The sequence below is a fragment of the Monodon monoceros genome, unplaced genomic scaffold (assembly GCF_005190385.1).
Source record: "Monodon monoceros isolate NGI ecotype Baffin Bay Population unplaced genomic scaffold, NGI_Narwhal_1 Contig3263_ctg1, whole genome shotgun sequence".
Lineage (NCBI taxonomy): Eukaryota > Metazoa > Chordata > Mammalia > Artiodactyla > Monodontidae > Monodon > Monodon monoceros.
The window spans coordinates 329,302-462,986 of record NW_021699185.1 but is presented as its reverse complement, the minus strand read 5'-3'; the positions used below and the strand labels follow the sequence as shown (position 1 = coordinate 462,986).

At 42.3% G+C, this 133,685-nt stretch overlaps 2 protein-coding genes across 22 annotated transcripts; both read left to right on the top strand.

Moving 5' to 3' along the window:
• The first annotated feature begins 18,582 nt into the window (after positions 1-18,582).
• Positions 18,583-35,605, top strand: LOC114902815 (methyl-CpG-binding domain protein 1). 21 transcript variants are annotated; one of them, XM_029236222.1, is made up of 18 exons: positions 18,583-18,787; positions 20,008-20,141; positions 26,285-26,399; positions 26,495-26,661; positions 26,747-26,829; positions 27,001-27,041; positions 27,418-27,564; positions 27,658-27,786; positions 27,950-28,024; positions 28,155-28,274; positions 28,358-28,426; positions 29,025-29,192; positions 29,567-29,866; positions 29,960-30,097; positions 30,448-30,582; positions 30,666-30,727; positions 31,860-31,931; positions 33,636-33,864. In XM_029236222.1, exons 2-17 carry the CDS (start codon positions 20,032-20,034, stop codon positions 31,897-31,899), a joined length of 1,899 nt encoding a protein of 632 aa, XP_029092055.1. In that variant the 5' UTR covers positions 18,583-18,787; positions 20,008-20,031; the 3' UTR covers positions 31,900-31,931; positions 33,636-33,864. The 21 variants fall into 21 exon arrangements, with proteins under 21 accessions (XP_029092055.1, XP_029091979.1, XP_029091898.1 ...); XM_029236146.1 differs by having other exon boundaries at positions 33,629-33,861; XM_029236065.1 differs by lacking the exons at positions 31,860-31,931; positions 33,636-33,864 and adding an exon at positions 35,415-35,605.
• Positions 35,606-36,533: 928 nt separating this feature from the next.
• LOC114903788 (cilia- and flagella-associated protein 53-like) lies at positions 36,534-104,536 on the top strand. Its single transcript, XM_029237082.1, has 8 exons — positions 36,534-36,812; positions 40,818-41,047; positions 41,556-41,729; positions 67,410-67,713; positions 72,405-72,623; positions 91,252-91,468; positions 93,072-93,174; positions 103,037-104,536. The coding sequence occupies exons 1-8, from the start codon at positions 36,579-36,581 to the stop codon at positions 103,248-103,250; spliced, it is 1,695 nt and encodes a 564-aa protein (XP_029092915.1). The 5' UTR covers positions 36,534-36,578; the 3' UTR covers positions 103,251-104,536.
• The last annotated feature ends 29,149 nt before the right edge of the window (positions 104,537-133,685 follow it).

Below are 133,685 nucleotides of genomic sequence, written 5' to 3'. Positions count from 1 at the left end.
TAAAAACATAGGTTGCTGCTTTGGCACTTCTGAAATGTTAAAAAAAACAAGTCTTAAAGTGTAAACCTAGATAATGCTTTAATAAAAGCTACCACAACAGGACAGACGGCGCTGTTTTGCCTGAGCGAGCGGCAGCCCTCTACTGCTGTGCTTCGGCACAATTCATCTCGTGTGATGAGCTTACTTTCGGCCCTGTCCTAAGATAAACTACAACACTCCTCAAAGGCAGGAATGTCTGCTCAACCATAAAGATCAATTTTTTCCTTCTCGATGCCAGCAATGTAACTCCTTAGACGATAACATTCTTAATTCTTTCCTAATTTTGTAAGGGGTCATGGTGACCTGGTGCTGCTTCCTATGTGCAGATCTGGACTATGTATCTTTGGTGAATTTTATGTAAGATGTCAGTGTGTCATTTTGATGTACGACCCTTTGTCTCAAAAATGTATATAACTTATAACAGGCGGAATAGTCCTCAGAGTTTTCTGAACAACTTCTGTGGTTCTAATCCTCAGGTTGGCTCGAATAAAATTCTCTATTTCTCCTTTAGATTGACTGTTGATTAATTTTTCATCAACATAGGTCTTATTCTGTTCAGTACCTCTAGTTGAAGTGGGTATTGTTGAATATTAGGCAGAGGCTTGGAGTTGTCAACAGTCATTTAAATAGGAGTGGCTGACACAGAGGTATATAGTGACAGGGAAACATTTTATAGGCTATACATGTTATCAATCATATTGACTTGTTGCACAAACACTGTATGTGTACTTTTAGCAGTAGAATTTAAGCAAGCAGTGATACACGCCATGCGTAGCTTGATAGCTAGGAAAAGGATAATAATACATACAGTGAAAATAATAATCATCTCTAAAACAGAGCAAAAAAAATTACCTAATCCTGAGGAGAGCCAACTAAACAGATCGTTAAAAGGGTCTTTTTTTTTCTTTTAATGTCATAACCATTTTGCCTCTTAAAAATTTTATCTAGGAGCATCTCTACTTCTGCACAGGTATTGATATAAGTGCAACAAGTAGTGTGAGCAATAGCACAACTCCTTGTTTAGCTAGTAGAAAATCAAAGGTAGGGAATTCCCTGGCGGTCCAGTAGTCAGGACTTCATGCTTCCACTGCAGGGGACACGGGTTTGATCCCCAGTCAGGGAACTAAGATCCTGCAAGTGGTGAGGCCAAACAAACAAAAAAAAAGATTAGAAAAAAGAAAAGAATATCGAAGGTAACTATTATCCAATACTACTTAGGTTAAGGAATTGAGGGATGTCTCTTGTGCTGCAATGCTTTTTGTAGTCTCTTCGGCTATTTGACCAACGGGTGGCTGATAGATTTCTGACCATATCTCTCTTTACATATACTCCTTCACTAGGAATCAAGATTCTCAAAAGACTTTGCTACCAGGTATCTTAATAACATTGATCTCTTCTGTAATGGAGAGAGAAAGGAGTTTTATCTGTCTCTTTTATATAGACAATGGGATAACATAACATCCCAATGAGCATAAACCTTCTGCCTGTCAGCTCTTAAGATATTTATGTGCCCAGTTTTGGGAAGGTGGGTCAATTCCAATGCCGTATATGAAGACAAAACCTGAGGATGCAAGTGATCCCAAAGTTGCAAGTCCAACAATCGGTTAAATGGCCCCCAGTAGCTATACTCTGTGACAATTTTACTAAAGAATTTCCTTTCCATCCTAAACACTGGGTCAAAAGTATAGCCAGAAGAGAAACAATAACTCTCAATGTTGACAGAGAGACAGACAGTAGGTAAACAGTACAACTGAACCAGTAGGATGGGTCTTAAAGAGCTGGTCTGGACTCTTGGGTTAGCTGTCTGCTACTGTTGTCGATTTCTTCTCATCCCAGCTTGGTGAAGCTTGTCTTAGTTGAAGTCAGGTGTCAGAAACAGGGGTCACGGTCCATTTAGGAGCAGAAGCCTTTTTAAAAAATGAGAGATAGGAACCTAGGAGTTTACTCCTTTGAGCTTTGCAGCACAGGGGTTAGTACTAATACCTGATATGGCCCTTTTCAACGCAGCTGCAAAGCATCTTGTATTTATGCCTTTTCCAATGGACAAAATCTCCAGGTTGCAGTCCATGATCCATAAGGTCTTCATCTCCTGGGAGCTCGCGGTGAAAGGAATGTTGCCAGCTTTTCATTTTCTTTAAGTGCCTTAACGAGTCCCTGACGATAATGCAACATATCACACCCTTATGCAATGTTGGTTCATACATGCCTTCATCTGGGCACATAGGTCATCCAGCGGTTATTTCAAAAGGACACAGTTGCTGCTTACCAAAAGGAGTGGACCTAAGGTTGAGAAGCACCAATGGGAGAGCTTCTGGCCATGAAAGATGAAAAGCCCCTGAGAGTTTTGTCAGTTAGGTTTTGATAGTGTTGTTAGTTCTTTCTAACAGTCCTGAAGATTGGAGGGGGGTGATAAGTGCATTAAAGATGCTGCATTATTGGCTAAATGTCATAAATAGATTTAATTATTTGTCTGGCAAAGTGAGTCCCTGGTCACTATGTAACTCAGAAGGAATTCCCCAAACAGGAATTATTATTTCCAATAGTGATTTACCTACTGTTATACCCCTTGCTCTCCTGCAGGGAAAAGCTTCAACCCAGTGTGAAAACATACAGATCATCACCAAGATTATTTATATCCTCGAGGTGGCGGCATTTGGACAAAGTCCAATTGCCATACCTCAAAGTGTCCCTTAGGAAGAAGAACGTGGCCTTGTGCCCCATGAAGTGGTTTTCTGGGATTATATTTAAGACACAGAGTACAGCGAGTACATACTTTATGAGCCACCATGGGAGAATGTTTCCAAAACTATAGTTTCCCCCGTAAAACCATGTTTCAGGTGCCTCATGAGTTAAAGAATATACGTGCTGGAGTAACAGCCATTGTGCTCTAAGAGACACTATAGGTTTTTAAAATCAGGTCCAAAGCATATTTGTGTGATGGGTTCAAAAATTCCCCCTTTTTGTAGCCACATCTGTTTATCTTCTTTAGTGGCGATTTCTTGAGCCTGTGGAAGGAAATCTTTTACTGGGTTAGCAGGGTTCACAGAGAGCAGTGGAAGTTCTCAAAGCTGAACAGGATGAATTTTTAAAGTTGTCTGTTTTTCTGCAGCATCAGCAAGCTGATTTCCTTTAGCTTCCTTAATGTCAGATTTGGGATGCCCCAGTGTTTTAATACCTGCCAACTGTTTTGGTAGTGGTATAGAACTACAACCTGCAGTTAAGAACTCTGCAACCTGTTTCCATTTTTCATAGGCTGCCTGAGTTAAGACGGATTTTAAGGTGTTTATGGCCTCTTTTCCTTTTGGCATCCACTCAACCAGATCAAGCTGGTCAGACTTAAGTAATGCATTTAAAGGTTGAGAAATAAGTGGAAAATTAGGTACCCAATTGCTACAATATTCAGTCAGACCCAGAAATCCCCTCAATTGTTTCTTTTTTTGGAGAAGTGAGAAAGCTAAAATCTCTTTAATTTTTTTAGAGTTGATTAATAGTCCTTCCTTAGATATAAAGGGGCCCAAATGTTTTACAACAGGTCAGCAAATTGGAGTTTATCTTTAGGAAACTTGTGTCCCTTAGAAGCTAGTTGTTGTAACAGATGGATGGTGTCTTTTTGAGAATCCAATTCATTTCTAGTACATAAAAGCAGGGGCTTCCCGGGTGGCACAGTGGTTAAGAATCCACCTGCCAATGCAGGGGACACCGGTTCAAGCCCTGGTCCGGGAAGATTCCCACATGCCGCGGAGCAACTAAGCCCGTGTGCCACAACTACTGAAGCACACGCACCTAGAGCCCGTGCTCTGCCACAAGAGAAGCCACCGCAATGAGAAGCCTGTGCACCACAAAGAAGAGCAGCCCCCGCTCGCCGCAACTAGAGAAAGCCCGCGCTTAGCAACGAAGACCCAACGCAGCCAAAAATAAATAAATAAAATGAATAAATTTATTTTTAAAAAAAGAACATGAAAGCAAATCATCTACACATTGAATTACAGTGGAGCCACCAGGAAAGTTTACATCAGCTAAATCAGCTTTAAGCACTTGAGAAAAGTAAGTGGGGTTCTCACTATAGCCCTGTGGCATGGCAGCCCAGGTATATTGATGATTTTCCCATGTGAAGGCAAAAACGTACTGACTGTCCTTCTTTACTAGGATACTAAGGAAGGCATAAATCAATTACTGAAAAATAGCAGCTATCGGCTGGAATGACTGAGAGCAGAGTGTGTGGATTTGGGACCACAGGACAACAGGAATCACAATGTTATTTATAGTTTTCAGATCTTGAACAAATCTCCAACCTTTCCCATTTGCCTTTCTCACTGGTAAGATATGTGTGTGTGACAAGGACTGGTACAAGGAATTATAAGTCCCTTCTTAAGAAAGTCCTGAATAACAGGGTTTATTCCATTTAATGTCTCTGGTTTAAGTGATATTGTCAAATATTAGGTAGAGGCTTGGAGTTGTCAACAGTCCCCTTAACAGGAGTAGCCAATTTAATTTTTTCAATATCTGAAGAAGATGACCATAATTCTTTAGGCACTGGCAATAACAGGTCATTCACTTCTTCTTGGTCTGTTTGAACCACTGATTTTTATAACCATCTATTTTTCAGTAACTAGATTTTGCTCAGCATTAAAATTTCTAAACCTAGAAGCATTTCACCTTTTTGTGAAAAGGCAATATGAGCATTGCTGGCTTTTGAAATGTCTCTTCCTATCAGATGAATTGGGGCACATTTTACTAGGAGAAACACAAGTTTCCCTGTGATAGTTCCTAACTGAAAGGTTAGCGACTCTGATTTTAAAATTTGCAAAGGTAAATTAGAAACCCCTACTATTTGAATTGACCTTATACTCCAAGAGAGAGGGCAATGAATAAGGGTAGGGTAAAGACCAGAGATTGTAGCCCCAGTATCTGCAATGGCCTTTGAAGTTTCCCCTCTGATTGTTGTCTCAATTTCCCCTAAGGTATTGGAGAAGAGCCGGGGGAAATACCTTCTCATAATTGTCAAGCACTCCTATTTCTTTTTGTTTTGCCATGTTCCAAACTCCATTTAAATGTATGGCACTCTCATTTGAAGAGACCATGGCTTTTGCACTAAAAACAAGTGCGGGCATTTCGTTTTGGGCCAGGGTTAGAAGAAAAGTGTTTTAATAAGGCCTCTAAGTTGCTGTAGTTGTACATTCATGACTTTAGTGACTCTTTCTTCTTCTTTGGAAGGTTTTAGAGAGATTCTCTGCAATAGTGACAAGCATGTTAGAATGTATTATGGCCCATTCCAATTCATGTCTTTTAATTAGCTTTGCTATTTTTTCATCTAATCCCTCTTAAAGATTGAATTTAGAATTGGATCATTTTGATCATTTTGAAAACTTTCAGGGGCCATTCCAGGGTGCTATTTGGAGGTTTTCTCAAACCTCTCAAAGGAAAAAAAAGTTTCTCTGCACTTTTGCTTGCATTGGTGGATCATTGCCCACTCTATTTTCTCAGGAAAACTTTTGGGGATGGCTTGGTACAAGTTACGAGCAAGTTCTCGACACCTGTGAACATCTGCATGCTCTTGCTTATGAAAATCTTCCATACGTGTCTTCCATTCTCCCTTTTGTAGCCATACTTGGCTTTACTTTTGGATACCAGCAATTGCTCAAGCTATTACAAATCTAAGTATCCTGGCTCATGTATCCTTACAGAATGAATTCTCTTAAAAACCCTAAAGGATCTTGTAAAGGGCCTGGAAAATCCTTAGTTAAAATTTTAAGTTCAGCTCTAGTCCAGGGAGTATATATTAGTTCAGGCTCACCTCTTCCAGTAGGTTTCTCTTTAAAGGGACCTGCAATGATTTTAGGGCTCTCATTTATTCCCTGGGGTCCAGTTAATTTTTCCTTTGGAGGTGGAGGAGGAGGTAGAACAGACAAGTTGAGATATGGATGTTCAGAAGGGAGAAGGTATAAAGTTCAGAAAGGAGGGGAAGGAGGAGGAGAAAGGGATAGGGTAGCTTCTGAGCTTTTCTCCAATTTAGCAACAGATTCTAATAATTTTCAGTTAGTTTCCTGTAAAGGTGTCATTTTATCATTACCATGCTTCAAAGCTTCTAAGTACCAATTGAAATATGCTTCCCATCCTGTCTATGTAATTTTTTTTTTTTTTTTTTTTTTTTTTTTGCGGCACGCCGGCCTCTCACTGCTGTGGCCTCTCCCGTTGCGGAGCACAGGCTCCAGACGCGCAGGCTCAGCGGCCATGGCTCACGGGCCCAGCTGCTCCGCGGCATGTGGGATCTTCCCGGACCGGGGCACGAACCCGTGTCCCCTGCATCGGCAGGCGGACTCTCAACCACTGCGCCACCAGGGAAGCCCAGTGGCTATGTAATTTTATAGCCATAATTTTCCAATTTTGCACGCAAGTAAACTAATTTTGGTAAGTCGAATGTTCCCCGTTTTGGCCATTTAAGAGTTAAGTTAGAGCCTCCCATTTTACCAAGTTCTTGCAAGTATCAGCTCCATACATACTGTACATGAAGCCAGCCGAAGTTCCAGTGGGTGGCTATCCATCTGGGAACTGGTAGGCTTTAGAAGCACGATTTCCCATTTTCCTTTTGTTTAATTTGTATTATGAGGTCACAATTTCTAAGGGCGCTGCAGGGTCAGAAGTGTGCTGCTTGTGAGCTTAGCTCCTCAAGGTGTCACCCTTGAGTCGGTTCAGATCTTCTGTGTCTCCGTTTCTCCTGTAAGCTGTCTAAAGCCACCATGGGGGCTTGAAGCACCGTAAATTACCTAAAGTGTTAAAAGGGCGTTTCCTATGGGACTGCTACTCATTATAAGGATTAATCCTCAGACACTTCCTCTAGGTTCTCAGTCACCAGAGAAGGCCTGGTGGCTGGAAGGAGCAAATGTCCGTTTCTTCAGAGATGAATAGGTTCAGTCTCTTGTTCTGCTGTCAAACAGTTTGTTCAAACCATTTATACACAATCTTTCCAACTTGAGCCAAATTTAAAAAGACCAGCCAACCCAGTTCACTCCAGAGTTCCTTCTTGGCTTTCCCCTTCTAGGAACCTCCATCTAGCCCATTGCCTAGGAAATTCCCCCTCTGTCCCTTTTACCTGGAAATGTACTGGTACCCTGTTAAGACTATAAATCCTAAAATTTTAACAAATTGGATAAAATTCAGGATCATCATGCAAAGCAATGAGGTCCAGATATCAGGAGAACTCACCAAAGCAACTGAGGAATACCAAAAAGCCGGTGGGGCTCAAAGGGCCAATGCTGGTACTGAGCGCTGGTTTAGAGTAGACTCCAGGTGTCCTCTGGTGGGCGTCTCTGATATCCTGCTAACTACGCCAAGCAAATATCAACAAGAAAGTAATCAATATCGATCTAAAGTGGAAATAGAGAATTTTATTTGAGCCAACCTGAGGGTTATAACCCAGGAGACAGTCTTTCAGAAAACACTGAGGGTTGTTCCACCTGTTAGAAGTCGAAGGCACAATTATATACATTTTAAGACAAAGGATCATACATTAAAATGACACACTGACATTTTATATAAGGTTCACCAAAGATACATAGAGCAGATCTACACATACAAGGCAAGCAGTCACCATGACCCCTAACAGGATTAGGAAAGGAAAAATTAATCTTCTCTGTAGGTACACTGCTGGTGTCAGAAGAAGGAAAAAAATGATCTTTGCAACTGAGCAGACATTCTTGCCTTTGAGGAACGCTGGTTAATGTATAATACAGATGCACATTGCCCATTAGGGAGGGCCCAACATGGACAGGGAGTATGCTACACTTAAATTTTCTTGTCCTACCTCAAAACATAAATTTTATTCCATCACCTGTTATTCAGGAATTTCTTTTAAAAAGGCTTATAGTTCCCTGTACTAGTCCTTGTAACATGTCTATCCTGCCAGTAAGAAAGCTGAATGGAAAAGACTGGAAATTTGTCCAAGATCTGAGAGCAATAAATAATATTGTAATTCCTCGACATCTTTTGGTCCCAAATCCACACACCTTACTCTCAGTCATTCCAACTAAAAGCTGTTATTTTTCAGTGATAGACTTATGCAGTGTCTTCTTTAGCATCCCAGTAGAGAAGGACAATCATACCTTTTTGCCTTCACATGGGAAAATCATCAATACACCTGGATAGCCATGCCACAGGGCTATAGTGAGAACCCCACTTACTTTTCTCAAATACTTAAAGCTGATTTAGCTGATGTAGACATTCCTGATGGTTCTACTTTAATTCAACATATAGATGATTTGATTTTATGTTCTAAAATTGAACTGGATTCTCAAAAAGATACCATCCATCTGTTACATCAACTAGCTTCTAAGGGACACAAGTTGCCTAAAGATAAACTCCAATTTTGCTTACCTATTGTAAAACATTTGGGCTACTTAATATCTCAAGAAGGACTATTGATTGACACCAAAAGAATTAAAGGGGGCTTCCCTGGTGGCGCAGTGGTTGAGAGTCCGCCTGCCGATGCACGGGACACGGGTTCGTGCCCCAGTCCGGGAAGATCCCACATGCCGCGGAGCGGCTAGGCCCGTGAGCCATGGCCGCTGAGCCTGCATGTCCGGAGCCTGTGCTCCGCAAAGGGAGAGGCCACAACAGTAAGAGGCCCGTTTACCACAAAAAATAAATAAATAAATAAAAAATAATAAATAAATAAATATATATACATAAATTTATTTATTTTTAGCTGCATTGGGTCTTCGTTGCTGCACATGGGCTTCCCCTAGCTGCGGCAAGCGGGGGCTACTCTTCGTTGTGGTGTATGGGCTTCTCATTGTGGTAGCTTCTCTTGTTGCAGAGCATGGCTCTAGGCACACGGGCTTCAGTAGTTGTGGCATGTAGGCTCAGTAGTTGTGGCTCGCAGGTTCTAAAGCTCAGGCTCAGTAGCTGTGGCACATGGGCTTAGTTGCTCCACAGCATGTGGGATCTTCCTGGACCAGAGCTCGAACCAGTATCCCTTGCATCAGCAGGCAGATTCCTAACCACTGCGCCACCAGGGAGGTCCCTAACAAATGTCTTGAAGAGAAAAAGACAAGTTGTACCAGCAACTCCCTTATGTCAAATACCATATAGATGGCTCTTGGAAAGCCTGCAAGAGCAGTGACCATGTTTAATACCATGTTAGCAAAATTTCCAATTGATGAGGCTATCAATGAGAGCTCTCTTGGAAGGATCACTTGCACTCTCTCAGGTTCTGTCTTCATATGTGGTATTGGAATTGACCCACCTTCCCAAGAATGGACACATAAATACCTTAATAGCTGGCAGATAGAAAGTTTATACTTATTGGGATGTTATGTTACCCCATTGTCTATATAAAAGAGACAGATGGACCTCCTTTCTCTCTCCATTACAGAATCAAGAGATCCATGTTATTAGGATACCAAGATACCTGGTAGCAAAGTCTTTTGAGAATCTTGATTCCTAGTGCAAGAGTACATGTAAAGAGAGATATGGTCAGAAATCTATCAGCCACCATTGGTCAAATCATTGGTCAAATACCTGGAGTGACTGCAAAATGCATTGCAGCACAACAGACATCCCTCAATTCCTTACCCCAAGTAGTATTGGATAATTAGAATCACCTTCGATTTTCTACTGGCTAGTCAAGGAGTTGTTTGTGCTATTGCTCACACTACTTGTTGAACTTATATCAATACCTCTGCAGAAGTAGAAATGCTCCTGGATAAAATTTCCAAATGGCAAAATTGTTGTAAGACTGAAAAAAAAAAAACCCTTAAAAAATCTCTTTTGGTCACTCCCTACAGGACTAGGTAATTTTTAATTTTTTTCCCTCTGTTTTACAGATGTATGATTATTCTTTTCATAGCTATCAAGTTACTCATGGCATGTATCATTGCTCACTTAAATTCTATTGCTAAAAGTACACATACAATGTTTGTGCAACAAGTCAATATGATTGATAACATGTATAGCCTATAAAATGTTTCCCTGTTAGCATATATCTCTGTGCTGTTCACTACATTCAATTAACTAATTTCTCCTTTAGTTTGCTTAATTCTGAAGTTTTTATGCTGAGGAAATCAGTGTTGCCAAACCAAATGGATCTTGACATTTTAACTGCTTGGCAAGGAAGAATGTGTGCTATAATCCAGACTGAACGTTGTGTTTTCATGCCAGATCTGTCCTCTAATATAACTCATCTAATGAATCACATTAAAAATTAAATCTCTGCATTAGGGAATCCCCTTCCTAGTCTAGGTTACATCTTGGGTAAATGGTTCAGCTCTGGGGGTTCATGGTTTAAATCTCTGCTTATGACTTTATTATTGTTGTTGGCTATATTGATTGTGTTCTGTATCGTTTATAGAGTAATAATCTATTGTGCTTTTTGCTGCATATACAAACCTGCAAGTAAAATAATGATGTCTATAAGACTTGAAACCATTGATCATACGTATAGCTCTATATAAAATACTGGACAGGCACAATGCACGTAGGAGGAAGATTGGACAATAATTGGCATGAGTTCTATTGAACAGCATGAGATTAGCTATGAGTCCTTGTCTGGTACTTTACTGACACATAAACCCCTGAAAGATAGAAGAAACTGGCCTATTGGGACCTGGTATTGCAGGACCGGATAGATCCAGGGCAGGTAAGACACCACCCTGGTGTCGAGGGACCAAGCATTTCATAACCTAATACTTTCTATCGAAAGATTAATGATCAAAAGTGGGAAACGATGGAATAAAATTTATGTTTTGAGGCAGGACAAGAAAATTTAAGAGTAACATACTCCCTGCCTATATTGGTCCCTCCCTAATGGGCAATGTGCATCTGCATTATATATTAACCAGACCTCCTGAAAGGCAAGAATGTCTGCTCAACCGTAAAGATCATTTTTTCCTTCTTCTCATGCCAGAAATGTAACTCCTTAGAAGATTCATCTTTCTTTTCCTAATCCTGTAAGGGGTCATGATGACTTACCAATCCGGGGGCATTTGCAGCTGCTAAAAGGAGTACAGGGGCATTTAGCGGGGCCAGAGCTAAAGACAGAATCTGAATACTAAGTGAGAGACACATCCACATAACAGGAACTGGTGTTCTCCCTCCCCCTGGGGTTCTCGTGACCGTCATTCCTCATGGACCATTAACCATCTGTGTCAGCAGACAGACAAACAAACAAACAAACTAAACAACATTCTTTCACTTTTCATATAAGATGAAGGCAAGGGTAAAAGTTGAACAGAGAACTTATCTGGCTTGGGCACATTCCTTGTGAGTAGGCTAAAGCTCAGTCACACGGAAAGGGGAGGGGATAAGACTGCAGGCCTAAGATGGAGCTGAGAAAAATGGAGTCTGTGTGGTTCAGCCACACATTTCACCCCCAACATCTATACGGCCCACACAATCTTATCTGCCATTCTTCCTTGAATACCCTAGGGCCAGATATCGGGAGGTAACCTGCATGCCTAACCCACAACAGCAATATACACAACAGCAAGCACCAAGAATCCCTGCTAGACAAGGAAGGATGCCTAACAGGGCCATACCCCATATGCCAGGTAAGGAGGTCAACCAACGGATGAAGTCGTCTGCAAAATAAATATTCCCTACATGGTTAATAGCCTTTTTCATACGAGACGATAAATCAGTGATGTTAGATTCATAAGAGGGGCTGTAAGTGCAGCATTGTTGTTGAATTAGGACATGTTTCCCCTTGTGCCTCTGTCAACATGTCCAGAGTCGTATGGTTTTGTAAAACTACTTTCCTCATTTGTGCAGTTTCCTGATTTAGTAGAAAAATGTTTTATCTAGAATTATTTAATACAGAAGCAGTGAACTTGGCTAGGGCTTGTATTTCTAATTCAGCATGAATGCCTACATATTGAGGGAGAAAGATAGAGACCAGCCATTCACAACAGGAGAGACTATGGTTCCACCTAGTTTTGAGAGCCAGCAAGTTTGAGAGTGTCTGGCAATGAGGAATAGATCTTTCTTGACAAAGAGGGAAAAGCAAGGGTATAGTGGCCAGTCCACCCATATGGGAGATAAGGCCAAAGATTGGTGCCACGTATCCAGATGCACCTTTGGGTGATAAGAAAGCCCCTCCCTTAAGAATCTTATTTTCTTGACCTGTCCATTCAGTTTGTAAAACCAGGTGGACAAAAGAACAAGAGGTTGGTGGTAGCCACTCGATATGTTTATGTCTGGCGAACCAGGTGTGATTTTGTCCCTCTTTACAAAAAGGAGCAGTATGTCCCAGTTGACTGTGTATAGCACATAACCTCCCAAGATCATCTCAGACATGATAGGCAGTGTCAAGTTTAGAGGAATTGGGTTCAAGAACAAGCCAAGGAGAAAATGCTTTTTACTATCATTACAGTCAAAGGGGGAAATGTGAGCCATGGTGACATCTAGTGCCCCCAACAGGAGCTTACCTGCCATGCCCACCCATTGTCCCCATGCCATGAGGTTGAAAGGCAGAATGACCCATGCATTCCTTCAGTGCTAGACATTGGCAGCAATCTGTACACGCAACAGTCAGAGCAGTTATGGACTTCAGCATAGGTGGTGGCCCAGGACAGAAACACATTGTTGGAGGTAGGTGGCATGAATCCCAGAAGGAAAAGGCTAAGAATGATAAGCGTTTGAAAGGTGCCAAGAAAGGCAAATGCTCATTCAGAAACAACACCATAGAAGTTTGGTCTCCATGTACCAGGATCACCCCAGGCTTTGGCACTTTTCCCAGAGGACAATACCAGACATTTTTTCCCTTTATGTCAGAAGTGGGCAGGGAGATATTATATGTGGGACTTCTGGTAGAGCCCATAAGAGGAGCCCTACTTCAGTCCCCCATCTAATTTCAAGGAGGAGATCACCTTGTTTATGGGTGGGCCTTCTCTTAGAAAGGTTGGGGAAATACTATACCAGGGGCTACCCCTTTCCACAAAGATATAAGGATGCCAAGCCACCTGGGAGGGGGATATCATTTAAGTCTCCAAGGTGGGAGGTCCTGTGACACTCTTAGGACAATATCCATATCCTGCTAGATGGGTCGCAGTCCTCCTTCCAAGACTTGTACTTTTAAGGCCCTAGCTGATAGAGCAGGTGCAGTCAGTGTCTCATAAATAGGTGTATAGCCTGCTGTGGGTTGCAGTGTTTAATAGCTGGATGGCCTCTAACAGTCGTGAAGACCATCCTCTTAAAGACCTGTCCAGAGAAGTCTTCTTCAATGTCTCTTTCAGTAACCCATTAACTCTTTCTACCCACCTTGCTGCTGCTGGGTTATAAAGCAGATGGAAGGTTCATAAAATCTCACAGGCTTCTGCCTATTCTTGTACATCATGTCCAGTGAAGTGGGTCCTTTGGTTGCTATCTATGTGAGTGGGGTCTCTTATACACTTTCCAACTTGGTCAAACCCCTTGATCTGTCCATTCAGTTTGTAAAACCAGGTGGACAAAGAACAAGAGGATGGTGGTAGCCACACCATATGTTTATGTCTGGCCAACCAGGTATGATTTTTGTCCCTCTTTACAAAAAGGAGCAGTATGTCCCAGTTGATTATGTTTAGCACATAACCATCCCAGATTTGCTCTTTTACTAGCAAAGGATTGCATCAGACCAGAGGTGGTAATGTGCGTTTGTGTCTCTCTGATAAGGGTAGTAGGTCGATATAGTGCACTTTCCATCCGGTCACTGGGTCAGAGGCTCATTCACTGTGACCAGGGGTATGTCTCAGAGGTTATTGCTGCAGGTTTCAGTGGGGGCAGTCCCAATCCCATTTTTGTCCCTTTTTAACTAGAGAGTATAGAGGTTGTATTATTAGTGCCAGATGAGGTATGAACAGATGCCAATAACCTAGTAAGCCCCCCCTCCAAAGATTGTAATTCCTTGACCAACTGTGGAGTGGGCAAGGCTCGGATTTTATCAATAACTTCAGCCAGCATAACTTTTGTCTTACCCAACCAGACAATTCTGAAGAACTTTACTGATTGCTCAGGTCCCTGGATCTTGTCAGCGTTTATTTCCCATCCTTGGTTTTGGTTTGTGTAAATGTGTCTGTAAAGGGGCAGCAGCTTAGGAGAGGAGAGATAAGTCATCACAGGTTAACATAATGTCATCAGTATAAGATAATTCCAACTCAGAGTGGGGCTTTTGCCAGATTTCCAGGTCCTGGGAGACCATACCATGACAAATGGTGGGACTATGTAAACAACCCTGAGGCAAGACCTGAAAGGTCCCTTGCCTCCTGTCCCAGGTGAAGGCAAATTGATCTTGAGGGCTAGCATCCAAAGGAATTCTGAAAAACGCATTAGACAGGTCAAGCATACAATAAAACATTTTCATCACAGAGATATTCTAAAATAGTAGTATTATTGGGACCTGCCATATGGATGGGAGGGACCACCTTATTTAATTGGCTATCATCAACAGTCATCCTCCAAGTCCTGTTGGGCTTCTTTAGCAGCCACACTGGGCTATTATAATTGCTATGGGAGTGTCTGATAACTCTCACCCTTTCTAGTTCTTTAACAGTAGCAGTAATCTCTTCATAGCCCCTAGGCAGCCTATACTGTTTGACATTAACAATACAGTGGGGTGTGGGTAAACGGACGTGCATGGCCTACCAACATTGGTGTCACCATTCTGGTGTGAAGGCGACACTCTCCAGTGGTAGTGGTCAAATCTAGGTCTTGTAAAACATCAACACCTAGGATATATTCTGGTACCAGGCAAATGTATACGTGGAACAGTCAGGTTGGCAAACAGATAATTTGGAAATATAATCTGATTTGTCTTATTTGAATAGTTTGACCCCCATGTCTGTCTGTAGCCCATATTTCTCCCTGAAATTTAGAGGGTTTGCCATACAGCAATGTACACTCATCTCTAGTATCTACCAATGCTAAGACTGTTTGTTTATGTGGGACCAATAAACTGTCAATTCTACATGAAGCCTCCAGTCACTCCCACACTGCATGCACTACAGGGAAACGTTGGCCCTACACCTAGTTCCTCAGTGAGAGGACAATCCACCCCTGGCATTCTACTTTTAGCGGGGGACACTGGGATGCATTGCCACATGTTTATTGTCAGTAGAAAGAGGAGTAATTTGTTTGTCTTCTGCTAGGGACTTCCACAAAGATGACAGGACTGAATTAGGCTTTCTGTTCTTTGGTTTTGCTGTTGTTGCTGTTGTTGTCATTGTTTTATCACTGTTTTCCTTTGGAGTCCCTGCTAACATTAAATCCTGCCAAAGTTGTTTATGTGATACCTGGGTTGGTCCTTTCCCTGCTTATTCTCCACCCTTTGTTTGTTTCTCTTTTATCTCTTTATTTTTGTCTACTTTTCTATTTCCTCCATGGAGGACTCTTTCTGTTTCACTGAGATCTGCTATAATGGCAGCTACCAGAGCTATCACTTTACTGAATATAGGTGCCAGAACTGATACTAAGGTGTCATACCAAACTCCAGGAGCAGACTGTAAGATGCAGCCCTTCATACCTGAGATAAATTATTCTTCATCTGGCCCCATAAAGCTGTCTGGATATATAGCATGTCTCATTCCCAGTTCTCTAATGATGTCTTGTAGTTCTTCCATGGAGTTCCAGTGTAATGGAGGAGATGGGACATCTCCTTTGTTAGGCCAGGGCGGCTTTACCCCAGCCCTAATCCAAGTAACCAAGTCAGCCACCATCCTCAGTTCCCTCCCATTCCAGCAGCATATAACCTTTGTCTCAGGGCTGGCTGTGCTTTCACCAAATCCAGTTTAGACATCTCCAGGCCATTTAGCATGATACTATCTGTCCCACAGGCAGAGTAACCATGCAGTTACTCCTTTCCTGGTCTTTTGTTTGAACCTGGCTGTCAACTCAACTACTTCTGCAGAAGAATACTCCCTCATAGTTATCTTTTGGCTAGTTGGTATCACTTCTTGTTCATCTTTGGGCTCACGGGTTGCCTGAGTCTTTGTTTGAATGAGGGGGCAAGCCCTTAGGTCATCTTCCCCTTCAACAACTATATTTCCCTTCTCAGAGAAATCATTACACAATAGATCCCATCATTTGGGATTCCAATTTTCCTGTGAGATAATGGTCCTCACCCTGTTGGATGGTGCCACCCTTGCATTTTTGCCACTTTGCATACAATGACCTCTAGGTGTTCCTCTTGTTGTTGTACCTTTTTGGCTAGTAGGTCTGAATTAGAGAAACAAACACTCTTAGATCCTTTTCTAATGCCAGGGCCTCTTTAGTTTTCCCCTAGTTCCTGCCTGAGTCAGAGTTCTTTTTCTGCACTCAGTCACAGGGCCCAAAGCAGCAGCCATACTACTGCGGCTATAACATGTTCAATTTCCTACCTTAGCTTCTCTTTACCTACTGCTTTGGTTAGAATCTCCAGTAACCCTTATAGCGTTTTGGGGGTGTCCCTGTACTCACACACTAGCCTGAAGCGTTCCAAAAACTTGGCTAAGTCTACCCACATGGAAGAGGCTGGCCATCCTGGGATTTCCCCCACTGACAACAGGCTGTCTCCCAACATGGTCCCCTTACGCATGTCTATTTCATTTTTGGTCTCCTGGCTGACTCGCCAATTCTTTGAAGACAGGGTTATTGAATAAATCCCCTGAACTGAGAAGAAACTTTGAGACTGAAAAACAAAGCAGGCAACTCCATAAAGTACAATTATGAAGTTTATTGTGGGTAGGTTACATACAGGTAGGATCGGGCAGATTTCAATCCGGAATCATTCACAGCTGCACTATACACCTCCAAATGTGGTACAGGATTATTTAAAGGGGCCAAAGCTAAGGATAGGATCTGACTACTGTTACCAAGCCAGATTCATTTGCCTGTATGCAGCAAGCCAAACGCTGAGATGCCAAGCTTTGTAGTAGAGAAAAGCTTTACTCACAAGGCAGCCAAACAAGGAGATGAATCTCAAATCCACCTCCCAAAGATAGGTTTTAGGAATATTTACAGGATAAAGAGGCAGGATGGTCTGAGGCACGGGGAAAGGTGATTGGAAATAAGAAAAGCGAGGTAATCAGTGATCTGTGCAAGTGTAGTCAAGCTTCATGGTTCTTCATAGGACACATGTTCAAAAACTGGCAGTGTTAGCATGTTCTGAGGGTGGAGTTTTGGGCCTTCTGATGTTAAAAGGTCATCACGCAAGTCCAGTTAGATTGTCAGTAGTCTCAACCGGTCTGAATCGGGCAAGAACTAGCTCCAAGCTCCTGAAAAACAACTTAAGCAACCATTACTACAGTGACCCATATGTCAGGGATGTTATATATAAGGAAGCTAGTGGGAGTTTAGTTTAAAATCAACTAAAAGCAAACTAAAAGCAAGTGAGGCAGGTTAAATTTGGTGGGCCTACTCAGGTTAGCCCTCCGTTTCACTACTAAGGGAGAAGCACGTCCATGCCAACGGGAACCAGGGTTTTTTCTCTCCCCAGGGGTCTCAGGACTATTATTCCTCACAAATCATTAACCATCTGCGTCAGCAAAAGGCGTTCTTCGAATTTTCATATCAGATGAAGGCAAGGGTAAAAGCTGATAGAGAACTTCTCTGGCGCTCGTGCATTCCTTCTGAGTAGGCTAAAGCTCCATCACAGAGAAAGGGGAGGAGGGTAGGACTGTGGGCCTATGATGGAACTGAAAAAATGGAGTCAGTGTGGTTCAGCCATACAGCACCTTTGGCTAACTTAATGTAAAGTGTCAGTGCCAGGCTTCCCTGGTGGCGCAGTGGTTGAGAGTCCGCCTGCCGATGCAGGGGACACGGGTTCGTGCCCCGGTCCGGGAAGATCCCACAGGCCGCGGAGCGGCTGGGCCCGTGAGCCATGGCCACTGAGCCTGCACATCTGGAGCCTGTGCTCCGCAATGGGAGAGGCCACAATAGTGAGAGGCCCGCATACCGCAAAAAAAAAAAAAAAAAAGTCAGTGCCATTTTGATGTTTGATCCTTTGTCTCAAAGCTGTACATAACTGTGCCTTCCATTTCTAACAGATGGAACAGTCCTCAGAGTTTTCCAAAACACTGTCTTTCAGATTATAATCCTCAAGTTGGCTCAAATAAAATTTTCTATTTCTTCTTTAGATCGACTATTGATTAATTTTTCCTTGACAGGAGGAACGGTAGAGCACAGGCGCGACCAAGGTAACAGGCGCAAGAGGAGTGTTCTGGCACGACCCCAGCCTTCTCCGCTCCTCCCTCCCAGTTACTCCTTGTGGAGATCGCCAACCAACCAGAGACCAGGACCAACCCCAATCCCCCTCCTCCCCTTAGGTTGGGACTGGAGAGCGCAGGCGAGAACGAGATGGATGGAGGGGCGCGAAGCGAGGTGCGCAGGCGCTGCAAGTCTCCGATGAGGCGCGGGCCTGAGTGGGACGTCGGCGCGCAAGCGCAGCAAGTCCCTTCAAAAGGGGCACGCTCCTCCACCGGACTCAGCACGCAGGCGTGGAGTCTTCCCCGCTAAGGGTTCGCGCAGGCAGGGTATTAGTGCGCAGGCGTCCCGCCAGGGGGCGGAGCCCGAGAGTTGGGCGGCGGATATCCGGTTCCTGGAGCAACGAACGGCGGCGGCGGCGGCGGCGGCGGCGGCGGCGGCGACGACGGCGACGGCGACGGCGACGGCGACAGCTACAGCTTCTGAGGAAGCGGCTGCGGAGGAGGAAGAAGAGGAGCTGGGCAAGGCGAGAGCCACAGGCGGGACCCTCGCCATGGGTCAGCGGACCTAGAGCGGTGGAAGGTACCGGCCGGGAGCCGAGCTGGTGAGACAGTCGTGGGGGTGGAAATGGAGACCGCTCAGGCGGAGAATGGGGAAGAATTGAGGCTCAGAACGCTGACGGAGAGCAGTGAAGGGCCCTCAGGCCGATGAGTGGGAGGAATGGCGGCGTCGGAATATTGAAGGGGAGTAATGGGGGAATTTAGGGGAAGGACGGGGAGGAATGGGCTCAGAAGACTGACAGGTGGAAGTGTCGGGATCTTGGGCGAGGACGGAGAGGAATAGGGGAGGATCCGAACGCTGAGGGCAGATATCGGGGCCTCTCAGGTTAAGGAGAGAGAAATGGGGGTCCAGAACGCTCAAGGGGAGAAATTAGGGGCTCTCAGGCTGATGACGGGGAGAAATGCGTTGGAATGCTGAAAGGGAGGCTCGGGGGTCTCATATGGAGGACGATGAAAAATAGGGGGTCAGAGCGCTGACAGTTAGGGATGGCATGATCCTGGCCCAAGAGGAGAGGAATGGGGTGGAGGGGTTCAAACGCGGAAGGGAGAAATCAGGGTGTCTAAAGCTGATGGGAGGATGAGGACGCTGAAGGGAACTTTTTAGTTGCAGAAGAGCGGAATAGGGAGGTTTGGGGGCTTGGGAAGAAATTGTGGCTTAGAGCACCGACAGAGGGAAAATAAGGTGGGCGAGGTTGTCAATGATATGGAGGAGCTGGGGGCTCTGTGGCAGAGGACACAGAGGAAGTCGAGGCAATAATACTGAGGTAGCAGGATAAGAGGACAGCAGACAGGGAAGGAATGGGAGAGTTAAAAGACTGAAAGAGAGATTAGTGACTCCTGGGTCAAGGAAGGGAATGAATGGGAGGTTAGGATGCTGAGGGAGAGTTTGGGACCTGGGTCTGGGGACGAGTCGTATGGGGGCCTCTTGTGCCGAGGATGGGAGGACTGAGGTCTCTCAAGCTGAGGCTGGGGGGGATTGGGGATTAGGACGCTGAGAGTGAGGGATGCATTGAGGATGGGGACCCTTAGGTTGAGGATGGGGCTACCCGGTCAAGAGGTGGGGGGAATGACAAGCTCCTGGGCCCAGGACAGGGAAGAATGGAGTGGGGATGGGGTTTTTTCTCTTCCTTACATTGGCCAGTTGCTTGTGGCAGGTCCTAGATCTTAAACAAGCATTAATAGATCCGTGGGTTTGTGCGGCCTGGGGCACAACGTGTTCCTCCCTAGAGCCTCAGTTTCTCCCACTGCCCCCTCCATGTTGCAGGCCGCTGCTCCTTCTTGTGGCCCCATGGCTGAGGACTGGCTGGACTGCCCGGCCCTGGGCCCTGGCTGGAAGCGCCGTGAGGTCTTTCGCAAGTCAGGTGCCACCTGTGGACGCTCAGACACCTATTACCAGAGGTACTGGGTGGGTTGTGGACAGAGTCAGGCGTTAGGGCTGGGCCTGGTTAGGCAGGGTGAAATCAGGGGGTGGGGTTAAATTATGCATATACAGTTGGTCCTTATTATTTGCAGTTTCCATATTTGCAAATTTGCTTACTAAAATTTGTTTGTACCCCCAAAGTCATACTCACTGTGCTTTCATGGTCATTTGTGGATATGCACAGAGCAGCGAAAAATAAGTCGCCTGATGCATGTGTTCCCAGCCGAGGTTGTACGAGGCTTTCTTATTTTAGCTCTTGTACTGTAAATAAGTATCCTTTTTGAGGTCTATTTAGTGTTCTGTTTTTTGCATTTTTGTACTTTTTAATGGTGATTTTGCTGTTTGTAGTTGCCCCCAAGTGTAGTGTTGAAGTGCTGTCCAGTGTTCTAAGTGCAAGAAGTCGGGGATGTGCCATATGCAGAAATACATATTAAATAAGTTTTGTTCAGGCATGAGTTGCAGTGCTGTTGGCTGTGAGTTCAATGTTAATAAATCAAAAAGGCAGTATATCTAGAAAAAGAAGAGGAAATTTGCCAATTAGTACATGAGGCTGCTAAAGTAACATCTATAGTATCTGATGAAGCTAAGGAAAAGGTGTTAAAGTGGCTAAATTCGCGGAACCATGAGCTGATGATTAAAGTGTAGTGGACAGCGTTGTGAGGCTGAAAGCAAAGGACATTGACAGTCATGTTACCCAGGGTTATGAAAATGTTAAGCCTGTCTCAGCTAGTGCTGGCTGGCTCACACGTTTCAGAAGGTGATACATCGTGAAAAGTGTTAAATTTGCAAGTGAGGCAGGTTCTGCAGATAAGAGACTGTGGAGGAATTTAAAAAACACCTGATAATGTTATACAGGAAAAGGGTTATGTAGAAGAGTAGGTTTTCAGTGCTGATGAGACTGGCTTGTTTTACATCGACAAAGGAACCTATATAACACAGATGGCTTCCAAAGCTCCTGGCTTTAAATCATTCAAAGGCCATGCAGTTAATTATTTGTAAGAGGACTGTATTAAGCAGGGTGTCTTTAAACAGAAACACACATAAAACAAGGTTACATACTGATCAGCTGACAAAATGTGACCAGAGGCTTACAGGAACCTAACCTGTAGTTCCATTAGGAGCAGTGGTCCTGTACTCACTAATTGAGTGTTCAAGGTGACTTTATAGAACAGATTACTGTGAATAATGAGAATTGACTGTAAATACATGAAAATACATTTTTATAAACCAGTTACATTTAAGGATTTAAGGTCTTTTAGAATATGTTAGTGATACAGTTATTAAATTTCTTAAACTTTTTTTGTATGTAAGTTGTTGTTTCCTTGGAGGAATATAGTAAAATTGTACCTACAATTACACTTATTTATATGTTTATAAATAAACGTATGGTATTTTTTAAATGTTTATATTAAATGTTTATATGTTTATTTATATTAGTTGTACGTTTATCCACATATTTACAATTTTTATAAAACTTTCAAAATTTATAAATATAAGTGCAATGATCAAGAACTGAAAAGGCCAGAGATTTTACCCTAATTAAGGCAAGATAGCAAGTGAATGTGTCGCGGTTCTGTGGATGCTAGTAGGAGATATGAGGCTTCTGGTTCAGAGATGAAAGACAGTTTATTACTCACAGCATTAGCAGCATCCAGTATGTCATCGTTATTGTGCCAGTTCACCAAATGCCAGTTCCCACAGGGTGACATGAAGAGAGTAATTAATTAGCACCTACACACGCACTGGGTTGTGTTGTAGGAGAGGAACCTTGAGCTTAAGGAATCCAGTCTTTTATAATGTTAGGACAGTAAGGATGCCTTCGCTTTGCTCTGGAAGGACACCCTATCTCTTGTCTTCCAAGGCTGATGCTGTACACATATCCTTGAAAAGATAGTTCATAACAAAGGATAGTCAATGCTGCTCTTGAAAGACATGTAGAAATGTGAGAGACCTGTGGAATATTGTCTCCCAACATCAGTTACTTATACTTTGTTTTGTATGTAGTTGCATTTATTTGTTTACATATGTATTTGTATGTATATCTATATGTACACTTATATGTGTACAGTTGACCCTTGAACAATGTAGGGATTAGGGGTGCCAATCCCCTGTGCAGTCGAAAATCCACATATAACTTTTGATTCCTTAAAAAGTTAACTACTGGGGACTTCCCTGGCGGTCCAGTGGTTAAGACTGTGCACTTCCACTGCAGGGGCATGAGTTCAATCCCTGGTGGGGGAACTAAGATCCTGAGTGTCATGTGGCGCGGCAAAAAAAACAAACACACAAAAAAATTAACTACTAATAGCCTACTGTTGACTGGAAGCCTTACCGATAACATAAATAGTTAACACGTATTTTGTATGTTGTATATATCATATACTGTATTCTTACAGTAAAATAAGCTAGAGAAGAGATTAAGAAAATCATAAGGGAGTTCCCTGGTGGCCTAGTGGTTAGGATTCTGGGCTTCCACTGCTGTGGCCCGGGTTCAATCCCTGGTCAGGGAACTGAGATCCTGCAAGCCGTGCGGTGCAGCCAAAAAAAAAGAAAATCATAAGGAAGAAAAAGTTCATTTACAGTACTGTACTGTATTTATCAATACCATAAGTTTACATCATCTGTTTACAAGATGAATTGCTTGTATGTCAGTACCTACATCAATATTGTCTTATATGATACAAAACATTGTAGATATTATACATATTACTAATACCAGACATCAAAAATGAAAAGATAATTGAAAAATTTACGTTTATTTACAGGTATAACAATTCATGCATTGATAACTAAGAAGGAGCAATATGATTGCTTTATGGTAGGGTACTATAATTGATACGATTGCTTCATGGATTGCTTCATGGTAGCCTCACCTGTACACTAATGAATGAATTGTAAAATTTTTATGGCATACAGTATTATAATCATATTCATAATACAGTATTGGGAACATTGTTACATTTTTAAAAACCACTTACCTGTGACGATAGGCAGTTTCCCTGATTGCCAGAGAGAGAGGCATACCATATGGTAATGTAATTCTTTGAAAGCAAAGTTATAAAACAGTGAGAAAACTAACATGTTAAGTTTGTATTAAATATCACTCACCTTATGCCTGTGTAAGTATAGGCAATCCACTTCAAGTCTCGCACAGGTGAATACTTGGGTGATGAAACGTCTCATACAGTTCTTGCCGTACAGTTGTTAGGTTTTCACACAAAGATACTCACGCACAAACACGATAGGTAAGTATTAACTGTACAGCCTGATGATTATTTACTGTTCGTTAAGTGGAAGTGGATCATCATAAGGGTCTTCATCTTTGTTGTCTTCACGTTGATTAGGCTGAGGAGGAAGAGAAAGAGGAGGGGTTTGGTCTTGCTGAGGAGGGTGGCAGAGGCAGAAGGAGAGGAGGTGGAAGGGAAGGCAGGAAGGCCAGAACACTCGGTGTAACTTTACAGAAGTACATGGTAATTTCTTGTCTGACCTTTTTGCTTTTTCACTTTTCCAAAAATGTTTCTACACAGTACCAATCTTTCTTCCACTGTTTGCTTTAGTTTGTGTCCATATCATAGAAGGGTCCGTGTTGTAAAATAAGTCAAAGTATTCTTGAATATCGGAACCCTTCTGCTAGATTGTCTAATGTCAGTTTTTTTCTGGCACTCCTTTTTCTTCGTCTTCTTCCTCATCATCTGGCACTGGTTCGGCAGCGTTCATCTCCATCAAGTCGTCTTGTGTTAATTCCTCTGGTGTGGTGTCTGATAGCTCTTGAATCCAAGATCCATGTCTTGAAACCCTTCGTCCCCTCCCCCCTTTTTGCCATATCCACAATCTCTTTCATGATATCCTTGATTGACTTGGTCGTAAATTCTGGGAAGTCATGCTCAACATCTGGACACAGTTTTCTCCAGCAGCAGTTATTGTTTTGGGCTTGATGACTTTCACAGCCTTTTCTATAACGATGGCGTCTTCAGTGGTGTAATTTTTCCAGACTTTCATGATGTTCTGTCTATGAAGGTTCTCTTCCATAGTGTTGACAGTCTTTTCTATAGAGCACTGTGTGTAATGAGCCTTAAAGGTCCTTATGACCCCCTGATCTAGAGGCTGAATTAGAGACATTGTGTTTGGGGGCAGGTGGACCACTTCGACACCTTTGGTGTTGAATTCATGGGGTTCTGGGTGGGCAGGGGTGTGGTCCAATATCAAAAGAACTTTAAAGGCTGTCCCTTACTGGCAGGGTACTTCCTGACTTCAGGGACAGAGCATCAATGGAACCAATAAAAAAAAGGGTTCTCGCTGTCCAGGTCTTCTTGTACAACCAAAAGACTGGCAGCTGGGGTCTGTCTTTTCCCTTCAGGGCTCTAGGGTTAGCAACTTTATAGATAAGGGCAGTACTGATCATAAACCTGACTGCATTTGCACAAAGCAGTAGGGTTAGCCTGTCCCTTCCAGCTTTAAATCGTGTTGCTCACTTCTCTTTCTTACTAATATATGTCGTTTCTGGCATTTTTTTTGCAGAATAGGGCACTTTGATCTGCATTAAAAACTTGTTCAGGCAGGTATCCTTTCTTCTCAATGATTTTCTTAATGGCGTCTGGGAACTTGTCTGCTGCCCCTTGGTTGGCAGAACCTGCTTCTCCTGTTATCTTGACACTTTCAAAGCCAAACCTCTTTCTACAATTATCAGACCATCCTTTGCTGGCATTAGATTCTCCGGCTTTAGAGACTTCACCTTCCTTTTGCTTTAAGCTGTCATTACAGTGACTTCATTTTTTCTTGAATTATATTGGAATTTATAGGTATGGCTTTCTTATAGCAATCCTGCATCCACATAAGAGCTGCACTTTCAGTGCGAGATAAAAAGGTGTTTTGCAAAAAATACAAGGTTTTCGAGCTGCTGGTGTAGCTGCAGCGATAGATTCATGAATTTCCTTTTTTTTTTTTTTACAATAGTCCTTACAACTGGATTCATTAATCTTGAATTGGAGGGCAACCACCTGCAGATCTCAGTCTATGGTACATGTCAAGCAACTCTGCTTTTTCTTGTAATGTCATGACTTTTTTCTGCTTCTTGGGAGCACTTCCAGCATAGCTAGTTACACTTTGTTATGGGTCCCATGATGTTATTCAGGATTTACGGTATTGCGCTAAACGCGATGAAAATGACATGAGAACCACCGCAAGGGGTCACTTTCTACTGTGATGTGCAGTTTACTGGAGAAACAGCCTGCTCACTCGGAGATGACTAGCCTTCCATGGCATTTTAAGCAGATACTCACAACACTTGAGCTCACTGCAGTAGCAACAGGAGGTGGCTGTTAGATGATTATAGTAGTACAATACGTACTATAGTTAATTTTATGCAGTTATGGTATAATACTGCATCTTTATGTTTGTTTACATTTCTCTTGACTGCGAATGGTACCACATACAGTCTTTAAGTGTGTGATAAATAAGTTTTGATGTTTAAACTTTTATAATAGATTTATGTATATTTTACGGTGGTAAAAGATGAAATAGACTAGTACTACATATATTTTGTGCATTCATGACACACCTTTTTCTTAATTTTTTCAATATTTCTAGGCTACGTGGTTCATTGAGTTTTTTTAAATAGTCACAAATCTCCAAAAAATTTTCCAGTATATTTATTGAAAAAAATCTATGTATAAGTGGACCTGCGCAGTTTAAACCTGTGTTGTTCAAGGGCCAGCTATATTTAAAACATTTGTTTGTGTCTTATATAAGTTTTCTTTGTCTATGTATTTAGTATGTAATGCTAACACAGTTACATTATTCAATGTATTTGTGCTCCTATTTGTGTTTATTTTCACTTACATAAAATACCACTAGTAGCACACGTTATAAATACATGCACATCTGTTTACATTTATATTACTTATTACTGTTTGTATACTTGCTGGTATTTATACACCTTTTATCTTCCTGCTGTTCAGGATTATTTGGGGTAGTTACTTGGTCGGGGCTCGTAGGCTGATCCCAGGCTGCCTCCTGTATCCCACCAGCTCTGCAGGCCTATTCACCAGCCCAGTGGGAGGGTTGTGAGGGTGGAGTGGCAGTGGTTCCACCTAGGTACCAACCCGTCCTGGCCCACCCCCAGCCCCACAGGAGACAGGATCCGAAGCAAAGTTGAGCTGACCCGATACCTGGGCCCTGCGTGCGATCTCACCCTCTTCGACTTCAAACAAGGCATCCTGTGCTATCCAGCCCCCAAGGTACTGTACAGTGTGCGATACCCAGGCAGGAGTGGCTGAGCCACCTAACACCCACCCGCTGACTTACATCTTCCTGCCCTTGCTCTTATCTCCAGGCCCATTCCTTGGCCATCCCCAGCAGGAAGCGGAAGAAGCCTTCGAAGCCAGCCAAGGCTCAGAAACGTCAGGTTGGACCTTCGAAGAGCGAAGTCAGGAAGGAGGCCCCAAGGGATGAGACCAAGGCTGATGCTGGCACAGTCCCAGCCTCACTTCCTGCGCCTGGGTGAGTGTCAGCCTCAAGTGAGCCAGGTCCACGAGGGCTGTGGTTGGGGGTGCACTCGGCCCCACACCCATGTTTCCTGTCCCAGGTGCTGTGAGAACTGTGGAATCAGCTTTTCAGGGGATGGAACCCGACGGCAGCGGCTCAAGACTCTATGCAAGGACTGCCGAGGTGAGTGGCCCCTGGAGCACTGGGAGGTAGAGCCGGAGCAGGCTTGGCGTCAGGCTAGGACACAGGTGTCTGGCTGGAGATTGAATGGTAGATGTCAGGATGGAGGCAGTCATGAGGTCAGGTATCTGATGCTCCCTTCACATTTCTCTTCTACTCTCTCCCTCCCTACAGCACAGAGAATTGCTTTCAACCGAGAGCAGAGGATGTTTAAGGTAAGCACGACCTGCTTCCTCCTCACAAGTGTGCGGTGGGAGCAGGATGTGATAGGGGCTGGTGAGAGTCCGAAGGAACAGTGATGGATCCACAGGGTGTCAGAGTCATTTTGTAGGGAGCTAGCTACAGTCAGCTGACGGTCATGGGAGTTAATCAGTAGACACAGTGACGAGGTTCACAGGGGAACAGTAGACATCGTTATGGCCTCAATGATGGTGGCTAATCAGTAGTCATCAGACAGTGAGTGATGAGACAAATGGGGGACGAGCAGACATGATGATGGGGGCCAGTGTGGGGTCAGTAGACACACGAGGGGCAGTGCTCCTGGAGCCACTCTGCCTGGACCTGTGACCTTGCCCCGCCCATTCCTGGCAGCGTGTGGGCTGCGGGGAGTGTGCGGCCTGCCAGGTAACAGAAGACTGTGGGGCCTGCTCCACCTGCCTTCTGCAGTTGCCCCATGATGTGGCCTCGGGGCTGTTCTGCAAGTGTGAGCGAAGACGGTGCCTCCGGATTGTGGAAAGGGTGAGTCGGGCAGGTGGGGTGGGCCCAAGGCTCACCTGCACTCCTGACCCTCATAGCCCTGGCCCCATGCGTCACACCTCCGGCCCCCCACAGAGCCGAGGGTGTGGAGTGTGCCGGGGCTGTCAGACCCGAGAGGACTGTGGCCGTTGTCGAGTCTGCCTTCGCCCTCCCCGCCCTGGTCTCAGGCGCCAGTGGAGGTGCGTCCAGCGGCGTTGCCTGCGGGTGAGTCAGGCTGGAGGGGCCGGCGCTGGTGGGCCGCGGCAGAGCTCATTGTACTGTTACAGCTGCCGCTGCTTCGTCCCAACCTGGCCTTGCCCACCTCATGTCTTCTTTTCTCCCCCGTCCCGTGCTCACCTCCTCGGCCCCGCCTGCCCCTGTCTGCCAGCACCTTGCACACCGCCTCCGCCGCCACCATCAGCGATGTCAACGACGCCCTCCCCTAGCTGTGGCTCCCCCTGCTGTGAGTGCCCCGGCCCACCCTCTGCCTGCCTGTCCCACATGCATGCTTCCTGCACACCTCGGGGGAAGCAGGTGGTCCCGTGTCTACCTGGTGCCACCAAGCCTAAACTGTCCTTCTGGCTTTCTCTCAGGGTAAACACGGCCGCCGCAGGGGAGGCTGCGACTCCAAGGTGGCTCCCCGGCGGCGCCCCCCCCGAACCCAGCCACTGCCTGCACTTCCGCCCTCGCAGCCTCCAGAGTCTCCAGAGCTGGTGAGGCCCTGGTGGGCAGGGGGAAGGCACAACCGTAACCTCACCCACTACCTGCCCTGACCCCACCCCATTTGCCTCTGCAGCACCCCAGAGCCCTGGCCCCCTCGCCACCTGCTGAATTCATCTATTACTGTGTAGACGAGGACGAGCTAGTGAGTGGCCTCACCCTACCTGGACAAGCCTAGACTCTCCCAGGGCACTTGGTTAACCCCAAAGAAGCAGATGCTCCATGGGCCTAATAAGGGAATAGTAAGGCACAGTGATGGGTGCTAGTGTGGGATGAGCAGACAGTGGGGTAGGCACTAATATGGGATCAACAGGTGCATTGACAGCACCTAATGTCGGATGAACCAGCACTCTAGTGGGACTAATAGAGGAACAGCTGGCACGGTGACTGAAGTTCACGCAGGATGAGCAGATGTTGCAGGTGCAGTGATGGGAGCTAAAAGAGTGTCAGCAAAATCCTGCTGGAGATGGGGGTCAAAGACATTGTCTTGGTAGCTAGTGGGGGACTAGCAGATAGAACGATGGATACCGTGCTGGAGCAGCCACAGTCCTCGTGGTATCAAGGGCCATCCGGTACAGTGATACTGCCTGGTGCTCGACTAGCAGACACTGAGGTGTGACTAGTGGGGAGTCAGGCTAAGACCAGTGTCCAGCCAGTTCCCTCCAGTGGGGCTAGTGGAGGAGTAACAGGAGCAGCATTGTAACTGTCCTAGTGACAGCGTCCCCTGTCCCTCTGCTCCCCAGCAGCCTTACACGAACCGTCGGCAGAACCGCAAGTGTGGGGCCTGTGCGGCCTGCCTGCGGCGGATGGACTGTGGCCACTGCGACTTCTGCTGTGATAAGCCCAAATTCGGGGGCAGCAACCAGAAGCGCCAGAAGTGTCGTTGGCGCCAGTGCCTGCAGTTTGCTATGGTGGGTGCAGCAGGATGGGTCAGGTGGGTGGGACGATCAGTGCCAGGCCCCCCGGTGCCTGAGAGGGATGGGCCAGCCTGGTAGGTGGGTGGGGACCGGCCAGATGGGTCCTGCAGCTTCAGAGCGGTGGGTGGGGCAAGGGGTTCGGCCAGCAATTAGCAGACATTGTGCTGAGATAAATGAAGAATCTGGGTGGCACTGGCATTGCCAACAGGAGACTAGCAGGCTTGGTGACGAGGGGCTCATACCTGAGGAGACTCTGTGCTGGGATTAACGGGGGTGGGGGAAGCGGAGTCACAGGCACATTGATCGGGGCAGGGTAGTGTGGTTGGCCATTGTACCCAGCGGCCATAACACCCCACCTCTCCTCACAGAAGCGGCTGCTGCCAAGTGTCTGGGCAGGTTCCGAGGATGGTGCCGGGCCACCCACACCTTACCCGCGTCGAAAGAGGCCTGGCTCTGCTCGAAGGCCCCGTCTGGGTCAGACCCCGAAGCCTCCCTTGGTCACGCCCATGGCCCAGCCAGACCGTGCCCAGACTCCAGTGAAGCAGGAAGCAGGCAGTGGATTTGTGCTGCCCCCGCCTGGCACCGACCTCGTGTTCTTGCGGGAGGGTGCAAGCAGTCCCGTGCAGGTGCCTGGCCCAGCTCCAGCCTCCACAGCGGCTCTGTTACAGGTGAGGGTCCCACCTTATCCTGCCCTTCCCGACCCCACCCAGCCTCGTGTGGGGAAGCTGGGACCAAGTCTGCTGCCATCCTCCTTCACGCAGGAGGCCCAGTGCCCTGGCCTGAGTTGGGTCGTGGCCTTACCCCAGGTGAAGCAAGAGAAGGCGGATGCCCAGGAAGACTGGACACCGGGCACAGCCATCCTGACTTCTCCTGTATTGCTGCCTGGCTGCCCCAGCAAGGTGGGGGTCAGTGATGGGTGGTCTGTGAGCAGAGTGATGGTGAGCCATGATGGTGGTTCTTTGAGCAAAGTAATAGTGTGCTGATGACAGCCTCTCACAGAATCATCCCGCCTGTCTGACAGATGCCCCACCCTCCCCAGGCAACTAGTTTTGCCTGCTTTGCTGCCCAGCTAACAGAAGAATGGAAATCTGTGAGGAATGGGAAAGGTTTGTAGGCAGAGAGATGGTTTTTCTGTGCTCAAGTGTGACAGAAGTGGGATTGTCAGCACAGTGACATGTTGGCTGATAGAGACACTTTCCTCAGGCCAGCCCTACCCTTCTGACAACTGCCCGTTTTCCACCTCCCCCAGGCAGTAGACCCAGGCCTGCCACCTGTGAAGCAAGAGCCACCTGACCCTGAGGAGGACAAGGAGGATGAGAACAAGGATGACCCCACCGCTGACTTGGCCCCAGAGGAGGAGGCAGGAGGGGCTGGCACGCCCGTGGTCAGTGCTGGGGGACACCTCACTCTCCTGACCCTGCTTTAGCCCCACCAGCCATGTTGACCCTGGTGTTAATTCTTCCCCAGATCACGGAGATTTTCAGCCTGGGTGGAACCCGCCTCCGGGACACAGCAGTCTGGTTGCCAAGGTGTGCCCTCCACAGGGAGGGGTGGGGATGGGATTGGGTGGGGTGCCTGTCAGATGTGGGCCCTGAGTCTTAAAAGTACACTCAGCGTTTTGGCATGGTGTTGTGGGAGGTAAAGGCCCCACACCACTGCTCTTGTCACAGTCAGTGACGGGGTTTGTACAGGACCTTAGAGATTTCTCCTGAGGTCCAGGTCAGGGCTGTTCTTGAGGAGGGTTACGGGAGGTGATGCGGGGAGAGGATTTGGTGACCTGTGATGAGATTTGAAAGAAAAAGAAAAGGAAAGCCTTGTCCCCATATCCCTAAGAAAATCCACAGAGGTCAGGCTTAATATATAAGTTCTTATTCAGAGAATTATCATTCGGGGTCTTGAAGGCCTGTGGAGTCTCCAAAAGATGAATGGGTGGGCTGGGCAATGGTGGGTGGGCAGGAGACCTGGGTCCTAAGATGGCTTTGTGATCTGGGTCCACATACAACTGGAGTATCCTCTGTGGAAGGGATTAGGCTGTTTTTCTTCAGCCTTTCCAGAGCCCATTGAGGTCATTTACTGTTTTAGCTGCTGCACAGGACTGTCCCCACAGGCGTGGCAGTAGAAGGCAGGATAGGTGCCTGTAAGGACTGGGACGGTGGGAGGAGGACAGGGGGATGCTGCCCCCTGCAGAATTGCTGACAGCCCTGAACAGAGCCCCAGACACAGGCAACATAAACCTGTTGGCCTAAACTCCTGGATTCCTTTGTTCCTGCAAACTAGTGTCTGCAGGCCAGAGACTTCTCCACCTGCACCTGGGCAAGTACTGAGGTACTGATTGCGGCCCTTCTGGGTACACTGCAGTGTGGCAGATACAGTGGTGAATCAATGACCCTGGAAGGCTTATCCTTCAGAAGATACAGGATTTCTGCCATCAGGGAGCTTATAATCCAACTGGGGAGACTTATTTCCCCTATGCATGAAGTCATTACATATTACTGGAGAAGGTAATGATGTGCTTGATGTGCTACATTGTCTGTAATGGAAGATTTTAGAAGAGAGAAGGGAAAATTAAGGGGAAATGGAAGAGTAGGGAATGGTTTGTGATGCTCCATTTTGCATATAGGGAACCTCATTCAACATACAGACCTGCTCCCTCTTCTCTAGGTCCAAGGACCTTAAAAAACCTGGAGCTAGAAAGCAGTAGACTGGAGGCTTCTGCAGACTGTAGGACTCAAGGTGATATTTACAGACCGACTTTATGAGAGACAACACTGATCTGCTCAGAGGCTGGACCATAGATGGATTGCCAGGGCTTGTGTGGGAGTCAGTAGGAACTGGGAAAACCTACCACCAAACCAGAGGAGCAGGCCTGTTCAGTACTTTGAGCTTATAGAGGAAGTAAGCAGAAAAGGAAGGAAAAGAGTAGAAAGTTGGTGCACCTGCTCCAACCGGTGCAAATCCCAAGAGCCTGAGAAGTGTGGATATTAAGGATGGGGGAGTTGGGATGGGATGTAATTAAAGCCACCTTCAGCCTAAACAAGCCATCATCATAAATAATTTTAAATACATTTGGATGAGACCTGGCCGTGACTAAACATTTCCTCAGGGAGACAGCAATTGGGAATGTAATGTGAATAAATGAGGAAAGGAACTGCTATTTGGTGAGTTCCTCCCATGGACCTAGTTTAGTCCTCAGAAACATCTTTCTAGAAAGGCATTGGTTTTGCCCATTTTTGCAGACAGGAAAACTGAGATGCAGAGAAACTACGTAACTTGTCCAGTGTTGAACAGCTAATATTGATAGAGCCTAGAATCAGACCCAGGTTGTAAAAGCCTTGTCCTAAGTTAAGCCACTAAACTGTTAACTATAACCTATATCTAATAGTGTGTAATAATGTTATATTAACGCAAGTTTCCTGTCAGTGACCTTGAAAACAAGGTGGATTACTCTAAGCTTTATAACAAATCCCTTAACACTGCTGCCCTTAGGGTGGTTTAGGGAGCACCAGGGCATTGTGGATGGTGCCACCTTATCAGAGCACCCGTGACTCCTGAGACTGGGTTCTTCCCAGGCCTGGGGTGCTGCATAGGATCCCTCAAACCCAAAGGGCATCTTTCCCCATTGGCGCTGCTTGTTACCGTCACTCCCCGTCCTCAGCCAAAGCAGCCTTCAGAAGTAAAGCTCCTGGACTGGCTCATCATTCCTCACAACTCGAATCCCCTGTCCCTTGGTGACCTTTGTGCTTGGTTTCTGCTCTCAGCCCCTATCTACTAGGAGTCCGAGTTCCTGCTACAAGTCCTGCCTAAGGGCCAGTCTTGGCTCAGCCCTGCCTCACTTTCCAATTCTGCATAAAGTGCCAAGAAGATTAGACCTGTGATTCGTTACTTAGTTAGCTTTACAGTGGCAGGACTGAGTGCATGCCTCCCTCCTTAAATTTTGTAGCCTATGTGCTTCGCTTGCCTTACTCTAGTCCCAGCCCTGCAGCTTGAGATAATTCAGATGTAGATTAAACTTTTCTTTAGTTTAACTCATTATATAGCCCTCTGCCACCCTCCTCTTCTCCTTCCGTTGCCTCACCCTGCCTACTTCAGCCAGAGGCAAGACTGGATAATTTTATTGATACTGTTTTGCTCCCCCGCCCAAGGATCCAACCACTCAACCCTAGTATTCTAGTGGTATTTTGACAGTGATGTCCTAAGTGAAGTTTATTTGAATAGCATTCTGATTCATGAGATAAGAGTTTGGTTATTGTGTGTATGAGGATACAGTCAGAAAAGCAGCATCACTAATATAAAGATTTTATGTGTATATGTACATATAAATATGTATATTAAAAGATTTATTGTAGGGATTTGACCTTATGCAGTTGTGGGAGCTGGTTGAACAGTCTCTGTAAGGCTGTTGTTTTTACATCTAATGCTGGAGCTTGAAGTCTGCAGGGCAGGCAATCGGGAAGGGAAGATGGATGTAAAGAGTGGGAGACCGAGGAGACACTGGCGCCCACGAGCACGAGCTGCAAACCACGCGGATGGCCTGGAACCCATGTCAGCCTCTCACCACCTCCAACTTCGATGATGTGGGTTTCCTGCAGAAGAAGCTGGTGCCCTTCATCACAGAGTTAAATATGCATCTGGGCCAGGAATTAGAGAAGCCGAAGGAAGATCCTGGGGAAGGTGGAGCAGCTGCAGGCCTGGCTGCAGGCCTGACTGCTGCCCCATACCAACGAGGTGAGCCAGCAGATAAATGACATGTGTGAACTGCAACAGTGCCTGGTGCCCCTGCACCAACCTTCCGAGTGTGCTGCTGCTTCACTTCTGCCCTCCAGATATCACGCAAAATGTCTCTTGTGGCCCATCCTAACCGGAAGCGTACGGGGAAGGGAGTACTGGGAAACGTAGCCTAGTCAAGGTGACACGTTACAAAGCCACCCTGCCATGAATCAGCTCCCAAGGGTCTCACTACTCACCTGAGGATAAAGGATAACTTGATAAAGCTGCGTTGCTGAAAATGCAAAGCTGAAGACCATGGATTTCATGGTGACCCCAGCAAGTACAGAAATTCTGTCAAGCCCACCCAGAAAAAACTTGCTGGTCTCGGCTATTTTTGTGTCATTCAAGTATTGAGAACCTGGCCCATGGTAGGCACTGTACTTAATACTGGGATTCAGGAATGAAAAAGATATAGTCCATGCAGTTTTATTAAATACATCAATATGTATTTACAAATGGTGAATGGATTTCCAACTTTATCGTGGAATTTAATGGTGAAAACACAGAATTCAGGAAACTGTTGGGAGGACAGCCCTTGCGTGAACCTTGTTGGGGCACAATAGGCATTGGAAATAATATAAATAGTTTCTATCTCTATGCTGTTCTATTTTAAAATTATTTTTAAATGATTTTTATTGTCCCGTTTACTGATTTATACACTTAGTGTTTCTTTTGGAGAGTCTTGATGGTGCTTAAGTGTTGATTGACTGCCTCTGAGAAAGTGGTATAATGGGTGGCAAGAGCAAGGTCAGGTTCTGTCCATGGACCTTGGGTGAATCACTTCTCTTAGGCCTCCCAGGAGGTTGAGACTTGGTTGAAAGCCTCGTCTCACCGGGCTTGGCGCCTGGCCCAGCCCCTCCACCCACTGAATAGGCCCGCCAGGGGGCTCCGGCGCCCGGACCGCGGTCCTCCCACCGGGGCTCGGGAGACGCTGCCCCTCACCCGCCTGCCTGGGCGGCCCTGGGGCGTGGGCGTGGCCTCCGCTGGGTCCAGGCTTCTGTTCCCAAGCCGAGCCGTCACGGTGGGAAGCCGAATCCCCTCTTCACAAAGTGGCTCAACAGGTAAAACCGAAGCGGAATTAAGTTACGGGACACGCCCAGGGTGAGGGCGCGGCAAGACGAGCTCAGGACCAACGCTGGGATGTGCAGGGCAGCCGGGTATTGCCAAGGGTCTGCTTCCCCTGTCTGTCGCTGAAAACTCCAGGGTGTAGACCTCGGAGGTTACCGACGGGCGCCCAAGGATCTCAGTGGCGTTTACCAAAACCCGCTCCTAGGCCGAGGGCGTTTTCGTCGCCTCTCTTGCCCAAGGGTGTGGTGTCAGGGTGCTTCCACTCAGACCAGCCGGCGGGCCAGGCACCCGTGGGAATCGAAGATCAAGGAACTGGCCCTCAGGACCGTGTCCAGGGAACGGAGACAACCATCTAATTTCTTTCTTTTTTGTTTGTTTCAGGCTACGTAAACTCTTAGCAGTAAATGAAAATGAGTATTTTTCCGAACTGCAGTTGAAGGAAGAAGCTTTATAGGACATAAAAGACAAAATGAGAGAATTATTAAAAGAAATTTTGAAAGAGAAGAGAGACACTGTTTTGTGGCTGAAAGCCTGAACCAGCAATTCAGGAAATGGAGTCCAAACCTAGAAACATTACTGCCTACAAAATCCGAAGTGGGCGCATTACAAATGATTAAGCAATGCTAATTTACCGTAAATTGCGGTCTTAAGATGGGATGCACAGTACTAGTTGTACTTTGGTTATTACACGTCAGTGACCGACTAGGTGCTGATTTTTTTTGTGTTGTAGTGTTGGTTCTATGTTCACCCCCACTATAGAAAGAGTACCAAAGTGTTATTTGGCTTTTAGGTATTAACTACCACCTTGCTCTTGACCAGAAGTACAGCTGTGGTCTCCACCTGTGCTGAGGGCCCCTTCTAGGTTTCCTGACCTGTGTTGTTTTCCTGCCTGGGATCTGGAATCTCAGAGCCCGATCACCTGCAATTCTAATCCACATCCTCCCCCTGGCCCTAGTTTTTATTGTGCCCAGCCAGGTCGTGTCACTGCCGTACCAGCCCATCTGATTGCCCCCCATCCTAGGGTACCTCAAGTCTAAGCCCTGGTTTCCTGATTTTATTAACAAATTTGTCATTACTGGTTGAGTTGGCTGACAAAACAGGCTCTCTCAGCTTTAATTGTTTAGCTGTAAAATGAGGATAATACCCGCTGTTCCATCAATCTTGTAAGATATTTGTGAGGCTCAGAGGTTTTATGTGTGAAAATAACTTGTAAATTCCTGTAAAGAACTACGCGAATAAGGTTGTCTTGTGATGATTTATGTCATGAAGATTAACTTAGAGATGGCCTCAAATTTTAGCCTACCAACAAAATGCCCACTAACCTTCCTCATGCTTTTAGACCGATTACAAGATATAAACAGAAAAGTCAATTGGAATGTAGTTAGATCTTCGACTAAACTTCGGGTTAAGGAGGCTCTTTTTCTGCTATTTGATGAACCCTGGAAGAAGGGAGTGAGGTCGGCGGGAGGCCTGGCGGAGGGCGGGGAGAGGACTGCGCAGACTCAGCTTTTCCGCTCCCAGAGGAAGTCGTGAGTGCTGGAGTCTATGGTCACCATGGTGACGGGACCAACTTCCGCCCCACTCACCTGCCCTGATCCCCGCGAGGCGCACCATGGCAACCGGACCTCTGCGTCGCGGAATCTGGTCCCTCAGGTCGCTGTGGTTGGGGAACCGCGGCGGGCGCCGCCCCCAAGCCGAGGGGACTCGAAAATGTACAGCCAGCGATTTGGCATCGTACAGCGGGAGGTTAAGGGCCCCACTCCCAAAGTGGTGATCGTGGTAAGCACGGGATGTGTGTGCGGGACCCTACCGCTTTCTGCATCTCCCCCAACTCAGCGCAGCCCACCCTGGCCCCCAACAGGGGCTCTCTCGAGGGAAGCAGGTGCTTGATGCAGCAGCTTGAATTTTGAAAGAGGGAAGGATAAGGTCTCTTGCCTAGCTCTCGTACTCCGTCCCTCCCTACCCCCCAACCCCCCCGCGTCATATAATATTTACTTTCTGTATTTGGAGAAACACCACTTTAGATCTTGAGAGTTTTCAGTCTTCCAAGACTGCTGAAAGAGGTCGTCCCTTTGCAATGCGGAGGGTGTGTCAAGGAAACGGTGCTGGGTCAGGCGGCAGGAAATCTGGGGTCTGGGCTGGCGGTGATGCAGCTGTACGGTCTTGGGCTAGTTCTACACGCCTAGGAAAATCGTCTGTTGAAGGAGTATTGGGCTGTGAGGGGTTGTGAGTGGTTATAGAGCCCTTTCTCTGCTGACTCAACCATAACAGAAGCGTCCCTGCAGGCCTGGGAATAGGAGGTTGGTTGCCTTTAAGGCAGGGGAGGTGGTAGGAGGCCAGGGGAATGCTGCGTGCTGCAGATCCTGCTCAGAACCCCAGACGCTTGGTCCATGCACCTTTGTTTCTACACACTGGTTTCTACAGGCTAGAAAACCACGTGTAGGCAGGCAATTATGGAGGTATTACTTGAGCCCCTGCTGTGTGCACAGCTCTGTGGAAAATACAGGGGTGAATACAGTGACCCTGGGAGGTTTACCCTTCTTTAGAAGTCTGATCCCTGCCTTCACGTTGCTTATCATCTAACTGCAGAAACAACTTGCTCATGCACAAAACCATCAAAGGTTAACACAGTAGATAATGATGTGCTATACTGTCTGTGTTGGAACATTGTGGAAGAAATATCAGGGATAATGAAGGGTGCAGTTTTATTATGCTCCATAGTGCGCATAGCAGTTCTCAATGCCCCCTCTTTTTTAGGTCCAGGGACTGTAGGATCTGGGTTTGGAAATCAGTAGAGTGGAGTCTTTTACAGTCTGTACGGTTCAAGGTGATCATTATAGACAGACTTTATGAGGGACAGAAATTGATGTACTTTGGGTTCCGTATGCGAACACTGAGCTCAGGGGCTGGGCCATTGGTCAGGTGATATTACTTGTGTTGGGAACCAATAAGGATTTCTGTTCCACCAAATTACCACCAAACCGGAGAAGGAGGCCTATTGAATACTTTAAGTTTATAGAAGAGTAAAGAGGAAAAGGAAGAGGTCAGAGCTGGTGTATCTCAGATGTCAGAGTGTGATAAGAAGTGTGGATGTTAGAGGTTGCAGAGTTGTGGTGGGAGAAGAATTAAAGCCACCAGAGATGAGACTTGGATGCTAAACAATTCCTCCAGGAGAAGTTGGTGAAAGATGAAATGTCTGAAGTAATGGAGAAGCAAAAGGAGCGGCTATTTGGTGAGTGCCTCCTAGGAACCCAGTTATTTACTTCTTGAAATAATTTTTTAGGAGGACATTTATTTTTCTCATTTTGACAGGTGAGAAAACTGTGACTTAAAAAGATTAAGTAACTTGCTCAAGATCATACAATTAGTAATCAGTAGAGGCCAGGATCAAACCTAGGCTGTAAGACATCATTCTTTAAGACATTAAACTGTAATAGTAGAAACTAATTTGAGATGTTGCAGTAACAAAAGCCTTCAGTGACCTTGAAAGTACAGAGTGGTTATTAAACCCTTTGTTCTGAATTTAGCATGGTTTAAGAGTTGCAGTGTCCATTATGGTGGCCACTAGCCACAAATGGCTTTTGAGCACTTGAACTATGCGTAGAGTCACATGTTGAAATGATAATATTTTGGATATATTGGTTAAATAAAAATATATTATTAAAATTAATTTCCCCTGTTTCTTTTTACTTTTTAAAATACAGCTACTAGAAAATGTTATTAAATTACATATCTGGTTTATATTATATTTCTGTTAAACAGGACAGGTTTTGATTACATAATGCTAAGACTGCATGGGTTGGCACCACCTCGTTGTTAGAGAACTCCAGATCATACCTGTTCATCCAGAGATAAGGTCCTTCCTGATCACAAAGTCCTACACAGGATGCCCAAGCCTTAAAGGGCTTCCTAATCCCCAGCTACTGCTCAGGCTGTTTCTCACCACCCTCCACCCCCATCCCCCTCTTCAGTCAAAATGTACCTCAGAACCTGGTTCTTGCCCTGACAATTTGACAGTTGATTCCTTATGACCTTGGTGCTTGGTTCCTGTTCTCAGCCCATCTGTCTACTGGGAGTGTGAGTTCCTATGTATATCCTGCCCAGGGTGCAGTCTTGACTCAGGCTCTGCTTTGTTGTCACTGAATCCACATTCATAAAATGTTTTATGTATTAGAGAACAGTAGTTTGTTAACTAAATCTAGGCTCTAAATAATTTGGATATGAATTAGTTACTTCCCATGATGTAACCCTCAGTATCATCTTTTGTCTCCAACCTACCTCAGTTTTGTATTATCTTATTCAACTAATCTAGGTGTGTGTATATATATATATATATATATACCCTGAGCCCTGAATCTTTTCATGAAGCTATCTTCAAATGTTGATTTTCTTTCCCTAGGAGATTCCCTTACCAAGTCCCAATTCTAAGTGTAAATGATCAGATTGACTCTGCCACATGAGTTAAAAGTTTTGTTCCTGGGCTTCCCTGGTGGCGCAGTGGTTGAGAGTCTGCCTGCCGATGCAGGGGACACGGGTTTGTGCCCCGGTCCGGGAAGATCCCACATGCCGCGGGGCGGCTGGGCCCGTGAGCCATGGCCGCTGAGCCTGCGTGTCCGGAGCCTGTGCTCCGCAACGGGAGAGGCCACAACAGTGAGAGGCCCGCGTACCGCAAAAAAAAAAGTTTTGTCACTGTGAATCAGCACACCAGAGTCTCACTACTCACCTAAGGATGATTTGCTAAAACTGGCTGAAAATACAAAGCTCAAGACCATGGATTTCATGGTGGCCCAGGAGGAGCAGGAATCACATCAAGCCCACCCATAAACATTGTTTCATTCATTCATCTTTCCCATTCATATTGAGAACCTGATGCTGGTAGGCATGTTCATTGCTAGGAGTACAGAAATGAAAAAGATATAGTCCATATGATTTTATTAAATGTGTCAATATGTATTCACAATGATGTATGCATTTCCAACTTTCTGGTGGAAGTTTGTATAAAATGAACATATTTACAGAAATTCAATTTACCCCAAAATGTCAGGAGCACAGCTCTTACATTAAACTTCTGGGCACAATAGAAATAGGAAAAAAGTTCTACCACTAGGGTTTTTTTTTTTCCCTCTTTTCTTTTCCTTCTTTCCCTCCCTCCCTTTCTATCTTCCTTGCTTCCTTCTTAGTAAAGGGTTTTTTATTGTCACAACTTGTTATATATTGATATATCCTTACACTTAGATAGTAGTCTCTTAATTGAAAGAATTTTTATGTCGGTAGCTATGTTGTCCACCCCTGAGAAACAATGTGGGGTAGTTGGTGGCAAGATTAAGGTCAGGAATTAGAAGACCTCTAATTCTTGTTCTATCCAGGTCTGCCCTAACTGTTTTTTTTTTTTTGCCCTAACTATTTAAAGCACTTTGAGCAAATAACTTATCTATTGTTAAGTTATAACTTATCTAGATAATCCAGAGATTATCTAGTCAATTATCTATTGACTAGATAATCTCTGGAGCCCTGTTCAAATTTTTAACTTTATAATTCCATGAACTTTTACTCAAATGGCATTTGAGAAATATTTGAGACTGATTTGATGACATCTTAGGTATAGGTTCAAAGAATCAAACAAGTTACATCTTAGGCACCTAAGTTGTTTGCAGTTGTAGCAGGATGTATTAGTTTTATATACCAAGTTTTGATTAATATGAGTATCGGTGGAGGTCATGATTAATTGAAAATATGCAATCGATTTTGGGTCTATCATAAGTGATAGTTGCTATTTGTTTTCAGAGAGCCAAGCCTCCCAAAGGCCAAGGGGCTGAACATCATCTGGAAAGAATCCGACGCAGCCATCAGAAGCATCATGCTATTTTGGCTTCCATTAAGTCAAACGAGCGGGATCGCTTGAAAGTTGAGTGGGACCAGCACAATGACCACAAGTTTGTGGACAGTCTTGTGAAATCAAGAGTCAAGGATGCCATGCAAGGGTTTATCATCAATACTGAAGAAAGACGAAATAAGTAAGGCTCGTAAACCAGCTGACCCAGACTCTGAAACATTCCTAAAACCACAGTTTGAGATTGATCAATCAAAAATCAAGTGAATTTTTACAGTAAGGATCATGGCTGAGCTATGCATATTCCTGCCAAACCAATAGCTATTGCTTGTTTCTATTTTCACTTGTGATAACCTATGTTTGATAGAAAGCAAAAGAACATATTGTTTCAGATTTCTTTATTTTTAATTAAAATCTGCTCATTTTGCTTTTTTGTTGAAGATATACATTACATATCTCATCTGTATGTGATCAAATAAAACATGGCATAGATCAGTATCTTTATTGCTTTAAATGGCAACTAGTCTTATTTTATGGAATACTGTAATGATCTTTCCTTCTTACAAAATTTATGACTGAACGTGTACTTCTGAAATCAGATTTAACAAAATAAAAATCAGTTAGTGAAATGGTACATGTGGCATGATAGTTTTAATTTCCTTTTCTCTTGTCATTTTGTTTTGTGAACTTAGGTTACGTGAACTTTTAGCATCAGAAGAAAATGAATATTTTATTGAAATGCAATTGAAAGAAGAAACAATTGAGGAGAAAAAAGATAGAATGAGAGAAAAAATCAGATTATTAAGAGAGAAGAAAGAAAAAGAGAGACAGGATTTTGTGGCTGAAAAGCTAGACCAGCAATTCAGGTAATGATATCAGAAAAACACACACACAGAACCTGAAGTTGGTATATTAAGAATTATTTAGGAAAGCTAACTACAGTAAAGTGTAGCCTTAAGAGGGTATACACAGCAGTTGTACCTTTAAGTCTTGTTAATTATATATACATCATTGCATAATGCAGATACTGAGGAGTTTTGTTTGTTTTGTGGTGAGAATGCATAAGATTCACTCTCTTAGCATATTTCAAATATATAATACAGTATTATTGCCTGTAGTCACCATACTGTATATTAGATCCCCAAAACTTATTCATTCATCTTATAGCTGAAAATTTATATCCTTTGACCAATATGTTCAGATTTCTCCCACCCCATAACCCCTGAGAACCAGCATTCTGCTCTCTGTTTCTATATATTCAACTTTTTTTTCTTAGACTCCACATTTAGTGAGATCATACAGTACTTGTCTTTCTCTGTCTGGCTTATTTCACTTAGTATTATATCCTTCAGGTTCATCCATGTTGTCTCAAATGGCAGAATTTTCTTTTTTATGCTGAATAATATTCCATTTCATACTTTCTTTATCCATTCATACATCAATGGACACTTAGTTTGTTTCCATATGGTAGTTCTGGTTTTAATTTTTTGAGGGATCTCCATACTGTTTTTCAGAACGGCAATACCAATTTATATTCCCACCAACAGTGTACAAAGGTGTCGTTTTCTCTACATCCTTGCTGACACCTGGTCACCTCTTGTCTTTTTTATAATAGCCATCTGAACAGGTGTGAGGTGATATCTCATTGTGGTTCTGATTTGCATTTTTCTGGTGATTAGTGATGTTTTCACATACTTGTTGGCTATTTGTATGTCTTCTTGGAAAAATGTCTATTCAGGACTTTTGCTCATTTTTTTAGTCAGATTATTTGGTTGTTTTTTTTTTTTTTTTTTGCTATTGAGTTAAATGAGTTTCTTATGTATTTTAGATATTAACCCTTTAACAGATATATGGTTTGAAAATATTCTCTTCCATTCTGTAGGTTGCCTTTTTATTTTGTTGATTGTTTCCATTGCTGTGCAGAAGCTTTTTAATTGGATATAGTCCTACTGGTTTATTTTTCATTTTGTTGCCTTTGCTTTTAGTGTCATATCCGAAAAATCATTGTCAAGACCAATGTCAAGGAGCTTTTTCTCTATGTTTTCTTCTATGGGTTTTACAGTTTCAGGTCTTATGTTTAAATTTTTAATCCATTTTGAGTTAATTTTTTTTTTTTTTTTTTTTTTTTTTTTTTGTGGTACGCGAGCCTCTCACTGTTGTGGCCTCTCCCATTGCAGAGCACTGGCACCAGACGCGCAGGCTCAGCAGCCATGGCTCATGGGCCTAGCCGCTCCGCGGCATGTGGGATCTTCCTGGACCGGGGCACGAACCCGTGTCCCCTGCATCGGCAGGCGGACTCTCAACCACTGTGCCACCAGGGAAGTCCTTGAGTTAATTTTTTTGAATGGTGTATATAGGGATGCAATTTCATTCTTTTGCATGTAGATATCCAGTTTTACCAAGACTGTTTATTGTGTTTATTTACCAAGACTATTCATTGTGTGTTCTTGGTCTCCTCGTAAAAGATTGGTTGACCATATATGCCTGGATTTATTTCTGGGCCCTCTATTCTGTTCCACTGGTCTATGCAACTGTATTTATGCAGCTACCATACTGTTTTGATTATGATAGCTTTGTAATATAGATGGAAATCAAGTATGTGATGCTTCCAGCTTTGTTCTTCTTTCTCAAGATTGCTTTGGCTATTCATGGTCTTTTGTAATTCAGTTGGAATTTTGGGATTTTTCTTTTTCTGTTTCTGTGAAAATGCCATTCGAATTTGGATAAGGATTGCATTGAACCGGTAGATCACTTTGCGTAGTATGGACATTTTTAAAAATTAATTAATTAATTTTATTTTGTTTATTTATTTTTGGCTGTGTTGGGTCTTCGTTGCTGCGTGCGGGCTTTCTCTAGTTGCGGCAAGCGGGGGCTACTCTTCACTGTGGTGCGCAGGCTTCTCATTGTGGTGGCTTCTCTTGTTGCGGAGCACAGGCTCTAGGGTGGACGGGCTTCAGTAACTGTGGCTCACGGGCTTAATTGCTCCGCGGCATGTGGGATCTTCCCAGACCAGGGCTCGAACCCGTGTCTCCTGCATTGGCAGACGGATTCTTAACCACTGCACCACCAGGGAAGCCCCAGTATGGACATGTTAAAAATATTAATTCTTCCAACCCAAGGGCAAAGGATATCTTTCCATTTATTTGAGTCTTCAATTTCTTTCATCAGTGTCTCATAATTTTCAGTGTACAGATCTTTAACCTCCTTGGTTAAATTTATTCTTTTGTATTTTATTGCTTTTGAAGCTGTTGCAAAAGGGATTGTTTTCTTAATTTCTCTTTCAGATCATTCATTATTAGTGTAAAAAATGCAACTGATTTTGTTTGTTGATTTCAAATCCTATAGCTTTACTGAATTCATTGATTAGTTCTAACAGTTTTTGATGGAGTCTTTAGGGTTTTCTATATGCAAGATCATGTCATCTGCAAACAGATAATTTTACTTCTTCCTTTTCATTTTGGATGTCTTTCATTTCTTTTTCTTGCCTAATTGCTCTGACTAGGATTTCCAGTACTATGTTGAATACAAGTGGCAAGAGTGGGCACCCTTGTCTTATCCCTGATTTTAGAGGAGAAGCCTTCAGTTTTCTACTTTTGAGCATGATGTTAGCTGTGCACTTGTTATATATGGCCTTTATTGTGTTGAGCTACGTTCCTTCTATAAGTAATTTGTTGAGAGTTTTTTTTTATCATGAATTTGTCAAACCTTTTTCTGTATTAAGATGATCATATAATTTTTATCCTTCATTCTGTTAATGTGGTATATCACATTTATTGATTTGCATATGTTGAACCATGCTTGCATCCCAAGGATAAATTCCACTTGATCATGGTATCTGCTTCTTTTAATGTGCTGTTAAATTTGCCATGCTAGTATTATATTGAGGATTTTTGCATCTGTGTTATTCAGGGATATTGGAAGTGTTTTCTCTTCTTCAATTTTTTTGGAGGATTTGAGAAAGATGGGTATTAATTCTTCTTTAAATATCTGGTAGAACTCACCCACAGCATGTGGCATCCTCCTGGACTGGGGCACGAACCCGCGTCCCCCACATCGGCAGGCGGACTCCCAACCACTGCGCCACCAGGGAAGCCCTATTGGTAGATTTTTGATTACTGGTTCAATCTCCTTACTCATTATTGGTCTTTTCAGATTTTCTATTTTGTCATGATTCAGCCTTGGTAGTTTATATGTGTCTAGGAATTTATCCATTTTTTAGATTATCTAATTTGTTTGCATATAATTGTTCATAATAGTCTTTCATGATCCCTTGTATTACTGCAGTGTCAGTTGTAATGTTTCCTCTTTCATTTCTGATTTTATTTATTCAAATCTTCTCTCTTTTTTCCTTAGCTAGTCCAGGTAAAGGTTGTCAATTTTGTTTATCTTTTCAAAAAACCAGCTTTAGTTTCACTGATTTGTTTTATCATTTTTCTAGTCTCTACTTCATTTATTTCTGCCCTGATCTTTGTTATTTTCTTCCTTCTGCTTACTTTGGGCTTAGTTTGTTCTTTTTATAGTTCCTTGAGGTTTAAAGTCAGGTTGTTTATTTGAGATCTTTCTTTTCTCTTAATATAGATGTTTATTGCTATAAACTTCCCTCTTAAAGCTGCTTTTGTTGCATCCCATAAGTTTGGGTATGTTGTATTTCTGTTTTCATTTAAGATATTTTTTGATTTCCCTTTTCATTTCTTCTTTGACCCATTGGTTATTCAGGAGTGTGTTGTTTAATTTCCACATATTTGTTAATTTTCCAGCTTTCTTCTGGTGTTTGGTTTCTAGTTTTATGCCATTGTGGTCAGAAAAGATACTTATATGATTTTAATCTTTTTAAATCTGTTAAGACTTTTTTGTGACCTAGCATGTGATCTATCCTGGAGAATGTTCCATGTGTACCTGAGAAGAATGTGTATTCTGCTGCTATTAGATGGAATGTTCTGTGTATGTCTGTTAGGTGCATTTGATCTAAAGTATGGTTCAATCCAGTGTTTCCTTACTGATTTTCTGTCTGGATGATCTATGCACTGTTGAAAGTGGAGTATTGAAGTTCCTTACTATTACCACACTGCTGTCTGTTTCTACTTTGATATCTGTTAATATTTGCTTAACATATTTGAGTGCTCTCATGTTGGGTGCATATATAGCTGACCCCTTGAACAACACAGATATGAACTCTGCAGGTCCACTTAAATGTGGTTTTTTTCAGTAAATGCAGTACTACATGATCTGGGATTAGTTGAATTCGCAGATGTGGAGGGCTGACTACAGGACTTGAGCATCTGTGGGTTTTGGTATCTGTAGCAGGTCCTCAAACAAATCCCCTGCAGATACCAAGGGATGAATCTATATTTATAATTGTTATATCCTCTTGATGAATTGCTCCTTTTATCATTATATAATGACTTTCTTTCTCTCTTATTACAGCTTTTGAGTTAAAGTGTATTTTATCTAACATAAGTGTAGCTACCTCTGCTCTCTTTTGGTTTCTACTTGCATGAAATACCTTTTTCCATCCCTTCACTTTAAAGATATGTGTATCCTTAAAGCCGAAGCAGGTCTCTTGTAAGCAGCATATTGTTTGATATTGTTTTTTATACATTCAGACACGCTGACTAGATAATTTCAAATTACCTGTCTTTGAGTTCTCAGATTTTTTTCTTCTGTTTTGTTTGTTCACGCCTGATGTTGATGCTGTCTCTTGGATTTTTCATTTCATTCATTGTATTCTTCAGCTCCGGAATTTCTGTTTGGTTCTTTTTGATGATTTCTATCTCTGTTGAATTTCTCATTTTGTTCCTGTGTTGTTTTCCTGATTTTGTTGCATTGTCTATCTGTGTTCTCTGGTAGTTTACCAACCTTCCTTAAAACAATTGTTTGGAATTCTTCATCAGGTAATTTGTAGAGCTTTATTTCTTTAGGATTGGTTATTAGAAAATCATCGTGTTCCTTTGTTGGTGTCTGTTTCCTTGATTTTTTGTAAGCTTCGAAGTCTTGTGTTGCTGTCTTTGCATTGAAAGAAGTATTTACCCCCTCCAGTTTTTACTAGCTGGCCTCAGGAAAGAAATACCATCACCAATCAGCCCAGCTAGGGATTCTGAGACCTTTCTCAGACCTTTTCTATGGATGCACCTGCTCTACACTTCTTGTTCTCTCGAGTGTATGTAAAGCATAGCCTCACATCCTGTCTTTGGCAGGATCTGGATTCTCCCTACTGGCTGCTAGAGGAGAAGATGCTGTAAGGGGCAAAGGGGACACTGGGAAGTGAATTTCAATGGACCATTAATATATTTTCCACTCTCTAGTAAATGTTTTTTGACACAGTAATAAAAATGAAGTTTCATAAGTGGTTTGTGCTCTTAAAATACGTATTAATTTGGTAACAATTTTTACAGATTTCAGAGAGATCTTATATAACTAAGTATACAACTTCAAGTTGTATAACTTGCTAGTTAGATGAATTATTAGAATTTTTGAAGAAACAGTTATATCCTGCAACAATATACAGTAGCCCCCCTTATCCATCCCCAGTAAATGTCTGAAACTGGGGCGAGTACCAAATTCTGTATATACTATGTTTTTTCCAATACATACAGACCTATGATAAAATTTAATTTATAAATTAGGCACAGTCAGGGGTTAACAACAATAATGAAATGGAACAGTTATAACAATATACTGTAAAATTCATGAATGTGGTCTATCTCTCTATCTCAAAATATCTTATTGTACTGTACTCACCCTTCTTCTTGTGATGATGTGAGATGATAAAATGTCTATGTGATAAGTAAGATGAAGTGACGTGAATGATGTAGACGTTGTGATGTAGCATTAGGCTACTGGCCTTCTGACCACACGTCAGAAGCAGGATCACCTGCTTCGGGTGATCCTGGATCATTGATCAATGACGATGTTGATGGTTGATGTCAGGAGCAGAAAATGTTGACGGAGATCCCAAGTGGGTGCAAAATTTCATTACACTACTTAGAACAGAGTGCAGTTGAAAAACTTATGAATTGTTTATTTCTGGAGTTTTCCATTTAATGTTTTCAGACCACAGTAGATTGTGGGTAATAGAAACTGTAGAAAGTGAAATGGTGGGTAAAGGAGACTACCATAATTCATTTGAAATCCAACTGTTTTCAGTGTTTTTAATGTAATACCACCAACTCTTTAATACAGAGCAGCAAATATAGTTTTAATTCATTATAACGGTGAAGGGGCAGTGTTAAATTTTGATCAAGGATGCTAAATCAGGCCCCATTACTGAAAATATAACTGAGGCTTTAATGTATACATAAAGTGAGATGAAATTTTTCCTCTTCCTCTCCTTTCCCTTCCTCTTCCTTTTAGTATTCCATTGTGTGAATATACCACAATTTATTCATCTTCCAGGTTATAGGCATTTCAGTCATTTCCAGTTTATTCCTATAAATAAAGCTGCTGCAGACATTCTTGTACATATCTTCTGGTAGACAAGCACATTCATTTCTTTTAGGTATATTCAGTGGCATACCTAGAATATTTGACACTCTAGAACGGATCATTTTTATTGCTCCAGGTCTTCCAAACAGCAAAATTATTTTCAGTAATAATAATGAAATGAAATGAATAACAGTGACAAGATAACCAGTGATTTTAAATTTATTTATTTATTAATTTATTTTTTGCGGTACGCGGGCCTCTCACTGTTGTGGCCTCTCCTGTTGCGGAGCACAGGCTCCGGACACGCAGACTCAGCGGCCATGGCTCATGGGCCTAGCCGCTCCGTGGCATGTGGGATCTTCCTGGACCGGGGCACGAACCCATGTCCGCTGCATCGGCAGGCGGACTCTCAACCACTGCACCACCAGGGAAGCCCAAAATTTTTTTTATTTTTAAATAATTATATATTCACAGAAATTGAAAAGATAGTACAAAAATCTCATGTATTCTTACAGTCCCAGTTTCCTCCAATGGTTATATCTTATGTAACTATAACACAGTATCCTACAAGGAAATTGACATTGGTATAATGTATGTATATAATTCTGTGCCATTTTATCACGTGTAGATCCATCTAATCCGCCACCACAATCAAGATACAGAACTGTTCCATCATCACAAAAGTCTCCCTTGTGCTCCCCTTTATAGTCACAACCACCACTGTCACCCCCATCATTCCTAACCTCAGGCAATTTCTAATCCCTTTTCCGTCTCCATAATTTCATCATTTCAAGAATTTTATATAAATGGAATCATACAATATGTGATCTTTCGAAATTGGCTCTTTTCAGTCAATGAATTGCCTTTGAGGTTCATCCAAATTGCTGCATGTATCAATAGTTTGTCCTTTTTATTGCTGAGTGGTATTCCATTGCATGGATGTACTTAAGTTTCTATAAATCATTCACTTACTGCAGTACATTTTGATTGTTTCTAGTTTTTAACTATTATAAATGAATCTGATATGAACATTTGTGTACAGATAGTTGTGTGAACATAAGTTTTCCTTTCTCTAGGATAATTGCCATATGCTGGGTCTTATATGTATGCTTAATTTTGTAAGAAACTGACAAATTGTTTTCCAGTGTGGCTGTACGATTTTATATTTCTACCAGTAATGTGTAAAAGATTAAGTTTTTCCATATCTTTGCCAGCTTTTCATACTGTCACTAGTACAGCAGAGGTGTGTAATGATATCTCATTGCCACCTTTACTGGCATTTCCCTAATGGGTGGTGGTGTTGAACAACTTTTCATATGCTTATTTGCCATGTGTACATTCAATTTGGTGAAGTGTCTCTTCATATCTTTTCCCATTTTCTAATTGGATTAGCTGTTAAGTTTTGAAAAGTCTTTGTATATTCCAGATATGAGTCCTTTGTAGGATATGTGGTTTAGAAATAGTTTTTCCTAGTCTGTAGCTTGTTTTTTTTTCCTCTTAGGGGTGTCTTTCACAGAGAAAAAGTTGGTACATCATGAAAAAAACTTTTTTAATCCCCTACCCCTGTATGGCCTTTCCCCCCTTCCCTCTCCCCACTGGTAACCACTAAGTTTGTTCTCTATATTTCTGAGTCTGCTTCTTTTTAGTTATAGTCATTAGTTTCTTGTATTTTTTTGGATTCCACATGTAAGTGATATCATATGGTATTTGTATTTCTCTGTTTGACTTATTTCACTTAGCATAATGCTCTCCAAGTCCATCCATGTTGCTGCAAATGGCAAAATTTCATTCTTTTTTATGGCTGAGTAGTATTCCATTGTATATATATGCCATATCTTCTTTATCCATTCATCTGTTAATGGACACTTAGGTTGCTTCCATATCTTGACAATTATAAATACTACTACTATGAACATTGTGGTGTGTGTGTCTTTCTGAATTAGTGTTTGTTTTTTTTTTTTTGGATATGTACCCAGGACTGGAATTGCTGGTTCATATGGTAGTTCTGTTTTTACTTTTTAGAGAAACCTTCATGCTGTTTTCCAAAGTGGCTGCGCTAATTTACATTGCTACCAATAGTGCAACATCCTTGCCAACATTGTTATTTATGTTCTTTTTGATGATAGCCATTCTTTTTTTTTTAACATCTTTATTGGAGTATAATTGCTTTACAATGTTGTGTTAGTTTCTGCTTTATAAGAAAGTGAATCAGCTATACGTGTACATATATCCCTATATCCCCCCCTCTTGCATCTCCCTCCCACCCTCCCTATCCCACCCCTCTAGGTGGTCACAAAACACTGAGCTAATATCCTGTGCTATGCAGCTGCTTCCCACTAGCTATCTATTTTACATTTGGTAGTGTATATATGTCCATGCCACTCTCTCATTTCGTCCCAGCTTACCCTTCCCCCTCCCCGTGTCCTCAACTCCATTCTCTACGTCTGCATCTTTATTCTTGTCCTGCCACTAGTTTCTTTGGAACCATTTTATTTTTTAGATTCTGTATATATGTGTTAGCATACGGTATTTTTCTTTCTCTTTCTGACTTACTTCACTCTGTATGACAGACTCTATGTCCATCCACCTCACTACAAATATCTCAATTTCGTTTCCTTTTATGGCTGAGTAATATTCCATTGTATATATGTGCCACATCTTCTTTATCCGTTCATTCGATGATGGACACTTACATTGCTTCCATGTCCTGGCCATTGTAAACAGAGCTGCAATGAACATTTTGGTACATGACTCTTTTTGAATTATGGTTTTCTCAAGGTATACACCCAGTAGTGGGATTGCTGGGTCATATGGTAGTTCTATTCTTAGTTTTTTAAGGAACCTCCATACTGTTCTCCATAGTGGCTGTATCAATTTACATTCCCACCAACAGTGCAAGAGTGTTCCCTTTTCTCCACACCCTCTCCAGCATTTATTGTTTGCAGATTTTTTTGATGATGGCCATTCTGACCGGTGTGAGGTGATACCTCAATGTAGTTTTGATTTGCATTTCTCTAATGATTAATGATGTTGAGCATTCTTTCATGTGTTTGTTGGCAATCTGTATATCTTCTTTGGAGAAATGCCTGTTTAGGTCTTCTGCCCATTTTTGGATTGGGTTGTTTGTTTTTTTTTGCTATTGAGCTGCATGAGCTGCTTGTAAATCTTGGAGATTAATCCTTTGTCAGTTGCTTCATTTACAAATATTTTCTCCCATTGTGAGGGTTGTCTTTTGGTCTTGTTTATGTTTTCCTTTGCTGTGCAAAAGCTTTTATGTTTCATTAGGTCCCATTTGTTTATTTTTGTTTTTATTTACATTTCTCTAGGAGGTGGGTCAAAATGGATCTTGCTGTGATTTATGTCATAGAGTGTTCTGCCTATGTTTTCCTCTAAGAGTTTGACAGTGTCTGGCCTTACATTTAGGTCTTTAATCCATTTTGAATTTATTTTTGTGTATGGTGTTCAGGAGTGTTCTAATTTCATAGTTTTACATGTATCTGTCCAGTTTTGCCAGCACCACTTACTGAAGAGGCTGTCTTTTCTCCACTGTATATTCTTGCCTCCTTTATCAAAGATAAGGTGACCATATGTGCGTGGCTTTATCTCTGGGTTTCTATCCTGTTCCATTGATCTATATTTCTTTTTTTGTGCCAGTACCATACTTTTGATTACTGTAGCTTTGTAGTATAGTCCGAAGTCAGGGAGCCTGATTCCTCCAGCTCCATTTTTCTTTACAAGATTGCTTTGGCTATTCGGGGTCTTTTGTGTTTCCATACAAATTGTGAAATTTTTGTTCTAGCTCTGTGAAAAATTCCAGTGGTAGTTTGATAGGGATTGCATTGAATCTGTAGATTGCTTTGGGTAGTAGAGTCATTTGCACAATGTTGATTCTTCCAATCCAAGAACATGGTATATCTCTCCATCTATTTGTATCATCATTAATTTCTTTCATCATTGTCTTATAATTTTCCGCATACAGGTCTTTTGTCTCCTTAGGTAGGTTTATTCCTAGATATTTTATTCTTTTCATTGCAATGATAAATGGGAGTGTTTTCTTAATTTCACTTTCAGATTTTTCATCATTAGTGTATAGGAATGCCAGAGATTTCTGTGCATTAATTTTGTATCCTGCTACTTTACCACATTCATTGATTAGCTCTAGTAGTTTTCTGGTAGCATCTTTAGGATTCTCTATGTAGAGTATCATGTCATCTGCAAACAGTGACAGCTTTACTTCTTCTTTTCCGATTTGGATTCCTTTTATTTGTTTCTCTTCTCTGATTCCTGTGGCTAAAACTCCCAAAACTATATTGAATAATAGTGGTGAGAGTGGACAAACTTGTCTTGTTTCTGATCTTAGAGAAAATGGTTTCAGTTTTTCACCATTGAGAAGAATGTTGGCTGTGGGTTTGTCATACATGGCCTTTATTATGTTGAGGTAAGTTCCCTCTGTGCTGACTTTCTGGAGGGTTTTTATCATAAATGGGTGTTGAATTTTGTTGAAAGATTTTTCTGCATGTATTGAGAGGATCATATGGTTATTCTCCTTCAATTTGTTGAAAAGGTGTATCACACTGATTGATTTGAGTATATTGAAGAATCCTTGCATTCCTGGGATAAACCCCACTTGATCATGATGTATGATCCTTTTAATGTGCTTTTGGATTCTGTTTGCTAGTATTTTTTTTAACATCTTTATTGGAGTATAATTGCTTTACAATGGTGTGTTACTTACTGCTTTATAACAAAGTGAATCAGTTATACATATACATATGTTCCCATATCTCTTCCCTCTTGCGTTTCCCTCCCTCCCACCCTCCCTATCCCACCCCTCTAGGTGGTCACAAACCACCTAGCTGATCTCCCTGTGCCATGTGGCCGCTTCCCACTAGCTATCCACCCTACGTTTGGTAGTGTATAAATGTCCATGCCACTCTCTCAATTTGTCCCAGCTTACCCTTCCCCCTCCCCATATCCTCAAGTCCATGCTCTAGTAGGTCTATGTCTTTATTCCTGTCCTACCCCTATGCTCTTCATGACATTATTTTTCCTTAGGTTCCACATATATGTGTTAGCATACGGTATTTGTTTTTCTCCTTCTGACTTACTTCACTCTGTATGACAGACTCTACGTCCACCCACCTCACTACAAATAACTCAATTTCGTTTCTTTTTATGGCTGAGTAATATGCCATTGTATATATGTGCCACATCTTTATCCATTCATCTGTTGGTGGACAGTTAGTTTGCTTCCGTGTCCTGGCTATTGTAAACAGAGCTGCAATGAACATTTTGGTACATGACTCTTTTTGAATTATGGTTTTCTCAGGGTATATGCCCAGAAGTGGGATGCCTGGGTCGTATGGTAGTTCTATTTATAGTTTTTTATGGAACCTCCATACTGTTCTCCATAGTGGCTGTATCAATTTACATTCCCACGAACAGTGCAAGAGTGTTCCCTTTTCTCCACACCCTCTCCAGCATTTATTGTTTGCAGATTTTTTCATGATGGCCATTCTGACTGGTGTGAGATGATATCTCATTGTAGTTTTGATTTGCTTTTCTATAATGATTAGTGATGTTGAGCATTCTTTCATGAGTTTGTTGGCAATCTGTATATCTTCTTTGGAGAAATGTCTATTTAGGTCTTCTGCCCATTTTTGGATTGGGTTGTTTGTTTTTTTTTTGCTATTGAGCTGCATGAGCTGCTTGTAAATCTTGGAGATTAATCCTTTGTCAGTTGCTTCATTTACAAATATTTTCTCCCATTGTGAGGGTTGTCTTTTGGTCTTGTTTATGTTTTCCTTTGCTGTGCAAAAGGTTTTATGTTTCATTAGGTCCCATTTGTTTATTTTTGTTTTTATTTACATTTCTCTAGGAGGTGGGTCAAAATGGATCTTGCTGTGATTTATGTCATAGAGTGTTCTGCCTATGTTTTCCTCTAAGAGTTTGACAGTGTCTGGCCTTACATTTAGGTCTTTAATCCATTTTGAATTTATTTTTGTGTATGGTGTTCAGGAGTGTTCTAATTTCATACTTTTACATGTATCTGTCCAGTTTTGCCAGCACCACTTATTGAAGAGGCTGTCTTTTCTCCACTGTATATTCTTGCCTCCTTTATCAAAGATAAGGTGACTATATGTACGTGGGTTTCTCTGTGGGCTTTCTGTCCTGTTCCATTGATCTGTATTTCTTTTTTTGTACCAGTACCATACTGTCTTGATTACTGTAGCTTTGTAGTATAGTCTGAAGTCAGGGAGCCTCATTCCTCCAGCTCCATTTTTTGTTTTCAAGATTGCTTTGGCTATTCGGGGTCTTTTGTGTTTCCATACAAATTGTGAAATTTTTTATTCTAGTTCTGTGAAAAATGCTAGTGGTAGTTTGATAGGGATTGCATTGAATCTGTAGATTGCTTTGGGTAGTAGAGTCATTTTCACAATGTTGATTCTTCCAATCCAAGAACATGGTATATCTCTCCATCTATTTGTATCATCTTTAATTTCTTTCATCAGTGTTTTATAGTTTTCTGCATACAGGTCTTTTGTCTCCTTAGGTAGGTTTATTCATAGATATTTTATTCTTTTTGTTGCAGTGGTAAATGGAAGTGTTTTCTTGATTTCACTTTCAGATTTTTCATCATTAGTGTATAGGAATGCCAGAGATTTCTGTGCATTAATTTTGTATCCTACTACTTTACCAGATTCATTGATTAGCTCTAGTAGTTTTCTGGTAGCATCTTTAGGATATTCTATGTAGAGTATCATGTCACCTGCAAACAGTGACAGCTTTACTTCTTCTTTTCCGATTTGGATTCCTTTAATTTCTTTTTCTTCTCTGATTGCTGTGGCTAGAACTTCCAAAACTATGTTGAATAAGAGTGGTGAGAGTGGGCAACCTTGTCTTGTTCCTGATCTTAGTGGAAAAGGTTTCAGTTTTTCACCATTGAAGAGGAACTTGTATGTGGGTTTGTCACATATGGCCTTTATTATGTTGAGGTAAGTTCCCTCTGTGCTGACTTTCTGGAGGGGTTTTATCATAAATGGGTGTTGAATTTTGTCGATAGCTTTCTCTGCATCTATTGAGATGATCATATGGTTCTTCTCCTTCAATTTGTTAATATGATTTATCATGTTGATTGATTTGCGTATATTGAAGAATCCTTTCATTCCTGGAATAAACCCCACTTGATCATGGTGTATGATCCTTTTAATGTGCTGTTGGATTCTGTTTGCTAGTATTTTGTTGAGGATTTTTGCATCTATGCTCATCAGTGATATTGGCCTGTAGTTTTCTTTCTTTGTGACATCTTTGTCTGGTTTTGGTATCAAGGTGATGGTGGCCTCGTAGAATGAGTTTGGGAGTGTTCCTCCCTCTGCTATATTTTGGAAGAGTTTGAGAAGGATAGGTGTTAGCTCTTCTCTAAATGTTTGATAGAATTTGCCTGTGAAGCCATCTGGTCCTGGGCTTTTGTTTTTTGGAAGATTTTTAATCACAGTTTCAATTTCAGTGCTTGTGTTTGGTCTGTTCATATTTTCTATTTATTCCTGGTTCAGTTTCGGAAGGTTGTGCTTTTCTAAGAATTTGTCCATTTCTTCCAGGTTGTCCATATTATCCGCATATGGTTGCTTGTAGTAATCTCTCATGATCCTTTGTATTTCTGCAGTGTCAGTTGTTACTTCTCCTTTTTCATTTCTAATTCTGTTGATTTGAGTCTTGTCCCTTTTTTTGTTGATGAGTCTGGCTAATATTTTATCAATTTTGTTTATCTTCTCAAAGAACCAGCTTTTAGTTTTATTGATCTTTGAGATCGTCTCCTTCTTTTCTATTTCATTTATTTCTGTTCTGATCTGATCTTTATGATTTCTTTCTTTCTGCTGACTTTGGGGTTTTATTCTTTATTCTTTATTCTTTCTCTAACTGCTTTAAGTGTAAAGTTACATTGTTTATTTGAGGTGTTTCTTGTTTCTTAAGGTAGGATTGTATTGCTATAAACTTCCCTCTTAGAATTGATTTTGCTGCCTCCCCTAGGTTTTGGGTCATTGTGTTTTCATTGTTATTTGTTTCTAGGTATTGTTTGATTTCCTGTTTGATTTCTTCAGTGATCTCTTGGTTATTTAGTAGTGTATTGTTTAGCCTCCGTGTGTTTTTAGTTTTTACAGATTTTTTTCTGTAATTGATATTTAGTATCATAGCGTTGTGGTCAGAAATGATACTTTATACTATTTCAGTTTTTTAAAATTTACCAAGGGTTGATTTGTGACTCACAATATGATCTATCCTGGAGAATGTTCCATGAGCACTTGAGAAGACAGTGTATTCTGTTGTTTTTGGCTGGAATGTCCTATAAAATATCAATTAAGCCCATCTGTTTAATGTATCATTTAAAGCTTGTGTTTCCTTATTTATTTTCATTTTGGCTGATGTGTCCATTGGTGAAAGTGGGGTGTTAAAATCCCATATTATGATTGTGTTACTGTTGATTTCCCCTTTTTATGGCTGTTAACATTTGCCTTATGTATTGAGGTGCTCCTGTGTTGGGTGCACAAATATTTACAATTGTTATATCTTCTTTGATTGATCCCTTAATTATTATGTAGTGTCCTTCTTTGTCTCTTGTAATAGCCTTTATTTTAAAGTCTGTTTTGTCTGAGATGAGAATTGCTACTCCAGCTTTCTTTTGATTTCCTTTTGCATGGAATATCTTTATCCATCCCCTCACTTTCAGTCTGTATGTGTTGCTAGGTCTTAAGTGAGTCTCTGTAGACAACCTATATATGGGTGTTGTTTGGTATCCATTCAGCCAGTCTATGTCTTTTGATTGGAGCATGTAATCCATTTACATTTAAGTTAGTTATCGATATATATGTTCCTGTTACCATTTTGTTAATTGTTTCGGGTTTGTTATTATAGATCTTTTCCTTCTTTTGTGTTTCCTGCTTAGAGAACTTCCTTTAGCATTTGTTGTAAAGCTGGTTTGATGGTGCTGAATTCTCTTGGTGTTTGATTGTCTGTAAAGGTTTTAATTTCTCCATCAAATCTGAATGATATTCTAGCTGGATAGAGTAATCTTGGTTGTAGGTTTTTCCCTTTCATCACTTTGAATATGTCCTGCCTGTGCCTTCTGGCTTGTAGAGTTTCTGCTGATAGATCAGGTGTTATCCTTATAGGGGTTCCTTTGTATGTTATTTGTTGCTTTTCCCTTGCTCTTTTTAATGTTTTTTCTTTTTATTTAATTTTTGATAGTTTGATTAATATGTGTCTTGGCATGTTTCTCCTTGGAATTATCCTGTATGGGACTCTCTGCGCTTCCTGGACCTGATTAACCATTTCCTTTCCCATATAGGGAAGTTTTCAACTATAATCTCTTCAAATATTTTCTCGGTCCCTTTCTTTTTCTCTTCTTCTTCTGGGACCCCTATAATTTGAATGTTGGGGCATTTAATGTTGTCCCAGAGGTGTCTGAGACTGTCCTCAGTTGTTTTCTTTTTTTTTTTTTATTCTGCTCTGCGGTAGTTATTTCCACTATTTTTATCTTCCACGTTACTTATCCGTTCTTCTGCCTCAATTATTCTGCTATTGATTCCTTCTAGAGAATTTTAAATTTCATTTATTGTGTTGTTCATCGTTGTTTGTTTGGTCTTTATTTCTTCTAGGTCCTTCTTAAACGTCTCTTGTATTTTCTCCTTGTATTTCCAAGATTTTGGATAATCTTTATTATCATTACTCTGAATTCTTTTTCAGGTAGACTGCCCATTTTCTCTTCATTTTTTTGGTCTGGTGGATTTTTACCTTGCTCCTTTATCTGCTGTGTGTTTCTCTGTCTTCTTATTTTGCTTGACTTACTGTGTTTTGGTGTCTCCTTTACATAGGCTGCAGGTTTGTTGTTCCTGTTGTTTTTGTTGTCTGCCCTCAGTGGCTAAGGTTGGTTCAGTCGGTTGTGTAGGCTTCGTGGTGGAGGGGACTAGTGCCTGTGGTCTGGTGGATGAGCCTGGATCTTGTCTTTCTGGTGGGCAGGACTGCATCTGGTGGTGTGTTTTGGCTTCGTCTGCGAACTTTGTATGATTTTAGGCAGGCTGTCTGCTAATGGGTGGTGTTGTGTTCCTGTCTTGCTAGTTGTTTGGCATAAGGTGTCTAGCTCTGTAGCTTGCCGGTCATTTAATGGAGCTGGGTCTTAGCATTGAGATGGAGATCTCTGGGAGAGCTTTTGCTGTTTGATATTACGTGAAGCCAGGAGGTCTCTGGTGGACCAACGTCCTGAGCTTGGCTCTCCCACCTCAGAGGCACAGGCCTGACACCTGGCCAGAGTACCAAGACCCTGTGAACCACATGGCTGAGAAGAAAAGGGAGAAAAAAAAGAAAGAAAAGAAAGAAAGAAAGAGAGAAAGAAAGAAAGAAAGAAAGAAAATAAAGTTATTAAAATAAAAAAAATTTTAAATTATTAAAAATTATAAAGTAATTCAAAAAAAGAAAGAAAGAAAGAAGAGAGCAACCAAACTAAAAATCAAATCCACCAATGATAAAAAGTGCTAAAAAAATTATAAAGTAATTCAAAAAAAGAAAGAAAGAAAGAAGAGAGCAACCAAACTAAAAATCAAATCCACCAATGATAAAAAGTGCTAAAAACGATACTAAAAGAAAAAAGGGACAGACAGAACCCTAGGACAAATGGTAAAAGCGAAGCTATGCAGACAAAATCACAGATAGAAGCATACACATACACACTCACAAAAAGAGAAAAAGGAAATATATATATATATAGAAGGAAGCAAGCAACCAAATCAATAAACAAACCTACCAATAATAATAAACTCTAAATACTAAACTAAGATAAACATAAAACCAGAAACGAATTACATGCAGGAAGCAAACCGCAAGTCTACAGTTGCTCCCAAAGTCCACCGCCTCAATTTTGGGATGGTTCGTTGTCTATTCAGGTATTCCACAGATGCAACGTACATCAAGTTGATTGTGGAGGTTTAATCCGCTGCTCCTGAGGCTGCTGGGAGAGATTTCCCTTTCTCTTCTTCATTTGCACAGCTCCTGGGGTTCAGCTTTGGATTTGGCCCCGCCTCTGTGTGTAGGTTGCCTGAGGGCGTCTGTTCTGCACCCAGACAGGACAGGGTTGAAGTAGCAGCTGATTCGGGGGCTCTGGCTCACTGAGGCGGGGGGGAGGGAGGGATATGGAATGCGGGGCAAGCCTGCAGCGGCAGAGGCTGTCGTGACGTTGCAACAGCCTGAGGTGCACCGTGTGTTCTCCCGGGGAAGTTGTCCCTGGATCACGGGACCCTGGCTGTGGTGGGCTGCACAGGCTCCCAGGATGGGAGGTGTGGATAGTGACCTGTGCTTGCACACAGGCTTCTTGGTGGCTGCAGTAGCAGCCTTAGCATTTTATGGCCGTCTCTGGGGTCCGCGCTGATAGCCGCAGCTCGCGCCTGTCTCTGGAACTCGTTTAGGCGGTGCTCTGAATCCCCTCTCCTCATGCACCCCGAAACAATGGTCTCTTGCCTCTTAGGCAGTTCCAGACTTTTTCCCGGACTCTCTCTCGGCTAGCTGTGGTGCACTAGCCCCTTCAGGCAGTGTTCACGCAGCCAACCCCAGTCCTCTCACTGGGATCCGACCTCCAAAGCCCAAACCTCAGCTCCCAGCCCGCACCCACCCTGGCGAGTGAGCAGACAGGCCTCCCAGGGTGGTGAGTGCTGGTCGGCACTGATCTTCTGTGTGGGAATCTCTCCGCTTTGCCCTCTGCACCCCTGTTGCTGCACTCTCCTCCGTGGCTCTGAAGCTTCCCGCCTCTGCCACCTGTATCCACCAGTGAAGGGGCTTCCTAGTGTGTGGAAATTTTTCCCCTTCACAGCTCCCTCCTAGAGGTGCAGGTCCTTTTCCTATTCTTTTGTCTGTTTTTTCTTCTTTCTTTTGCCCTACCCAGGTATGTGGGGAGTTTCTTGCCTTTGGGGAGGTCTGAGGTCTTCTGCCAGTGTTCAGTACGTGTTCTGTAGGAGTTGTTCCACATGTAGATGTATTTCTGATGTATTTGTGGGGAGGAAGGTGATCTCCACGTCTTAATCCTCTGCCAGCTTGAAGGTCTCCCCCGACGATAGCCATTCTGACAGGTGCAAGGTGATACCTCATTGTGGTTTTGTTTCTTTCATTTTTTTTTTTTTTTTTTTTTTTTTTTGGCCATGCCTCGTGCATCGTGGGATCTTAGTTCTCCAACCAGGGATTGAGCCTGGGCCCTCAGCAGTGAAAGCATGGAGTGCTAGCCACTGGACCACCAGGGAATCCCTTCATTGTGGTTTCGATTTGCATTTCCCTGATGATTAACCATGCTGAGCATCTTTTCATGTGCTTTTTGGCCATTTGCATATCCTCTTTGGAGAAATGTCTTCAGTTCTTCTGCCCATTTTTTAATCGGGTTTTTTTTTTCTTTTCTTTTGATGTTGAGTTGTATGAACTGTTTATATATGTTGGATATTAACCCCTTATCAGTCATATCATTTGCAAATATTTTCTCCCATTCAGTAGGTTGTCTTTTCATTTTGTCGATTGTTTATTTTGCTATGCAAAAGCTTTTAAGTTTAATTAGGTCCCATTTGTTTATTTTTGCTTTTATTTCCCTTGTTTAAGGAGACAGATCCAAAAAAATATTGCTATGGTTTATGTCAAAGAGTCTTCTGTCTATGTTTTCCTCTAGGAGTTTTATGGTATCCGGTCTTACATTTAGATCTTTAATCCATTTTGAGCTTACTTTTATATATGTTGTTAGAGAATGTTCTGATTTCATTATTCTACATGTAGCTGTCCAGTTTTCCCAACACTTATTGAAGGGACTGTATTTTCTCCATTGTATATTCTTGCCTCCTTTATCATAGATTAATTTACCATAAGTTCATGGGTTTATTTCTGGGCTCTCTATTCTGTTCCATTGATCTGTGTGTCTGTTTTTGTGCCAGTACCATACAGTTGTGATTACTGTAGCTTTGTGGTATAGTCTGAAGTCAGGGAGCATGGTTTCTCCAGCTGTATTCTTCTTTCTCAAGATTGCTTTAGCTATTTGGGGTCTTTTGTGTTTCCATACAGATTTTAAAATTATTCATTCTATTTCTGTGAAAGATGCCATTGGTATTTTGATAGGGGTTGCATTGCATTTGTAGATTGCCTTGGGTGTGGTATGATCCTTTTTTAACAATATTAATTCTTCCAATCCAAGAACACAGTGTATCTTTCCATTTCATTGTGTCATCTTCAATTCCATTCATTAGAGTCTTTTAGTGTTCCAAGTACAGGTCTTTTACCTCCTTAGGTAGGTTTATTCCTAGGTATTTTATTCTTTTTGATGTGATGGTAAATGAGATTGTTTCCTTAATTTCTCTTTATGATAATTTGTTGTTAGTGTATAGAAATGCAACATATTTCTGTATATTTATTTTGTATCCTGCAACTTTACCAAATTCACCAATGAGCTCTAGTAGTTTTCTGGTGGTGTCTGTAGGATTTTTCTATGTATAGTATCATGTTATCTGCAAACAGTTTTACTTCTTTGTTTCCAATTAGAATTCCTTTTATTTCTTTTTCTTCTCTGATTGCTGTGCCTAGGACTTCCAAACTGTTGAATAAAAGTGGGGAGAGTGGGCATTCTTGTCTCATTCCTGAGCTTAGTGGAAATGCTTTCAGTTTTTCACTGTTAAGTATGATGTTGAGGTATGTTCCCTCTGTGCCCCAGACTTCTTTTTAAATGTCCTATATTTGTACACAGTGATTGGACCCCAGATTAAGGAAGGAATTTTTTTGGCTTTTTAGTATTTTGTGGTGTTTTTATTAAATGAATATCCTAGGATGTGTGGTCAGAACACTTGATGATATAATGAAGTACCAAGGAACTCCAGGACCAGACTGCCAGGTCTTCAGTCCCTGCTCTACTACATATTGAATGTTTGAAATTACGTGAGATACTTAACAGCTCTGTGCCTTCATTTCCTCATCTGTAAACTGGGGATAAAATAATAATAATAATTAGCTTACAATAGTGTTTGTTGCAAGACTGGTTGTTATGAAGATCATAAGAGTTCAAATATGTAAAGTGCTTAGAACAGTGCCTGGCAAATAACTGTTGCTAATAATATTACTACTCCTGGCTCTGTGGCTTGGAAAGATACTTAGGCTCCCTGAGTTTCTATTTCTTTCTTTCTTTTCTTTTATTACTATTTTTTATTTATTTATTTTTGGCTGCGTTGGGTCTTCGTTGCTGTGCGCAGGCTTTCTCTAGTTGCGGTGAGTGAGGGCTACTCTTCATTGCAGTGCATGTGCTTCTCATTGCGATGGCTTCTCTTGTGGCAGAGCATGGGCTCTAGGTCCACGGGCTTCAGTAGTTATGGCACACGGGCTCAGTAGTTGTGGCTCAAGGCTCTAGAGTACAGGCTCAATAGTTGTGGCACATAGGCTTAGTTGATCCGCAGCATGTAGGATGTTCCCAGACCAGGACTCGAACCTGTGTCCCCTGCATTGGCAGGTGGATTCTTAACCACTGCACCACCAGGGAAATCCCTCTGTTTTAAAAAATATTTATTTATTTATTTGGCTGCGCCAGGTCTTAGTTGTGGCATGTGGTATTTTCATTGCCGCATGCAGGATCTTTAGTTGCAGCACGTGGGATCTTTTAGTTGCGGCATGCGGGATCTAGTTCCCTGACCAGGGATTGAACTCGGATCCCCTGCATTGGGAGTGTGGAGTCTTAACCCCTGGACCACCAGGGAAGTGCCAGGTTTCGATTTCTTTAACTCTAAAATGGGGATGATACTTGCTGCCCCATCTAAGTTATAAGGCACTTATGAGGATGAAATAAGATTTTATGTGTGAAAGTGCCATGTGAAGCACTGACAAAAAGTTTTCCTCTTATTAATGATTATTATCATTAAAATAGATATTCTATTTGATGTTTTTTAGCTCATCTATTTTAATTTTTGCATATAAATAATTTATATGATATAGTTACATATTAATAACCTCATATAATTTATAAACAATGTTGTGGGTGCTTAGAAGTTTTTTTACTGAAAGACATACATAATCAAAAAAGCTTGAAAACCTACTGATCTAAAGAAGTGTTTATGATATGAGCTCATTCATGCAGTGTTAACACATTATTGACTGGGGGATTTTTGCATAAACTAATGCCTGTGGCCAAAGATTTGTTTTGTAAGTGAATATTGAAACACCCACGTTTGAGTAAATATCAACAACTTTTTTTGCACTTAATGTATTTATTTGAAACTTTGTACATGTCTTACGAAAGCATTCTAATATTTCGTTAGAGTGTGATAGGCCCTAGCAGGCACCTCTGTGCAGGGGAACAGAACATCTATTACAAATATACCATGTTTCACTGCACTTTCCCCTGGAAGAGCAGACTCTACACTTTCTGGTGACATTTTTTTTTTTTTAGTCCTGTGGATATTATTTCCTCTAGAATACGTTATTTTATTTTACTTGATAGTTGACAAGGTGGATCTTTGCGGGGGACTCTTTTAGAAACGCCACAAGAAGGACCAGGTGCGGGACTACCACTACATTCACCAGAATGGTCAGTTACCCATTCTCTAACTATTGCTAACAAAAGTTGCTTGTAAGTCATTTTATTCTGTGCGTTAAAGCTACAATTAATTTTAAACACATTGAATAAACTGCAATTACTCAAATAGAAACCCACTTTCTTATACCATTTTTGAGTTTTCCAGAGGATATTGAAGTTTTCCAGGCATTGATCAGATCGATCAACTCCTTATATATTTATTATACTCTATTAGACAAGTGGGCTTAGTTATCTCATGGCCACTCCTCCTGTCTTCCTTTCCTGTAGATGCTATGGAGGCGTCATGAATAACTGTCACCATGCGGACTAACCCCTTGTCTTTCCATATAAGAAGAATCACTTCTCCCTTCCATAAGAATGTCATTTCTCCCCTCTGTAGATTTTTAGATTTATCCTTTAATTGGTTTGGTAGACCACAATTATCTCTTATAGTCCCACAAACTCTGGTTTTATTTTTCAACAGTATTTCAGATGTGGACACACTGTTGTAATAATTGTCTTGGTAAATATGGTGCCATGAACTAAGATAAGGTTGTAGGACTGAAACCGTTTCTTGAAGTTTCTTTTCTTCACCCATGTAAGTCTCAAGGTTACATATATATCCGGTTTCACTTTTGCTAACCATCCTGACCGAAATTCCATATTTTGTAAGTTTTCCGGGATTATAGGTTTTGAATCTGAGTCGTCCTCTCCACTTTGTCATTGCCTCATCAAGTGATAGCTCTTGTTTGAGTATATAGATCAATTGAAATTTTGGTAGAAAATAATCCAAAAGAGCTTTAACTTTTGAAATTCTGTCTGCAGGAAGTGGAGTTTCCAAGTTATCGTTAAAGTGAAGAAATGTCATTATTTGTTCGAACCTTCTTCTGGTCATAATCTTTGGAAAGATAGGTTTCAAGTAAGGGATCAACCGACTATTTTTTCCAGTGTGACTTTCTTATTTGTCCCATCAAAATTATTAATCCAAGAAACTTTTTCATGTCACTATTGGTTACATCAGTCCATTTTAAAGCCTTATCATACTTTTTATATGATTTTTCATTCTGTTGGTGATACAAGTTTGTTTGAGAAGCGACCAACTTGAAAAAGTCATTACCAAAAATTAATTCTGTTATTTTGCTAATACTTTGCGTGTTATTACATTCAATAGTTATACCTGACACACCTCTAAAGTCTTCTAATTTTTGTTATGAAATGTTGTCCTCAGTCCACTTTTCTGTAGAAGCAAAGGAGCATTCTCCAGCACCGTGAGTTTCATTTTCACTTTCTGTATCAGAATCAATCACTAAGGTTTTTTGTCTTTTTGTTGGTCTAATATTCACATCATCTGAATCAGAACTGTATTCTGAAGAACTACCATCTTCTGAGACACTAGCATATATGTCACTCAGACAATCAGAGAAAGTATCTGCATAAAATTCACTGAAAAGTTCTTCTTCACTCAAAATTTCGCAATGCGTTATTTTTGAAAATTTTATGATAATAAACTTGCATTTATAATATACACAGGGTTGGAACAAAAACCTAACTGAGCAAAATGTGAATGATAATGACAATCATAAGTTGTGATCAGTTTTAAGCTCTAACAACTTCGCATGGTGATGTTAATTGTATCACTCTCTAAAACCATATTGATACGTCTCTGGTCAATAATGTTCGGGTAACAAAAGACGTATTAATACATCTCTGGTCAATAATGTGTTAATTCTGGCATTCTTGGCAGCATGCATCATCAACTGCCTTAAGAATGTCTTTGTACTCTTAGATTTCATATTAAGGAAGGAATTACCTTAAGAAAGTCATTAGCAATAAACAAAGAGCTACAGAAACATGTTGTTCATTGCAACATTGTAATAAAAGTTAGACATAACCTATATGTTCATCAAATAGGGGAATGTTTAAGTAAACTGTGATATATTTATAGGCTGTAGCCTCTGTTATGCAGCTTAGTAAACTATAATAAAGTTCTAAGGTTAGGAATTGTTTTAAAAAATATTTCATGAGGAAGCATTCCCAATATAATGGTAGGTGGAAAAATTAAGATACAAGGAGATATAGATATGCAGAATAACTCCAGTTCTAGTAAAAATGCACATACATAAGACTGGAAAGAAATATATTAACATGCTAATAGTGATTATCTCCTGATAGTAGGATTACGTGTTATTTTTAGTGTCTTCATACTTTTCTATATTTTCTAGTTTTTCTGCAATGAACATGTATTAGTTTTATACTTAGGAAGAAAGAGTTGATTTTAAATAAAAATTTAAAAATATAAGCCATACTTATTATCCTTAGGCTTTAGATTTCCATTAATTGAATACCTTTGTTAGAGTATGAATCATAGGATTGGGAAGGACTTTAACAAGTTATCATGGCCAATTCTGAGAATTTCACTGATGAATTTCAGACAGCTGAATTCGTTTTTTTAAATGTTAAAGTGTATTTTGGGGGTTTCATTTTGTGTGAAATTGACCACTCTTGCAATAAGAGCTTAGACCTCATCTTTTCTTTCAGTCTTAACAACTCGAATTTCTTTAAAAGTTCTTTATTGAGCCTATTCTCCAAACTTTAGCTTCTTGGTGTAGAATTTGATTTAGAAACCAGGAAGACTTGATGTTTATAAAAAACATTGCCTTCCATCACAGTTCTCAAACTTGGCTATATGTCAGAACCATCTGAGGAGCTTTTAAAAAATACAGATGTGTTAAACATTCTGATTTAACAAGTCTGGTCTGGGAGGGGGTAGGGAGGAAGAGGAGAGTAGGGTTTTGAAAATATTCCTAAATAATTTCACAGCTCTTAAATTAAAAATGGGCTCAGTCAAGAACATTTGAAGAAATTTAAATTACTGAGGCTGAAAGAAAGGATGAGGTCCAAACACTTACTGAAATAGCATTTCTTCTTGAATGGTGACACAAGCCTGGTTGTAAAAAGGCAACAAGAGGGCTGTTTTCTCAACTCTAGCAGAAACCCCTTCAGTGGATGTGTGCCCTGCCAGGAATCTAGATGCAATGGGGAAACATCACCATGATATGCTAACTCTATCCTTGGGTCTTTTCTTGGATGTACATTCAGGGTCTCTTTCTACCAAAGCCTTAATCTACTTGTAATGTTGCAGGGACTCATCCCTCTTCTATTTCCTCTATAGTAATAATAGTAGTTGCCATTTACTGAGTTCCTGTTACCTACTAGGTATTTATGTCCATCTATCTCTGATTCTTACCAGAACCTTGAAAGTCAGTTCTTTCACAGATATAGAAACAGGCTCAGATAGATCGAGTTTTTGATCTAAGGTCACATAGGAAATATCAAAACCAGATTTCAAAGCCTGCTCTGCTTGACTCCAGTGCCTGTGCTTTGTCTGTGGCATCATGGTGCCTGCCTCCTTGCTGCTCCCTCATGTGTTTCCGGTGTTCAGATGGCCTACATCCAGGTCTTTAACTTTCTTACTTCAGTGTCTGACTGTGCAGATTTGTGCCTACAGAGAGCAATGTCTTATGAAAGGCTGGGTTTCTTTTTAAAATTGTCCTTTCAGGGAACGGTGTGAGGAGCTCCGTGTTGAGTTGTCCTGTATCCATCAGAAGGCAGTGAGCAAGGATCGGAAAGCACAGATAGCATTTAATGAGGAGCTGAAAAGGCAGAAGCTGGTGGAAGAGCAGATGTTCTCAAAGCTCTGGGAGGAAGACCGACTGGCCAAAGAGAAGCGAGAAGCCGAAGAGGCGAGGAGACAAAGAGAGCTGGTGGAGAACACACGGCTGGGGCTGAATGCCCAGATCACCAGCATCCAGGCGCAAAGGCAGGCAGCACGGCGGCTGAAGGAGGAGGAGGCGTGCCTTGTGGTGGGTCTTTTGAAATGCTTGTGATAGGATGATGAACTCAGTGGCTAGAATACAGTTTCCGGGCCTGCTACTGTAGTTTGCCTGATGGCCAAGGCTCATTCACAGAGCAACAGACCATGGTCAGAGCCTTGGATTTCAAGGCCCAGCTGACAGTGCCATCTCATTGTATAGGGCAAGTTACTTCACTACTGTGATTCAGTTTCCTCATCTACAAAATGAGGCAAAGGGCACTTGTCTTTGTTGTGAGGAAGAAATGGGATAATCATTGGCAGTGCCAATGAAGCCTAGTGGCAATTTGGCAACATCCCCCCATTCTTTGATATGAATAATTGATAGTTTCCAAATCCTATATAAAGTGCTTGTACAACAGCTACAGTGACCCCCCAGACCACCAGCATCAATAATTTTGTTCCTACAAGATCACTGCCCCTAGTATATACAAATTAGAGTTGTCAATGGAAATGTGTGCAAGCACTCAAAAAGGTAGCAATTTTATACGTATATAAAGCTTTCAACATCTGATACTTTAATACCACTAAATTTAGGAAGATGGTAATATTTTCTTGGGGAATCCCAAGTATTGAAATTTGAAACCATAAGAAACATCAAAGGTAAGGTACATGCAGAGCCCAGAAATCTTCTCTGGGTTTAAGATTGTTTTATTTTGAAGAGTTTAGTAGAAGATCTCTAAGAAAATCAAAATAGTGGCCCCCAAATGGCCTTATATATACCCCCTCCTCTGGTGTAAGATACTTAGTGAGCCAGTTTTACTCACAACACTTCTGACACCAAATGTGTGGGTTTTTTTCTCACATCAAACAATACTCTGATGCTCTGCAGACACTGATTAGGTGTCCTACAATTTGATTCAGTTCTGATACTATGTGGAGTTAGTGTCAGACTCCGTAAGTTGAAGGGCTTAGTCCCACAAGACTGCCCTCACTTCAGATACCCATCACAAGTAGTGGGTCCCTAGGTTACCCACACTTCTGTCCAGCTTGGCTACAAAGTCCAAGGTTCTCATGACTCCCCCTCAGTTTCAGTAATTCACTAAAATAGCTCATAGAACTTAGGAAAGTGCTTTACTTACCATTACCAGCTTATTGTAAGGTATACAACTCAGAGATGGTCAAATGGAAGAGATGCATAGGGGAAGGTATGTGGGGTGGTACACAGAGCTTCCGTGCCCCCACCACCTTGATGCATTCAATCCAGAAGCTCTCTGGACCTCATCATTTGGGGGTTTATGGAGGTTTCATCACATGGGCGTGATTGATTAATTCAATCACCATTGGTGATTGAACTCAATCTCTGGCCCCTCTTCCCTCCCTGGAGGTCAAGGGGTGGAGCTAAAGTTCCAACCCTCTGATCACATGGTTTGGTCTTTCTAGTTATCATCTCCCATCCTGAAGCTATCTAGGGGGTCCAGCCACTGGTCATCTCATTAGGCTACAAAAGATAATCTTATCACTTTGGAGATTTCAAGGGTGTTAGGAGCTATGTGCCAGGAACCAGGGGCAAAGACAAAATATTTATATTTTATAGCACACCTAGCTATCTCTATTTCTACCTTACTTTAAAAAAATTTTTTTTTGGAAATAACTTTAACAAGGAGTTGCCAAAAATATTAGAGTTTCTTTGTACCTTTACATGACAAAATATTATATATAGAGACTTATAAAAACTTAAACTCGTATAATACTTTCAACTAAAGTTACTCCCTTATTTAACTAAACTAAAAAACCCTCCTTTGGATTTCACCAGCTTTTACATGCACTCTTTGGAGGAAGGGGTGTAGTTCTATGAAATTTTACCATATGTAACCACTACATTTATGTAACCACTACTGAATCAGGATATAGAATTGTTCCATCATTCAAAGAAACTCCTTCCAGCTACTCCTTTACTGTTATAACCTCTGTCAAAGAAAATTCAATTAACAATCAAGTTAAGAAGGAAAAGAGAATTTTATTCAAGCCAAACTAAGGATTATATAATACAAGAGACAGACTCAGAAGCTCTGAGAATTGTTCCACCTGTTAGTAGTTGAAGGCACAGTCATATACATTTTCAAGACAGAGGATCATACATCAAAATGACGCACTGACATTTTACATAAGATCACCAAAGATACATAGTCCGGGTAAGCACATACGAAGCAAGCAGTAAGTCACCGTGACCCCTTACAGAGTTGGGAAAGAATATTAATCTTCTATAAAGTTCTATTGCTGGCGTCAGAAGAAAGAAAAAAGAATTGATCTTTGCTGTGAAGTAGGCATTCCCATCTTTGAGGAGGTCTGGTTAATGTATAATGAAGATGCACATTGCACTGTAAAGGGGGAGGGAGGAGGCCCAAACAGAGAGAGAAAGAATTTTATGTTTACATTTTCATCCTACCTTAAAATATAAATTTTATTTCATCACCACCCTCAACCCTAACCCCTGGCAGCCACTGATGGGTTCTTTATCTCTATTATTTTGTAATTTCAAGAATGTTTTTTCACCCTTTTTAATGTTATAATTATAACATTTGTTATAATTATAACAGTAATGTCATATTAAATAATAATATGAACACTTTCAAATGCACAGAAGTGGAGAGTACAATGATCATACTCATGTACTGATCTCCCAGTTTCAGCAGCTGTTGCATTTTGACATGTTGATTTCCTATATTCTACCTCCTTCTGTTTTTGTTTTAAAATATGTCCCAGGGACTTCCCTGGTGGTCCAGTGGTAAAGAATCCACCTTACAATGCAGGGGACGCAGGTTCAATCCCTGGTCAGGGAACTAAGATCCTACATGCTGCAGGGCAACTAAGCCCGTATGCCACAACTACTGAGCTTGCGTGCCTCAGCTAGAGCCCGCGTGCCCCAAACTACGGAGCCCACGTGCTCTGGAACCCAAGCACCACAACTAGAGAAGAGAAAACCCGCACGCCACAACTAGAGAGAAGCCCGCATACCACAACAAAGAGCCCGCACGCTGCAATGAAAGATCCCGCGTGCCTCAGCAAAGATCCTGTGGGCCACAACTAAGACCGGACGCAGCCAAAAATATATGTGTGTGTGTGTGTGTGTGTGTGTGTGTGTGTATCCCAGACATGTCATTTCTCCCTTAAATACATCTCTAGTATGCGTCTCAACAACATGATTAAGGATATTTTCTTATACAATGCCAATATCAAACCTAAAAAAATTAATAATAATTCATTGCTATCATCTAAAATCAGCATCAAATTTCCATCACTGTCTAAGTTATTTGACATTTAAATCAGGATCCAAACGTTGTTGTCCTCTTATAAGTCTCTTTTAGAATGAGTCACTGTTTATTATTCAAATATGGTCACATTTGAGATTGAAAGGGGTGCATTTAATTCAGTACATAAGCGCAACAGTGTAAAATCAGAACTATCCTGGGAAAACCAAGACATAGTAAACTGCTTTTAGGTCTCTTAATTTTGAGCAGTTCTCCCCCCATACCATCTTTACCTGCTTCATAGTCTGATTTGGCTGATTTCTGCCTCCTGGTATAGTCAACCTTACTTTTTAAAAAGTGTGGCCTGGAACTTCCCTGGTGGTCCAGTGGCTAAGACTCCACAATCCCACTGCAGGGGCCCCGGGTTTGATCCCAGGTCGGGGAACTAGATCCCACATGCCACAAGTAAAAGTTTACATGCCGCAACTGAAGATCCCGCATGCCGCAACGAATGTCCTGCACGCGGCAACTAAGACCCGGTGCAGCCAAATAAATAAATGAATGAAAAATAAATAAATAAATAAAAAGTGTGGCCTGCTATCCCACTGGCTTTCATGTTTGATATCCATCGTTTTTCCTTAAATATTGCAGAGCATTTTTACTTTTATTGTCTCATTTGACCCTCACAATTCAGTGTGGAATTACTCTCATGACATTAATGGAAAAGTCTAGCATATAACTTTCTTCTCACAAGCCAGAAATCATGGCAATCATGGCTGTTGTGAGTCTCAGTTAGATCAAGTCAATTGGGGATTATATCCCTCCTCACTATCAATGTGTCATCTCCTGTCCCCGCTGGGCAAGGACTTATCCCTCCAGGAGAGTGCAAATGCCTTTGACAGGAGGATTAATGCCTCAGTTTATACCAAGCTCACAGCACCCAACAGCAGTGGTACCCCAGTTAAAACTGATTGGTCAGGCAGTTAAGCTAGCCAGGAGGGTCAGATAGATAAGAAAATGAGAGGAATGGGGGAGAGCTTTTAAAGAACAAAATGCTTAATTTACTTTTGTATATTTAGCTGATGTGGACATCTGCATTTCTGGACTCTTATTGCTGGTTAATAATGTATGCAAATCTAGATGTGCAGATGTGCATAGAAGACTAAAGTCTGGAAGGTCAATACACCAAAACGTTGAGAATGGTAGTGGGTGAATGGGTATTAAGAATAAAAGTGATTTATCCTTATACTTTTCTGCATTTTGAACTCCACAACTATTTATTACTTGATAATCACACACAGACAGCAATTTCACAAAGCCGTATTGCTGATTCAGCAATGAAAAGGCAAGTTTTATTTCTTATAGTACCTTTTCACCCAGGAGTGTGTGTTTCCAAGAAACCATTTATTCTCACCTCTTAAATGAAATGCATTAACTTCTTTGTTTTGTCCAACTGTACTGATACAGTATCTTCACTATTGTTCTGCCATAGGAAAATGACAAAGCACAGGTGAAACTTGAGAATGAACAGGATAGGCTAAAGAAACAGAAGACAAAACAGGAAATAAGGGCTGCTTTGCAAAAAGCCCTCCAAGAGAAGATGGAGTATATTCAGCAGGAATACAGAGAAGATCAGGACTTGAACATGAAGCTCATGCAAAGCGCCCTTCAAAACTTACAGGAAGAGGCTGATAAAAGGAAGCAAAAAAGAGTAAGACATTTATTCAGTGCCTACTGTGTGCTGGATGAGGTTCCTTGTTGAGCTCTCAGTCTTACGGGAGCCAGCCATGTGTAGAATAAAGCATAACTGCTACTGTAAGTGTGGTCCACGAACCAACAGCATTAGCATCATCTGGGAGGATGTTAGAAATAGAAATTCATAGGCTTCAGACTCAGAATCTCCAAATTCAGATCTTGGCCGGTACAAGAAACCTGTTTTAACAAGTTCTCCCAGGTGATTCTGATGCTCACTAAAATTTGAGAACTCCTACTCTATAACATGGTATTAGTACTGTGATAGCAGGATGGGATCGCAGGAAGTGGAGTGACTAAGTATGTCCAGAAGTTGGGGAAGACATCACTGAGAAAGTGGTGTTCAAGTTGTACTTTGAAGGATATGTAGTTTTGACAGGCAAAGAGAGTAGAGAAAATCATTCCAGTGTTTATTCAGCTGTTTCTTTAAAATTTGTATTGAACTCTTTAGGGTGTTGTTGTTTTCCTAAAGGTACTATGATTTGTTTTGTTTTGTTTTGATAGACTTTATTTTTTAGAGCAGTTTTAGGTTCACAGCAAAATTGGGCAAAAAGTACAGAAACTTCCCATATACCCCCTGCCCCAACACATGCATAGCCTTTCCCATTCTCAACAGCCTCCACCAGAGGGTACATTTGTTACAATTGATGAACCTACATTGACACATTATCACCCAAAGTCCATAGTTTACATTAGGGTGCATTCTTTGGTGGTGTAGATCTATAGGTTTGGACAAACATATGATGACATTTATCCACCATGAGAGTATTATACAGAGTGATTTCACTAGGCTAAAAATCCTCTGTGCCCCACCTGTTCATCCCTTCCTCCACCCCAAACCCCTGGAAACCACTGATATTTTTACTGTCTCCATAGTTTTGCCTTTTCCAGAACGTCATATCATTGGAATCATATAGTATGTAGCCTTTTCAGATTGGCTTCTTTCACTAACTAATATGCATTTAATTTCCCTCCATATCTTTTCATGGCTTGATAGCTCATTTACTTTTAGCACTGCATCTATTCCATTGTGTGGATGTACCACAGTATATTTATCCAGTCACCTTCTGAAGGACATCCTTGGTTGCTTCCAGGTTTTGGTGATTATGAATAAAGTTATTGTGTACATTCTTAGGCAGGTTTTTGTGTGAACATAACCTTTGGGTAAATATCAGCATAACCTTTGGGCAAATATCAAGAAGCGTTATTGCTGGATCATATGGTAAGAGTATGTGTAGTTTTGTAAGAACAGCCAAATTGTCTTCCAAAGTGTCTATACCATTTTGCATTCCTACCAGCAATGAATGAGAGTTCCTATTGTGCAGCGTCCTTGTCAGTATTTCGTGTCATCCGTATTCTGGACTTGAGCCATTCTATTAGGTGCGTAGTGACATGTCATTGTTGTTTAATTTTAATTTCCCTAATGTCATGTGATATAGAGCATTAAGGATCCTGAGCCCAATTCCAATATGTAGAGTGGTATCCAAGCACTGCTCGGGACACGAGCTGGGTGTCCTACAATTCCGTTCAATTCTGACACTATCTACCTAGAGATAGCATCGGATTCCACAGGGAAAGGGCTCAGTTCTATAAGACTGCCCTCTACTTCAGTTGCCAGTCACAAGCCCAGATGGTTACCTGTGCATCTGACCAACTGGCTACAAACTGGAAGTTCCAATGATTTCCCCCTCAAACTCAGGATGCCAATTGCAAATCCAAGTTGTTACTTGACAGACTGGCTGTAAATCAGAGGTTCCCATGACCCCCTCCTTGAGTTCAATTGATTGGCTAGAGCAGCTCACAGAACTCAGGAAACCAGTTTGCTCACTAGCTTACCAATTTATTACAGAGTATATTAAAGGATACAAATAAATAGCCAGATGAAGAGACATATAGGATGAGGTCCTGAACAAAGGAGCTTCTGTCCTCATGGAGTTTGGGGCCTGGCATGGTGGAAGTGTTCTGGTTCCCCAATTCTGAACCCTCTCCTTTGGGGTTTTTATGTAGGCTTCATTACATAGACATGATTGGTTAAGTCATTGGCCATCAGTGATTGATTTCACCCTCCAAACCTTCTCCCCTCCCCAGAGGTCAGGGAACTGGGGCTGAAAGTTCCAACCCTCTAATCACATGGTTGGTTCTCCTGGCAACCAGAGGTGTGGTCCAAAAGTCACCTCATTAACAGAACAAAAGACAACTTTTTTGCTCTCATCACTTAGGAAATTCTAAGGGTTTTAGGAGTTCTGTGCCAGAAATGGGGATGAAGACCAAATATATATTTATTATAAATCATAATACCACAAGCATCTTTTTATATGTTTGCCATCTGTATATTTTTGATGAGGTGCCTGTTAAGATATTTGGCTCATTTTTTGAGTTGTTTGTTTTCTTCTTGTTGAGTTTTAAGAGTTCTTTGTATATTTTATCGCGAAAGCACCCTTCCTACCGTCTTGTTGTAGCTTCTTCTTTGTCTTTGGACGTAGAATATCTCTTCTGGTAGGTCCCAGTCTTTTTTTGTTAATGGTTGTTGAGCAGTTAGTTGTGATTTTTGTGTTTTCATGAGAGGAGGGGAGCTCAAGTCCTTCTGTTCCACCATCTTGTCTCCAATGCTCTCTGTATATTTTAGATAACAGTCCGTTATCAGATAAGTTTTTAGCAAATATTTTCTCCCAGTCTGTGACTTGTCTTTCATTCTCTTGATCAGAGCTTTCATAGAGCAAAATTTTTAATTTTAATGAAGTCTAGCTTATCTATTCTTTCTTTCATGGATTATGCCTTTGCTATTGTATCTAAAAGCTTATCACCAAACCCAAGGTCACCTAGATTTTCTCCTTTGTTATCTTCTAGGAGTTTTTTTTTTTTCTTTTACAACTTCTAGGAGTTTTATATTTTATGTTTAGATCTTTGGTCCATTTTGAGTTAATTTTTGTAAAGGTGTAAGGTCTGTTTCTAGATTCTATTTTTTTTTTTTTTGGCATGTAGATGTCCAGTTGTTCTAGCACAATTTGTTGAAGAGATTCTCTTAACTCCATTGTATAGCCTTTGCTTCCTAGTCAAAGATCAGTTGACTATATTTATATGAGTCTATTTTGGGACTCTATGTTCTTTTCTATTGATCCATTGATCTGTTCTTTCACCAATTCCATACCATCTTGATTACTATAGTAAGTCTTAAAGTTGGGCAGGGTCAGTCGTCTGACTTTGATCTTGTCCTTAAATACTGAGTTGGCCAATTTGGGTCTTTAGCCTCTTCATATAAATTTTAGAATCAGTTTGTTGATTTCCACAAAATAATTTGCTGGGATTTTTTTTTAATTACATTGAATCTATAGATCAAGAATGGAAGAACTGACATTTTGACAATATTGAGTATTCCTATTCATGAACATGGACTATCTCTCTATTTAGTTCTTTGATTTTTCTCATCAGCTTTGTGCTTTTCCTCATATAGATCTGGTACATATTTTGTTAGATTTGTACCTATGTATTTCATTTTTGGGGTGCTAATGTAAATGGTATTGTGTTTTTAATTTCAAATTCTACTTCATTGCTGGTATATAGGAAATCAGTTGACTTTTGTATGTTAACCTTGTATCCTGTAACCTTCCTTTAATTGCTTATTAGCTCCAGGAGTTTTTTATAGGTTCCTTCAGATTTTCTACATAGACGACCAAGTTATCTGTGAAAAAAGACCAACTTTATTTTGTTCTTCCCAATCAATATACCTTTCATTTCCTATTCTCGTCTTATTGTTTCAGCTAGGACTTTCAGTATAATGTGAAAAAAAGTGCTGAGAGGGGGGGCATCCTTGCCTTGTACCTGATTTTAGTGGGAAAGCTTCTAGTTTTTCATCATTAAGTATGATGTTAGTTGTAGGTTTTTTGTAGATATTCATTATCAAATTGAGGAATTCCCACCTTTATTCCTGGTTTACTGAGAGGGTTTTTTTAAATTTTAACATGAGTGGGTGTTGGATTCGGCCAAAACTTTTTTCTGCATTACTTGATATGATCATGTGGTTCTTCTTCTTTAGCCTGTTGATATGATGGATTACATTAATTGATTTTTGCATGGTGAACCAGCCTTGCTACCTAGGATAAACCAATCAGAGAAGAAAAGAAATAAATGGAATCCAATTCAGAAAAGGAGAAATAAAGCTGTCACTGTTTGCAGATGACATGATACTATACAAATGAATCCTAAAGATGCTACCAGAAAACTACTAGAGCTAGTCAATGAATTTGGTAAAGTAGCAGGATACAAAATTAATGCACAGATATCTCTGGCATTCCTATACTCTAACAATGAAAAATCTGAAAGTGAAATTAAGATAACACTCCCATTTACCATTGCAACGAAAAGAATAAAATATCTAGGAATAAACCTACCTAAGGAGACAAAAGACCTATATGCAGAAAATTATAAGACACTGATGAAAGAAATTAAAGATGATACAAATAGATGGAGAGATATACTATGTTCTTGGATTGGAAGAATCAACATGGTGAAAATTACTCTACTACCCAAAGCAATCTACAGATTCAATGCAATCCCTATCAAACTACCACTGGCATTTTTCACAGAACTAGAACAAAAAATTTCACAATTTGTATGGAAACACAACAGACCCCAAATAGCCAAAGCAATCTTGAGAATGAAACATGGAGCTGGAGGAATCACGCTCCTTGACTTCAGACTACACTACAAAGCTACAGTAATCAAGACAGTATGGTACTGGTGCAAAAACAGAAATATAGATCAATGGAACTGGATAGAAAGCCCAGAGATAAACCCACGCACATATGGACACCTTATCTTTGATAAAGGAGGCAAGAATATAGAGTGGAGAAAAGACAGCCTCTTCAATAAGTGGTGCTGGGAAAACTGGACAGGTAAATGTAAAAGTATGAAATTAGAACAGTCCCTAACACCATACACAAAAATAAACTCAAAATGGATTAAAGACCTAAATGTAAGGCCAGACACTATCAAACTCTTAGAGGAAGACATAGGCAGGACACTCTGTGACATAAATCACAGCAAGATCCTTTTTGACCCACCTCCTAGAGAAATGTAAATAAAACCAAAAATAAACAAATGGGACCTAATGAAACTTAAAAGCTTTTGCACAGCAAAGGAAACCATAAACAAGATGAAAAGGCAACCCTCAGAATGGGAGAAAATATTTGCAAATGAAGCAACTGACAAAGGATTAATCTCCAAAATTTACAAGCAGCCCATGCAGCTTAATAACAAAAAAACAAACAACCCAATCCAAAAATGGGCAGAAGACCTAAATAGACATTTCCCCAAAGAAAGAATGCTCAACATCATTAATCATTAGAGAAATGCAAGTCAAAACTACAATGAGATATCATCTAACACCGGTCAGTAAGGCCATCATCAAAAAATCTAGAAACAATAAATGCTGGAGAGGGTGTGGAGAAAAGGGAACACTTTTGCACTGTTTGTGGGAATGTAAATTGATACAGCCACTATGGAGAACAGTATGGAGGTTCCTTAAAAAACTAAAAATAGAATTACCATATGACCCAGCAATCCCACTTCTGGGCATATACCCTGAGAAAACCATAATTCAAAAAGAGTCATGTGCCAAAATGTTCATTTCAGCTCTGTTTACAATAGCCAGGACGTGGGAGCAACCTAAGTTTCCATTAACAGACAAATGGATAAAGAAGATGTGGCACATATATAAATGGAATATTACTCAGCCATAAAAAGAAATGAAATTGAGTTATTTGTTGTGAGGTGGATGGACCTAGAGTCTGTCATACAGAGCGAAGTAAGTCAGAAAGAGAAAAACAAATACCGTTTGCTTACACATATATATGGAATCTAAGAAAGAAAAAAAAAAGATCATGAAGAACCTAGGGGTAAGACGGGAAAAAAGACACAGACCTACTAGAGAATGGACTTGAGGATATGGGGAGGGGAAAGGGTAATCTGTGATCAGTGAGAGAGTGGCATGGACATATATACACTACCAAATGTAAAATAGATAGCTAGTGGGAAGCAGCCACATAGCACAGGGAGATCAGCTCAGTGGTTTGTGACCACCTAGAAGGGTGGGAGGGTGGGAGGTAGGGAGACACAAGAGGGAAGAGATATGGGAACATATGTATATGTATAATGGATTCACTTTGTTATAAAGCAGAAACTAACCATTGTAAAGCAATTATACTCGAATAAAGATGTTAAAAAAAAAAGATCAGCTGTTATCCTTATGGGGATTCCCTTGTGTGTTATTTGTTGTTTTTCCCTTGCTGCTTTTAATTGTTTTTCTTTGTATTTAATTTTTGATAGTTTAATTAATATGTGTCTTGGTGTGTTTCTCCTCGGATTTATCCTTTATGGGACTCTCTTTGCTTCCTGGACTTGATTAACTATTTCCTTTCCCATGTTAAGGAAGTTTTCAACTATAATCTCTTCAAATATTCTCTCAGTCCCTTTCTTTTTCTCTTCTTCTTCTGGGACCCCTGTAATTTGAATGTTGGTGCATTTAATGTTGTCCCAGAGGTCTCTGAGACTGTCCTCAATTCTTTTCATTCTTTTTTCTTTATTCTGCTCTGCAGTAGTTATTTCCAGTATTTTATCTTCCAGGTCACTTATCCGTTCTTCTGCCTCAGTTATTGTGCTATTGATCCCTTCTAGAGTATTTTTAATTTCATTTATTGTGTTGTTCATCACTGTTTGTTTGCTCTTTAGCTCTTCTAGTTCCTTGTTAAATGTTTCTTGTATTTTCTCAATTCTGTTTCCACGATATTGGATTATCTTTACTATCATTATTCTGAATTCTTTTTCTGGTAGACTGCCTATTTCCTCTTCACTTGTTAGGTCTGGTGGTTTTTTTCCTTGCTCCTTCATCTGCTGTGTGTTTCTCTGTCTTCTCATTTTGCTTAACTTACTGTGTTTCGGGACTCGTTTTCGCAGGCTGCAGTTTGTAGTTCCCGTTGTTTTTGGTGTCTGTCCCCAGTGGCTAAGGTTGGTTCAGTGTGTTGTGTAGGCTTCCTGGTGGAGGGGACTCGTGCCTGTGTTCTGGTGGATGAGGCTGGATCTTGTCTTTCTGGTGGGCAGGTCCACGTCTGGTGGTGTGTTTTGGGGTGTCTGTGGCCTTATTATGATTTTAGTCAGCTTCTCTGCTAATGGATGGGGTGGTGTTCCTGTCTTGCTAGTTGTTTGGCATAGGGTGTCCAGCACTGTAGCTTGCTGGTCGTTGAGTGGAACTGGGTCTTGGTGTTGAGATGGAGATCTCTGGAAGATTGTCATCATTTGATATTATGTGGAGCTGGGAGGTCTCTTGTGGACCAGTGTCCTGAAGTTGGCTCTCCCACCTCAGAGGCACAGCACTGACTCCTGGCTGCAGCACCAACAGCCTGTCATCCACACGGCTCAGAATAAAAGGCAGAAAAAAAAAAGGATGAAAGAAAGAAGATAAAATAAAATAAAGTTATTAAAATAAAAAAATAATTATATTAAGAAAAAAAATTTTTAAGTAAAAAAACGGACAGACAGAACCCTAGGACAGATGGTAAAAGCAAAGCTATAGAGACAAAGTCACACACAGAAGCATGCACATGCACACTCACAAAAAGAGAAAAAGGGGAAAAAAATATATATATCGTTGCTCCCAAAGTCCACCTCCTCAACTTGGGATGACTTGTTGTCTCTTCAGGTATTCCACAGATGCAGGGTACATCAAGTTGATTGTGGAGAATTAATCCGCTGCTCCTGAGGAGGCTGGGAGAAATTTCCCTTTCTCTTCTTTTCTTGCACAGCTCCTGGGGTTCAGCTTTGGCTTTGGCCCCGCCTCTGCATGTAGGTCGCCTGAGGGCGTCTATTCTTCGCTCAGACAGGACGGGGTTAAAGGAGAAGCTGCTTCGGGGGCTCTGGCTCACTCAGGCCGTGGGGAGGGAGGGGTACGGATGCGGGGCGAGCCTACGGCGGCAGAGGCCGGTGTGACGTTGCACCAGCCTGAGGCGCGCTGTGCGTTCTCCCGGGGAAGTTGTCCCTGGATCACGGAACCCTGGCAGTGAGGGACTGCACAGGCTCCCGGGAGGGGGTGTGTGGATAGTGACCTGTGCTTGCACACAGGTTTCTTGGTGGCGGCAGCCACAGCCTTAGCGTCTCATGCCCCTCTCTGGTGTCTGTGCTGTTAACCGTGGCTCGCGCCCGTCTCTGGAGCTCCTTTAAGCAGCTCTCTTAATCCCCTCTCCTCGCACACCAGGAACCAGAGGCAAGAAAAAGTCTCTTGCCTCTTCGGCAGCTCCAGGCTTTTTCCCGGACTCCCTCCCGGCTAGCTGTGGCGCACTAGCCCCCTTCAGGCTGTGTTCATGCCGGCAACCCCAATCCTCTCCCTGGGATCCGACCTCCGAAGCCGGAGCCTCAGCTCCCAGCCCCCGCCCGCCCCGGCGGGTGAGCAGACAAGCCTCTCGGGCTGGTGAGTGCTGGTTGGCACCGGTCCTCTGTGCGGGGATCTCAACGCTTTGCCCTCCACACCCCTGTTGCTGCGCTCTCCTCCATGGCTCCAAAGCTTCCCCCCTTCGCCACCCGCAGTCTTTCCCCGCGAAGGGGCTTCTAGTGTGTGGAAACCTTTCCTCCTTCACAGCTCCCTCCCACTGGTGCAGGTCCCGTCCCTATTCTTTTGTCTCTGTTTATTCTTTTTTCTTTTGCCCTACCCAGGTATGTGGGGAGTTTCTTGTCTTTTGGGAGGTCTGAGGCCCTCTGCCAGCGTTCAGTAGGTGTTCTGTAGGAGTTGTTCCACATGTAGATGTATTTCTGATGTTTTTGTGGGGAGGAAGGTGATCTCCGTGTCTCACTCTTCTGCCATCTTGCAGCTCCTCCATAGATTATTGATTTTAGATCTTTTTCTTTCCTTATATGTATGTGTGTGCATATATGTATATACGTGTGTGTATATTTATATATATATTCTAGAGGAAGTACATGGCATGCCTTCAGGGACCACAGATGGTAGTCAAAGCAGAGTGCAGACAGAGAGAGGCAGGACCTGAGGCACATGCCTTTGTTAGGATCCATGGGTGGAGTACTTTGTGGTTCCCAGGCTAAGGCTGGATTGGTCAACTCAAAACAAAAGTGTGGGGTTTCAGTAAGCCCCACAGGGGTCTTATCTAAGAGGTATATAAGGGGAAGATGTTGGGAGGTGGGGCACTGTCGATCACAGGGGCTCTTGGGGAAGTCATATTAGGAACTTACATTAGCTTGTGACTCTGTGGACTGCTATGTAGAGCATGCACTTGCATGAGGGCTCGTGTCAATTTGAGATCCCTGCAGGATACTTAGCCAAACAATATGGATTCAGAGGCAGCGATGCAGTAGAGTAGCTTAGCTAAACTCTTTTTTTTTTTTTGTGGTACACGGTCCTCTCACTGTTGTGGCCTCTTCCGCTGTGGAGCACAGGCTCCGGACGCGCAGGCTCAGCGGCCATGACTCACAGGCCCAGCCACTCTGTGGCATGTGGGGTCTTCCCGGACCGGGGCATGAACCCATGTCCCCTTCATCGGCAGACAGACTCTCAACCACTGTGCCACCAGGGAAGCCCTTAGCTAAACTCTTGACAGTCTATCTTGTGATTCCTTGTCATCAGGAATAACAATCACTTGTGTAGTGGATATGTTAAAGACATAGGTATTGTTTTCTTTCTTTAAAAAAAAATTTTTTTTTTACCATGCCGCATGGCATGTGGGATCCTAGTTCCCATACCAGGGAGCAAGCCTGCACCCCCTGTATTGGAAGCACGGCGTCCCAACAACTGGACCACCAGGGAAGTCCCAGTATTGTTTTCTGAAGCCACCTTAAGGCACATTTAACCAAGGCAATAATGATGAAGCCTATGATAAATAGACTTGCTACTGTTTGGAATCCAGGTCTTAGCCATTGCCCTCAGGTGGATGTCGAGAGCCATGAGAACAAATCAGGGACCTCGGAATGTGGGAATTTGTTGAAATACTTTAGTGATATTAAGCATGACCTGTATCTCTTGACATCTGGAGGTTGGCCTGTAACAATGTTACAATAATAGGGATCATCTCCATGGATAGCTTGCAGACTGGGCAGAGTCAAGTAGACCTGCTCCAGCCCCTTGAGTCAGATCCACAACAGACTATGAATGCGGTGTTATTCATCGTTAAGAGGCGATGAGTATACAGGGTGAGGTCCAGCCTTTGTGTTTGAGTATAGTCGGTAGCCCTCAGAAAGTACTGCAGTTACTTTGATGCCTACCCACAGGGTGCCATGTGTAGGGTCTAGATTAGGGGTTTGGTCCAGCCTAAATGAGGCTCGAGGTGTTTTGGAGGGAATTAGTACAAGGGTCTGATAACCAGGAAGAGCTATAGGATACGTAGGGACATGGGGCTGTACATCTTGCCCTGGGTGCTCACAGACCCAACACCTTTTTACTTGCAAGTCCTGAGCTGCCACCTTGCAGGTTTGTATGAATATATTTGTCATGTAGGATCTAGGGTTGTGGTGTGGGGCAGGATCGTGGCATGCAGCAGGAAGGAGTTGTGGATGAGATGTAGAGAGGTGTGGAGGTAGCTTTTTGGGTATGGAGGATGTGCTGGCAGTGGTGGTGGTGCTGGGAATAATGAGGGGAGTAGGCCTGTTGTGGATACATCAGGTAGAAAGCAAAAGCTGTAATCTAGTACACTGAGCAGGGAACACAGCACTGAGAATTCCCTGACCATGGGGTCTAGGCAGGTCAGTCAGGCTAGAGGTGCCTCATTGTGGCTCATATAGTTTAGAATACATTGTTTGGCTTGCCATAAAGGTGAAATGATGTCTAATGCTGCCAGGCAGTCAGCAGGGGACTTATAGATTTTCAAGGGTTTTTATAGAGGCAAGGGTCGTGAGGCAAGCAGTTAGCTATTTCAGGAAAATAGTACTCTGTAGAGTCTTCTGGGTTGATCTACTGGAGGCGTTTTTGCATCTTGGCCTTGAGGTTAACAGTCACTGTCACCGAACTGCACTTGGGTCGGCTCGCCCAACACATGCAGCAAAGCCAATCTACTGACACGGGATTGTGGTGAAGGAAAATACAGTGTTTATTTGTAGGGCACCAATCAAGGATAACAGGTGGCTCATGCTCAAAAGACCTAAATTCCCTGATGGCTTTCAAGGATGAGTTTTTAAAGACAAAGTGAGGGAGAGGGTCATGGGTAACATGATCAGCTCGTACACAGTTTTCTGACTGGTGGGTGGTGAGGCAACAGGATGATGTTTCGGGAACCTAAATCATCAAGTCTTCTGGCTCCCCACAGTTGGGGGTCTCTCCTATAGTAGGGGGTCTATGTGCTGGTGGTCAGGATCTGGTGGGGTGCTGGTGTCTATAAAAACAATTCAAGAGTGTGGATCAGATTGCTATCTGGATCCCTCAGGGAGGAACCACAGTCCTCTGACTCTGTTTTATGGCTGACTTATTGTTTAAGTTACTATTACTTTTCTTGCTTGACTGCTTTTTCTTTGTTTCTGCATTACCCCGATTCTCTAATTATTAACTTATTGAGCCTGGTCTTTAAAACTCAAGAGGACGAGGAAACCAAAGCTTTTCCTACAAAAAAGAAGCAGGGGACACAGAGAGCTCTGTGACCGGGAAGGTCCCATAGGGTCCTGCTTGGTTTCAACAGCCTTGAGGTTAACAGTCACCACAGTCATCACCCCCTGGTGTGGAGGGGATCTGGGAGACAAAAGTCCCAACGTCCAATGAGGTTGGGGCACGTTGTCTCCCTCTTTGTTCTATTGGGTTGTTGTGTTGTCACCTGAGGTGCAGTCATGTCCAGCAGTGAGCCCTTGGTCTGGGGCTATGTTCTCTGCGGAGCTAGTGTGCTTCGGGGTGGCAGAGGCTAGCTTACACTAGCCTTACACTAGCCTCTTCCCAGGTGGAGAGTCATGAAGGGTAGGAATGGCTGGTTGGTGTTAAGTTCTGAGTATAAATGCTAGAGGCCTGACTCAGGACGAAACTACAAGTATGCGCTCTACTACTAGTTGAGCAGATTCAGTGAACTCCATGGGGTCATCAGGGGCATACCTTGCAAAGGAACACTTGGTGTCCATGACCAAGCTTTGTGGGGACTCTAACCACAATGTGTATAGATTCTGGGCACAATGATAGGCTAGTCCTAGGGACATTTTGTGGATGGCAGCTTTGTAATCCAGAGATCACCCCATTAAAACTATAGTAAGATCATTAGAGCATGAACTTGCCAGCCAGAGGAGTCTGATTTGGTTACATTGAGATGGCCGTTCTGCCTGGGATATAATTTGAGGCATGGTCTAAAAGGGAGTGACTCACTTAAGCATCGCTTCTACTGGCACCATTTAATGTAGAGGGAGGTGAACTCTGGGTCAGAATCCATGCCTGCTGGCAAACTGGCAGAAACTCTTCTAACAGGGCCTGCCAGCGCCGGGTGCTCTGCTATCCAGTTGCGCCCCTGGCTGGTTTTGTTCCAGCGTATCTCCTGAGACATGGTTAGGCCTGAGGGGTCTACTGGTAATCCTATTACCCATGCTGTACACAGTAAGAGTAATAGGCACATCTAAGATCATTTACATTTGACTGACTTGCAGAGGCCTCCTTTGGGGCCAGCAATCTGGATACTGACCAAAGGTGGGGTATAGTTGCTTTGGAGCATGAGCTCATTTACCTCTTCATCTAAAGTTAGGTAGGGACCCAGCCCACATCTGCTGATAGAGGCTGCTAGATCCCAGGGTCCTTTTTGGATTTCATTTCCTAATGTGGTTGACAACCACTAGGTTGAGGGCCACTTTTCCTCTCTCTGAGATCCACACAGTTCAGCTAGTGGGTCCTGGAGCTATAATTTCAATCTCCAGCAAAATTTGTGATGAATTTGTTTTAATTAACCAGCCTTTGTAACCCAAATAATGAGTCGTAGCTGGTGGCCCTAGATTCGTGACTGATACTGAGTCATCTTCTGGGTCAATAAAATCTGTATAATCATGATTCTAAGGAATTTGGTAGGAATTTGTCCTCTCAGGCTTTCAATTATAAGAGGATCATATTGCACAATCTTCCCTTGACTGGGTTGCCAGCGTGTGGAAGGCAGAGAGACAATGGAATAATCAGAATGGTAAGGGGAGTATTCACCTGGTGAGTGGATGTGAGTGGCATCCTCTCTAATGTCAAAGGATTGGGGGTTCCCTTTTAGTACTAACAGGGGAGTCTTTGGAGGAGACTGGTAGTACGTGTGGTGGTGTTTAGAGACATGAAGCTGGGAATTAAGTAGTATTAGAGCCTGGGGCCAAATTTCTGTCCATTTGGGGGACAACACAGTGTATAAGAGCTTGAGGAGTATATCTATGCATAGGCCATTGTGTCTTTCTGTAAGTCCAGCTGCTTGAGGCTGGTAAGCTAAGTAGAATTCCACAAGATTCCGTATTCTAGAGCCCATGACGGAACAACTTGGGAGGTGAAATGGGTACCTTGATCTGAATCTACTCTTGGTGGGGCAAAGGGGATGAGCACATACTTGATTAAGAAGGAGGTCACATAATGGGAAGCAGCCAGCAGACATCCACTGAAGGTATGGATGATGGTGTTTGCATACCTATTAGATCTTGTGGAGGGCAACAGCAGCCTGATAAACTCCATATGCCATCTGAAGTAGAGTCTGTCGCTTGGGGCATGTGTCCCCACCAAGCAGCTTTCCAGAGTTTTGTTCGGGAGCAAAGGAAGCAATTATCTACCACCACTTTGGCTAGAGCTGGAGTAAAGGGCATACACCTGTATGCCCAGTCAGTAAGTGCTGTCACTCCCCTATGGCCTGATATAATATGGGCCCACTCTGCTAGTGAGTATGGCACTGAGGAATAGTTGTGTCCAGGCTCGCTTTTGGTACTCCGGGAGGGGGCTCATACATGTAATTTAGATGAGTCTGTAATGTTACTATATGCTTCTGGTGTTTGCTGTGTGTGTGTGTGCAGAGACGAATGACCCTAATCGGCATGTGTGAGTTGGCTATTTCTTTCCAAATGGAGGCACCCCAGATGGGCTTTCCCTGAATCATGAAATTATCCTTTTGCCATTGTCCAGACTAGACTGTGAATCCATTGGCTACCTCCCAGGAGTGAGGGAAAAGTATGTGCCCTTAGAAATCTCATTTTTATGATCTGTCGTAGATCAAGGTACACTGCCTCTAACTCTGCCAGTTGGACCGAGTCAAGAAAGCTGTCCTATACTAGGGATGTGCCATGGCCTATGTGTACAATGGTGGTGCTGCCAATGGTGAAGAATACCAACTCCCTTTCCATGTCAGATTTTGTTTGCAAGGAAGGGCCTCCCCAAACTACTAGATGGGCTGGCATGAGGGTGCCACTAGTTGCACCTCAATGTCAGTGAGCAAGGGGCTGGGCATGGGGAAACCACTTTCCTGTAATTTGGAAAGACCCTTGATATCAGATTTAGCCCTTTTCTGAAGGTGCTATTTCCATTTTAACAGTGAGGCCTCAGTGGCCGTGCCGAGCCTCTGCCAGGTTGAACCCCTCACAAAGTGGAGGAACATGGCCTTGTAATTTGTGGGGGGGACTCCCTGTAAGAAGAATTATCTGGATCTGGGGTCAATTAGGGCCTCTTCAGGATTGGAGGTGAAATCTAGGTCATCTGGGTTGCTCTGTTCAAAGAAGTGATAGATCCATTGACCCATACCAGTCTTACAGAGAGGGAGTCAGGCCTCATCTAGTGTTTTCCATTGGCTTTGAACCTTTGTGGTAATAACCGCAGTAGAAGGGTGATCTCAGTGCCAAGCGTTAAAAATCCAAGTAAACAGGGGAAGGGATTCTCTTTCTATACCTTTAGGGCTAGTGCCTTTGGGTTTGGACTCTCCCTGGTCATTGGAAGCCTCAATTATGGTGTTTCCCTTTTCCCACATGGAAGGCTAGAGGTTGCCCAGAGTTGGGTATTTCCCTTCCCCCAGGTCAGTGAGGCTCTGATAAAACCCCAGCAGGTTAGACTCTGGTTAAATACTTTCTCCTGAGGCCAAACCTTATTAAGAAGAATAGAATGCTCTGGTGTATTTCAGAATGGTTCATTTTCCCCTCCCCTTGCCATAAGCATGAGGGGATTTTTCTCTGATATTTACTGTAGAACCTGAGGTAAGGTTTTGTGAGTTTACAGGAGGTAAAACTCACAAACGTGTGGGGTCCCCCTGGATGATTGGGTCCCCTTAGAGTTTTTAACTCAGAGCAGTCCACACTGAGCCTCCAGCCAATCTCATTGTGTTTTCAATTTGCATTTCCAAAATAGCTAATGATGTTGACCAACTTTTAATGTGCTTATTTGCCATCTGTATATCCTCTTCAACCAAATGTCTTCTGATATCTTTTGCCCATTTTCTAACTGGATTGCTTATTTGATTTTTCCCTTTCTTTCTTTCTCTTTCTTTCTTTCTTACTATTTTTGATATTGAGCTTTTTCTTCTCAATTGGATATTTTTTTCTTAAATTCTTAACAGCTTCATTACGGTATCATTCATAAAACATACAATTCACCCATTTAAAGTGTACATTTCAATGGATTTTAGTGCAACCATCACCACAGTTGATTTTAGAACATTTTTATTATCCCACTTTCCCTCTTCCCCTCCCTCCACCCCCAATCCTAAGCAACTACTAATAGTCTGTCTCTATTGATTCCCTATTCTGGACTTTCATATGAATGAAATCATATATTATGGGATCTTCTGACTGGCTTCTTTCACTCAGCATAATGTTTTCAAGGCTTATCCATGTTGTAACCTGTATGAGTAGTTTACGCCTTTATACGGCTGAATAATATGTCAGTGTATGGATATACCACATTTTGTTCATACATTTGTCAGTTGATGGGCATTTGAGTTGTTTCTACTTTTTTGCTATTATGAATAATGCTTATGTGAACATTCATATGTGAATTTTTGTTTGGACATATATTTTTGTTTCTCTTGGGCATATACCTAGGAGTAGAATTACTGACTCTATGTTTAAGCTTGTGAGTGATCACCAAATTGTTTTTCAAAGTGGCTTCACTGTTTTACATTCTCACATACTTAGGAGGGTTCTGATTTTTCCCCATGCTTGTTAACATTTGTTATTGTCTGTCTTTTTTATTTTAAACATCCTAGTTTGTCTAAAGTAGTATGTTACTGTGGTTTTCATTTGCATTTCCCTAATGAGTAAAAACGTTGAGCCTCTTTTTCTGTGCATATTGGCCATTTATATATCTTCCTTGGAGTAATCTATCTAAAGGCTACTGAAGTCTTAAGAAGTATATTCAAGTTATTTGCCCAGTTTTTAACTGGGTTGTCTTTTTATTATTGAGTTGTAGGAGCTCTTTTTATGTTCTAGACACAAATCCCTTATCACGTAAGTGATCTGTAAATATTTTTCTCATTCTGTGGGTTGCCTTTTCACTCTTGATGGTGTCCCTTGAAGTACAAGAGTTTTAAATTTTGATGAAGTAAAATTTATCTATATTTTCTGTCGTTGCTTGTGCTTTTTGGTGTCATATCTAAAACACTCTTATTACACCAAGGTCATGAAGATGTCCTGTTTTCTTCTTAAAGTTTTATAGTTTTAGCTCTTACATTTAGGCCTTTGATCCATTTTTTTTAAAGATTTTTTTGATGTGGAGCATTTTTAAAGTCTTTATTGAATTTGTTATAATATTATTTCTGTTTTATGTTTTGGTTTTTGGGCCGCGAGGCATGTGGGATCTTAGCTCCCTGACCAGGGATTGAACCCACACCCCCTGCATGGGAAGGTGAAGTCTTAACCACTGGACTGCCAGAGAAGTACCTGCCTTTGATCCATTTTGAGTTAACTTTTGTATATGGTATGAGGTAGAGGCCTAACTTCATTCTTTTGCATGTGGATATCCAGTTGTCCCAGCACCATTTGTTGAAGAGACTATTTTTCCTCTATTGAATTGTCTTGGCACTATGTCAAAAATCAATTGACAGTAAATGTGAGGGTTTATTTTGGACTCTCAGTTCTATTCCATTAATCTATATATCCATTCCTAGGCCAATATCATGTCTTGATCACTATAGATTTGTAGTAAGTTTGAAATCAGGAAATGTGAATTTTCCAACTTTGTTCTTCATTTTCAAATTGTTTTGGCTATTCCAGCTCCCTTGAATTTCCATTTGAATTTAGGATCAGCTTGTCAATTTCTGCAAAGAAACCAACTGGGATTTTGATAGGGATTATTTTGAACTTATAGACCAATTTGGGGATAATTGCCATTTTAACAATATTGTCTTCTGATCCATGAACATCGGATACTTTCCATTTATTTAGGTCTTCTTTAATTTTTTTCAGTAATGCTTCTTAGTTTTCAGAGTATAAGGTTTGCACTTCTTTTGTTAAATTATTCCCCGAAGTATGAAACTATGTATACAAGCCATTCTGAGGGTGCAGCTACACCCTCAGATCTTGCTAGTTCTACCTCAAATCTGTGATATTCTCAAAAGAGATCACAGATTGGATCAAACAGCACAAATATAATACCATGAAAGACAGAAGGCAACTGAAATTACCTGTGTTATAAAGCCTAGTTCACAGCCTTAGCTGCACAGTCAAATCACCTGGGGAACTTAAAAGCTATTCATTAGATAGGAATCTCGAGGGGTGAGACTTAGTACTTTTTAAAGCTCCCCAGGTGATTTCAAAGTGTAGCTAAGATTGACATTTGCTGTTGTAAATTATCAACTAACTCATCTTCTAGTCAGAGACAGTGCTGTAATAATAGTAGTGACTTATTTTATCAGGTTGATATTTCATCTACCTAAATTAAAATAAAGTTGTATAATTGAAAATTATTTGGGAACTTCTTTGAGAAACAATTTGAGAAAGTATTTGAATTACTATTTGAACTGTTCAAAAATGTGTTATAAAACATTTCAAACAGTTGCAAAGAATAGTACAATGAACCCCCATGCGTCAATTTCCTAACTTCAACAACCATCAACCAATAGCTCTTCTTGTTTCATCTGTCCCTCCCACCCATTTTCCACTGTCACCCGAATTTTTTAAAAAATAAATTTATTTATTTATTTTTGGCTGCATTGGGTCTTCGTTGCTGCACGTGGGCTTTCTCTAGTTGCAGCAAGCGGGGGCTACTCTTCGTTGTGGCGTGCGAGTTTCTCATTGCAGTGGCTTCTCGTTGCGGAGCACAGGCTCTAGGTGCGTGGGCTTCAGTAGTTGTGGCATGTGGGCTCAGTAGTTGTGGCTTGCAGGCTCTAGAGCACAGGCTCCATATCTGTGGCGCATGGGCTTAGTTGCTCCATGACATGTGGGATCTTCCCGGACCAGGAATCGAACCCATGTCCCCTGCATTGGCAGGCGGATTCTTAACCACTGCGCCACCAGGGAAGCCCCACCCCGAACATTTTTAAGTAAACCCTAGAAATAATATTTTACAATATCTGTAAATGTTTCAGTATGTAATTCTGAAATATTGGAATTGTAGCTCTAAAAGATTATTTTAAAACTTATCCTCTATATCGTTATTGCACCTAAAAGTTTTAACAACATGAGGTAATTTTTATGTTATGTAGGAAGATATGATAAGAGAACAGAAGATATATCATCAGTACTTGGCACAGCGGCGTGAGGAAGAAAAAGCTCAGGAGAAAGAACTGGACAGAATGTTAGAGAAAGAGAAGGAAAAGAAGTTTGCTGAGAAGGACAAGGAGCTGAGACTTGAAAAGGAGGCAAGAAAACAACTTTTGAATGAGGTCATGTATGCAAGAAAACTGCAAGTTCAAGAAAAGTGTAAGGAAATGAATTATAATTATATTATATTTGGGCCTTAATTCAATTTAAGTAGCAACCAAAATATTTATTAAATAAGTATTATGTGTGAAATACTATGAAGAATGTAAAAAGGATTAAGGCAAGATCGCTGCTTTGCAGGGACCTTACCTAATTGAATACTTGAATATCTTTCTGCAGGTGTCTCCATACGTCCATACCTGCATGCCTTTGCTTGGGTAGTTTTCTCTCCCTATGATACTTTTGATCTTGAGAAATCCTGGACATCCTTCAAGGCCAGCTCAAATATCTCATTCCTTGAGAGGCCCTCTGTGTTCCTCTATTCATAATAAATCTTCTTTCTGGGGTTCTCACCATTGCTTGTTCACATCTCTTAGCATACCACTGAATTCCCTCAGCTTCAGTGCTTGGTCACAGAAGGAAATATTTGTTGAGAGGATTTCTATACCCAGATGTAAACATTTACTAGTAGGGTACTATGGACTTCACACTAGCTGTCTTTGCAAGAGAAAGCTCATCTTGGTTCCACTGATTAATTCTCCACTCCAGGAATTATAATGGCAGTTGAAAATTGTTAAGCCAGTATTAGATGGAGTTTTAAGAAATGAAAAGAAAGCTTCTATGATAAAATGATTTCTGTATTGTCCCATGATAAATGTTTTAGAATATATTGAGAAAACATGGAAAATTTAAGTATTTGGAACTATTTATAAACAAGGAAATAAAATCAACCATAATGCACCACCCAGGAATAGCTACTGTTCACAACTTCCTGTATTTCCTTCGAGTATTTTTTATTATATATGTCATTTCCCCTCACAAATTAGGATCTTGTTGTATATATTTTTTTACAGCCTGCATTTCCCACTTATCATTAACATTTTTCCAGGTTATTTTTCTTCAATTGTAAGATTTGTAATGCTGCCTAGAAATCCATTATAAAAATGGACCATAATTTATTTTACCTAAACACAGCTAATGGACCTTCAGCTTGTTTTGAATCTTTTTCCTCCTGTGTTAGCATTGGAGGTTACTGTCTCTGTACATAGGTTTTTTGGCTCATATATGATTAAGATAAATTCCTGTAAATGGATTTGGGACCAAAGATATGTACATTTTAGATGTATATTGCCTGGTTTTATTTATTCTTTTGTGAACTCTGCTCTCTTTGTCATTTTTTTACCTACTGGGTTGTTTAAGTTTTCCTTATTTAATTTATAAGAGACTTACATACTGTTTTTCCAATACTTATTTTGTAATAAATAAAGTCGCCTGTTAATATAAATGGCAATAGAACTGTTTGTCCTCAAGAAGAGAAAGGTGAGAAGTGTTCAAACAGTGGTAATCTGGTATGAAAAAGGCTGGTCATAGATTTCAATGACAAATGATTAAGAGAAAATCTCTGTAGATTGCAGCACATATGAATCTAAACCCTATTCTTTCCTTAAAGGAGATGACTACTTCTACCTTATTAAGCTAAGATCCAGCCCAGTGATTCTAAGCTCTGCCTTTCTAAAGACAATATGGCATCGATGCCCCGAAAGATGTCAGCAAGGCTTTTCTGAAAAAGTCATTCAGCAAAAATTACTTTTGTCTTTCTTAGTGCAACGCAAAGCAAAAGAACAGGAAGAACGTGCTATGGAACAGGAACGCATAAATGAAGGTCTTAAAGAGCTTAACCGTGAAGAGAGGGAGGATTTTACAAGGTATGATTTTGTTTTCTTTATTATTACTAACTAACCAAAAATAGGAGATTTTTAGCATAGAGGACAATGTGCCATAATTCATGTATTATTGATGTTATTTTACATCAGTCTTATGTTTGTCCTAAAAGCTCAATTCAGTTTATAAAATTTCATATAAAAATAAGCAACAACCATTTTGGTAAAATTAAATTCTGTACATTGTGTAATTCTGATTATACACATTAGGTATTAAACTAGATAAACATCTTAAAAAATAAAACAAATTAGAAACATTTTTTATAAAGCAGGCACCAACCCTAAATCATAATGAAATAAGTTTTTATCCCCATGAAATAAACCCGGAAATACAGCATGACCTAATTAGTTAGATTAACAGAAATGGCTTATGGGGTTATGATTCCATGCAAATGTCCCAGGAAGATTTTTTGTAGCCTTGCTGAGCTGGAAAACTGAAGTGCTCTGGGTGCTTTGAGATGTACCACTTCCCTCCTCAGGCAAGTGTCCCTCTGATCACCATAATCAGGCTCAGGTAGAGAAAATTGGCTGATGCCTCCTTGCAGCCTTTCACAGATCATAGCAGTCCCTTCCCACTGATGACTATGACACCCAATTCAGGTGACCAGTGTGGTGGAGAAAGAGGACCTGGCTCCTCTAATTACTGGTCACCCTCCCTGTCCCTAGGGCCTATTCCCCGGCTCACCCATATTTGGTGCATAGAAATAAGCTCTCTTCTTTATAGGAAGAGTATGGTTTATATACCTGAGCCTATTGTTACTTTGGGGGCACTACCAACAATATCTGGCCGACCCTACTGACTTCCTCTACTTGTTCTACTCTGGAGGTCCTTCCTTCTCACTTTTGAAAAGTCTGTTGTTGGAGATGTGAAGGGAATTTAATGAATAACAACTCTCTTCCCTGCCCAACTTTTATTTTTTTCTTATTTTAACATCTTTATTGGAGTATAATTGCTTTCCAATGGTGTGTTACTTTCTGCTATATCATAAAGTGAATCCGCTCTACGTATACATATATCCCCACATCCCCTCCCTCTTGTGTCTCCCCCCCACCCTCCCTATCCCACCCCTCTAGATGCTCACAGAGCACCTAGCTGATCTCCCTGTGCTATGCAGTTGCTTCCCACTACCTGTTTTACATTTCGTAGTGTATGTATGTCCATGCCACTCTCTCACTTCATCCCAGCTTACCCTTCCCCCTCCCCGTGTCCTCAAGTCCATTATCTACGTCTGCATCTTTATTCCTGTCCTGCCCCTAGGTTCTACTTCACTCTGTATGACAGACTCTGGGTCCATCCACGTCACTACAAATAACTCAATTTCGTTTCTTTTTATGGCTGAGTAATATTCCATTGTATATATGTGCCACAACTTCTTTATCCATTCATCTGTCGATGGACACTTAGGTTGCTTCCATGTCCTGGCTATTGCAAATAGTGCTGCAATGAACATTGTGGTACATGAGTCTATTTTCTCTTTTTTCAGTTTTGCTTCAGAATGTATTTATTTAGGTTTATAAAATATTAAATATATTTATAATATATGTAAATATATATTTTTAAATCTGAAATTCAAATTTAACCCAGTGCCCTGTTTTTTTTTAACACCTTTATTGGAGTATAATCGCGTTACAATGGTGTGTTAGTTTCTGCTGTATAACAAAGTGAACCAGCTATACATAAACACACATCCCCATATCTCCTCCCTCTTGCGTCTCCCTCCCACCCTCCCTATCCCACCCCTCTAGGTGGTCACAAAGCACGGAGCTGATCTCCCTGTGCTATGCGGCTGCTTCCCACTAGCTATCTATTTTACATTTGCTAGCGTATATATGTCCAGTCCACTCTCTTACTTCATCCCAGCTTACCCTTCCCCCTCCCTGTGTCCTCAAGTCCATTCTCTACGTCTGTGTCTTTATTCCTGTCCTGCCCCTAGGTTCTTCAGAAACCCCCCTTTTTTTTTTTTAGATTCCATATCTTGTGTTAGCATATGGTATTTGTTTTTTTTTTTACATCTTTATTGGAGTATAATTGCTTTACAATGGTGTGTTAGTTTCTGCTTTATAACGAAGTGAATCAGTTATACATATACATATGTTCCCATATATCTTCGCTCTTGCATCTCCCTCCCTCCCACCCTCCCTACCCCACCCCTCCAGGCACTCACAAAGCACCGAGCTGATCTCCCTGTGCTATGCGGCTGCTTCCCACTAGCTATCTACCTTACATTTGGTAGTGTATATATGTCCATGCCTATCTCTCGCTTTGTCACAGCTTACCCTTCCCCCTCCCCATATCCTCAAGTCCATTCTCTAGTAGGTCTGTGTCTTTATTCCTGTGTTATCCCTAGGTTCTTCATGACATTTTTTTCTTAGATTCCATATATATGTGTTAGCATAAGGTATTTGTCTTTCTCTTTCTGACTTACTTCACTCTGTATGACAGACTCTAGGTCCATCCACCTCACTACAAATAACTCAATTTCTTTTCTTTTTATGGCTGAGTAATATTCCATTGTATATATGTGCCACATCTTCTTTATCCATTCATCTGTCGATGGACACTGAGGTTGCTTCCATGTCCTGGCTATTGTAAATAGAGTTGCAGTGAACATTTTGGTACATGACTCTTTTTGAATTATGGTTTTCTCAGTGTATATACCCAGTAGTGGGATTGCTGGGTCATATGGTAGTTCTATTTTTAGTTTTTTAAGGAACCTCCATACTGTTCTCCATAGTGGCTGTATCAATTTACATTCCCACCAACAGTGCAAGAGGGTTCCCTTTTCTCCACACATTCTCCAGCATTTATTGTTTGTAGATTTTTTGATGATGGCCATTCTGACTGGTGTGAGGTGATACCTCATTGTAGTTTTGGTTTGCATGTCTCTAATAATTAGTGATGTTGAGCATCCTTTCATGTGTTTGTTGGCAATCTGTATATCTTCTTTGGAGAAAGGTCTATTTAGGTCTTCTGCCCATTTTTGGATTGGGTTGTTTGTTTCTTTGATATTGAGTTGCATGAGCTGCTTGTAAATTTTAGAGGTTAATCTTTTGTCAGTTACTTCATTTGCAAATATTTTCTCCCATTGTGAGGGCTGTCCTTTTGTCTTGTTTATGTTTTCGTTTGCTGTGCAAAAGCTTTTAAGTTTCATTAGGTCCCATTTGTTTATTTTTGTTTCTATTTCCATGTCTCTAGGAGGTGGGTCAAAAAGGATCTTGCTGTGATTTATGTCCTAGAGTGTTCTGCCTATGTTTTCCTCTAAGAGTTTTACAGTGTCTGCCCTTACATTGAGATCTTTAATCCATTTTGAGTTTATTTTTGTGGATAGTGTTAGGGAGTGTTCTAATTTCATTCTTTTACATGTAGCTGTCTAGATTTCCCAGCACCACTTCTTGAAGAGGCTGTCTTTTCTCCACTGTATATTCTTGCCTCCTTTATCAAAAATAAGGTGACCATATGTGCATGTGTTTATCTCTGGGCTTTCCATCCTGTTCCATTGATCTATATTTCTGTTTTTTTGCCAGTACCATATTGTCTTGATTACTGTAGCTTTGTAGTATAGTCTGAAGTCAGGGAGCCTGATTCCTCCAGCTCCATTTTTCTTTACAAGATTGCTTTGGCTATTTGGGGTCTTTCGTGTTTCCATACAAATTGTGAAATATTTTGTTCTAGTTCTGTGAAAATGTCAGTGGTACTTTGATAGGGATTGCATTGAATCTGTAGATTGCTTTGGGTAGTAGAGTCATTTGCACAATATTGATTCTTCCAATCCAAGAACATGGTATATCTCTCCACCTGTTTGTATCATCTTTAATTTCTTTCATCAGTGTCTTATAGTTTTCTGTATACAGGTCTTTTGTCTCCTTAGGTAGGTTTATTCCTAGATATTTTATTCTTTTGTTGCAGTGGTAAATGGGAGTGTTTCCTTAATTTCTCTTTCTGCTTTTTCATCACTAGTGTATAGGATTGCAAGAGATTTCTGTGCATTAATTTTGTATCCTGCTGCTTTACCAAATTCATTAATTAGCGCTAGTAGTTTTCTGGTAGCATCTTTAGGATTCTCTATGTATAGTATCATGTCATCTGCAAACAGTGACAGCTTTACTTCTTTTCCGATTTGGATTCCTTTTATTTCTTTTTCTTCTCTGATTGCTGTGGCTAAAACTTCCAAAACAATGTTGAATAATAGTGGTGAGAGTGGACAAACTTGTCTTCTTCCTGATCTTGGAGGAAATGCTTTCAGTTTTTCACCATTGAGAACTGTGTTGGCTGTGGGTTTGTCATATATGACCTTTATTATGTTGAGGTAAGTTCCCTCTATGCCTAGTTTCTGGAGGGTTTTTATCATAAATGGGTGTTGGATTTTGTCAAAAGCTTATTCTGCATCTACTGAGAGGATCATATGAATTTTCTCCTTCAGTTTGTTAATATGGTGTATCACATTGATTGATTTGCGTATATTGAAGAATCCTTGCATTCCTGGGATAGGCCCCACTTGATCATGATGTATGATCCTTTTAATGTGCTGTTGGATTCTGTTTACTAGTATTTTGTTGAGGATTTTTGCATCTATGTTCATCAGTGATATTGGCCTGTAGTTTTCTTTCTTTGTGACATCTTTGTCTAGTTTTGGTATCAGGGTGATGGTGGCCCTTAGAATAAGTATGGGAGTGTTCCTCCCTCTGCTATATTTGGAAGAGTTTGAGAAGGATAGGTGTTAGCTCTTCTCTAAATGTTTGATAGAATTTGCCTGTGGAGCCATCTGGTCCTGGACTTTTGTTTGTTGGAAGATTTTTAATCACAGTTTCAATTTCAGTGCTTGTGTTTGGTCTGTTCATATTTTCTATTTCTTCCTGGTTCAGTCTCCAAAGGTTGTGCTTTTCTACGAATGTGTCCATTTCTTCCAGGTTGTCCATTTTATTGGCATATAGTTGCTTGTAGTAATCTCTCATGATCCTTTGTATTTCTGCAGTGTCAGTTGTTACTTCTCCTTTTTCGTTTCTAATTCTGTTGATTTGAGTCTTCTCCCTTTTTATCTTGATGAGTCTGGCTAATGGTTTATCAATTTTCTTTATCTTCTCAAAGAACCAGCTTTTAGTTTTATTGATCTTTGCTATTGTTTCCTTCATTTCTTTTTCATTTATTTCTGATCTGACGTTTATGATTTCTTTCCTTCTGCTACCTTTGGGTTTTTTTTGTTCTTTTTTCTCTGATTGTTTTAGGTGTAAGTTTATGTTGTTTATTTGAGATGTTTCTTGTTTCTTGAGGTAGGATTGTATTGCTCTAAACTTCCCTCTTAGAGCTGCTTTTGCTGCATCCCATAGGTTTTGGGTCATCGTGTTTTCATTGTCATTTGTCTCTAGGTATTTTTTGATTACCTCTTTGATTTCTTCAGTGATCTCTTGGTTATTAAGTAGTGTATTGTTTGGTCTCCATGTGTTTGTATCTTTTACAGATTTTTTCCTGTAATTGATATCTAGTCTCATAGTGTGTGGTCAGAAAAGATTCTTGATAAGATTTCAATTTTTTTAATTTACCAAAGCTGATTTGTGTCCCAAGATATGATCTGTCCTAGATAATGTTCCATGAGCACTTGAGAAGAAAGTGTATTCTGTTGTTTTTGGATGGAGTGTCGTATAAATATCAATTAAGTCCATCTTGTTTAATGTATCATTTCATGCTTGTGTTTCCTTATTTATTTTCATTTTGGATGATCTGTCCATTAGTGAAAGTGGGGTGTTAAAGTCACCTACTTTGCTTGTGTTACTGTCGATTTCCCCTTTTATGGCTGTTAGTATTTGCCTTATGTATTGAGGTGCTCCTATGTTGGGTACATAAATACTTAAAATTGTTATATCTTCTTCTTGGTTTGATCCCTTAATCATTATGTAGTGTCCTTCTTTGCCTCTTGTAATAGTCTTTATTTTAAAGTCTATATTTTCTGATAATAAGACTTGCTAATCCAGCTTTCTTTTGATTTTCATTTTCATGGAATATCTTTTTCCATCCCCTCACTTTCATTCTGTATGTGTCCCTAGGTCTGAAGTGGGTCTCTTGTAGACAGCATATGGGTCTTGTTTCTGTATCCATTCAGCCAATCTATGTCTTTTGGTTGGAGCATTTAATACATTTACATTTTAGGTAGTTATCGATATGTATGTTCCTATTACCATTTTGCTAATTGTTTTGGGTTTGTTATTGTAGGTCTTTTCCTTCTCTTGTGTTTTCTGCCTAGGGAAGTTCCTTTAGTATTTGTTGTAAAGCTGGTTTGGTGGTGCTGAATTCTCTTAGGTTTTTCTTGTCTGTAAAGGTTTTATTTTCTCTGTCGAATCTGAATGAGATCTTTGCTGGATAGAGTAATCTTGGTTGTAGGTTTTTCCCTTTCATCACTTTAAATACGTCCTGCCACTCCCTTCTGGCTTGCAGAGTTTCTGCTGAAAGATCAGGTGTTAACCTTATGGGGATTCCCTTGTATGTTATTTGTTACTTTTCCCTTGCTGCTTTTAATATTTTTTCTTTGTATTTAATTTTTGATAGTTTGATTAATATGTGTCTTGGCATGTTTCTCCTTGGATTTATCCTGTATAGGACTCTCTGTGCTTCCTGGACTTGATTGGCTATTTCCTTTCCCATGTTAGGGAAGTTTTCAACTATAATCTCTTCAAATATTTTCTCAGTCCCTTTCTTTTTGTCTTCTTCTTCTGGGACCCCTATAATACAAATGTTGGTGCATTTAATGTTGTCCCAGAGATCTCTGAGACTGTCCTCAATTCTTTTCATTCTTTTTTCTTTATTCTGCTCTGCAGTAGTTATTTCCAGTATTTTATCTTCCAGGTCACTTATCCGTTCTTCTGCCTCAGTTATTGTGCTATTGATCCCTTCTAGAGTATTTTTAATTTCATTTATTGTGTTGTTCATCATTGTTTGTTTGGTCTTTATTTCTTCTAGGTCCTTCTTAAATGTTACTTTTATTTTCTCCTTCTATTTCCAAGATTTTGGATCATCTTTATTATCATTACTCTGAATTCTTTTTCAGGTAGACTGCCTATTTTCTCTTCATTGTTTTGGTCGGGTGGGTTTTTTCCTTGCTCCTTCATCTGCTGTGTATTTCTCTGTCTTCTCATTTTGCTTAACTTACTGTGTTTGGGGTCTCCTTTTCACAGGCTGCAGGTTCGTAGTTCCCATTGTTTTTGGTGTCTGTCCGCAGTGCCTAAGGTTGGTTCAGTGGGTTGTAGGCCTCCTGGTGGAGGGGTTGGTGTCTGTGTTCTGGTTGATGAGGCTGGATCTTGTCTTTCTGGTGGGCAGGACTGCATCCGATGGTGTGTTTTGGGGTGTTTGTAACCTTATTATGATTTTAGGCAGCCTCTCTACTAATGGGTGGGGTTGTGTTCTGTCTTGCTAGTTGTTTGGCATTGGGTGTCCAGCCCTTGAGGTTGCTGGTCATTGAGTGGAGCTGGGTCTTAGCGTTGAGATGGAGATCTCTGGGAGAGCTCTCGCCAATTGATATTACGTGGGGCCGGGAGGTCTCTGGTGGACCAATGTCCTGAACTTGGCTCTCCCACCTCAGAGGTTCAGGCCGAACACCCGGCAGGAGCACCAGGACCCTGTTAGCCACACAGCAGCTGTGCAAACTTGGGCAGCCTATTTTATTCTCCAGGCCTCAGTTTCTCCATCTCCAAACTTCTGGACCTCCACACTCCAGAGGCCCTCCTTTCAACGTGCTGCCTCTCCCCTTCTGTGCAGGTCCTAAGCCCCTGCCCAACTTTTGAATCAACTGAGAAATAAGAAAAGTAGTGTGAGCAGAAGGTATTACAGTTACCTACTGGTGTATAACAACTCACTCCCAAATTTGTGGTTTAAAGTGAGTTATGATTATGTCTCATGATTCTGTGGTTGACAAGGCTCAGCTGGGCGGTTCTTGCTTGGGGTCTCTCATGTGGTTCAAGTCAGATGCTGGCTGGGGCTACATTCATGTGAAGGCTCAGCTGGAATGCACACCTAAGATACCTATTCATATAGCTTGTAGCATGTACTGACTGTGCCTGGGGATCTCATCTGGTATTACCAGCCGGAACACGTACATGTGGCCTCTCCGTGTGGCTTGGGGTTCTTACAGTGTGGTAGCTGGTTTTGAGAGGGATAGTTCCAACATCAAGCATTCCAAGAGACAGGAAGAGTAAGCTGCCAGGCCAATTAAGGACTACATCTAGGACTGCTATAGCATCACTTCTGTCATATTCTATTGGCCATAAAAAGCAGCCACACAGGGCTTCCCAGGTGGCGCAGTGGTTGGGAGTCCGCCTGTCGATGCAGGGGACACGGGTTCGTGCCCTGGTCCGGGAAGATCCCACATGCCGCAGAGCGGCTGGGCCCGTGAGCCATGGCCGCTGGGCCTGCGCATCCGGAGCCTGTGCTCCGTAACGGGAGGCCACGGCAGTGAGAGGCCCACGTACCACAAAAAAAAAAAAAAAAAAAAAAGCAGCCACAGGGCCCATCTAGATTCAGTGGGATGGAGAAATAAGCTCCACCTCTTGATAGGGGAGTAGAGGTTCACATTGCAGAAGAGCATATGGGAGGGGGCGATATCACTGTGGCAGTCTTTGGAAAATGGAATCTGCCACACAGAGGCGTATGCATGCTGTAATCTCTATTTCTGATAAAGTCTTATATTAATAATGTGGCTTATAGATTGTAAAATGGTAAAACTGCTATGGAAAACAATATGAAGTTTCCTCAAAAAATTAAAATTAGAAATACCATATGATCCAGTAATCCCACTTCTGGGTATAAATCCAAAATAAATGAAAGCAGGACCTTAAAGGGATGTTTGTATACTTGTGTTCATAGCAGCACTATTCACAGTAGCCAAGGTGGAAATAACCCAAATATCCATTAACAGGTGAATGGATAAACAAAGTGTGGTATGTACATACAGTTGAATATTATTCAGCTTTAAAACGGAAGGAAATCCTGTCAGATACTACAGCATGGATGAACCTTGAGGACGTGCTAAGTAAAATAAACCCAGTCACAAAAAGACAGATGCTGTATGATCTCACTTACTTGAGGTACCTAGAATAGTCAAATTCATAAAGACAGCAAGTAGAATGGTGGTTACTGAGGGCTGGTGGGAGGGGACAGAAAAGAGTTGTTGTTTAATGGGTATAGAGTTTCAGATTTGCAAGACGAAAAGTTCTGGAGATCTGCTTCACAACAATGTGAATATACTTAACACTACTGAACTGTACACTTAAAAATGGTTAAGATGGTAAATTTTACATTATGTGTTTTTTACCACAGTAAAAAAAAATCACTATAAATTTTTAAATGTGGCTTATATATTTTAACTGTGGCTTATATATGGAGGAAATCATCTAGTTAATACTGAACAGAATGAGTCAAACTTACCCACCCGGTCACCAGCAACCCACCCAGTCACCAGCAGTGCCAGACCACTGCAGGCCTCCCCTGCAGGGAGAATATGCCCCCTTTGATATAGAAAGAGGACAAGAAATAGGCAGAACAACTTGTTCCATTTTACCTTCTTCCTTGGAGGGGAGTAAGAGGGGATGGAGAGAGGCCAAGGGCTCTCTCCACATAGCAGTCAATATTTTGAATGAAGAAGAGACATTCCCTCGCTAAAATCAATTTTTGTTCTAAGGTTGTCTTAATTATTATTGGGTAATAAACACATTATTGAATTTTTCATCTATTTCTTCCCCACTCACCCTGATTTTAATGGGAATTTTAATTTGACTTTGAAAATTACATTTTAAGTGTAATGGTCTACATAAATCCAAATACTTACTTTGACAGTTTTATACTTTGACATTTCTGATACCTTAGACGCTCCAGTTTAGCCCAGGAGTACAGGAAGCAACTTCAGATGCAAATGTGCTCCCAACAGCAGGCCCGTGAAGCGGAGAAGGAGGAGGAACGTCGAGAGTTTGAAGCAGGGATGACAGCAGAGAAGAATTTCCAGGACAAGATCCAGGAGATCCTGTCCACCCATCAAGTGCTGCCCCAAAGTATTCATCCCATGCGGAGAGCATCGCCCTGATAAACTTCCACCATAGCTTCATAAACGTCAACCTAGCTTTTCTCAGTCCTTTACTATTTTAAACTATAGCATGCCTGTATATCCCTTTTAACTCATGGATAAACTGTTCTTTTATACTGAGTTTGCATAATTATATGCCACGAAAGTTCCTTCTTACAGATTAAACTGTTCCTTTTTGAGATTTCATAGACTGACAAATCTGAATGATCTACTTCCTATCACACAGTTATTTTCCTTATTTATCTCCATGCCTCCCTTTCTTGTTCATTTATTAATAGCTTCACTTTCTTCCATCCATCTGCCAATATGCCCATTTCCTCTTGCCTCCTTTCTCTTCTCTCTCACAGATATCATTCACAATATTAGCAGGGCATTTTTGCAGGCGGAGCTGGGACCATCAGCCACTTTCATTAACCTGCTTATTCAGTCATTAAACAAATGTTTACTGAGTGCCTTTCGTGTGCCAGCACCATTCTGGATCCTGAGACTTCAGCAAGAACAAAGCAAGCCCCTTGCTCTCATGGAGATTACATCCTAGTGGAGGAAACCAGGTAGGTGTTAAGTGCTATAGGCAAGAAGTGGCAGGAGTGCTATTTTATTTTATATGTGATAGTCAGAATAGATCTCTTAGAGCAGCTGATATGTGAATGAACCAGCCATGTGGCTATCTGGGGGGAAGACATCCCAGGCAGAAGAAAGAGCCAGTGCAAGGGCCTTGGGGCAGAAGTCTGCTTAGTGCATATGAGGCTTTGCATTTGTGCTGGAGTAGAGTGAGGAGAGAGTGGTAGAAGACTAATTGGAAAGGTAGTGGGGCCAGATGATGTAAGGCCTTGGAACCAGGGTAAAGACTGGCTTTTACTTCTATAGGAAGCTGTTATAGGGTTTTGAGCAGAGGAGCAACGTGATACGATGTAAGAGGCTTGCTGGCTACCATGTAGAGAATAGACTTCAAGGAGACAAGAAACAAGGATTCAGTTAAGAAGTGATCACAATATCCCAGGTTAGGGGTGATGGTAGTGTGGTAGCCAGCCTCCAAGATGACCCCTAATAATTCTCGATGTAGAGAATGTACACACAGAAGTATGTGTTTATGCCCTTGTATAGTCCCCTTCCACCCTGAATCTTGGACACTATGTAAAATGTGTGCATATACTGGTTAAAAAAGAAAGGTAGAAAGAAATCGACATGTTCATATTCCTAAAGTTCAGCATTATAATTATTTCTACTTGTTTGAAAAGTTCCCTCCAAGGCTTTTTTTATATGGATACTCATTTTTACATTGTAAATACTCTGCCATGTTTCTTCACCTATCACATTTACAAATGGCTACATAATAGTCTACTGTTTGTCCTATAATTTATTAAACATTAGACTTTGAGTTTATTTCAAATTTGTCACTATTACAAATTTTTCTATACAACATTTATTTGAATTGTTTCCTTAGAGTCATGCAGTTCCCTGGAGTGGGATTTTTGGGTCAAAGGGGTTAAACATTTATTTACTTTTGCTTTCAAGCACCACATTTGCAAAAGAAGTTTTTAGAGTTGCAGACTCTTTAGGGAAATATTTTCAGGGCCAGTTGGTATTCTCCCTGAAGGTTTAAAATGTATTTAAGCAAATTGTTTGCTAGGATCTCTGAGAGGTTTTTTCTTTAACCTTTCTACCCATTCATCCACTCTTAACCTCAGCTCTGGGAATCTAGCTCCTCCTTTGGATCCTTTCGAGCCTCCCTGTGGCCAACATTAATCTCTAATCGAAAAGTGGGAGTGGGAGTCTTGGCCACAAAAAAAAGAAAAAAAAAGTCTATCATTGAAGTTTTGTTGAAAATCAACTGACCGTTAATATAAGGATTCATTTCCAGACATGCTACTCTGTTCCATTAATTTGTCTGTCCTTACACCAACACAAAACTGTAGTGATGATCACTGTAGCCTTTAATAAGGCTTGAAGTTGGTAGTGTAAGGCATCCAATGTTGTTCTCTTTTTTTCCTGCCCAAAATTGTTTTGTCTATTCTAGTTTCTTTAAATTTCCATATAATCGTTAGGGTCATCTTGTCAATTTCTACAAAGATGCCTACTGAGATTTTGATAGAGATTGCATTGTATCTATAGATCAATCTGGGGAGAACTGCCATCTTAACAATAATGAGTTTTCCAACCCATGAAGAAGATCTATCTCCCCATCCACTGAGGTCATGTTTAAATTTTTAAGCAATATTTTATGGTTTTCAGTGTGTAGGACTTGTGCTTCTTTTGTTCAACTTATTCCTAAGTGTTTCTCTTCAATGCTATTACAAACAGAATTGTTTTCTCAAATTCATTTTTGGATTTTTCATTGTTAATGTATAGCAATGTGACTGATTTTTGTATATTGAACTTGTATCCTGTGACCTTGCTAAACTCACTTATTAGTTCTTGTAGGGTTTTTTTGTTTTTTCTTTTTTGAGATTGTGTAGGATTTCCTACATTCAGGATCATGTCATTTGCAAATAAAGACAGTTTATTTCTTTCCAATTTGGATGCCTGTTGTTTCTTTTTCTTTCTTTAACTGCACTGGTTAGTGCAATATCAAGTATGATATTGAATAGAATTAGAAAGCATAGACATTCTTGACTTCTCCCCAGTTTTAAGGGAAAACGCTCATTCTTTAACCATTAAGTATGATGTTATCTGTAGGTTTCTCATAGATGCCCTTTACCATGGTGAGGATGTTCCCTTCTCTTCCTGTTTTATTGAGAGTCTGTATATAAAGAGGTGTTGGAGCTTATCAAATGCTTTTTCTGTGCCTGTTGAGTTGAACATGTGATTTTTGTTCTTTTGTTCTATTAATATGGTGTATTACATTAATTTATTTTCAGATATTAACTAACCTTGCATATCTGGGATAAATGCCACTTGGTCATGGTTTATGGTTTTTTTTTTTATTACGTTGCTGCATTTCATTTGCTAATTTTTTTTTTTTGTCACTGTGTTGATCTTGGTCTGTTGTGTATCTTCCATCTAGGTCTCTTGTGATGTTGTCTGGGTCTGGTATCAAGATATTATCGGCCATATAAAATGAGTTGGAGAGTATTCCCTCTTCCTTTATTTTCTGAAAGATTTGTGAAGGATTGTTTTTATTTCTTCCTCAAATGTTTGATAGAATTCACCAGGGATGCCACCTGGGCTTTCTCTGTGGAAAGATTATTTTTTATTGCTAATTTAATATTTTTACTGACTTAGGTCTAATCACATGTTCTGTTTCTTCTTGAGTCAGTTTTGGTAATTTGTGTTTTTCTACAAATTTGTCCACTTCATCTAAGTTGTCTAATTTAAACACATAAAGTAGTTCATAAAATGTCCTTATAATTATTTTAACTTCTAAAGGGTCTGTAGTAATGTGCTCCTTTCATTCTACTTGGAATTTGGGGTTATTTTGCTACTCTGTGACCAGAAAATAACTGGAAAGTATGACCTCTCCATCCAGTGTCTTTCCCTGCCCCCAACCCAGAATAACTCTCTACCAGAGAGCGTTGCACTTTGATGATTGAAGCAATGTTTAAAAACAAAAGTAAAAATCACTTATTGTTGAATTATGCTGTTTATCTTTTTCTTATTTTTATGTAAAGGAAACTAGCCTTTCATCGTATAGATGCAAACATTTTTTTCTAGTTTTTCTGCCCTTTTGATGGCAGAGCAAGGGTCTGGATTCCTGACATTTTATTATCTGGTAGGGCTGATTTCACCACTTTGGTCTCCTTTACAGTTTTTTTTTCAGAGCTATCATATCGGGTTTTTGTTTTTTTTTCCCCAGATCAATACTAGTATCATTTGATTATCCCAGTAATATTTTCATTCAGATTGCATTGGGTTTATAAATTTGTTCAGGGATGCTGTCAACTTTACAATGTTGCATTTATTCAAGAAAATCCACTAAACCTTGGTGAGAATGGTGGGAGTCTATGGCATTTTGGCCTTGAGCTGCTTCCAGATCCCCCTCAGCTGCGTGGACCAGTGGTTCTGTCAGGGCAGAGTAGGTTGTAAGGACCTACCTGCAGCCTCACTGCCACAGGGGGTTGACTTGATTGACAGCAAATTTGGAATAATCCATGCTTGGTACATTGTCAAAACAAGAGCAATCTTGGTGGCAATAAATCAAGGAATGCCAACATCACAGCTAGCTTGAGACTGTGATACTGGTTGGAGCAAACAACAGACAGACCAGCTAGAAATTTCACAGGAAGATCTGGGGAACATGACAGCTATTATGGGCTTTGATAAGCTCCCACATATTCTTGGTGATATGGAAACTGCTTAGACAAAAAACTACATGCATGCTTATGAGAAACCTAGCAGGCCCTCATAGTCTACTGATCCTTGGCCACACATGAGGCCTTGCACATACAAAAAGTAAAAGCTGGGGCGGATTTGCTAATGGCCTAAACTTTGAATGTGTTCCCCACCCCCTCACACATATCCATCAGCAGAAGGTGGAAGCCTTACTAGCTCAATCACTCACTGACCACCCAGGGCAACCCCTGGGAAGCCATACTTAAAACTAAAAAGAGGAATTTAAGAAAATGAGCAGAGACATCAATGTTATTTTTCCAGGTGGTATAAAGCGTCACATGAAGTCAAGTATGTGTAAATGACTTGATTTACCATAAAATGTTATACATACATGGGCATTATTATCGAGTCCATTCACCTAGTGCAGGGAAATCGATAAGAAAAAGATAACCCAGTAGAAAAATGTATGAAAGACTTGTGCAGACACTTTGCAAAGGAGGATAGGAAGATGGCCAATGAACAGAGGAAGAGATGCTCAAAATTATTACTCATCATGGCAATGAAATTAAAACTACTGTGTATCAGGAAGGGGGATATTTCCCCCTTTATCCGTCTTGAGTTCTTGTGGCTGGACTAATAATAAAATTGACACAAGACAGATTAACAGAAGAAAAACACAAATTTTAATTCGTGCACACAGAAGTCTCATAGAGATGGAACCTAAGAAGTGGCCAAGGCAGGCAGTTTTCATATCTCTTAGATAAAAACAATAAATTTGTGAGAAATTGACAGGAAATTTGTGAAGAATCTAACTAAACAGAGTTTGGGATTGGGGTAGTAAATTCAAGAAGTAACAAGTTTTGTTTGTACAGGCTTCTTGGCCTGAATGCTCTATCTCTGGTGATAGGGTGTCCTTTTACCTCCAGATGCCAGGAGTACACCTGTTGTCGAACCCAAGTTCATGTGCCTGAGGCACAGTGAGGCCAAACAAACCGAAATGTTGGAGTTTGGAGCAGAGAAAGGTTTATCACCGGGCCATGCAAGGAGAAGGGGATGGCTCATGCTGAAAAGACCCACACTCCCTGATGGGCTTCAGGGAAGCATTTTTAAAGGCAAGGTGAGGGAAGGGAGTTGCGGGCTGTGTGACTTGCCTCACGCACAATTCTCTGATGGTGAGGTAACAGGGCCATGTCACAAGGGTTAACATTGTCAATCCTCAGACTCCTGTAGCTCTGGGGACAACATGCTCATGGTCATCGAGTAGTTAACTTCTTCCATTTGGTGGGGGTTTTAGCATCTATAAAATGACAGTTCTCCTGGCCCAACTGCTGTTTTTGTCACTATGTGTTCACATTCTTTCAATCATTAATTCTTGAGCCAGGCTTTTGTGACTCAGGGGAGGCCTGGGAGACTACGGCTTTTCTACAAAGAAGAGGCAGGCAGAGGATATGGGGGCAGGAGCCTGTTCCAGGAAAGCCCCATAGGGTCCTGCTCACTTACACACCTTTCACATGAGAGATTTATTTCCTACTTGCAGGGGGACAGAGAGGTGGGTTCGATCTCCGGGGCCATGGGGTGCAGTGGCTTGAAGCAGAATCTTAGTTCCCTGACTGGGAATTGAACCCAGCCCACAGTGATAAGAGTGTGGGATCCTAACCACTAGACCACGAGGGCCAGCAGGCTTGAAGCAGGACCTCTCTTCTTGACTTCTTTGAAGAAAGAATTCAGTAAAGAGACAGAGGCAGTGAAGCGGGTTAAGTGTTTATTAGAGGCGAAGTACATGTGGAAGAACACACAGGCGGGCTTGGAGTGAGTCATGCGCTTTTGGGGTGGCTTAAATTGCTTATGTTGGGGCAGTTTTCTGGGTTCCCTCTGGCCAATCATCTTGCTCCATGCCCATATTTGGTCTGACTCAGGGCCCTCTCTGATGTCTGTGCATATCTTTTAGCCAAGATGGATTCCAGTGCAAGGGTTTCTAGGAGGTTGGCAGGACATATTATGGGCTGGCATCCCTTCCCTTCCCTGACTCGTGAGGATCTTTTCTGCATATATGTGGTCTGGGAGGTCTCCTTGACCCAAGAAAAATGTGGTCTCCTTATCTTTTACTCAATCAGAGTTCTGCTTCTGCTGTTATCTTCATCTTGAAGTGTCAACAGGAGACAAGTTCCAGCTGCTCAGCCTGGGGCCCAGCTATCTCCTGCCTCAGGTCAAAATGTCCCTCTTGCATCAGTCATTTCTTAACTAACTTTAACTCAAAACAATCAATGTACCGTTAAGTCATATGTTGGGATGGCCTCTGCCTTGGGCCTTAACACATGCAGTAACTCTACACACTCACCAAAGTGGGTAAAAGAAAAAGACAGGCAAGCATCAGAGAGAATGTGGAGCAACTGGAACTCTCATACAGTGATGGTAAGAATATAAATGTAAACAATCACTCCGGGCTGCTAAAGCTGAAAATATATGCGCACTGTGATCCGGAAATTCCACTCCTAGGTACTTACCCAACAGAAATGCATACGTATATGCAGAAAATGACGTACGTGAGATTGTTCACAGCGGCACTATTTGAAAAAGACCTAAATTAGAACTAGTCCAAATGCCCATCCAGAGGAGAACGGAAAATATCAATTCTACACACAATGTATATGAACAAACTTTGCTACCTGCAACAGTATGGATGAGCCTCATAGCCGGAATGATGAGCAAAATAAGTCAGACATAGAACAACATGTGCTGTGTGGCTCCACTTATGAAAAGCTCAAAAGCAGGCAAAACTAATTTTGGGTGTTAGAAATTAGGTCATTACCCTTTTGGAGAGAATGAGTGGAAGGGGGACTTGGTATTAGTGTTCTGTTTCTTGATTTGTGTGGTGGTTATTCAGTGTATTCCTCTTGAGAAAATTCTTCAAGCTGTACATTTAAGATTTGTTTACTTTTCTGTATGTGCGTTATACTTTCATTAAGAGTTAAAAAAAACACAACCACCTTCACAAAATAGCTACCATTGGTCATTGTGCTGGTTTCTGGAGGTTTCCAGACTAAATCTAATGTTTGGAGACTACTGTCATGTATCTTACCATTTATTCTCCAGGTAAACACCTCTAATTTGTCCATCTACCCCAGACCCTTCATCATCAGTTTGCCCTCTAGTGGCCTCACCTCATTTTTCTAGGTTTGTATTGAAACAGGATGCTCAGAATTAGATGAAAGCAGTCCGGAAGAGGTCTGCAGAGCAGAATACAATGGGACCATCACCTCCTTCGATCTGTGCATTATACTTCATTTCATGTAGCCCACAGGGGAATGTCCACCCTCTAACCACAATTGAAAAAATGTAGGTGTAAATTGTCTTGTCCCTGGCAGGCCCTACCTGCCTGTTATAAACAAGGTAGTGAGAAGCCATGTTTAATACTTCAGAGGACAAAGTATTTTCACTAACTTTATCACCTTCTATTTGCATATAAGTTACCAGAGTGCTAACTACTGGTGACTCAGTTATTAATGAAGACCTGGCAAAGCTGCTATCTGGCAACACTTTGTTAACAGTTCATTTGAATTACTTTCTAGATTTATAAACAGCACTTCATTTCCTGAGTCATTCTGACTTTTTCCTTTTTCAGGTTGACCTTGCCCTCTATCTTTCAGTTCTAATTAAAAAGATTAAATAATGACAACTAAACTTTACATAGGGCTTACCGAATACTAGCTACTACCCTACTGCTCTTTACATGTGTTTACTCATTTAATCCTCATGACATCTTTTTGAGGGAAGTACTCTTATTTTCAGACCCATTTTACAGCTGAGGAAACTGAGACATGGCAGGTTAAGAAAACTTGCCAAGGCTACATGGTTAGAATAAATATTTGGTCTTTGTTCCCAGTTCCTGGCACGGAGCCCCTAAAGTCCCTGGGATTTCCTGAGTGATAGGAATGCCTTTTGTTCTCCGCAAAGAGCCCCTTTTGATCACACCTGAGTTTATGCTAATAAGGTGAGTTAGGATGCGGCCCCTAGAAGCCTCAGGTTAGGGCTGGTCACCTGAAACACCAAGTGATTAGAGAATTGGAACTTTTAGCCCCACGCAGAAAGGAGAAAGGCTCCAGAGAAAGGGGAGGCTAGAGACTGAGCTGCAAAACAGTTGTTTGATGTTCGGAGAGCTCGGAGCAGGGCGCACTCAGAGAGGGTGTGGAAGTTCCCCCTCCCCCATACCTTGCCCTGTGTATCTCTTCTATTTGGCTGTTCCTGAGTTGTTTCCTTTCTAATAAACCAGTAAATGTAAGTAAAGAGTGTTCCTGAGTGCTGTGAGCAGTTCTAGCAAATTACTGAACCTGAAGAAGGGGTCGTAGGATCTCCTGATTTATAGCCAGTTGGTCAGAAGTACAGGTGGCCCAAGACTTGTGGCTGGCCTCTGAACTGGGGGAGCAGTCTCGTGGAACAGAGCTTTTAATCTGTGGGGTCTGTGCTAACTCCAGGTCGTTAGTGTCAGAACGGAATTGAATGGTTGAATGTTGGTGTCTGGAGAATCACAGAATTGGTGGCTGGTGTTGGAAAAACCCCAGTCAGTGCGTGATGGTGCTGGCATTTGAAGCCCGTCTCATCGCAGAGCCCTTGGCTTTCAGGCTCTCTGCTTTACTGCCTCCCCACAACAGGCAAAACTCAATGAATTTCAGACTTTTAAAGCTTAAAAACCCACCACAAATACTTTAATTAGTTTACTTTGCAAATTAAGAGCCAGAAGTCCAAAGAAATCTCCTATCTATCTCTTGGTTCAGCACTTTTTCCGTTATATAACATCATGATTTCTTACCAAAATCCAGTTTGTTATCAAAGCACCCTTAGTCACCAATATGCCCTTTTTACAGGCTTGCAGTTCAGGCAATATATAGCATGAGACTATTTTCGCTCCATTTCGATCACTTTGTGGTCTCTATCCAAACCTTTATGTTTGCTAACATAGCATTTTGGTGCAAGTCCATCAAGTACATTTATGCATACACATTGCATAAATTACACAAGGGCATGAATATTTTTCCTTCTATAAACCATTCTTCTGATATTTTGATTACCTTATATAAACTGGGCAAAAAGCTTCTCAGAATATAGATGAGAGTTGCATTTAACAAAAAGAATAGTTTCCTATATAGAGAAGCCCCCAAGGTAACTGGAAAGGGTATTTTATCACACCTAGTACAGGTCACAGTAAAATATGTGATTCTCGGGCTTCCCTGGTGGCGCAGTGGTTGAGAGTCCACCTGCCGATGCAGGGGACGCGGGTTCGTGTCCCGGTCCGGGAAGATCCCACGTGCCGCGGAGCGGCTGGGCCCGTGAGCCATGGCCTCTGAGCCTGTTCGTCTGGAGCCTGTGCTCCACAACGGGAGAGGCCACAACAGTGAGAGGCCCGCGTACAGCAAAAAAAAATAATAATAAAAATAATAAAAAGAAACCAGAATACTTATAAAATAAAATAAAAAAAAAAAGATGTGATTCTGTTTATGTCTCCTGTGAAGCTGTTGGCTGGATCTTGGGCTCTGAGAGCCAAAATTCCTCCAGATGTCAATTCTTTAGAGAATTCTTTAGAGAAACTTTAGAGAACTAAAGTTCTAAGATGTGTGTTTCGGACAGAAGCTGAGGGTTATTAGCTTAGTGCTTCCAAGTATTGTGATGTGGGACTTTTATCTGAAATGACTTTGTAGATATGGTTCTGGGAAAACTGATAAAACAAGACAATTTCATGCTAAGTCTTTGCCCGAATGTGCCATTAATCAGCTGTGTGGCCTTGGCAGGACTTTGTGGGCTACAATTCTCTTGTCTAAAAACTGAGGGGCTTCTTGAGCTAGAACGGACCTGAGAGGGTGTCTAGTCCAAATCCTTCACCTTATAGACGAGAAAGTGTCTGGGGTTTGGTGGCCTCGCAAGCAGAACCCATTAGGAGGACTTGGATGCAATTAGGTTCTTTGGTAGGTGACCCAGGAAGCAGAAGAATGGGGTGGGCAGAGTAGCAGGGGAGGAACTAGTAGAAGAACGTGTTACAGGGTGGTTATCACAGTAGGCAACTGGGTCTTAATCCACTCAGGAGCCTTCTGAAGAAATGTGTAGGCCTCACAGGTATCTACTGCTCAAGGTGGAGGCTGGGGCATTTATCACTCCCACCCCCTTTAGCTGAGGGGTGCCCCTACCGGCATTGACTTCCCCACCATAGATGGTAGGCTAAAGAGGCTGTGAGAAAGCCCTGGGATAATAAAGCAGAATGATGCAGGGCCTGCACCTGAGGCAGACCCTGGTGCCCTGGACAGAACCATGGCTGGAATCTGAGAGGCAGAGGGAAACAAAGCCAGAGAAGTGATGACTTACGATTTGACCTGCAGCACACAGCTAAAACTACGTTTTTTTAGGAGGTTTTTTTTGTTTTGCATATTTTCGTGGTGTGTGTATGTTTTCTTTCCAATTAGGCACTGTTGCTTAAAGCAGGTACTAAGTGTTAGACAACTCTGATGAATCCAAGCTTTCAGCAAAAGTTCTGCCCAGAGCAACCCCTCAGAGAATATTTCGTCATTTGTTCGGGGGGAAAAGAGGAAGGCTAAGTGGCGAGAGTGAAAGGGTGACCATAGAGCCTTCCTTCTGATTCTTCAGCACGCAGACCTAAGAGAGCCAAGCAAAGCTAAAATGGGATAAGACCAGAGGGACAGCCCTGAAATGGCCAGCAGCCAGCGGAGATGACAGGAGGCAGAGAACTGTGACGGTGAAGAGGCCAAGCCAGACCTGAAGCGGTGGGTGCTGGGCCAGAAGATGAGCCATCGGAGGTAGCAAGACTCCGACATTTCTACAGCTCCCAGCTCCGGACAGGAAATGGCTTTAGCTTCCGGAAGCACAGACATTGACATGGAGCAGGCAAAGGCGTTGTAAGGTGTTTGTGCTCTCTCTCCCCTCTGGGGGAGCTAGAATTCAGACTCCCATCTTGACCATGCACCCAAGGCTGGTGACCATGGCTCTCATCTGCTTTTTTTAAAAATTAAATTTATTTATTTTTGGCTGCGTTGGGTCTTTGCTGCTGCGCGGGTTTTCTCTAGTTGTGGCGAGCAGGGGCTACTCTTCATTGTGGTGCGCGGGCTTCTCATTGCAGTGGCTTCTCTTGTTGCAGAGCACAGGCTCTAGGCACATGGGCTTCAGTAGTTGTGGCATGCGGGCTCAGTAGTTGTGGCTCGCGGGCTCTAGAGCGCAGGCTCGGTAGTCGTGGCGCATGGGCTTAGCTGCTCCGCGGCGTGTGGTACCTTCCCGGACCAGGGCTCGCACCCGGGTCCCCTGCGTTGGCAGGCGGATTCTTAACCACTGCGCCACCAGGGAATTCCCCTCTCGTCTGCTTTTGCTGTGCCACTAGATGCTTTCAGGGGAGAGACTCCTCAGAGCTGGGAGCAGGTTAGCCAGGGTGATGTGGAGAGAGTGGGGTTGAGGGAAAGGCATCTTGCCCCTTTGTGTCTTCTGGACACTGAGTAAAGGGTGCTCCTTTGGTCGCAGATTTCCCTCTGCCTCCCTGCAGGACTTCAGTGGGTTTGGGGCTGATCAAGGACCACAAGGCGGCCACAGCACACACAGCTTCTGGTGGGTGGTGTTTGGACAGGGTTGCTGGAGAGGTTACTCCTCACAGCACAAGACCATCCAGAGGCCTGCAGAAATCAAGGGCCAGCGTCCGGAAGGGCAGGAGGACAAGGGACCTCCCAGTGGGGAGAGGGACCGGGCAGGGGCTTACATGTCTAGGTGATGCTGTGCAACAGCGTCGTGGGGATTCTCTGGGTGCAAGAACTCCCAGGGCGCCCTAGCGTTTGGGGCCTTATTACTGCAAGGTCCTATCTCATCGACAGGTAATAGCTGTTGGGTGAGGTTTCATGGGGTTTGCAAAGCAGGCAGTCTCTAAATGGCTAAACATTTGTGTGTCTGGGCTGTTTTTTAAATAATTGGATGTGTAAAAATTTAAGTTTGGCACTGACAGGCTTTTGAACTAACAGGTCTCTGCCTGCAGTGAAGAAGTACATAACCTAGGGGCTAATACGCAGAGGCCACGTTGGCTGTTTTATATAACATTCTCTGAGCATCAGGAACCCAGCTATGCAGAACTGAGAGTTACTGTTCCCCCAAACAGACACCCTCCCTCCTCCTCACACGTAGGCACTTTTCCCCACTGCTCTGCCTGGACTCAGAGGGTCCACATGCCCCTTGGAATTCCAACCTTTCCTTCACCGTGAGCTCAACTCAAACAGCATCTGTTGTGTAGTCCCCCCAGACTCCCTGGCGGTTCACCTCCCTGTTGTTCACCCCCAGCTCTCTATTTCTCTTTTCTATCACAGGGTGCAGTTTAGCTGTGATAGGCCTGTGTCCACTACTAGACTATGAGCTGTTTGAGGGAAAGAGCCAGGTATGAACTGAACTGTGTCTCCCCAAAATTCATATGTTGAAGCCTTAACCCCCAGTGTGACTGTATTTGGAGATAGGGCCTTTAGGGAGGTAATTAGGTTTAATGAGGTCATAAGGGTGGAGCCCTAATCGGATAGGGCTGGTGCACTTATAAGAAGAGGAAGAGACACAGGGATTGCCCTCTTGTTGTGCACAAAGAAGCAGCCATGTGAGGAAACAGCAAGAAAGTGACCATCTTCAAGCCAGGAAGGGAGTCCTCATCAGAAAACAACATGTTGGCACCTTGATCTTAGACTTCCAGCCTCCAGAGCTGTGAGGAGATAAATGTCTGCTGTTTAAGCCACCCAGCCTGTGGTATTTTGTTATGGCACCTGAGAAGACTAAGACAGAACCCTATCTTTTTCCCCTGAAAATCTCTCACAGCACTTAGAACAGGGGCACATGGAAACCCCTAAACAAATGTTTACTGAACTGAACTGTAGTCCTCAAATGAATGAGACATTCATGGTGCTGGTGGTGCCCTGGGTCTGGAATCTCTGACAAACCCAGTGGTCAACCCTTCTCCTTGCACACTGTAGGAGAGAGACCAGCCCGCCAGTCTCCTCTGCAACGGAAATATCCACAAAGCTCTGGGACCAGAAAGTCTGATGCTAAGCCTCATTTAGCAGCAAAATCTGAGCTGAACAAGTATGAAACTACTTAAGATTGTCCCACTAGGGTTTACTACAGAACCATGAATGATTTTGACTACTGAGCACCACCCCAGCTCTGGCTAATGCATTATAAGGGTTATGGCTTAGGTATCTACTACACTTCTAAAATCTAAGAACTTCAGAATTCCAAAACATATTTGGCCCCAGACTTTGGAATAAAGGATTGTGGACCTGTGCTATATAAAGGGGTTAATACCAAGACCACAAGTGTCAACTTGAGGAAGACCATGGGAGGCACCGCTTATCCGGTGTATAAGTAAACTGCAATGGCTGTTTGAACAGAATGAGAAATAACTAACCTAAACTGGGGAGTTGCTTGATTGGAATTAAAACGCTGTTGATGTGCATGCTACGGATGCCGGCATTGCTTTTGAGCAGTTTATTCCATCAGCCTACAGGATGTGCTGAGTACAGTTTTTAAAGATGCACAATGTTACCTAGGAAAATAGCAGCCGTGTAGTTTAAATTCCAATTGGCTTTTTATGAATTGTGTTTAACAACTGGAGAAATCAATAAAAATGACATTATAAGACCACTCACAACTCTTCATTATGACTATCAGCGTTGCTACTACAAATAATATGAATAAAAAATTAATCTGCTGAATTTACAAAGTCAAGCATGTTTTTAGCAGAGCATCTCAAAGTGTTTAGTATCTAGACTCTACAAAGCCTACAATATGAGACTGACACTGTTTCTTCCCTTGAGGAATTTATAGTCTTGTTGAAGGTCAAGACCCAGACACAAGAAATGATTGTGAACGTTACAAGGCAACATATAATCCAGTGCTGCGTTAAATATAATCAAGTACGTGGAACAGATTTACTGCTAAGCCTTCTTAAAGGCTCCAGAATGCCTGTGCAGCTTGGGCTGATGGGAGGCCCCTGGTTGGAAGACAGGCTTAGAAAGTGTGTCTTGAAACTGCATTTGAATAGCAGTGCACTGGTTCTGCTTAGATTTTATGGGTTTTTTAAAAAAATTAATGTTTAGGGCTTCCCTGGTGGCACAGTGGTTAAGAGTCCGCCTGCTGGTGCGGGGGACACGGGTTCGTGCCCCGGTCCGGGAAGATCCCACATGCCGCGGAGCGGCTGGGCCCGTGAGCCATGGCTGCTGAGCCTGCACGTCCGGAGCCTGTGCTCCGCAATGGGAGAGGCCACAAGAGAGGCCCGCGTACGCCAAAAAAAAAAAAAAAATTAATTTTTATTGGAGTATGGTTGCTTTACAATGTTGTGTTAGCCTCCACTGCGCAACAAAATGAATCAGCCATACACATACAGATATCCCCTCCCTTTTGGACTTACCTTGCATTTATGTTTTTTTTTAAAAAAAATTTATTTATGGCTGCGTTGGGTCTTCATCGCTGTGCGCGGGCTTTCTCTAGTTGCGGTGAGTGGGGGCTACTCTTTCATTGCAGTGTGAGGGCTTCTCATTGCGGTGGCTTCTCTTGCTGCGGAGCACAGGCTCTAGGTGCACGGGCTCAGTAGTTGTGCCTCGTGGGCTCTAGAGCGCAGGCTCAGTAGTTGTGGTGCACGGGCTTAGTTGCTCCGTGGCATGTGGGATCTTCCCGGACCAGGGCTCGAACCCGTGTCCCCTGCATTGGCAGGTGGAATCTTAACCACTGCGCCACCAGGGAAGCCCCCCCATTTATGTTTAATTGGAGGAGCTCTTGGCGAGTTGGAGGAGGGTGGTACCAGCTAAGTCATGCTTCAGAGCCACATCACTGCTGCTCTGGGTTTTTGGCAAAGCGAAAGGTGAACTATGGCTGCGGCAATCAAGGAGGCTTCCAGGAAAAGTTGGCACTTGAGCTGGACTTATAGGTCGTGTGGACTATAGATGACCTGGAGAAGGAAGAGGATCTTTGGAGAGGAGTCTGTTGGGGGCAGATCATAGTGAAAAGTACACTCGACTCAACTGGAGAATCTGTCTTGGGGGCAGGAGGTCAGAGAGTTCTGAGGCAGACCAAAAAGTCCCATTTTCCAAATGAGAAAAAGGAAAATCTGCTAAACGTCACCAGATTCCAATAGAAATGTATTGCCTTAGAATTCAGTAACTGCACAACCGGCTTAGGCGCGCTTCATGAGCGGACACCTCACCTCCTTTCCCACTAGGGGCACAGTCTTGGCGGTATGGATAACACCGTGTGACGGAATCATTTGGAATGTCGACCTCAGCAAGAAGAAGGTGCATCAGTACGTGACAGGCAGTGGGTGCCTGACAAGCCTTGGCAGCTTTGAGAGTTGGGGCCTGGGTGTTTGACTGACTTCCAAAATCATTTGAAAGGTCAGAGCTGAGGGCAGCAGGGGCAGCCCTCACCTTGACTGCTGGGGAATTAAGTGAGATGCTACAGGAAAGGGTTAGTGCTCAACAGACGGCAAGTGCTATAACTCAACATCAGAAATAGTGCAGACCCAACACGTACCCTATCCTTCCAGTGAAATGATGTAACTTCCCAGAAGCTCTCTGTTTCTATTCCAAGTCGAGGTACTTCTGGTCTGCAAGAAACAACCTGGCTTTCTCGAGAATCTAGCATCTTTCTAACACATTATTATTACTTAACAGTAACCGTTCGTACGTGTTTGCTGTTTTACAAGTATGTCCAGTTTTACTTGTCCTCACCATAGCCACAGGCATTTGACAGGGATTTTTTTTCTTTTTTTTTGTAACTGAGATATAACATTCATACAGTAAACTTTGTGAAGCACATGGTGTGGTGAATGTTTACATGTTTGCTCCTGTATAACAAGCAGGTCAAGATATGGAACATTTCCAGAATCCTGGAGGTTCTCATGCCCCTCCTCAGTCAAGGCCCCTCAGAAATAACCACTATTCTGATTTCTATCATCACCCATTAGTTTTGCCTGCTCTTGGACTTAATGTAAATGGAATCTGCTATCTTCCACTCGACATAACGTGTATGTGATTCCTCCGTGCTCTGCACACATACCGATAGTTCATTCTTTGTCCTTGCTGGGCACTATTACATTGTCTGAATGTACCACAATACATTTATCCATTTTCTCGTGGGCAGACATAATTAAACAGAGTTTACAAATGAAGAAATTCAGGGCCAGAGTGACTTAGTCCCTTAGACCCTAAGGTCAGGCAGCGGGAAGGTCAGGATTAGAACTGGAGCTGTCTGTCTCCAAATCCAGGGCTCTTTCTAATGTTCCACTTTGGAGCAGCCGTGTTTTCTAGAACATTTTTTTAAGGTTTCAGAATTTTGAACTACTTAGTTCAAACTTCTGAACTAAGGAGTTCAATCAAAAAATAAAAGCAAACAATAAAATCCCCATTTTGTTGGGAATCCCCATGTGAAAATGTAGGTAGGTACTCAGCATGAACACCGTGCCCGTGGCAGGCTTTGAAGAAATGCTTAATGGTCCCGATTCACATGGAAGAAGTCCTGGAGTGATGGATTCAGTCCTTCAACTCTCTGTGTTTATAGTTACAGTCTGAGTGAGACAGGAGGAGAAGTACCACTGTTTCCCTACAGAACACTCCGCACATGGTTGGCTGGTCCATGGTGTGTGTGTGTGTGTGTGTGTGTGTGTGTGAATCTAGCATGCTGCTAATCGTGAAATTCCAAAGCCCTGCTGTGCACATAGGCACACACCTCTCCCTGCATCCCTGCATTGTAAACCCAGACACATTGCTTTTCCCCTGCAGGCCCCGGGCTCCCAGGACCTGGCTGTGGCCACTCTAGCTCTTTTTTTCAAAGGGCGAACTGCAGAGTCTTGCTCCAGCCCTGGGAAGCCAGTGTCTGGCACCTGACAGGGGGAGAGAAGCTGGACGCAGCTCAGAGTGATTTGTGCGATGCTGGGATGGGGAAAATAGAGCCAGATAAGGATTGGGAGCAATTAGACAAAATAACAAATCACTTCTTTGTAAATGCTGCAAATCAAATCCTAAGTCTAGGGCCAAGAACCTGTTTTCTGTTCAGCAAACAGGTTAAGAAGGGAACCACTCAGACTGAATGTGCTTTCTCCAAAATGGGTGCTAAATACGGGAGTCTGCACTGTCAGGAAGAAGAGAGTCTTTTCCATTTATTAGCAGAGAAATTACATTTCTTGCAAGAGGTGTCACCCAAGCCACCTTGGCTTACAACAGCAAAAAATTCAAAAATCAAGTTTTCTCACTGGCAGTCGTGTGTCCACTTTCAGACCCCCTCCCCCCATGACATCATCTCTCCTCCCAGCCCAGCACCCGGTGGGCAGGGTCCCCCTCCATAGCCGCCACCCCTGGACATATCTGTCATGACTTTTTCTCCCACAAGGACACATAGCTACCTACCCTCCCCTCATCCACAACCAGCTCTCCTGTCTCTCTTTTCTGACCCCAGACTCAACTGTTCTCATGTGTGCAATGCTCTCCCCTCACCAGAGAACATTCTGGCAAAGTAACCTCTGAGATGGCTACCACCCAGGTTTGGACCGATATCTCCATGGACAAATCTTAGCGCTTCATGCCAGCAGGAGACTCCTGCAGCTGGGCATTCAGGTGGTTTCCAGTCTTTGGTTATTTCACATCACGCTGCCGTGAACGAACTTATGAGCATATCAGGAAAGTGCATCCCGAAAATGGAATTTCTCCGCCAAAGGAGACGTGCATTACTGTGTTTGACCATTATCGCCAAGCAGCCAGCAATCTTCCCATCCACACTACTGATTAACTTTAGAAGAGGAGGGGCTGATTGATGGGAGGATGTTATAAAAGGGAAGGATGAACCTGACCCTGTCATGTTTCTTCAACTTTAAAAGTATTAAACATAATGTTTATTGAGGTACAGTTGATTTACGATGTTGTGTTAATTTCTGCTGTATAGCCCAGTGATTCAGTTATACATACATATATACATTCTTTTTCATATTCTTTTCCATTATGGTTTATCACAGGATATTGAATATAGTCCCCTGTGCTATACAGTAGGACCTTGTTGGTTATCCATCCTATATATACTAGTTTGCATCTGCTAATTCCAGCTTCCCAATCCTTCCCTCCCCCACCCTCTCCCCCTTGGCAACCACAAGTCTGTTCTCTAGGTCTGTGAGTCTTTTTCTGTTCTGTAGTTATGTTCGTTTGTGTCATATTTTAGATTCCACATATAAGTGATATCATATCCCTAGGTCCATCCATGCTGCTGCAAATGGCATTATTTCATTCTTTTTTATGGCTGAGTAATATTCATTGTGTATACATGTACCACATCTTCTTTATCCATTCATTGTCGATAGACGTTTAGGTTGTTTCCATGTCTTGGCTATTGTAAATAGTGCTGCTATGAACATAGGCGTGCATGCATCTTTTCAAATTAGAGCTTTGTCTGGGTTCTTCAAATTTTTGTGTATGTTTCAAGTCATACTTTTAATACCAGAATATTTGTTGACACATCTGAAAGGATCAAAAGACACAAAACTAGACAAGTCGGCGGCAGTTACAACACAGTCATTGCTACAGCCACACAATGTGTCAAGGTGTCTGTAAAAGCACGCAGGCCAGCCCATGCTGTGCACGCTCTCCGGCATGGGGTAGAGCACTTGATTGCACCGTCCACGTGCTCAGCCTGCAACGTGCCAGCAAACGTGTTTGCTCATTTCTTACCTCTCAACCACAGCAAATGGCATCCTGTTCATGAAAGTGTGTCTCTTCAAACAAACATCAATTTTACATGATAATCAGAATTTGGTGACCCAACAGTGACAGTTCATGGTGCTGCCTCAGTGTGGCATGGGACACTGATTAAGAACCACTCACCCAAAAGCCAAGCAGATCCCCCAGCGGGGAGCGGGGAGTATGGGAGGGTGCCAGCAGTGGGTCACAGGGATCTGACAGGTGAGGGACTCCCAGCATTGGGAATCTGGAAGTAAGATGTAGGCAAGTCCAGGCATCCAGGGGGAACTGCTGCAAATATTGGGACAAAGCCCTGAGACCTGAGCTTAAGGATGGGGTCACAGATCAAGGGAAGACTGTGGTGGGTGAGGCTGAGTCTCATCCCAGGAAAACCAGGATATGATGTAGGGAATTGGGTAAAGATGAGGGCACTAGGACAAAACAAGGATTCGGTTCCTATAACCAGAACGTGACAAGGCTTGGTTGCAAGGAAGCATCCCAATTGCTGGAACCGGGATGCAGTTCAAGGCAAGACGAGCATTTAAGACTGAGTTGGACAATTTACTGACTTTGGGCTTCAAACTTGTGGCAGCTCCAGCGCCGAGCTTGCCTGCTGGTGGTAGCTGTGAGGAGTGGGGAGCTAGGAGCTGGACAGTTATTTCTCCGGCCACTTGTGGAATAAGCTTTAAGACCAACTTAAGCAGGAGTGGCAAAACACTTGAGTCAAAAGACAACTCTGTACGTGAGAATTTTACAGCCTAATTTATGGAGTAACACATGTTGAAGGAGAAAGTAGACCGTAAACTTTTAGCTAGAGCATAAAGATGAAATCCTAAATGATATGCCTCCCCACACTGCAAAGCCGCCAAGGCTGGGGGTGCAAATATTATGGGAGGCGCCGGCAGGTGGCTGCTGACAGATGGCCATGGAGAGAAGGAGCCCCCTCTCACGCGTGGGCTTGCACAGGACCAAAACACCAGCAGTGTGATCACTGCTCAGTCGGTGCTGTCACGAGCCTGCGCGCTCCTTGTGGGAGGGGCTTGCCTGTCACTTTTTTGTCTCAGTGATAGCAAATGCCTGGCCCTATAAATCCTTGTGGAATAAATGGTGAAGACAAGAAGGAAGCCTTTGTCTCCAACCCCATGTCTTTGTCTTGATGGGACAGAACAGCCACTGGACGAGGACATCCTGAGATGTCACCTTTAATGGGATAAATTCTGTTCCCTTCAAAAAATGATACGTTGAAGTCCTAATCCCCCCAGTACCAAAATGTGACTTTATTTGGAAATCGGTTCACTGCAAGTGTGATTAGATAAGATGGGTCACACTGGAGTATGTCGGCCTTTAATCCAATGTGACTGGTGTCCTTATAAAAAGAGGAAAGGACACAGAGGGACACAGACACACTAGGGAGAAGGCCATGTGACAATGAAGGCAGAGATTGGAGGGATACAGCTGCAAGCCCAGGATGCCAGGTTTTGCTGGGAAACCACCAGAAGGTGGAAGAGGCAAGGAAGGGTCCTCCCTTACAGGCTTCAGAGGGGTCATGGCCCTGCTGACACCTAGATTTGGGGCTTCTAGCCCCCAGAACTGTGAGGCAATACATCTCCATGGTTTTAAGTCACCCAGTTTGTGGTTCTTTGTCATGGCAGCCATCCTAGGGAACTAATACATCAGCCAGACTACCTCTTCATGTTGGAAAGAACCAGAATTAAGTGAGGCTGCCCCTAGAAGAGAATAAAACAGCTTAACATTTGCACAAGGGGGAGAAACAATAAACAAATAAATATGGAAAAAATATAATATGCTATACAGTGATAATGGCATAGAGAAAAATAAAGGGGGGGTGGGATATGGAATGACAAGGGGATGTGCAGGTTTAAATGAAACAGACAGGAAGACCTCATGGGAGAAGCCCTGAGGAGGTGAGGGGGTGAAAACCGTGGAGATGGAAAAGGCACCCAAGGGGGACTGGCCTTGAGATTTGCCAGGGCGGGCAGGTGGAGCAGAGCGGGAGGGAGCAGAGCCAAGGCCACTGCGAGGAGGACCCTGGCTGGTACCTTGAGTGAGACAGGAAGTTGTCAAAAGGTTGTGCACGGGCAGATCTAGGGAACAGAAGGAGAGATTTGTGTGTTAGGAAGCGTGCAGAGGCAAGCAGGAGGCCAGAAGGAGAAGGATGGGGTCACACCCCATGAGGACTCTGGGTCCAGAAAGAATGGCGGTGATGACTGGGCAAGAGCCAGAAAACAACACAAGACTCAGAATCACAGGCATTAAAATGCAAACTTTCACATCTGATGACTTGTTCCTGCCTTTTCCTTTAGAGGTTTGTATTTTAATAGTAGGTGCCTAGAAACACAAATCACCACCAGAAAAGGATGAATCATTTTCCCAGGACAGACCACAGGCCAAAGTATCTCTTAATAAGCTCAGAGGTGGTGGCAAAGGGGTGTTTTCTGCAAAGCTGGAGAGTATACATGTAGCTAATTTGAATGATGTGAAGTTTGAATATGAAAGGTGTTTTCTGCGCTCTGACAGGAGTGCAACTTGTCTGTGCTCTGTAAACAGCTCTTGTTAAACTGGTAAAATTGGAAATAGCTAGAGGCTTCCTTTGAGTCTAATGTTCCATCTGGATTTGTCTCTGTGGGTCCTTTCAGCCACTGGATGCCCCCCTCCCTCCCCAAGCCACAGAGGGCAGCTTGGCAGTCATAAGAGAGGGAACCTCAACTGGGTGCCCGCTTTTTGTGTCTACCCTGACAAAAATGCTTCAATCCCCAGGCAGAGGCTCAAAGCAACTAACATTTATTGAGCAACTACTATGCGAGGGACACTCTTCTGAAGTCTGGGAGTTCAGCAGCGAATAAGATGGACACAGTTTCTGCTTTTATGAAGCTTATATTGGTTGGGAGGAAAGGATAGACAGAAAATAATAAGAATATGAATAAGGCAATTTCAGAGTGTGAAGTGATTAAACGAAACGGGAGGGTGCTATCATAGGCTGGGTGATGAGGGAAGCCTTTCAGATTCGGTGTTATTTGAGGTTAGAAAAATGAGAAGCAACAACATTTAAAATAGATAACCCACAAGGACCTACTGTATAGCACAGGGAACTCTGCTCAATATTCTGTAATAACCTAAATGGGAAAAGAATTTGAAAAAGAATAGATACATGTATATGTATAACTGAATCACTTTGCTGTACACCTGAAACTAACACAACATTGTTAATCAACTATACTCCAATATAAAATAAAAAAAATTTTTAAATGAATATAAAAAAAGAAAAAGAAGAAACAGTAGATTTTCTATGCTACTATAAAAGTTTGCCCATTACATTCCAGTCTTATAATTCTATAATGTGACGAAAAAGTATTAAAATCAATGGAATATGGATGCAAAAAAAAAGAAAGAAAGAAAAATGAGAAGCAACAGCTTTGATGGTTGGGGGACCAGGACTAGGGTGTGGTGAGTGAGGCACTAGCCTTGGGTGCAAAACTTAAGGGGCACCAAAAACTCAGTAATCATGATAAATAATATTTGTAAAAGTCAAAATTCATGACAAAAATCCATGAGGACTGAAATTTCAAATTTTTAAATAAAGGTCTGACAGTGCTGGGCTGGGCCAGATTAGAGCCTGAGGCCAAAGGAAAAATGTGTGTCCCTATATACATGTTTTAATGTTTTTTTTTTAATTTTAATTTTAATTAATTAATTTATTTTTTGCTGTACGCGGGCCTCTCAGTGTTGTGGCCTCTCCCGTTGTGGAGCACAGGCTCCGGACGCACAGGCTCAGCGGCCATGGCTCACGGGCCCAGCCGCTCCGCGGCATGTGGGATCTTCCCGGACCGGGGCACGAACCCGTGTCCCCTGCATCGGCAGGCGGACTCTCAACCACTGCGCCACCAGGGAAGCCCTAATGTATCTCTTTAATGGTTCATTTTTTTTCCAGAGGTATATTTTGAAACTATTAGTGGTAAGTTTGCTTCATTAAAGCCAGACTAAGTAAAAGAGTATATTCTGTTTAGGGGATTGTTATAGTAAAGGGTTAAGTCAGCAGGCTCGGGGTGCTCAAACCCTACACGTTCCAAAGAAAGGACTGGTCCTTGATCAGCTCCTGGGAGACAACCTATAACAACTCATTTGGACATTGGTGTGCTAATTAGCCAAGACTTGGTTATTGATTCAGATATGAATAGCAGAAGAACCTGTAGGCTATGTATGGGATGTGGCTTTTTCTGATATGCCAGCTGACCAAACACTGCAATGTAAATTCTTGGCTACCTGGCTACCCCTAGAATTAAAATGCAAAATAAGTACATGTACTGAAGTATTTCAAAGTATATTAAAAATATTGTCAATCCCAGGTACCAAATAGAATAGAAACATATACAGTATATCCATGCAGTGGAGGAAGGCTTCATGGAGAAGGTGGGACAGGGGGTAAGACCAAAAGCAGAGGTTTAGTAGCTCTGCTTTAGAATTACCTGGGAGTGTAAAGACCATATCCCTGGGAGTGTAAAGACCTCAGCTGGAGATTCTGGGATGAGATACAGGAATCATCCCTTTTGAAGTGATTCCTAGGTGATTCCTAGCGTGTAGTCAAGCCCAAGATTCATGGTCTTAAAGGATGGGTAGAATTTAGAAGCAGACAGCATATTCCAAGCAGTTTTTATTAATTTACAGGGTTGTGTAATTAATACAAGCCCTGATATCTATCCTCAGCCCACCCTCTGGTTCTGATTCCCTCTCAATCTCAGAACAGGAGAAAGTCTCATCTGGAATCAGACAGAAACTTGAGCCCCACAGTGAGATCTCGGTTTAATGGTTCAATTTTATTAACGGGCGAGAGGCGATGAAGGGTATGCTTTGAAGGCAAGTGGGTAGAGATTGTGAGTGAAATTCTCTGCTACTCAAGCAGGACTCGTGAACCCCTATCCACTTCCTAGTTCTTCCCAGAAATGTCCAGGCTAAGAGCAGCTCAGCCACCAATCAGCAGTGTGACTTTGGGCAGATCTGTCTCCTCTGGGAGCCTCAGTTTTTTCATTTGTAAAATGAGAAGGTTGGATATTGATCTCTTTAAGGCTCTTCCAGTTATGACTTTGGAAGATCAGAAAATTATGGAATATTGAAAATGAGAGAAAAAGCAAAAATAAAACTAGCCGTTGGGAAAAGTGTCCAGAAGAGGGCGCAAGATGCTAGGGCTAAACTATACATGTCCCTGGGAATCCTCCGGAAAGGGATCCTGCAGCTGCTTACTTGAGAGCAAGTGACAGTGAGATGAGCAGTGATTGGAGGACTAGAATCTCAGGGTTACGTTAGGGGGGGGTTTATAGCCTGTGGGCATGCAGGTGGTTACATTGTGTTTACTGAGAGCCACACCACCTCATTTTTCTCCTGTTTCCTCTCCATCCAAACTCCAATAGATTGGTCACTCCATCCTGGAGGGGGGTGGGGGGTAGGGAGTGGGAGGGTCATTACAGTTATTTACTCAATAGCCCTTGGGTCTTGGAAGAGCTTCCATGACCAGAAGTTTTGGAGATTCTGGGAAAGTGTAAACTCCACTCTTTTCTCTCCCACTTCCCCCAAGAAAAGAACCCAACCCTTTTGCAGCAGAGTCAGGATGCCCAGTAGGAAGTGAAGCCTTTCATTCCATTTAGGATTAAAGTCAAGCTTTAAATGAAACCCCCCTAATCCGGTCTCACTGAGTTGTAAAGCATTGCTATCAAACCTTCCCATGGAACAAGCTTTGACAGGGGGGTTTTCTTTGCTTGAGGTTATCAATACAGCATTTGTGACAACAGCTCTAAACTTTGTTTGATGTCGTGAGCCAGGTGTATGGAGGGCAGCCACAAGGGCACAGCCACTGACTCCCAGGGGTGGTACAGCTCACCCCCACCCAGTGGCAGAATCTACAGCATCCTTGGCAGTGATAATCCAGCCTCTGCTTGTATTCCCCCAGGGACAGCAAGCTCACTTTTCCATGAGATGCCTCTCTTAGACAGTCTTTATTAGAAGTTGTTCTTCATGGTTGTGCAATATCTATCACCCAGACACTTCCTCCCTGTGGTCTGGCCTCCAGTAACCAGACCCAGCCTAATCGCTCTTTCACATGACAGATTTTCAAGTGTTTGAAAATAGTTTTGATGCCCGAATCTCTCACCAGTCCTCAGCGCCCAGAGTCTTTTCTTACCCAAATCAAACCAACCCAGTGGTCTTCAACCATCCTCACGTGTCACGGTTTCCGCCCTCATCACCCCCCACCTGCATCCCACAGAGGAGTGGCCGGTGGGAAATCCAGGCTGGGGTCTATGTCACTGTCTCTCCCTGACAAACAGTGACAGAAGTCATGGCTTAAATCTGCACACAGGCTGAGTGCTAACTCAGAACAGGTGAAAAATAAGTCTGCTTTGCCCTAAGAGGGACTCGGAGATGACCATTGAATGAACTGCAAAGGTGAAAGTGTTCCACAGCATCAGGCTCTTAACACTGTTTTAAATCCTGAATTTCTAATAAAGATCTAATTTGGGAGGTCGTGGAAGCAGATGCCCTTCGCTTCATGGGCTTCAGACTTTCTTGTTCTCAAATTCTCTAAAGGAATTTTGAAAAACCATGTATGTCGTCACACATTTTTAGGTTAATAACTAACATTTTTAATAAGTTTAAATAGTTGGAAAATATGTAATTTCTGGCATATCGTAAATATTGTCAGCTTAAAATAAAACTTATATCAAGTGAACCCAATGGACTCTAACTGCTATAACAATTTGATACCCTCCACTGCCCATTTAAAAACCACACAAATTCTTTAAATCATTCATTTTTTCCCTTGAGCCTGGAATTCTGTTCCACTTCCCCCACAGAATTTTATCCTACATTTTTTAATGCTAGAAACTCCTTTAATAATCACCATATAATACTTATCTATAACAAAAATATGTATATAAATTAATATATTTTTAAAATTTGCAGTGGTCAAGTATTAAAATTATTCTGAAATGAATCATCACAAATGCTATTATACAATTTCAAAAATCTATTTGTATTTTTGTTATAGACGTAAGTGTTATATATTTGCTTACATAAAAAAGTAGATGGTAAAGAAACTTTTGTTAGAACAGGGTCCCTTAATTCTTTGAATTCCTTCTGAGTTGCCAAAAATCACATGGTGATCCATCAAAAGGTTATCTTTTTTTTTTTTTTTTTTTGCGGTACGCAGGCCTCTCACTGTTGTGGCCTCTCCCAGTGTGGAGCACAGGCTCCGGACGCACAGGCTCAGCGGCCATGGCTCACGGGCCCAGCCGCTCCACGGCACGTGGGATCTTCCCGGACCGGGGCACGAACCCGTGTCCCCTGCATCAGCAGGCGGACTCTCAACCACTGGGCCACCAGGGAAGCGCAAATGGTTATCTTTAATAAACTGTCAGGTGACAATGGCTTAGTTCCTCCTTCAATTTTGTTGATAACAAAATTGGAAACCACCTAACCTGAACAGAATGTGTGGTCCCTTCATCAGAGTCACTGTCAACAAGGAAGTTTTCCAATTGTCCTTTGTTTGGTGCCCCGAAGGCTCTTGCTTCCCAAGGAAAGAACCACACTACTATTCAGGAGGATTGAGAAATGTGTTTTCTTCTGCAAAGTGGGAGAAGAAGTGAGAAGGGCCATCGGAGATGAGCCCCCCATCTCAGGCTTGTTTTCTGGCAAAGTCGTGTTTAGAGTTGCCACTAGATATGGACACTTAGGATCTGGAAATTGGTTTTCTTAAAACAAACTACGGACTAACAACTCCTTGAAAAGCCTTGGCATACACCAGTGGACCACAAACGCCAGTTTGAAGATGCTGCCTTAGCAGGTAAGAGCATTTGGGAAACCAACCTACCGTGAAGGGCAGGAGAGCAATTGCTAGGTTGAAGTTGCTCGTGAGTCAATCATCACAGGACGCGTTTTGTATGTGATTTTATTAGTCATCTATTGCTGCATAACAAATTACCCCCAAACTTAGTGGCTTCAAACAACACACATTTATTATCTCACAGTTTAATTTGGACACAGCTTTTCTGGATCCTCTGCTTCTGGGTGTATCACGTGGCTGCCCTCAAAGTGTCAGCTGGGGCTGTGGTTCTTCAAGTCGAGTCTGAAGACTTGACTAGTGCAGAATCTGCTTCCAAGCTCACTCACTTAGCTATTAGAAGAATTCAGTTTCTCGAGGGTCTGAGGCCACCCTTAGTTTCTTGCCACATGGGTCGCTCCATAGGGCAGCTCACAATATGTCAGCTTGCTTCATCAGAGCAAGCATATGAGAAGAGCCAGAGAAAATTCCAGCAAGACAAAAGTCACAGTCATATAACCTAATCATGGAAGTGATGTCCCATCATCACCTTTGCTATGTTTTATTGGCTATAAGCAAATCATTAGGTCCAGCCAACACACAATTCACCTACTGTTTCTTGAGTTCTATTTTGTGCAAGGCATTGTGTTAGGACGTGCAGAGGTTACAAATATGGGTCAAGTGTGGTTCCTGCCTTCAAGGCCCTGAGAGCCTAGTGTTGAGGAGGAGCCAGGGATATTAGCACAGACATAACACAGGGTGCAGTGAGGGGAGCTTCTTAAGTGCAGATGAATGCTTTGGAAGTTCAGAGTTCTTCCTCATTTGTATATGATGGAAAGTCCCATCAGGAAGGAGGAGGAAGGAGACCAAGGCACTCCCAATGGATGTCTTCTCTTTAGTTTGAGACACCATGGAGCATAGAGCAGTGTTTCTTAAAGTATGAGCTCTATACCACCTGGGGTACTTATTAAACGTGAGGACTAATGGTCCACATGTGGACCAACTGGAATAGCATCCCCTGGCCATCCCTTTCATCCTGATACCCACTAATGTTTGGGAACCACTGGCAAGTGCTTAGGCTCTAGAGTGGGATAGAGTTGGGTTGAATACTGGTTCTCTGACCTAGAACATCTCTCCCCCCAACCCCCAGCCTCACTTTGCTTATCTGTCAAACAGAGTTAATGTCCAAACCTCCTTTAAAGGGTTGCTCTGAGGCTCAGACAAGATCACAGAAGTAAAGCACTTGGCAAGTTTCCTGGCACAAAGTAAGTTTTCAAAATGTCTTTATTATTATTCAAAGGAGGGAAAGCCCATATCTGACTGTGGGGTTAGAAATCCACAAAGCTCTGGCCAAGAGTAATATGCTCCTCAAGGATGTGATTCAGCTCAGTCAGCATGAATTCAGCTTTTAATCTGTGCCAGGTATGATGGAAGCCAGAAAGTTGGAACTGGGTTGGGGGTGGGAAGAAAGGATGGTAACACGAGTCGCAGGTTGGTCCGAGGGCCTAGCGGGATCGCTAACATTGCCTCTCTGGCAGGTGGAAAGGTGGGTCTAAAGGTTAGAATTGGATTTAGGAGTTAACATTGCAGTAAGAGGTGAGATAGGGGGGCATGGCTGAGAAGAAAGGTGAGATCTGGGATATAGGCCACAGTTTTACTCAGGAACCAGGAAGAGAAAGCAGAAGGTGTGGTTAGCGAGGCTGGGAAAACAAGAGGAGATAAAATGAGAGGACAGGGGTGGACAGCAGTGTGGGGAGAGTCAGTTACCACCCCATGCTTCAGAGGGAGAAGGCAATTTCAACAGGAGGGGGCTGAGAGGGAGCGGCTTAGGAAGGAATTAAAGCAGCGACTCTTAACCTTGACTGTCATTAGAACCACCTGAAAATCTTAAAAAATCCCTTTGCCCAGGCAGCATCCCAGGCAAATTAAATCAGAATTTCTGGGAGTGGGAGCCAGGCATTTGTCTTTGTAAATGTGATTCCAATGTGCAGAAGGTGTTGAGAACCAGTGAATTTCGTGGGACTGGGCAGTAAAAGCTACCACTTCAACAATTAAGCCGGAAAGGAGAACAGAGGAAAAGTCAAGAGCCAGCTGAGAGAGAGAGTTGCTGGTGGAGAGATGGGACCATGATGGAGCACGGTGGTGAAGGCAAGGGGATCTGGAGCTGAGGTGCGGGTTGAGCCTTAGCGAGGAGTCTTTCTTAGTCTGAGAGGGAAGAATCCCCCAGGAGGTGTGAAGACACCCTGTGCTGAGCCCCACCTCCAGCCCTTCTGATTGAGTAGGTCTGCAGTGAGGCCCCCATATTTTGTCTTTCTAAAAAGTTCCCACGTGTTGCTGATGGCCCTGGGGGCCACACTTCAAGAATTATCAGAATATAGGGAAGGAAACTACGCAGACAGATTTTTGAGGGAGAGAGACATGATGGAATCCTTTCTGCTCTTGCCAGTGATATGAAGAGCTCCCTTTGAGATCCAAGAAGAGTTGCCCAAGCTTTGGTCACTGCATTTGTCAACACTGGAAGCACAATCCTTTAGAGTTATGGAGGAACTTAAAAAAATCAGATACTGGGGTCCCACCCTTCACCAGTGAATTGGAGTTCCTCAGGGTGGGATCCCTTCCTTGGAACTGTTAAAGCTCCCCAGGTGATTCTCACTGAGGAGGCATGGTTGAGAGGGTGGCAGGTGGATTAAATGGGGATCCTACCTTCCAAGTGGGAAGGTCTTAAATGGGATGAGTCTAAGAATCACCTTCCCGGGAGTGGAGCTCCGGAACAACTGTAGAGATGGATGCTCTGACTGAGAACCACTTTCAGAGGCCATCCCTCATTCAGGTACAAATGCCACCTCAAAAGACGGTGTCTCCTCCTACAGCTCCTGCTCTCCCTTTACTGACTCCTGCCAATTATTTTCCTTTTTGGCTGAAATTTCTACTTTTTGTTGGAAGTGGAAGAGGGAGTGAAGCTGCCAAGCGTCACTGGCAGAAGCGACATAAGTAAATGAGATAGGGAGCGGCAGAGGGATTGAGAGTGTGCGTGAGAGAGAGGGGAGAAAATGTGAGGCTTCCCAGAAAAGCAAACAATTCTCTGATGGGGGCGGCCAGGAGCCTAGCTGGAAGCTGTGGGTGAAACCCGCAAAGTGGAGAAGAGTTACGACTCCCACGTTCTGATCAGGATTTCAGCGCAGGGAGCTGTTTGGCGGAGACCATCTTTAGTATATTGAAAGCGCCTTAGTAACAGTCTACACATAACTGAATTTTAATAATGAAAATGTTAATGCCCACGTAAAACCCAGAGAAAAATGTGTGGAGCCTTTCGGCCGCAGGCATCTCTCCTTTTTATTCCTCTTCTCCCTTCTCTGGTGCTTCCTCCTCTTTTTCTCTGGTCTCCAATGGGTCCCCGCCCAGCCTCCCAGAGCGCAGTCTGCGCAGAGAGGGGGCGCCGCGCGGCAGGTGTTGGCAGCCGGCGCGCACCTGTCCCGCGAGCGCCCGGTGTCCAGCAGGGGGCGGACGGCGTCCGCTCCTCGCGCGGCCCCGCCCCTGGCCGGGAGGACCCCGCTGCGGCTCGGGGCGCGAGAGGCGCGGCCGGCCCGGCCCCCGCAGGGCTCAAAGGCGGCGGCG

Excerpts from the sequence above, each read along its gene's own strand:
- LOC114902815 (XM_029235573.1), top strand. The coding sequence starts at position 20,032 with ATGGCTGAGGACTGGCTGGACTGCCCGGCCCTGGGCCCTGGCTGGAAG. Across the intron at positions 26,830-27,000 it reads TCTATGCAAGGACTGCCGAG|CACAGAGAATTGCTTTCAAC; the intron begins GTGAGTGGCCCC and ends CCCTCCCTACAG. Across the intron at positions 29,867-29,959 it reads CCACAGCGGCTCTGTTACAG|GAGGCCCAGTGCCCTGGCCT; the intron begins GTGAGGGTCCCA and ends TCCTTCACGCAG.
- LOC114903788 (XM_029237082.1), top strand. The coding sequence starts at position 36,579 with ATGGTCACCATGGTGACGGGACCAACTTCCGCCCCACTCACCTGCCCT. Across the intron at positions 41,048-41,555 it reads ACTGAAGAAAGACGAAATAA|GTTACGTGAACTTTTAGCAT; the intron begins GTAAGGCTCGTA and ends TTGTGAACTTAG. Across the intron at positions 72,624-91,251 it reads ATAAAAGGAAGCAAAAAAGA|GAAGATATGATAAGAGAACA; the intron begins GTAAGACATTTA and ends TATGTTATGTAG.